The sequence below is a fragment of the Limanda limanda genome, chromosome 17, assembly GCF_963576545.1.
Source record: "Limanda limanda chromosome 17, fLimLim1.1, whole genome shotgun sequence".
Classification (NCBI taxonomy): domain Eukaryota; kingdom Metazoa; phylum Chordata; class Actinopteri; order Pleuronectiformes; family Pleuronectidae; genus Limanda; species Limanda limanda.
In genome coordinates this window covers 322,354-454,326 of record NC_083652.1, presented here as the reverse complement: position 1 = coordinate 454,326, position 131,973 = coordinate 322,354, and the positions used below count along the sequence as shown (strand labels likewise).

General features: G+C 40.5%; 5 protein-coding genes across 10 annotated transcripts; 4 read left to right on the top strand and 1 right to left on the bottom strand.

The window, feature by feature from the left end:
• Nucleotides 1-21,532: 21,532 nt before the first annotated feature.
• Nucleotides 21,533-27,474, top strand: hao1 (hydroxyacid oxidase (glycolate oxidase) 1). Of its 2 annotated transcripts, none has more exons than XM_061090891.1 (8): nucleotides 21,533-21,692; nucleotides 22,804-22,955; nucleotides 23,285-23,555; nucleotides 23,730-23,902; nucleotides 24,162-24,253; nucleotides 25,630-25,788; nucleotides 26,898-26,967; nucleotides 27,138-27,474. In XM_061090891.1, exons 1-8 carry the CDS (start codon nucleotides 21,556-21,558, stop codon nucleotides 27,203-27,205), a joined length of 1,122 nt encoding a protein of 373 aa, XP_060946874.1. In that variant the 5' UTR covers nucleotides 21,533-21,555; the 3' UTR covers nucleotides 27,206-27,474. The 2 variants fall into 2 exon arrangements, with proteins under 2 accessions (XP_060946874.1, XP_060946873.1); XM_061090890.1 differs by having other exon boundaries at nucleotides 24,144-24,253.
• Nucleotides 27,475-30,014: 2,540 nt separating this feature from the next.
• mettl22 (methyltransferase 22, Kin17 lysine) lies at nucleotides 30,015-61,819 on the top strand. Of its 3 annotated transcripts, none has more exons than XM_061090285.1 (12): nucleotides 30,015-30,057; nucleotides 33,067-33,223; nucleotides 33,442-33,652; nucleotides 35,900-36,042; nucleotides 38,845-38,885; nucleotides 39,089-39,233; nucleotides 44,427-44,498; nucleotides 44,943-44,996; nucleotides 45,501-45,581; nucleotides 48,794-48,896; nucleotides 56,259-56,427; nucleotides 61,456-61,819. In XM_061090285.1, exons 2-12 carry the CDS (start codon nucleotides 33,118-33,120, stop codon nucleotides 61,588-61,590), a joined length of 1,260 nt encoding a protein of 419 aa, XP_060946268.1. In that variant the 5' UTR covers nucleotides 30,015-30,057; nucleotides 33,067-33,117; the 3' UTR covers nucleotides 61,591-61,819. The 3 variants fall into 3 exon arrangements, with proteins under 3 accessions (XP_060946268.1, XP_060946269.1, XP_060946267.1); XM_061090286.1 differs by having other exon boundaries at nucleotides 30,015-30,178; nucleotides 44,427-44,453; XM_061090284.1 differs by having other exon boundaries at nucleotides 30,015-30,178.
• A 1,709-nt stretch (nucleotides 61,820-63,528) lies between these two features.
• abat (4-aminobutyrate aminotransferase) lies at nucleotides 63,529-95,083 on the top strand. 2 transcript variants are annotated; one of them, XM_061090241.1, is made up of 16 exons: nucleotides 63,529-63,641; nucleotides 70,659-70,778; nucleotides 72,806-72,903; nucleotides 72,980-73,009; nucleotides 75,284-75,401; nucleotides 82,384-82,433; nucleotides 82,879-82,959; nucleotides 83,136-83,228; nucleotides 85,160-85,222; nucleotides 85,338-85,401; nucleotides 85,721-85,869; nucleotides 86,576-86,713; nucleotides 88,259-88,426; nucleotides 88,985-89,131; nucleotides 90,588-90,699; nucleotides 92,646-95,083. In XM_061090241.1, exons 2-16 carry the CDS (start codon nucleotides 70,709-70,711, stop codon nucleotides 92,765-92,767), a joined length of 1,503 nt encoding a protein of 500 aa, XP_060946224.1. In that variant the 5' UTR covers nucleotides 63,529-63,641; nucleotides 70,659-70,708; the 3' UTR covers nucleotides 92,768-95,083. The 2 variants fall into 2 exon arrangements, with proteins under 2 accessions (XP_060946224.1, XP_060946223.1); XM_061090240.1 differs by having other exon boundaries at nucleotides 70,659-70,802.
• Nucleotides 95,084-95,496: 413 nt separating this feature from the next.
• On the top strand, nucleotides 95,497-107,065 carry rcn3 (reticulocalbin 3, EF-hand calcium binding domain). 2 transcript variants are annotated; one of them, XM_061089695.1, is made up of 9 exons: nucleotides 95,497-95,542; nucleotides 97,102-97,325; nucleotides 97,740-97,933; nucleotides 99,468-99,640; nucleotides 100,658-100,718; nucleotides 100,812-100,903; nucleotides 101,517-101,624; nucleotides 103,092-103,216; nucleotides 106,810-106,880. In XM_061089695.1, exons 1-8 carry the CDS (start codon nucleotides 95,540-95,542, stop codon nucleotides 103,197-103,199), a joined length of 963 nt encoding a protein of 320 aa, XP_060945678.1. In that variant the 5' UTR covers nucleotides 95,497-95,539; the 3' UTR covers nucleotides 103,200-103,216; nucleotides 106,810-106,880. The 2 variants fall into 2 exon arrangements, with proteins under 2 accessions (XP_060945678.1, XP_060945677.1); XM_061089694.1 differs by lacking the exon at nucleotides 103,092-103,216 and having other exon boundaries at nucleotides 106,810-107,065.
• A 2,013-nt stretch (nucleotides 107,066-109,078) lies between these two features.
• On the bottom strand, nucleotides 109,079-124,431 carry nosip (nitric oxide synthase interacting protein). The gene is made up of 10 exons (XM_061089696.1): nucleotides 124,358-124,431; nucleotides 124,095-124,189; nucleotides 119,097-119,202; nucleotides 118,917-118,998; nucleotides 117,979-118,114; nucleotides 113,837-113,988; nucleotides 113,232-113,348; nucleotides 111,285-111,355; nucleotides 111,093-111,201; nucleotides 109,079-109,293 (listed from the first exon to the last, which is right to left on the bottom strand). The coding sequence occupies exons 2-10, from the start codon at nucleotides 124,162-124,164 to the stop codon at nucleotides 109,222-109,224; spliced, it is 915 nt and encodes a 304-aa protein (XP_060945679.1). The 5' UTR covers nucleotides 124,165-124,189; nucleotides 124,358-124,431; the 3' UTR covers nucleotides 109,079-109,221.
• Between the last annotated feature and the right edge of the window lie 7,542 nt (nucleotides 124,432-131,973).

Sequence of the window (131,973 nt, the reverse complement as noted above, 5' to 3'; positions counted from 1 at the left end):
AAGACCGATGAAGTTGGTTATTAAATAATTTGGGTCTGCACTGCCCAGGCATTGTGTTTCAAACGACCACAGTCCACTGGTTGGGTATTGTCAAACTAATTATTATTTCCGATAATAAGAATCAATGTGTTTTTAAAAAAATGGTGACACCAGAGTGTGTCAGACAAACCAAACACCAGTCATAAAGGAATGCATGTAGACATTAAAAAAGTGTAACCAGTGAGGTTTCAAATGATACATTTCACATATTCTGGAACGCAGGAAGCAGCGACTGACGTACAAGGACAAATCATTTTTAGAAAGTGACAGAGGAATACAAGAAAACATGGGAACCACAAGATAAAAGGATGAGGAACTGTACTGAGTTTATTTCTTATTTAATTCCCAAATTGCACGGTCGGGTACATGAGGATGATACATGTTTTTGTCATTACTCTCCTAGATTTCTGTTTTTTCCACTGTTAAGGTTTTTTATGTAGTTTTTCCTTACTCTTGTTGAGGGTTAAGGACAGAGTTTGTTGCACCTTTTTAAGCCCTATGAAACAAATTGTGATTTGGGAATATGGCCTATACAAATAAAAATGATTGATTGCAGATCAATCTCAAAAGAAAGAACTCCCCTTGCATTTAAACTCATTTGTCAGAGCACAGAAATGGATGTAATTGTTTATCTGGATGGGCTCCATGAAGTACTGTTATTTAATGGCTCCATCCTCGGAGCATCTTTTTCACTGAAGCTGGAAATGAGAGAAATTCGCTTTCAGATCTATCATCATAGTCCAAAGGCATGTAGAAATTTGAAAGACCTTTGACCTCTCTTCTGAATCTGAAAGCAATGCACAGGTCACATCCGGTAAGCGTGCTGCGTCATTTCGTCACTTCCTGTTTACTAGCCGCAAGTTGTGGTCGCTCCATGAACTAGCTCCGCTGCTAACAACTGTATCTGTATTATTACGGCTAAAATCACCGGTCTATAGCTAAACACCCACACATACAAGCCCCTACTCTCTGGTGCTTAGTGATTCAGTGTTCTGTTTAAATCTCACCCTCGTAGCTGTATAGAGGCGATGTGTTCCCTCCTTCCGTCTTACTCCACGGCTCTCTCTTGCTCCGAGTGTCTCATGTTTACTTACTCCTCCGCCTCCATTAACAGTAGTGGTACATGTAATAAATGGAGTGTGTTGATAGCGATGGAAGCGAGGCTTAGCGACTTAGAAGCTCGTCTCCGAAGCTTAGAACCTCCGTTAGCCGTAGTTAGCCGGCGCGCTAGCCGCGGCGCCGCCACCTAGCTTAGCACGTAGCTTAGCCACAACTAGCAGTCCATCGACCTGCCCCGTGCAGCCGGGAGCCCAGGGCGGCTGGGTGACGGTCCAGAGGGGGCATAGTGCCACCCTTAAAAAGCCCATGATTAAAGACCCACCAGCTCCCGTTTCAAATAGATTTCTCCACTCAGCGACGCACCCGCTGAGAAACAAACTCTGGTTATTGGCGACTCGGTTCTGAGAAACGTGAGGTTAGCAACATCAGCGACCATAGTCAATTGCATCCCAGGGGCCAGAGCCGGCGACATTGAATCTAAACTGAAGCTGCTGGCTAAAACTAAACGTAAATACATTAAAATCATAATTCACGTCGGCAGCAACGACTCCCGGCTTCGTATGTCGGAGGTCACTAAAATTAATGTTGAGTCGGTGTGTGCTTTTGCTAAAACGATGTCGGACACAGTATTTTTCTCTGGCCCCCTCCCTAATACAACAGGTGATGACATGTTTAGCCGCATGTTGTCTTTTAACCGCTGGCTGTCGAGGTGGTGTCCTGTAAATGGTGTGGGCTTTCAATCAATCAATCAATCAAGTTTTATTTGTATAGCCCACATTCACAAATAACAATTCGTCTCATGGGGCTTTAACATTGTGTGACATCCTCTGTCCTTAACCCTCAACAAGAGTAAGGAAAAACTACTAAAAACCCTTTTCACAGGTAAAAATATGTAGAAACCTCAGAGAGAGCCACATGTGAGGGATCCCTCTCTCAGGACGGACAGAAGTACATTAGATGTCAGGTGTAAGAAAACATCATCAGGATTTTTAGCAGCATCCATGAGGCTAAACATTTTTCAATACTATGTGTCAGGCAGTCCCGCTGCAATCACAGTCTCTGGCCAGCAGCAAGACCACGATCCAGCATCAGGATGGGATCCACTATAATCCACAGTCATTGTCCACCGCCGCCAGTTAGAATCCATTATCAGCTGCCGCCTCGGTCGTGGTCCCTCATCATCCGATGCCAACGCGACAAAGGATCCTCCATTACAACGACGATCAGCTGGCACGATACAGAATCCACCGAACTGGATCCACCATTGCGACCTCCGACACGCGATCCACAATCATAATCCATGGTGCGGCCACAGCTGTGGCCCTGCATCCGCGGGCGCTAAGGCACAGAAACTCCGGGAAAAGGGGTCAAGTTAGGGCTTTGTAGATAATTGGCAAACTTTTTGAAGTAAACCTGGTCTTGTTGGGAGAGAAGCCGTTCATCCCACTTGGGATGGGGCAGCTCTCTTATCTAGGAATATTACTAAGTCTATTACATGACAACCCAGAGCTGGGACCAGGAAGCAGAGCTGCAGTAACACAGCAAGAAATCCACACAATAATCTAATACAAATTAACACAACCTCTGTAACAACTCAGGAAACTAAGACTTTTAAATGTGGTCTTTTAAACATTAGATCACTGTCATCAAAGGCTATTCTAGTTAATGAACTAGTCTCAGACTACAACATAGATTTATTGTCCCTTACTGAGACGTGGCTGCATCCTGATGAATATGTCAGTCTAAATGAATCAACTCCCCCCCAGTCATATACATTCACACGCTCCCAGAGAACTGGGACGAGGAGGTGGAGTTGCTGCTATTTTTAACTCCAGTCTATCAATTAATCCTAAACCTAAACTCAGCTACAACTCATTTGAATGTCTTGTTCTTAGTCTTCCACGCCAATCCAGGAAACACCAACAGCCAATCCTATTTGCTGTAGTTTATCGTGCTCCTGGGGCTTATAGCCTACTGAATTTTTAACGAAATTCCCTGAATTTTTATCATACCTAGTCCTAAAGACCGATAAATTTATTTCGATACTAGACTCAATTGGTTTCAGTCAGTGTGTACATCAACCTACTCATTGTTGTAACCACACACTTGACCTTGTATTATCATACGGTGTCGGAATGGAACATTTAACAGTACTTCAGGCCGGCGCATGCTTCTGCGTTTTCACGGGCCCGGAGACACAAGAGCCCTTCCGGGCCCCTCACAGCCCTTCGTACGTCCTTACGTGCGTCGGCCAATTTTTCTAACTAGACGGCAAAGCCCCGCAAGCGTCACCCGCCCGCAAGGGCTGTGATTGGTCTGCTAGCTACATAATTTCCGGAGTCGCATTTCCGGTTCATGCCCGGAAACCACGGAAGATTTAGAAGAACGAATATGGACCAAATAGAAGAGCACTTGGCAGAAGAGATCCGACACTATGTCCACTAGTATAACCCGTCACTAACCGGCGGATTTTTCCGCCAGAAAAAGGCTCCGAGGAGCCGCCGTGGCGATGTAAATAAATCGCTCTTCTTCGTGCAACACAGGAAGAAGAGCCGACTTCGACAAAAAACATTACTGCGCCTAGTGTTCTGGCGGGGAATTGCATGGCAACACACGCAACGTTTGGAAAACCATTAATGAAGGCCGATTTATACTCGGCTTATAACGCACGCACGCGAGCGACGCAACACGCCCCTCGCGTACTTGCGGGGGGCGTGTTGCGGCTTGCGTGCGTCAGCCAATTTTTCTAACTATAAGACAAAGCGACGCAAGCCTCACGCAGCCCGCAAGGCTTGTGATTGGTCTGCTTACTACATCCCGTCCGGAGTCGCATTTCTGGTTTCATGCCCGGAAACTGCGGAAACCACGGAAGATTTAGAAGAACGAATATGGAACAAATAGAAGAGCACTTGGCAGAAAAGATCCGAAACCATGTCCACTAGTATAACCCGTCACTAACCGGCGGATTTGTCCGCCAGAAAAAGGCTCTGAGGAGCCGCCGTGGCGATGCCAATAAACGTGTGCCACACACGAAGAAGAGCCGACTTCAACAAAAAACATTACTCCAGCTAGTGGTCTGGCGGTGAATTGCATTGCAACACGCGCAACTGTGGGGGAACTATAAACCAAAACGAGTCCGTAGAAGCTGCGTGCGTGCGTGCGTAAAAAACGACTATAATTCGGCCTTGAGAACGAGTCCTGCGTTACAGCTGCGTGCCTGCGGGCCCCTGACAACGCAGAAGCATGCTCCGGCCTTTCCGCGCAATCCAATATTGTCAGACCATAATTTAATAACCTTCGATATTTTATTATCTGAATACATGCCACTAATAAAAAACTAATTGTCTAGATGTCTACCTGATAGTGCTGTGGCTAAATTTAAGGAAATAATTCCGATTACATTCAAACCTGTATTATCCGTCGATATAAACAACAAATTCTTTAAAAACCCGAGCTCCATTGAGATTGACCACCTCGTCAATAGCTCTGCAGACTCATTACGGTTAACATTAGACTCAATAGTGCCTCTAAAAAAGAAAAGTGTCAAACATAGTAAATTAGCTCCGTGGTATAGCTCCAAGACACATGAGTTGAAACATATCAAGAAAACTAGAAAAGAAGTGGTGCTCCAGCAACAGTGTTGAAAATCTCCTAGACTGGAAGAGTAGTGTTAAAGAATATAAAAAGAGCTGCCTACTATTCCAAACTAATAGAAGAGAATAAAAACAACCCCAGGTTTCTCTTCAGCACTGTAGCCAGGCTGACAGTCACACCTCCACCGAACCCAGTATTCCTCGATCCCTAAATAGCAATATCTTTGACCTTTTTTAATGATAAAATTCTTACTATTAGAAATAAAGTCAGCCATCTCCTGCCCTCAATTGGCACTAATACCCTCCCAACAACAGAGATCTCAGAAACGGCTGAGAATCCTTCCCATTATTTAGACAGCTTCTCTCTGATCACCCGTGATCAGTTTACCAAAATAATCTCAGGTTCTAAACAAACAACCTGTATTTTAGATCCGATTCCAACTAAATTACTTAAAGAAATTCTGCCCCTAATAGATAGTTTGTTACTTAACACAATCAATCTGTCATTATCATCAGGTTATGTACCACAGTCTTTTAAAATAGCTGTAATCAAACCCCTACTCAAAAAACCCACCCTAGACCCAGAGGTTTTAGCTAATTACAGGCCAATATCTAATCTCCCCTTCTTGTCTAAAATCTTAGAAAAAGTTGTAGCCAATCAGCTGTGTGAGTTTCTCCAGGAAAATAATATATATGAAGACTTTTGGTCGGGGTTCAGAGCCAATCACAGTACAGAGACAGCCTTGGTTAAAGTCACTAATGACCTTCTAATAGCTTCAGATCAGGGACTTGTGTCTGTCCTCGTTCTGTTAGATCTCAGTGCAGCATTCGACACAATTGACCACAACATTTTATTACAGAGACTAGAACAGTTAATAAACATTAATGGAACCGACCTAAACTGGTTTAAATCTTATTTTTCTGATCGCTCCCAATTCATATAAATTAATGATGAGTCATCTGTGCGCACTAAAGTTAACCATGGTGTTCCACAGGGCTCTTTGCTCGGCCCAATTTTATTCTCATTATATATGCTTCCACTAGGAAACATTATCAGGACACACTCTGTCAATTTTCACTGTTATGCGGATGACACCCAGTTATATTTGTCAATAAAACCTGATCAAAGTAATCAATTAACTAAACTTCGAGCATGTCTCAAGGACATAAAAACCTGGATGACCCGCAATTTTCTCTTATTAAACTCAGATAAAACAGAGGTTATAATACTTGGTCCCAAACACCTTAGAGAAACATTATCTAATGATATAGCTGCGCTAGACAACATTGCCCTTGCTTCCAAAGACACAGTCAGTAACTTGGGAGTGATCTTCGATCCTGATTTATCCTTTAATAGTCACTTAAAACAAATTTCTAGGACCGCCTTTTTCCACTTGCGTAATATCTCAAAAATCAGACATGTCCTTTCGCAAAAAGATGCAGAAAAACTAGTCCTCGCCTTTTTTACATCAAGACTGGACTATTGTAATTCATTATTATCAGACTCCAGCAGTAAGTCGTTAAAGACTCTGCAGCTTGTCCAAAATGCCGCAGCACGTGTCCTGACGAGAACCAAGAAAAGAGAGCACATTTCTCCAGTATTAGCATCGCTACACTGGCTTCCAGTTAAATCTAGAATAGAATTCAAAATTCTCCTCCTCACCTTCAAGGCCCTTAATGATATTGCGCCATTTTTACCTTAAAGAGCTGTTAGTACCATATCAACCTACTAGAGCACTCCGATCCCAGAACTCAGGTTTACTTGTCGTCCCTAAAGTCTCTAAAAGTAGAGTAGGAGCCAGAGCGTTCAGCCATCAAGCACCACTCCTGTTCTTTCAATTCGGGAGTTGGACACCATCTTTTCGTTTAAGAGTAGACTGAAAACCTTTCTTTTTGATAAAGCCTATAGTAAGAGCTAAATAGTGTGGCAGAACGTAACTTGTTCTATGTTCTAAAATAGGAAGCGTTTTGTTAAAAAAAAAGGCAAAGCGGTATTGATGTCTGATCTACTGAGTGGGCCACATGGTTTTCATCGTACTACCATACAAACCTAGCCTGACGTTGTCATACTCATTATTCTAGTCAGAATATGAGTCTGAGACCGCTCCATTGGGCTGTGATTATGGGGCGTGTTTCAACGGAACCAGGAAACAAAATGCCTCTTCGCTCAATTGGATAGACCTACAACCAATCAGAGCAACGTAGTATGTGACGTATGTCAAGCGACGCATAGTTGTCAGTTGTCTGTTTCACGAGTTTGTTCACTCTATAAATAAATCAATGGAAATGCTGCAAATGCCGCTCGTATCTCCACCGGAGGCAAAGCCCCCAGGAAGCAGCTGGAGACCAGGGCTTCTTGTGAGAGCCCCGGCCGCCGGCGGCGTGAAGAAGCCCCACCGCTACCGGGACCCGGGACCTTCCCGGTCCCGGTCGCGAGGCTCTGAGAGAGATCCGTCGCTACCAGAACTCTACGGAGCTGCTGATCCGCAAGCTGCGCTGCAGAGCTCCGCTGTCATGGCTCTGCAGGAGATCAGCGAGGAGAAACGGCAGCTAATCGTTTTTTTCAAGCATTCACTTCCTTGTTGCTCCAACATTAACAGCGTCCCAACATGTGTGTTTTTTGTCTCATATGTGCTGAGGAGCGTAGCGCGCCCCCCTCCCCCCCCCCCCACTCTCTTTTTATTTATATGACTGCTTGTGTGGCTGCAGCATCGGGGCCAGCTGATAAATTAAACTTTTTATGAATCCCGTAGGAGGACGGCAAAAACATCTGTTCGATCTACATATGCCTTGATCGCGTTCCTCTGTTCCTCTTTCAAAATGAATGCGCTATCGATGTCTCTGAAACAGACTCGATGGAAGCATCGACACATCTCAGCTCATAGATATAAACACTATATATGTCTAAATATGTCTCAGCTCTCCAGCGGCAGGCAGCGCTCTTTGCTGACGTGGTTGACTACGTCACTGTAGATCATCTGTCAAACATCGTATAAAGCCCGCCCTGACGATTTGATTGGTCCGTACAGCTTCTGTACGAGCATAGTTTCTCCCCAACGGAGCGACTCCAGACCGAACTTCCCGAACAACAAATGTTGTGGGCGGGGCTAAGTTCGTCTGGCACCCAGGCTAATACAAACCAGTAGCCAGTCAGATTTACCTTGAGCTTCAGTGTACCCTCAAGTTCGGCCTGTATCATTGTGTGATTACAAGGCAAAAACCCCTAATTTATGACACACGGAGCTTCTTTCCAGCTTCTCCTTCCTCTTCTCCATCCCCCTTCCGCGGAATCCCTTTGCTTTATCTCCCGCAGATCCAGGGCCTCTGTGGCCGTACCATGGATTACGATTTGTGGATCGCGCATCAGAGGTCGCCATGCTGGATCCAGTATGGCGGATTCTATATCCTGCGGGCTGATCGTAGAGGGAATGGCGGATCCTTTGTCGCGTTGGCATCGGATGGCGGTGGACCAGGACCGAGGCGGCAGCCTATGATGGAACCTAATCAGCGGCATTGGACAATGACTGTGGACTAAAGTGGCCTCTGATCGGGATGGTGGATCATGATCCTGCTGGTTGCTGACCATGGACTATGATTGCAGCAGGACTGCTTGACATACCGTATTGAAGTGATCCTTCAAAATGTTTACCCTGTCAATGCTGCTAAAAAACTTTAATCTTGATGTTTTCCTACACTTGACATCTATTGCACTTCTGTCCGTCCTGGGAGAGGGAGCCCTCACATGTGTCTCTCTCTGAGGTTTCTACATATTTTTACCCTTTTAACAGGGTTTTTTTTGTAGTTTTTCCTTACTCTTGCTGAGGGTTTAGGACAGAGGATGTCACACCATGTTAAAGGCCTATGAGACGAATTGTGATTTGTGAATATGGGCTATATAAATAAAATTTGATTGATTGATTGACTGTTCTAATGGAAAGAGGGATCTATTCAAAATGAATAAAATCTGGATCTAGTGAATATCAATGTTTCATTCATGCTCTGCCATTGTAGTTACGTCACAAAAGGTTACTGCTCTGTGTAAGTGTGTCCACGTGAACTTTTTTAAGGTGCAGACTGTCAGGATAAACAGTGGACCTTCGTGGGGCAGAAGAGTCCCACTGTACTGATCGAAGGGTTCCAGTTGGTTGATCTGACTCACATCATCCAAGCTAAAAGGAACAATATTTCCATCCTTAAGGGTAAAACGGCCAATGCCTTTACAGCTATAATATGCCATGACTATTAAAGTATGAATTTACATTTGATCGATGTTGGTGTTTAATGACTAATGTGTATGAGGGCCTAATAGAATTGCAGCTATAATTAAAGTTAAAAACTTCACAAACCGAAGTGCAAAAACATTCTCTGGAGACATATTGTTGGCATCTGTAAGATGGACAGACTGCTCTAAGTGCAAATGCCTTAATTAGATTCTATTATACCCCTAATTGAATATTGTACCAATTGGTTTGCGCATGTAAAAACATGCAAACTTGATTTCACCCACAAAAATACATGCAAGCTGATCTAACGGTGCGCACTGAGGATTGTGATTCGTACGTTTTCCTTAATGAAGATGCAATATCGGGCGTTCTACCCGACTGCTCAAAATATTGGAAGGAGTAGATGCAAATATTTAATTCAGCACACGCAATGTGATTTACAAAACCTGAAAATAATTGTGATCGTGACCGTCCTTATATTTAATATGTTTGAGTGGTCGTACTTTCGTGTTTCCCCCGACATTCTAGACCTAAAGCAGCATAACTAAGTGCAGGTGTAAGAGGAGCCTGGACCGGCTCTAACTATAAGCTTTATCGCAAAGGAAGGTTTAAAGCCTACTCTTAAACGTACAGATGGTGTTTGACTCCCGAGCTGAAAGTGTGAGATGATTCCACAGGAGAGGAGCTTGATAGCTTAAAGCTCTGGCTCCTCCTCTACCTTTAGAGACTTAAGGGACGACAAGTAAGCCTGAATTCTGGCAGCTCAGTGCTCTAGTGGGTTGATATGGTACTATCAGCACTTTGCGCTATAATGGTGCCATATTATTAAGGGCCTCGAAGGTGAGGAGGATAATTTAAAATTTTATTCTAGATTTAACGAGAAGCCAGTGTAGCAAAGCTTATACTGGAGAAATGTGGTCTCTTTTCTTGGTTCTTGTCAGACACGCGCTGCAGCATTTTGGACAAGCTTTTTTTTTTATCTCACATAACGCCAAGTTTACACCGGACGCTGAAGCGTCGTGTAAGCGCAGCGCCAAGCCTTAAATAGCAACTGGCTCCCATCCACTCCCATGTTAATCCTTTGTGCCGGCCCCACCGGACGCTGAAGTACAGCGCTGCGCCAAGGCTGCCGAGCGCAGTGCAGCGATCGTTTCGGCGTTGAGTCTATTTTTTGCGCTTGGTGCGATTGTATCGCTCCGGGAAACACAGTGAAAAATGATTTTAAACGATATTGGTGACATATTTTATATGATATAAATGATCAAATATGCATCCCATAGTTTGTATTCCCCTTCTGTTGTCCTGGAGTTTTAATTTGACCAATTTTATCAATCACATTATTTAATGTCCCCCTCTGCCCCCACTACAGCCACACAAGCGCAGTCATCAAGATAAAAAGAGGGGGGGGGGGTGGCTAGTCTACGTACTCTCCACATAGGCTTGAGTGGAGAATACGTAATTTACCCTCGACACCTGTCATTGAACGGAGCAAACAGCGGAGAAGTTCTTGAAGATGGATGACATTAAATTAATAATTGAAGTGGAAAAGTACTGTGAGCAGTATGATCCTCGGCACATGTTGTATAAAGACAACATTAAAAAGGACAAATGCTGGGACGCTGTTGCAGTTAATGACAAATATCAGCTGTATGTGTGATTACGGAGAGGAATTGCAGGATGACCGCCGCAGAGTTAAGGGTGTCCGGTGTGACCAGCCAAGCGCCGGCGCGCTAGGGATTAGCGCTTACGCGTCGCTTCAGCGTCTGGTGTAAACCCGGCGTGAGAGATCTCTAACTTTGTTTTCCTCTGCTGCTGCACGGTATAGCTGTGTGAGCACTATTTCCCACATGCTTGCTCGTGCTATTGTCCATAAAGTTTTTATCATCCAAGTAGACAGTCAGACCTCATCGTTTCAGCTGCCGTTGTGCGAATACAGTGGGGCAAAAAAGTATTTAGTCAGCCACCAATTGTGCAAGTTCTCCCACTTAAAAAGATGAGAGAGGCCTGTAATTTTCATCATAGGTAAACCTCAACTATGAGAGACAAAATGAGAAAAATAAATCCAGAAAATCACATTGTCTGATTTTTAAAGAATTTATTTGCAATTATGGTGGAAAATAAGTATTTGGTCAATAACAAAAGTTCATCTCAATACTTTGTTATATACCCTTTGTTGGCAGTGACAGAGGTCAAACGTTTTCTGTAAGTCTTCACAACCTTACACACACTGTTGCTGGTATTTTGGCCCATTCCTCCATGCAGGTCTCCTCTAGAGCAGTGATGTTTTGGGGCTGTCGCTGGGCAACACTGACTTTCAACTCCCTCCACAGATTTTCTATGGGGTTGAGACCTGGAGACTGGCTAGGCCACTCCAGGACCTTGAAATGCTTCTTACGAAGTGTTAAGGCGTGTTTTTTTATCCTATATAATGAGAGAAGCCGATCCAAGATTTTGGTTCAATCAAATGTTTTATTTAAAGATACAATGAAAAGTTATTCATAGCTATGGACAATTATCACAGCCTATGCTAATTAAGTTAGCAGTAGGAAGATGAAAATGGCCCCGAACAGAAGGGGTTTGGTATAGTTATAACAGTAGATTTGATGTGATTGGTTATGAATATTTGGAGGGGAGTCACCGCAAATCACTTTGGATCTCCCTTATTGGTCCAGCCGCAGTCCCACGCCTCTTGTTACCGAATCCAGGAAGTGACAGCGAGCAGCTCTCCGTCATGCACCTACGCTACTCTACCGGTTGCTAGGGCAACTCTATCTACCCTGACAGTCTGATGTTGTCTCGTAATTCAGCCTTGAGTAGAAAGTGTCTTGCTCTAGCCATCTTGGCTGCACCAACTTAACCATAACAAACTCTCTTCGACTCTCCTATCAGGACAGCTGTTAGACTGGCCATCCTTGTGACGTACAAACATTATTAGCAAATTCCAAATATTAAATATGATAAGCGAAAGGTTGAAAATAATGATTTGTATAAGGTAATGTTATTGACCCACTGCTCCTACCTCCCCTTCCGCCTTTATGAAAAGAGTCTGTGCCATTATGGTTTGAGAACCTATTATTGTGTGTCTGCTCCATCAAAACAATCTTGACTGTGAATGTGTAAACATTCGCATCCTCGAAACTAAACAATGTCATACTGACTTTGCCCCAGAAAGGACAGCTCCTTGAATTCTGTCTGATGTTGAATACAGCTAATGAAAATATGCTTTAATATCCAAGAAGTTAATTATGAGGACAACTAAAAGATACATTATTGGCACTAAACAGCAACGGTTATTAAATTAATTTGTATGTGCATTATATCTAGCTAAAACTACCTCTAGCTTTATTATTAAGAGTTCTTTCAGACACAACCTATAGTTAAAAGTTTGAAATTCCTAACAGACCCTCTTTTCACACCGTTCAAATCGGTGTGACCACCTACTGGGAATTTCATACACTCCGCAAACCCTTCATCCCATCCAGTGCAAACCCGTTCTCATCCTCATCATCATCATCAGCATCTCCTTCGTCTTCAGCATCCTCAGCTGGGGGCATGAGGCATGTTTTCCTCCCTCCGAGCCTTGGTGATCTATTCAGTAATTTTCAGAGTCTACAGCCATGTCATGTCATGGTACGTAGAGGTGGAGAGGGCACTGGTCACCCAGCCACCAGGGGCAGTTTGGAAAAAATGTCTTTCAATCACTTCCTATCAGTACACACACATAACCCTTTTCTGCAAGCAGCAGGTCCAGGGCCATTCGTTTCTGTGTGACCAAACAGGGTACAGGAGCAAGCTGTTCAGATATCAGCTTTTTTCAGATCTGCTCCAAGAACAAAATTATCAAGAATTGTCAGTGAGGCTTTTTCCAATTTTAAGAGTCAATGATCTGGATCTAAGCCTTGTAAAGATCCTTTCGTGGAATTGATACTTGCCAACAGGCCAGGTGTTTTAAGCTTGCACTGTACCAAGCCAGGCGCAGGGCGCAGTCGGTCGTGGTGGAGGAGGTGGAGTTCACACTGGATGAGAGTTGGTTTGTGAAGACATGAAGCCCAGATTCCAGAGTTTGAAAGGAAAACAAACAGAAAGATGATTAATTTACTGCGATGCGTAATTTGAGATTAAAGTAGATTATATAAGTTTATAATTAAAAACAAACTAAATATCGAATCAAAACATACATACCCTCTTTTGGTAGTCAACTATTTTACTAACCCTTTTGAGGTGTGGTCGGCCAAATCAGTGGACATTAAAAATAAAAAGGTTAAACAAGTTGAATTTCAATAATATGACAGCAGATATGACAGCGTTTGAGTATTTGAGTTCAAACCATTTTCCAAAATTAATTCGACTGCTCCATAACACGATAATTCAGAAGCTTTGATGTCAAACTGTCCTGTGATAAAACAGGAATCACATACAAAAGGACAAATATGTGAGACATGAGATTCAATTTAAACATTTCAGAGTTTACAGCTGAACAAAAACAATTTAAATAAAAGTTATTCTCACAATTTTCTTCATGATGAAATAAAAACCAAAAATAGAGCTTAACATCACCTTTCAAATTAAGAGCCTTAGATGTTAAGATATGTATAAAACAAAAACAACAAAAAATAAAAACCCTCTCGCCTGAATTTGAAAAGTTAAAGTGTCTTTAAATAAATTTAAATATAATTATAGATATGACATTCTATAAACTGTGTAAACAGAGGGGCTTGTATTATGGCTTCTGAATTTCATTTAAGATGAAACACGCTATGAGTTAAAGTGTATTTGACCTCTGACCTTTAACTGGATTTTAATTTATTCTTCTTTAAAATGGTGAAACATAATTATTTTGAGGACTCTCAAGAGTCTTGACAAGAGTTAAAACTCCTATCTTAAAATGCCCTGTACTCAGTGGTCAGGGCTTTGAATGGCCTATTTACATCTGTATGATCTTTTAGTGTTGTGAACTGCATGTATCTTACCCATGTCCTAAGTTCTCTACCAGTGCTGTCGTGTGTGGATGAGACCAGTATTTCTATGTTATTCTGAGTCTGTTTCCTACTGATGTGTGTTGGTCCATTGGCCGCTATATGAGAAATATTTGGGCTAGTTTGGATTGGAGATTTTCCTGAGTTTGATCTCTTCTTCGGAGAGGGCCTCACAGTTATGTGGGGCGTGTGTGTCCGCTGTCTTTTCATTGGCCATGTTGACAGGTTTAGATTCAAAGGTGATGTCAGGCTGTTTGAGCGCCTGAGAGATTTGGATTCGGGCTGGTGAAAAAGAAATTGCCTTAAAGTTCAGAAAATACAGTGATGCCGTGGTCCGAGTTGACTTTTAGGGGAAACATTCCAGGTTCCTTCTTTTTTCTGAACCAGGACTCTGGAGCCGCATTCACCATCGCTCCTGATACTGCTGCTCCTGTGTCGACCATGAGGGGGATGGGCTCTCCATTGATTTTACAGGTCACTATGGGGTCTAATTGGGGGGCATGACGTGACCTGCTGTGGACATTGGCAACTTCATTGGTCATAGCCGTTGCCTTGTTCCCAGGCGGAAAATGGCCTCTGGTGTGGCTGCGGAGGCATGCCTCTTCCTCTACCTCGACCTTGGGGGCCTCTGCTCTGGGGGCCCCATCCTTCGGAGGGGGCTGATGTTCCTCTTTGTCCCTCATGAGGGCAGTCTCGGGCCCAGTGGTCAAGCTGGCCGCATATGAAGCATCCAGTATTGGAGGTTCCTCTTGTTTGACCTTGATACTGACCAGGGCCGTACCCTCCTCTTGGTCTGAATGGAGGGGGTTGACCAAATGGAGGCATGGGTTGATTGTCTCTTTCGATCCTCATAGCCTGCGCTACTGCCTCAGCTATTTCTAAATTTAATCCTGACACAGCAGCCATCTGATTAAGGGGCTTGTCTTTCTTGTTGGGGTTCCTGTCGTGCGCCATTTCGTTCCGTTGGGCCTTCAGTAGCTTTCTCTCGCATGATCGCCAGCAAGACTCAGACTCCATCAGGCGCTTTTGAATCAGGGAAAGCTCTTTTTTCAGAGATTCTCGGTCTGCTTCAGCTTTCTTCAACTTCTGTTTGAGCATGAAAACCTCTTTCCCTCTCTTCTCCTCGGCTGCTGCAAAAGAAGCTTTGCACTGGTCCAAAAGTTCAAGCGTATTATCAGCACGGGACTGAAAGGCGATACTCATCTTTCGTAGACTCTGGACTTGACGTTCGTCATCACAGGCTGTGTCTTCCAGCTGAGAGAGAAGCTGCATCATGGTGGTGGGGGTCTGGACAGGGGCGGCGGCCATCTTTCGGGATAAAAAAAACTGTTTTCGAAAGGTTATTATTTATTTTTCTTTAGCCTGTTAATAATAATACCTCCAGACCAGCACACTTCAGTATTTCAAACAGAAGGTTCGGACTCAGAATATACCAGGTCATCCACCTATTATCCACTCACTGTTTTTCTAGCGCTGTGACTCGTTGATAAATGTGTGTGTATTTTGGTGGGTCTGTCGTATGGGTATGTCAGGGGTGTTTATCTCTAACTGTAAAATAAATAAATTTCTTAGTGGATGAGAGAGAGGAAAAATAAAATAAAATAATAATTCCAAATATAACAATAATAGTAATAATTCAAAATCAGAATCAAAATTTAAATTTAGAATAATAATAAAAAATTGAAAATTGAAAACAATAACAAAACAGATCAAAACAAAACAATACAATACAAAAATCAATACAATATTACAAAGATTAAAAAGATTGAAAAGATTAAAAATATTTACGAATATTTGTAAAATATAAACTAATTAATCAACCAATTTATCAATCAAATTCAATGATGTCTACACAGTTGTAACCCGAGTTTTAATGTTCTTAAAGTTTCCCCAGCTACCAGATGGCAGGCTGAAGCCTCTGGTTGTAATTACTTTTATCTAACCCCAGATGGTGTATTGAGTCAAATGGCAAACATAAATTCAAAAGATCTAAATTCTCATCCGTTCCTAGCAAGCAATTGGATGACTTCAGTTAGTAATAAAAATCAGCATTACAGCTTTTTATCAAAAAAACACATTCAATATTCAGTTGATATAATCAATAATTGTTTCAACATAAATTTTATTTTTAATTTATGGAAAATATACTCTAAGAAGAAAAAAGTTGGACCATAGATTGATATTCTAAAGGGGACAGAAATATTTCACCTTTACCTCCGTTCTGAGGAGAGCAAAACTGGCCTCCACTATTTAGTTTCACTGTGCCCACTTTATCAGAGCTTAGTTCTCCATAATATAAAACAAAGACACTGTGAACTTATTCATTATCAACAAAGCCAAGGTTGAGGATGAAGCTTTGTACGGGTCAAATGGCTTAGATATACTAAAAAATATTGACAGAAAATGCACTTAGTGTGAATAGTTTTAAAGAAAAAGAAATCAGGAAAAAAAAAAAAAATACTGCCAATTACTATCTTTTTTAATTACTATATTTTAAAAGGCACTTTAATGTGACGGGCCTGGACATGTACTGGCTTAAGCAGGGGGACACGTCTGGTCTGGCACTGCAGGATTTGAGTCCCTGGCGGCGTAGTGTGTTACTGATGGTAGCCTTTGTTACTTTGGTCCCAGCTCTCTGCAGTTCAATCACTAGGTCCCCCCGTGTGGTTCTGGGAATTTTGTTCACCGTTCCTGGATCATTTTGACCCCAAGGGGTGAGATCTTGCGTGGAGCCCCAGACTGAGGGAGATTATCAGTGGTCTCTTATGTCTTCCATTTTCTAATAATTGCTCCCACAGTTGATTTCTTCACACCAAGCTGCTTACCTATTGCAGATTCAGTCTTCCCAGCCTGGTGCAGGTCTACAATTTTCTTTCTGGTGTCCTTTGACAGCTCTTTGGTCTTGGCCATAGTGGAGTTGGGAGTGTGACGGTTTGAGGTTGTGGACAGGTGTCTTTTATACTGATAACGAGTTCAAACAGGTGCCATTAATACCAAGTGCCCCTGGCTGCAGCTCGCAGATCGAGGAGGACCTTAAATTTCCCTAAATGTGGGCTGGTCTAAACGTTTCGCTCGAGCTCGGGGGCGCCATCTTGTGGCGCAAATCCGGCAGCACATTCTCAAACGTCAATACAGCACAGCACAATGACTTAGAGACATACTTTTAACTTGTCAAATGTCTTTTTTTACTATGAAAAATGAATAAATAAATATATATAAAAACCAGACACATATTATTTTGAACACTCAATTATATTAGCTAAGTCAAATAAACCAGACAGAAGACTTTGCATCATTGATTTTTTTTATTTTCACCATCCTTCCAACCCTGTTCCCGGTTTGCAGTTTATCAATTTCCCAGCGTCTATATGGAAACAGATTGCAGTTCTTATAGGCACAATAACAATGCAAGATGTAAAACAGATAATTGAAATAAGTGGAGGGATTACGATTTGGTCTAGCAATAGTTGACTACAAGACTAATTAATCACATGACCTCTCACCTGTAGCCCTCCTTCCACTCGTCGCCGTTTCCTGTCCTGCAATCGGTCTTCTTCAGACCTTAGTGATTTAATGACAACATACATTCACTATGAAAACATTCATGTTGGTCTGTTGACAGTGAGTAAAACTGTTTTTTTTTGTGATTTGATTCAAAAGTGTGATATTCAGGGCACTTACGGCATGGGGAAGTTCTGCAGGAGAGTGAGACACCACCATCTCCTAATTTGCAGCATGTTTTCCTTTGAAGAAGGAAATGCAGGAAGATGTTAATATGTTGTAAAAAAAAAAATAACACCTTGTACACTAAGCATAATGTGTCACGATTTACACATACCTCGCTGAAATCGCACTTGGCCCCCATTACAATGTACAGAGTGTACTGTAAGTCAAGAGGTACTGGTTAATATAATGTCAGGCGTATTCCCAATGATACATTTTTTTCAATACAAATTAATGTGGTTTTAATGTAGCAAGCAAACATTTTTACAGCAATGCTATAACATGCTGATTAGGTCTTACCATCAAAACAAACACGCCGCAGTTGTTGGAGAACTCTTGCTTTGTTAGGCCCTGAGGTGTGAACAATGTATTTTAATAAAAGTATGGCAAGAAAATAGTAAAAAGTTAGCAAATGCTATTATGTAATGTCTCACCTGGACATCATCCACACCAAGCTCTCTCCAGGGGCCAGAAGAGAGGCTGTGAGCTACGTGTCTGTACAAATAATAAGCGAAGTAAATAAAAGTAACTCAACTTCAATCAACTTTTGATTGGAAAGCATGCATAAACGCTTGGAACAAAGCTTGAACTGAAGAAGGAAGAGGTTGGAACTTCAAATAAAAAAGTTTTCATAACGGGCTTAAACAGAACTGCCCAACTCAAAAAGATAAATAGTTCTGTTTCCATCTGTTTAAGGAATGAAAATTGTTGGAATATGGAATGGAATATTTTAGATCAAATAAAAACAGAACCATTGATTAAAACCAACAAAAGGACAAGTGGTTTAAAACAGAACTACCACTGTCCAGATGGGATTATGTGAGTTGCCCTAAAAACCTGAATAGACTGGTTCTACTCTCATCTCTCCAACCGCTGCCCCAGAGGGAATCTAGGAAGAAAATCTCCCTAGCCTGTGGCCTCAGTATCTGTTAAATATTTCAATTCAAATAAAACCAGTTGCAGTGAGTTGTGTAATGTTCCTTGAATCCCAGCAGAACTCACATGGATTTAATTATAGAAAAACATTCAAATCAGCAATGAGCAACTTGTTGTGTAAAGAAAAAAAAGGAAGAAAATATAAAAAGGTATTTACACATAGTATCCAATGTCCAGGTACGGACACTGGGAAAATGATCCACTGCAGACTGGCTGCATTATCCTGTAAAAAGAGAACGATAGCTGAATATTAAATGCTCAAACTTCACTCAATAAAGCAAAACTTTTAAACATATTCCCGGAAGGTGATCCATGGGGTTCCTCGATGATGGTGGGAACCAAGAGGAAATGACATAGCTGTCTGCAGCAAACAGGTTCTCTACTCTCTATAACAGAGAAAGTTTGCTAAATCTCTTACTCTCAAAATATATTGACTGTTGAACTAGACTATCCAATCATTTTGAATTAAATATTTCACAGGAGTTACACTACCTTCTCAATCATTTTGAGACAAGAGTTCAGGATCTAGTAGAACACATAAACACAAATTATTGAAAGATTTTGAAAAATATTACATAAACCATATCAGCACAGCACATTCTCTATGCCTACCGTTCCCTCCATGTCCTGCTGCAAACCCAGAGTCCAAAAGTCAAAGCAGGTCAGGATGATGTTATTATTAATAAAGGAATGTATTTCATTACATTTATTTTGACCATTGTCAATGCAGAATTCCAATTTCAAAATGTAATGCACTATGCAAAGAATAAGGCCATGCATTAGATGTTGATATTGGAATCCTGTTATTATGCCTTATCATACTCTAATTCCAGTGAATGATTTATTGATTACCTTCTTTATTTCTCTCAGACATACTATAGGGTAGAAACACACACAAATATAGCGCATTAGTTACTGTTTTTATAAACCTGGATATGAAATATGATTTTTTTTAAGCATTGCAGTGAACCTACCTGACCAGAGAAAATCAGGACACTGACAGTGACTGACAGACAGACAGTCAGACAGACACACAGGCAGACAGACAGACAGACAGACAGTAGTTCTTAAAAGAACTGTTGGTTTTGTAATGTGTGTGTTATGTGGTGCAATGTGGTGCAATGTGGTTGTGCAGTGTGCGTGTGCGAGCTGTGGTAGGATGGCGATACAATGTAGGCAAATCTGGAGGGGAAAAGCAAAATTTAAATCAGGTTTCAATGTTTCACGAAATATATTTCACCAATGTGGTTTTAGAGAATATTACCATGATAAGCCCAAAATATTGGAGTTTATTTAATTGTCGTCATATGTGGACGCCATGCACAAAAGGGTTAAAAAAGCTGGAAAAACACTGCCTAAATGCTATTATTCAAACGACCTCATGACATAAACATTAGGCCTATGCATGTTACTTGCATGAATATTTTAATTATCAACTTGTTGGTCTATCCATACATTAGTTTACAATGTACACTAACAGAGAGCGGCAACTTACCTCTAGGCAGAAAAGCGCGCAGTATTATGGACTCAGACGGAAATACGATCTCCCGCTGTTTTGCTTAAACGTTTAGACCAGCCCACATTTAGGGAAAATTAAGCTCCTCCTCGATCTGCGAGCTGCAGCCAGGGGTTCCTCATTAATACAGGTAACAAGTGGAGGACAGAGGAGCCTCTTAAAGAAGAAGTTACAGGTCTGTGAGAGCCAGAAATCTTGCTTGTTTGTAGGTGACCAAATACATATTTTACCGAGGAATTTACCAATTAATTCATTAAAAATCCTACAATGTGATTTCCTGGATTCTTTCCCCCCATTCTGTCTCTCATAGTTGAAGTGTACCTATGATGAAAATTAATTAATTATTTTTTTGCCCCACTGTATGTGCCAGTTGCATGCAGTGCAGTTCTCTATACTCTTTACTCCTTACTTGTTGGAGCTTGTGCTGGGAATTACAGTTAATTTCAATGAACTGAAACACAAGGATCAGTGCACACATTTTTTACAAAAACACAATCTCTGGTTTGTTTAGTCCCTGACTGCAGCTCAGAGTGCTGATTCCCTCTATGACCTGAAACACAGGTGAACTTTGGTTCAACTAGTTAGTTGAGAACAATCATTAATGGATAAGCCTGGTGAGTTCTGAGCAACCCCTATTGAATACAACACATATATTTTTGCAACACTTGACTATTAAATAAAACATTTAGTTCTACTGGCTAATGGAGACTTCATGATTGCCTTTCATTGTGCAAGATAGACTGCACCAGGCATTAAAAGTACTACTATATTCACCCCAGAGAGTGTATCGATACAGTTCTCTTCTTTTCAAGGAGTAATTTGTGTGGCTGACTGACTGATAGCTCAACTGAACTGACTGGATAATTTCAGGTAGTGATTCAGGTCAGTTTCTTCACCGAAATGATTAATTCTTTTGAACAAAATATCCGCTAACAACACAACACGAGTGAGAGTGATGTCTGTGTGCGTTCACAAACAAAACAAAAACATAACCTCGTTGTTTGTAACTTGCAGAGATTCAGCTAAAATCTGGAACTCTTAGATGTTAATAGAAAAGAAATGTGGAACTTTCAACATTTGGTGCTGAATCTTAGCTTTTACACAGACATGGCCCTCCTGGCCAAAAGTGGAACATTACCAAGCATTTAGACAGATGTCTTCTGTTACCTTGAATTACTATTTTGTGAACCGACATTTTAACAAGAGGATTCAAAGTTCATATGTAAGCAGCACAATACCACACTCACAAGATTTTGAAGGTCCAGGTGGCTCAGAGTGATAGCCACAAAGCCTCCAATCATCTGGATTTGTTCTAACCTTCATAACATGACTTGTGTAAACTGAATAGGGCAGCAACTCACATGAAAGGCACAACTGAAAAAGGAGCCATGGTGTCGATGGCCTCCAGCAGGTTAATGATTACACACCCTGCACTATAACAGAGAGACAGACAGTGAACCCCTCAGTGTTTTAGCTTTGGATGAACAGCAATGTCAGGACAGCGAGTATGTGTGTCTGACTTTGAGGAGGAAGCTAGAAAAGTTCTTCCCAAAGCTGTGTATGACTACTATCGCTCAGGAGCTGATGAACAAAACACATTGGCTGACAATGTTGCTGCCTTCAAGAGGTATGCATACACACACGCGCACACACATACACAGTTAGTTAACCACTTTGTTTTTAGTACGGCAGCAATCACACTTGTGCATACTTTTATTATTATTTATCTTATACTTTTTTACAGTACAGTATAACTACATGCCGTTTCCTATAATATATATATACACACACACACACATATAAACAAGTATTCATAATTTGAGAACGTATCTGCTACTAGGACGATCTAATACAGCTAGCTGTGGCAGGATAGCGCCTTTCACGGAACCCAAGGACGCTTTAAATATGTTTTGTGAGGACAAAACAGTATACAAAAGTAAAAAGTAGATCTACTGTGTATATAAATAGATGTATGTAGGGCATGACCACAATGCTCATTATTCTCTTTTCATTTTTTTGCAAGTCTGTAAAGTCTTCATATTGAGCTGTGTGTACATTAAACCCTTTGTATGTATGTGTGAGCTCTGTTTTCTTTTCTTTTCTTATGCAAATATCCAAAATCATACCAGTTCTATCTCTCTCCGACTTTTCTCCCTGAAAAGCTTATACATATGTTCTTTTCCCGTCTGGACTATTGCAACGTCCCTTTATACATGCCTTAGTCAAACCTTAGTAACTTGTTTGCTGCATGTTGCTGCTCGTATCTTGTCTTTGTTGGCTGTCTCTATGTCAAGGCTGGCTACTCAGGGTGATCAGATATTGTATTTCGGACATTTTTTGCCATGGATTTTATGAAGCACTTTGTAACATTGTTTAGATAAGTGCTATACAAATAAAGTGATTATATTTATATTTTTAAAGGTATTAATGGCAATTGATCATATGACAGGTTTAAAGCCTAACAATTGACAAACTCTGTCATGATCAACTCATTGTTAATTCAGGGGTAATCAGTTGAATCCAAGGAACTTATCTTCATACGTAAAAAAAAAAAAATGGCAAATTTGAGCTCATATGCAGTTCGGCATCTCTGAGAATGCTCTTATAATTTGTGGGTTAGGGACTAAATGAAAGAACAATAAACCAGAGAACCATACCAACTGTGCCTTGGTATCAGTAGTACGAAATTGCACTTTGCATTTACACTGTGTGTGTGCGTGCGCATGTGTTGTGTGTAGGTGGTATCTTGTCCCTCGGGTGTTGAGGGATGTTTCTGTAGTGGATCTGTCTGTCTCCATGCTGGGCCAGAGGCTCAGCATGCCTCTCTGTGTGGCAGCCACGGCAATGCAGAGGATGGCTCATCCTGAAGGAGAAACAGCTACAGCAAGAGGTACACAAAACTGTAGAATGTTGAATAATAGAGATTCGAAGTGTAGAACTAATCTAGTTGGGTACACATAGAATTTAATTTTTAAAGGTCTTCACAAAGTCAGCAGTTACAGCATGCTTAACAGTGTTTTTTGCTATCACCAGATCATTTTTTTTCTAATTTAAACTCCACCACCAAACAAAAAATGTACACTTCATTTTACATGTTTCCATGCAACTGTATAAACCTTTATTTGCATTCATTTTCAGAACCAAAAACATAATACAAAATTAATGTAAATGAAAATGTCTGTCAGGAGATTCTCAGTAGATTATAATCCATCTACCCAGCATGCCGAACTGTGGGAGCAGGGATGATGCTGAGCTCCTGGGCCACCTCTACTATAGAGGAAGTGATGTCAGCAATGACAACCTCATTGAGTGCTGGGGGTGTCCTGTGGCTGCAACTTTATATATATAAAGACAGAGAGCTCACACTGTCATTGGTTCGCCGTGCAGAGGAGGTAGGCTACAAGGCTATCTTTGTTACCGTGGATACGCCATACCTAGGAAGAAGATGGGACGACATGCGCAACAGCTTTCAGCTGCCCCCACACCTTAGGTAGGGGTCGCACCATAGCAATTACATTTTCTTAAATTACCAACATGGAGACTACAGTGTGTGTGTGTGTGTGTGTGTGTGTGTGTGTGTGTGTGTGTGTGTGTGTGTGTGTGTGTGTGTGTGTGTGTGTGTGTGTGTGTGTGTGTGTGTGTGTGTGTGTGTGTGTGTGTCTAGTATGTCTAACTTTTCAACAGCCTCCCTGGCATTCTCTGAGGGAAACTATGGCAGTGACAGTGGTTTGGCTGTTTATGTTGCAAAAGCAATCGACCCCACCCTCTGTTGGGACGACATTACCTGGCTGAAGAAACATACAATTCTACCTGTGATAGTGAAAGGAATATTGAATGGTACGCCCCACAAACACGCACGCATGCACAAACACTGCAAAAACACACACAGTTACTCCATTGTGCCATGAAAGTAAGACTATTGGTATTCATTTTCATTTAAAAAGTTGAATTTTCATTTATTTTTTTTACAGCTGAAACAAATGCTGTTATATGAAGTAAAATAATTCTTTTATTTTTGTCAACACATCCTTATAGTTTGTTCCTGACACATCATGATCAAAATGACCTTGTTCAGCAGTTTCTGTGTGTATGATAGGTGAGGATGCTGTCAAGGCTGTCAACTATGGTGTCAGTGGCATCCTAGTGTCCAATCATGGAGCTCGACAACTGGATGGGGTTCCTGCCACGGTCTGTGTGTTGCTTATTCTTTGAGAAATGGTCAGAAATCAAATAGTCTTAACCAATATAACATCTAAATTAGACCTATTTAGATTTTTCATGGCTGCACTGTGGTCTCTTAAAAAAAGTACATGATGTTATTCACTATATTTCTTATTGTCAACAAAACCAGTGAAAACAGCAGCTTCAAAAATGTTAGAACATCTCTCATTGTGTCATCCTCCTGTTACATTGGAGAATATCCTTGAATAACTTGAAAGGTGCCACCTTGTAGTTGGGTTGGAAGTTGAACCAGGTTTTAGCTTAAACTTGAAACTGTACTGTTGGGGTTGTAAGTCTGGATAATATTTCTAATTCAAATAAATTCAATTACACTGAATTGATAAAAATAAATTAAATTAAGTTTCCCTTTGTCTAACAGTTTCAAACTGTTTTTTAACAATTTCAACATGTCAAAACAACTGCAGCTTCAACACCTGAGAAGTTAGCTATAGCTTGTCATGTCAGGACTTTAATTCTGGGCTGTAATGGTCTTGTGTTGTTTCACATCGCTTTTAATGAGATTACTGATTTTGAACTGCCCATCCAAAAAATAAAAGATGTAAGTCTGACAGCGGAGTCTAGTCATGCAACCTTGTTTTTCGATTTCTACTTATTGATTTCTACATGTTATTAGCGTCACATGAGATGATTTTCAATGAAAGCAATTGATTTATCGATTTTCCTGGACCTCTAAAACAATTGCTCTAATGGCTGAATAAGCTGTTCTGGATAAAATAGAAAGTCTATCAAAATTTGAAAACACTAAATTATTTATCAGTCGTAGGTCCACGTCCAGATAGGACGGCATCTGGGTCTCGAATCATACAGCGACCCCCCTATTTGTGACCTCTGATTTAGAGGGGCCCAGCTAAATTTGAGGACCCTTTAACACAACAAAAAAAACAAAATGTCAGTTCTACTTAACTGGTGTCCATATCCAGATCAGGGGATATCCCCCACTGCTGTTGATGGTCAATCTGACAGTGACAGATGGTCAGTGTGTTTGTGTGGGAGAGGGAGGCAAAGAGTACGGTCCTGTTCTTTTCACTGCCATTCAGTTTCAACTCGTAAAAATAAACTGTGAATTCCTTGATTTAGCTGACAGCAGTAACTGTTGAATGCTCATATGCACACACAGCTCTCTCTCTCTCTCTCTCTCTCTCTCTCTCTCTCTCTCTCTCACATTGGGGTTGAGGGATGACTGAGAGGGGATGGCAGACTTTGAAGGTTATTAATGGGGATGTTTTTTTGGTAATTTAAAGGGGATGGCTTCCCCTTTCCTCCAATCTGTAAATCACCTACTGAATAACAAGTAAACAAAGTGTATGTTTTTGTGTGCGTAGCTTGATGTGTTAGATGAGGTGGTAAAGGCAGTGCAGGGTCGCTGCGATGTCTACATGGATGGAGGAGTGAGGCGCGGGACTGACATCCTTAAGGCCTTAGCACTGGGAGCAAAGGCCGTCTTCATTGGCCGACCAGTGCTCTGGGGCCTTGCTTGTCAGGTGAAGCACAACACTTATCTACGGCCCTGTTCAGACCTGGTATTAACATCTGTCCTGAGAGAGTTTTTCATTTCAGACCTGGTTTGATGTCTCCAAATGTATCTTCAGTTACCACTTGCGATCAGATCTCTCTGCAATATTCTTTAAACATCTATGTCATTGCTTTTCACATAAACTAAAAGGTGACGGATTTTAGCCAGTTTGATTATACAGACATGGGTCTTTTGTCAAAGGTCTGTGTATGTATGCATTTGTTGGTGAGAGTGAGGAGCAAGGAGGGACACAATGCACTCAGTAGTGTTACAGCTCAAGGGTAAATACTGTGCCTTGAGGAGAGGAGAGGTGAGGCTGTGTAACCAGCAGTATGTGGCTTTTATTTGAGTTTAATTGTCTTATCTTTGTAAATAAGTAAATAATTATTTTCACTTCAGAAAAACCAAGAAGTCTGCTGAGTCTTTCTGCCTACCATCCTTTTTTGACTATCGAGCTAGACTATCTCACATTTATTAATTAATCTCTCTGAATTGAACCTCTTAGAAAGTGCTGCCCATAGGTGCACTGTATGAATGTGTGTGTGAATGGGTGAATGGGTAAAAACTGTAATGTAAAGTGCTTTGAGTGGTCATCAAGAATAGACAAAAGAGATATATAAATACAGACCATTTCACATTTAATTAGGCAGTTGCCAAAGATCAATCAAGTCATAGGAAAAACTATGGGGACTGTAAACATACTTTGGTCAGGGTCAGAGGATGTCAGCTGAATGGGTGGTCCTTCACTGGCGTCCAGGGGACATTTGAGTTTTGACTGCTAAAAGAATATACGTAGCCACATTTGTCCCAATTTGTCCCTTAAATGTGTCAATGCATTTACACCTGCACTTAGAGCTGACCACTTGAACTTGGATCTCTCCGAATGGATGTTATTACCTGGTCTGAACAGGGCCTTACTAGCACAAATTATTTGAATTGCTTCTTGTATCTGAGTTTCTAAACTGAACAATTACATTAGCTTTTCTTGAAATTCACTATCAATGGATTTGAAACCTTATTATTTGGACTTGGATACGGACTTGGATATGTTAATTGAGCATGTGAATTTGTGCCCAGGGGGAAAAGGGAGTGACTGAGGTCCTTGAACTTCTAAAGGAGGAGCTGCGACTTGCTATGGCACTGTCAGGTAACACGCACGCACGCACGCACGCACGCACGCACGCACGCCAAGTCTGTCCTCAAATTGAACTGTGACAAAGTGTGTGTGTGTGCTCGCGTGTGCATACATACCTGCGCATGTCTGTGTGTGCACGCCTGTGCATGCATACTAGTGTGTGTCTGTGTCTCTGTGTGTAGGTTGCCGCTCCATATCTGAGGTGAGCCGGTCCCTGGTCAGGAAACTGGATTTTACCTCCAGGATGTGAAAGAAGAATCTGTGGTTGGACTCACGGGACAATGCAATCTTGATGGATCCCTGAACTAATTCATTTGTTACTCATTTGTGCCATAAATAGTATTATATCATATGTACAGGTTTTTACTTTGACTTGTTACTATGATATTATCCTAAAGCTGTGTCATGTTATATAAAATTGTAGAAGTTGTTTACTTCATGATAACCTTAGCTACTTCATCTGTCCCTTTAGAAAGACAGGAGGTCATTATTAAAAATCATGTTTGATGTGACTAACAAGCTTTGCAGTGTATTTAATGATATCATTCTCATTCTCTGTCATCTTATAGCACCAATACTACTACTACTTCCACTACTTCTACTATTACTACTACTCCCCAAAAATATGTAGCAACAACTTCACATGGGCTACACTGTACCCGCCAAATGCCCATGTGGTGATGGAAGAAATTGCACAATATGACATGAAATGGCTACACCCTAATTACTATAAAATCCTGATGCACTGGAGAGGCTAAATATAAATTTGAGTTGCAAGATATTGTGATGACAGGATTTATGTTCCAACATAAATAATAACAATGAATTTTATTTTATTGTGCACACAGGAATAACTAGAGTAAGACCAAAGGTTAAAATCACAGTAGAGAGGGTTAAGATGATATTAAGTTGGGAAAATGATTCAAACAAATGTTTTGATATGAGATTTGAACAGGACAAAACAATATGTTTGTGTGGTATTTTAATAATTCGCTAATTTACCAAACCATCCAACAACTGATGACTATTTACTAACTAATACATACAATACGGTTTATAGAAAAAGGGAGTCAAACTGGGCCATAGGACAACTACTGCCCCATTGAGGGCTTCTCTGCTCTTGGGGTCTGTACAATTAAGCAAAGTAACTGGCTTATTAGGGTAATTTTGTCGAGAGTAACATTATGTATTTTTGTACTTTTTAATTCTACTCATATGACCATATGACCTCTTTGATACATTTTTGCAAACGACTATCACAGGTGTCATCAGTCAGTAATAGATGGATAAAGACTGCTTACCAAAAAGGGAGCTTAACAAAGGTGCATTAGAAATATTGTCAGCCAATATTAATTAAGCCAGTTTCTAAATTAATAAGTTTCAGTGTAGATTATTTGATCAAATACTTGAATTTGTACTCTAATTGTAACATGGGGTTAATGCAAGGTTAACAACATATACACCATACAGTCCCTGAACCAGAAAGTCTGGTCTTGTTCGTGTGTGTCTGTAGTTTGTGATAATATGTATATGTATGTCAGCTTATTTTTGTATTGAGTTTGGCCTATTTTTTTCTGTTGATGGAAATACTTGAATATGTTGAAAAAGCTAAGTACAAATATTTCGAAATACAAAAAACTATACAAATGCTGAATTATTCTTAGACACTTAGCCACTATCAACGTCAACACTGGGCAAAGACACTCCAGCCTCCCCCTGTCCAGAGCCAACCTTTAAAATCCCTACTCATGTTTAACACAGAAAGAAACTTCCAAACTTGTTGTAGAGTTCAAAACAATGAAAGACACAACGATCTGGGTCAAAGGCATCACCAGCGGTGGAAAGATAAATCAAGTCATCATTGAGGGACAGACCTCTCTATGAGCTGAGTGAGAAACCCCTCTTCCTTCAGATATACAACCACAGCTTTATACATGCATGAGGCATATGAAATGTGACCGTGTCCACCTGTTCTCCAACTGCCAACAGCACCCTCTCCATTGATTGGCTTCGGTGCCCCAGCTTCACTCCATGTCTCAGAGGATGCGATCCCACCTGAGAAACACAGCTCCAAAGTTGGAATTGCTAAATAGAGTTTAGTTTTAAGATCGAACTGAAAATCAGTCCAAAACCCTGTCACATGTTTACACTGAAAGGTATGACTAAATGTTCTAGTGTTCCCACTATATAATTACAAAAAGCATATGATTTCCATATTAGGAATACATTTTAAAATACAGTTTGTAAATTTTTATCATAGAATGTGTACAGAACTTTACAGAACACAAGTATAATTTATTACATTTTTATGAGTAGCACATTTGCAGGATAAAGGAAAAGTAAGTGGAAGTTCGAGATCTGGCAGCAGGCGGTGGGTCAAGGAACGAGGAGATTGAGGGAAATAAAATCGCACTAAAAAAGGTCATAAAAATCATTAAAGGACAAGAAAACTTGTCAAAAGGATGGAGAAGGCAAACAAAAGGATTTGTCTCAGAAAAATCGAAATACCGAGAGTAGTAAGAATACATTTCTCCCTTGCACCGCTGAGTCACTATTATGTTAACAGTTGAATAGACTAAAGTAGTATTCTTCACTGGGAAAGGATTAGAGGAAATGCTTTCAAGTTGTATGGAAATTCTCGATAGGTGGTTGAATCATTTCGATTCTTAGGGGTATCTCTCTCATCTCAATGAAACTTTCAAAATCAAAGGGAAGGCCCATTGCATTGGAAGGAAATTAATACTTAAATAATTGATAAATAATAATTAATAATTAAGAGTGGCAGCGGCACTGGGGTCAGAAGATATGAGGCAGACATATCAATTCAATGCAAAATCTGGGGCAACTTTCTTTAGAGAACAGGACTGATGACAAAAATCTGACAAGACTAATCAGACAGTGTAGGAGTTAACTGACTCCAGAAGATGGCAGTGATGCAGCGCTGAGGATGCAAGTTGCCGTTAAACCCCAAAGGAGAAGATCTGGTTGCAGGGTGGAACAGAAGTTACATCTTAACTGTTGCAGCCCGGATGTCTTTGGGAGTGCACTATTGTGCGTGACCAGTGACAGCAATAGATGCATGGAGACAGCTGGCGGCAGGAGGTGAGCTTCGTGCACATATCACTGTCACGTAGGATATTTATAAAAAGGCTGCCGATGAGTTGAGTGGGTCTAAGCTGGTCTGAAACGAGGTCGGAGGGTGAACTCTCTCGTAGCTTTCCAGGTAACGTCGCATCTTTTTACTATCAACCTACAACCATAACATTTTAGGTCCAGTGTTGAAGCGCGTTATGAATGCCGTTGTATCGTTATTGTCCAGCGATGCACTATTCGGGTTTGATTGTGTTCCACACTAATTTCTTTTTAAACAGAAGATATATTGTCCGATCAAATTGTTGCCAAAATAATATCAAATTGGCAACTAAATACAAATCACAGATCAGTAAAGATAAGGAAATAACAAAGACACTAAAAGACAAATAATTAAGTTCAGGTGCCCGGGGACCTGTTTCAGAAGAAAGGTTGAGAGAAAACTCAGAGTTAGTTGGCTCAGACTGAGTCGGTTACTATGGAAACATTATCCATGAATCTAACTTGCTCATTGGCAGGTTCTCTTTATCTAAGGCCCTCTGACTAAAGGAGGTTTCAGATATGGCATGATCATTTCACACGGAGACGCATTATTCTACAAATATTTCTGATTTACCCACCATGTCACATAAACACAATCAAGAAGTTTGATCCCCAGTCTTCCCATCTGCATACTGAAGTGTCCTTGGGCAAGATACTGAACCCCAAATTGCCCCTTAAAGAACAAAAAAGTGCTGCTTATAGATGCACTGTGTGAATGGGGGAATGGCAAAGTATACTATAAAGTAGTGGTCATCAAGACTAGAAAAGCACTGTATAAATACAAACCCTTCAACATTTACTTAGCTTGATTGTTACTTACTCTTATCTCTTATCTTACAGAGGAAAGTCTTGCTGTGGACATTGATGAACTCTCTTCTTGATTGTAATTTCCAGTATTTTAGTAGAGAATTAACAACTGCATGGGGTCTGTTAAGGCAGAATGCTCCACCAGACAGATTACACCACCAGTAACTAGAAGTTATAGCTTTATCAAGAAAAGTGTCATAAATTGAATAGTGCTTTAACAATAATGTGCAGGCTAAATCATCATCTTTCAAACATATACATCAAATACAATTTCGGAGGCATTTTGATGTTTTGAAATACAAAATATCAAATACTGGCAGTGTTGTAAAGGCAGAAATCTTTGCTCTTTTTTGGCTAAAATCATTTTGGTCACAATGTAGCCACTGAATGGTTTCATTGAATGGCATGTCCATCGCAACTAACATGTAATTACATTCAATACATGGAAACCAATCATCGAGCAGATTGTTTTTGCAGTCACTCATCCTTTCATTCTTGCCCCACATAATATCCATTGCAATAATAGAAAGAGTCTTCTCATTACAACCAACCCAAGGCTGGAGAACAAGAAAACTAACAACACAGTGAATTTGAATATATACCATATGCACTATGTTGCTTTGATTACACATTTTTTTAAGAATTAGTGACAGCCCTACACTACACATAACCTATCTCTTCCGCTTCTTACTCTAGAGCAGACCATTTTCCATGGGTTGGGTATTATTACTGCACATGTGTAAAAAAGGTATTTTAGGCCTTTAGTGGCTTCATAGGGAGAAGTGCAACATTTGATTAACTGCCTCAAGTGGTGTTATTTAAGACAATGTTAGTGGGGTCACAGTATCTTGGTGTGTGGAATTAAAATAAGTGATTGTACAGACGTCTGTAGCCCCCTCCTAATCTCTATTGTAGGTTATAGGGTCCAGTATATAATGTCAAGTATACACTAGGGGCAATTAGCATAACAAACTCCAAACAAACTGTTTGTTAGTTGCAATAGGGGTAATATAGTTATCAGGCCTTGACAAGGAAGAAGCAAGCATAAAGATAAAATTGTTGGTGGTATTATTTATGAAATTTGTTATAAATGAGGCTGCTATGACTCTTGAGACAAAACACGTCCAGCAGTTGAAACTGTAAGTTTAAAAATTAGAATATTTTCAATTGTAGTTATGAGGAATTGATAATATGTCTTATATTATCCCCTTCAATTAAGTTAAATCATTATTCCCACTACATCTAAAACAGCATGTCCACAGAGAAGGGTTCAATCTATAATGTGCAATAAATTTAAGAATATTGTTCAATAATTCTTTCCTAAATATAATGAATGAACTCCATTTGTTTTGTGAACAAATTACCTGTCTATGCCATCTGTCACTGAAGGAACGTAGAGAGAGGAACAGAGTGTATCAACAAAGCAAGACAGGCGAGACAGAGATGGAGACAAAGAGTTGTAGAAGGAAAAATAAAGCAAATAAAGTATTGGACCTAAAGAGAACAGAGGTAAAGGAAAAATACTTGAGGCAATTTGGTTTGACATTTAAAACGCTGAGGCAAAAAGAAGTAAAAATTAAATGTTTATCAACAACCTATTCATTGGTCGGCCTGTTTGTTTTAAAGCTGTAATCAATGTATTCAAAGTATTTGAGAGGGTCATCTCCGTCAGGTCTATGTCACCTCCGTCAGATTAATATTTTGATAATATATCAGTGTAATATTTAATAAAGAAAAATTATTAATTTTTCGTCGTATATTAAAATATAATCTGTCTTAACATCTTAACAATCTTATCATATTTTGATAGCTGTTAAAAATATAGTTAAAATTATATTATACGTCCAAAAAGAAAAATGTTATGCTATAAAAATGTATACTTAATGAAAGTAATTTTCCCGAGGGCTCTGTCAGCCTTTGTGATAATTTATTTTTGTTATACTAGGATAATGTGAGTGAAAATTAATTTGTGTTTTTGGTAAGAGAGGGCAAGGCCAAAAGCACATTTTGGAAGGTTGTATCAAAGCATAGCTCAGTTACTTGGATGGTGGATACATCCATATAGTTTAATTTGTCTGAGTTTAAGGTTTTATTTTTTCAATATTGGATCCTCTTTTATCAGATTTCTCAAAAATCAGTGAACTTTAACCTTTGCTTGCCCTGTCTTCCTAGGTACCAGGAAGCAGATAAATGCTCTTCTATTGTGTCCACGAATGATCAGCTATGGACCAGATCACTTTTCATCATGATACTGTGCTGTCAGATGTTCACATGCTCCTGCCTAATGCAAGCCACCTTATGACACGCCTCAACCATGTTGGCCAACCTGGTTTGTATAACATATTCAGGTTTCGAACTTGTGCTACGTTGTATTATGCATTTGTGATATATAAGTAATACATTTGATTCTAACCATATGTCCAGGATGTTGTTAAGATTAAACAATTAATTAGTTAGGGAAATAACCTATAGATTGAGCACTAAAAATGTCAGCATCATCCTAGTGCTTAGCTGAACTTTCTAACTGTATTGTATTCATCTACCCAGTCTTCATCTCCAACTTCAAGATCTTGTTGAATGATGAGGGGCTTGACAACAATGACCCAGGTAAAAGTTTAGAGCAGGAAAAATGTGATGACCCAAGGGAAGACTTGGAAAAAGACACAAATGCCACCCAAGAAAAGGTTGGAGAGGAAGGTGGGGAAGGAAATGTGGAACTGTGCTTAGATGAGGATGGAGACCTTCACATTACACATAGGTATGGAAAAAATGTTTGCTCTTAATGCAATTAGCTTAAAATCATCCTGGCATCATCACAAATACATGCCAGGAGCTTTAGTTAAGGTTCAAATCAAATTAGTTTTCTGTGAAAATGGCAGTCTCTACGTATAACAGGATCCAGTTAGCAGCAGTTCTGTGGACAGGAACACCTTGTTCATGAGTCAGAGGAGAGTGGTCAGTCTGGTTTGAGCTGACAGAAAGGCTACGGTAATTCTGATGACCGATATCTCAGAATGCACAACACATCCAACCTTGAGGTGGATGGTTTACATTAGTCAGGGACCATGTCAGTTTCCACTCCTGTCAGCCAATCCAGAAGAACCATTGGGATGTGGTTGAATGAATGTGCATCTGATAAATCTGCAGAAATTATGTGATGCAGTTACGTCAACAAAAGCAGAGTCTAAGAGAAAAGTTAGTAGTATACGGAACCAATGAGATGAAGATCTGAGGTTGTTTCAGAGTAAATGGAGGATTTACCCAGTATGAATGGGGTATTTCTAATAAAGTTCATGCTGAGCGTATTTATGCAAATTACAACATCGAGAAGTACAAATGTAACTATAACTCTTTTTCAGATGTTTGTTTTTGTGTTGTCTGAGATTATATGAGGATAGTCAGTATTTTAGTTAGTTAATCCAGTGCAGAATCCTGACTATACATTTGATGAGGAATAACAGGTTTGACTTATAAGCTTATATAGAACCCATACCACTGCCTTACGTGGTATCATTGTGATTGATTATATTGGTAGAGTGGGTGGAAACAGTCGTGGGCATATAGAAAGGGGGCACAGTCCTGTGGGGCTCTCGTGCTAAGTGTAAGGGTAGAAGAGATGTGTGGGCATAACTTAACCATCTGGGGACAGTTGAATGAATCACCCTTTCAATTATTTGCAAATATCACAAAATTACATGTATAGGTTGCTATGAACAGCCATAACAGCCTAAAAACAACTCCAATAGCAACATTCAGACACTGACACTGAGAGGATGGGAGCAAGATTTGGGTATCTCACTTACCCCACTTGAGTGGGACAGAATCTGGAGGAGTTGGTATCATGTCCAGATTTAGAGTAACATAACTGAAATATTGCATAGCACACAAACACTTTAAACTCTAGACACCTTCTAGATCCAACCCTATCAGGCCTATGCTGGACTGGCTGTGGTGAGCTGGGCACCCGCATGCACTCTTTATGAAACTGTCGATGCGTTACGGCCCTGTGGGATAAAGTCAGAGATAAACTTAGAAATTTAGAACATCAATGTAGTTTCATGTCCAGCTACATACTTGTGGGGTATATTGCACAGTGACCCATCACTTGTTAGTCTGCACAAAACATTGCTACTGGCCTTGCAACAAAATATTTAAGCTGTTGGAACTAGAAAGTCAGAAGGCTTGTTGTTTTAGCTTAAGTAATAGGCTGGAGGATTTTCTGTAACTTTTCATTTTGGGTGTGGCTGGACTGCCCTGGTATATTCACATAGAGTCGGTGATGGCATATGGGTCACAACAAGGTCATTCTTGGACTTACAACATGGTCTCCTTTCTTTGTAATGAAATTCTTTCTTTGTTGGATTCAGTATGCCAGTCTGTGTCCCATCTTAGCAGTGCATATTTAAGAATGAATATAACTTTGAAAAAAAGTCTTTTCATGTATTGGAGCAAAGTATGTGTTGAGGTAACATCATTTGCATCGATGTGGTAACATTATGTGTGAAAGAGAAATACAGGCATAAAAGTATTTAACACTTACTTGTTCTATATGTAAAAGCTCTGCCTTTTACTAAATGTCTCTGACAATCGCAGCCCAATTCATACTCTATGTATTCATAAAACCATAATTAATTATACATTCTGCATTTGCAGTTATTGTAAATAAAATACTTTTGTTTCTTCAAGATCAGATTGAATATTTATCTTGAATACATCTCTTTCATCATCTTTAAAAAATCTGAATAACATTTTTCAGATTATTGCTACAACAACATCTTTACATTAGATGCACCAAAATGGCTGTTATACAGGTTACAATGAGAGGTTACCTAAGATAAAAGAATGGTGGTGTCCCTTTAAGCAATCACAGACCTGTGAAGGTGTTATATGTTGTTAAAGAATGATGTGTTGTATGGGATAGTGGTTAGGTCTATAGAAATGTCAAGTATAATTTTGGTTGATGGTGTTGCTGCTTCCATTTCATATTATTCCTATCATTCCCCAGACCGAGGAAATACCCTGTAGAGGGTACAGCCCGAGACTTGGTCTGCCCCATCATTCTCCAACAATCTAACCCTCTACTCGAACAAGAAGAGGAAAATACTGATGATAAAGCTGATAAGTACTTCAAAGACATCATAAGGATTGGTGAGAACCTAGATTTCATTCTGTTTTTCTAATTTTATCAGTCACCTGTGTGACTGTTACACAGGAATTCACTATGATTACAGAAAAGGTTCTGTTGTGTTAGGAAGGTAACAGCGTGGTGGATTTAATGGACCCTAAAGACCCAGTTTTTTTTTCAGTGGATGAGAGAATAAGGTGTGTTGATCGTGTCAAAGGCAGCGCTCAAATGTAAAACCACTAGGATCCTTTAAAACTTGAATGTGTGCTATGTCTGGTAAGTTCTAAAGCCCATCTAAAAACTATTAAAGACATCATTATGATTCATTATTTTAGTTTAAATAACCCTCTTTATTCTCTTAAATATAAAAAAAGTAATTTACAACAAGTTCTGTAAACGTGAAAAATTTGCCAGAAATTGTGAACTGTTATTGATTCAAAGAATAAAATAGATAAAATCTCTGTTAGGAAATGTTTTATCTAGTGCTGAGATGTCAATGATTGGAAACTGGGAAAGTGAAGCATGATTATTGTTAGAAGTGAGAAGATTTCGGCAGTCAGATGAGACTGCCGTTCGAATGCTCTATATTTTCTTAATGAAAAGAACAGTAAATCTCTTTATCAGTCAATTTTGGATGTGAGAACAGATTGTTGAGAAAATAATAGTAAGTAAATCAAAAATTAATAGAAAGAAAATGTCTTTCTGTTGGAGCTGAAGACACAGTTGACTTGTGGTTGTATGATGGACCTACAGAGTGGTGGTTCCTCTTAGTTCCAAATGCGAATAAAATGCTCACAATATAGAGTCCTGATTACAGTTTGCACACACTTCTGCACAGTTATACAATAACTTGTGCAATATCATAATTGATCTCAGAAGGGTGAAAGCTGATTCAAGGGCAGCCTGCCAAGCACACTTGACTGCAGCTCTGTTAATCAGTCACCTGTCTGATTCCTGGTTTTTCCCTCGCTACACGTTTACAAAAGTCCAAAACATGCTGCTCTCCCCTCTGCCCGACCCACCCTCGATTTTATTAGTGAGATATTTTGGTAACGCCCACGAAAATGCTACAAAGGGTGAGTAGCTTCAGCTTGAAAGTCAAACTAGCTTCCTTAGACAATAACCTGCTGTGCCCACTCCTGAGTTATTATTAGATGAATGCAAACAGGCAACATCTGATTCTTTACTGGACAGAATGCTGTTCTGAGATCAGATGTATCTAGAGCCTCCACCTCTGTGTTGTTAGATTCTACACACCGATTCTAGAGTGGCTCGAAAACGTTTGACAGCCCTTACAAATTACCTGGTTTCAATAAAATGTTGGAATTAATTTTCCCCTTGCTGATGCAAACCTGTCCATGCCCAGAGGCAGAAATCTCCCAATAAGGATGTTGCCTCTGCTGCGCTTTACCTTTAGGAGTTTATAATATTTATATAAAGTGCACTTCTTGAGGCCATATATAGTGCTGCATTTTCCTCTAAAACTTCAATAAAACGATCAAATTTTATTTGTATAGCCCATATTCACAAATCACAATTCGTCTCAAAGGGAATCAGTAGGTGGCACTATGACACTGAGGAAATATTGAGAAAGAGCTGTTCAGGCTTGGTCTCTGATCATGAGACAGAAGTTTGGCGGGGATAGGACAATGCACAGTGGAGTTATGACAACATCGTCTCCGTTGGCGAAGGATGAATGTTCGCCGCACCTCAATGTTTACACGGTTTGAGGAAATGTCACAATTCTGACAATCTAATGACTTGACTGAGCTCGTTTGAGCTGTATATTGTAAAGCAGCCAGGAGCAGTTCATCAAAGTATAAAACATGTCACTTCCTGTAGCCAGCAGTTGGCGCTGTGATTTTAAGTCATGATTTCTGAGTAGATGTCATCAGGCCGGGACTTATGTCTTACATGTCTAGTTTGGACTTGTTTGGACCAAAAATTTCCGAGATACTGAACCTCATGTTTTGATTGCTTGTAATAAAAAGTCTATGCCACACCACAGTCACACCTTGTGATGAAATAAAATATACGAAGGTAGTTTATATCTCCATCTTGTTGAGATGACATTCACAGAAGTTGAAGTTGATCTGATTAAAGCCCTGGGACAAGTACGTCAAAGTAAAAATGTAGAAAAAGGCCAAAATGGCCACTTAATCCAAAATGGCGGGCTTCCTGTTGCGCTTTTCCATTTGCACCACCTTTTTTTGCTGTCTGGTCATTATACACCTGGGCTACGATTTTTGTGAAGATTGATATAAGCTAACAGAGGGGCTTTTCCTAATATGGCGCTGTTGAGCCATTTTGCCACGCCCATTTCACATTACTCCAGAATGCAATTACTTTTTGGGGTTTGAATATCCTGCAAACTTTGGTATGAATTTGAGCATGTTTGACCAAAGTCCAAAAGGGAAATACAAATCCTTCAAAATACAACAGGGCCTCCCACTGTAGGTGCTCGGGCCCTAATAATAATAACAATAACAAACTAAAATTCAGTGAAACTACAGAAGTACTCTGTAAAATAGCACAGCAACGTCTTCTCTTCATCCGGAAGCTCAATTGGTTTGCTGTGTGCAGTAAATTGATGACAGTTTTTTACAACTCAGTCTGTCCCCACCTTTGGCTTTATCACCTGGTTTGGATATCCCACCATGATCTTAAAGTAGATGGGGGGGGGTGTCATTTTGCTGTTTTAATATTGGCCATTTGATATCCAGTCCATATAAAATGCCTTGAATCGGATATCGTGCACTATGTAGTAAATAATCAGTGATTCGGTAACCCAAACCATCCAATGTATGAATCCAACCTTTTCACAGAGCACACTATGGCAACACCCCTGGAAGATGTTGGCAAGCAGGTCAGTACAAATTACTCCACTCTTCCTGTTTTTTGTCTGTTGCTCCTAACAGTTTTAAATATTTGACCACATAACATCCATATGCCCCTATGCCAGTAAATGATAGAACAATACTTTTGGTGGTGTCATTAATTAAGTAGTAGCGTAAGTAGTCAATGATGATAAGGAGAGAGTACCTGATGATATAATGTTTATCTCATCAGGTTTGGCGAGGGGCATTCCTTTTCGCTGACTTCATCCTGTCTAAGCCGGTCATGTTTAGAGGAGCCACAGTCCTAGAGCTTGGAGCGGGAACAGGGTTAACCAGTGTTGTCATGGCAACCACAGCTAAAACAGTGTACTGCACAGGTATGATGCCGTCAAACAGAAATTCAGATTCAAATTCTCGCTCATCAACTATTGAATATCTTAGTGTTTGAATATCTTAAACTTAAATTAAACAACTGATAATTCTGTGAACAGAACTGAATTGCATGGAAATATCATAAGGTCAGGTCAACTTATAGCTTTGCCTAGTTTCAATTCAGCTTCAACAGCATTTAATAAAAGATTATTTTATCACATATCATACTGATCCCAAGATCAATATTGTCATCATGTTCATTCACAGAAATCTGCTTTTAAATTTCAGCTGTTCAGAGCTTCACAAGGGTAGTCAGTGGTGGATTATAGCATCTGCCTTCATGATTAGCTCCGGTTGTACTTCAACATTTTTATTTTTCTACATAATCGGTGATGCCAAGGTGAAGCAGTGTATGGCTATTCACTCAAGAACATTTTTTGTTGATTTATTTAGTCTTCAATTCTCTATTTTAAGGTGCGCTCACCAAGTAGGAAGTGCTAACTATTAGAAACCAAGAGGTCACTGGGCCAGTAGAAACCAAGAGGTCACTGTGATAGGCAGTTTTTTGTAAAAAAAAATCAAAATTGATTGATTCACTAGGACAGAGGTCTTCAACAGGGGGTCCGCGAAATCTTTGGTTGATTAGACAATTTTTTAAATTTTTTTTCACAAATTTAAATGTCTTTCAATACACATTAACATGCATCCAACATATTGTGAGGCTGATTTGACCCTCTGCCTGACAACCTCAATCCATCCAAGATTAGATAAGTTGTGTGCTACCCATCATGGTCCGACATGTCACTAATGTGGGAGTATGTGTGCCATCCACAGATAGCTTGAGGATTCAATGTGTCTTCTATATGTTTGTTTATAATAAAAACATGAATCTGTGAATTACTTTAATAGCTCAGTGTTGTATGCAAGATGTACAGTGGGTACTGAAAGTATTCAGACCCCTTTAAATATTTCACTCTTTGTTTCATTGCAGCAATTTGCAAATATCAAAAAAGTTCATTTTATTTCCCATTAATGTTTACTCAGCACCCCATCTTGACAGAAAAAAACTGAAATTTAGAAATGTTTGCAAATTTATTAAAAAAGAAAAACTGAAATATCACATGGTCATAAGTATTCAGACCTTTTGCTGCGACACTCATATTTAACTCACATGCTGTCCATTTCTTCTGATCCTCCTTGAGATGGTTCTACTCCTTCATTGGAGTCCAGCTGTGTTTAATTAAACTGATTGGACTTGATTAGGAAAGGCACACACCTGTCCATATAAGACCTTACAGCTCACAGTGCATGTCAGAGCAAATGAGAATCATGAGGTCGAACAGTGGCGATTTTAGCCTGAAATTTCTTGTGGGGCAATTTTGTATGACGTCATGTCACCGTCACAAAAATAGAGGTAGCTGATTATTATAAGCAGTAGGCCTATATAGACCAGTAAGATATACTATGGGCTGCATTTGAGTGCCAGCAGGGAGCAACATTTCACATGCTTTAGCGCTCAGCCCGACACAAAGATGTTGCCTATAATACAGCATTAAAGTAAAATGATTGCAACAAAGTAAAAAGATTAGACAGACACATAGCTCAAATAACTTGCATAATTTATTAAATTATTATTATCAACATGAGGACGACATGCACCAGCTTCGTCTGCACAACACTTTGTGTTTTCCTCCCTAAATAAAGACGGCCTGCAACTGTTTAGAGTCATTGCTAAGTGTTGTGGATAATAGAGTTAATTTCTATATTCATTATAAATTATATATTCAAATGATAACTTATTAGAACAATGTTTATCTTGTGCTTTCTGATTTGATACACTTTAGAAAAGAACCCAGTGTTTTATTTTTCTTCTTTGCCATAAGAGACAGAACACGGTCAGCACAGCTGTGTCCTTCAGGCTCGTCCGTACCTAATAAAATGATAGGAAACATAAAAGTATGGCATTATTGTAGAGGAAGTGTTACTTATGAACAAAGTTTGTATCTTTATTTTCTGTGGATATTCAACTACTGATTTTGAATATGGTTTTGGATTAAACTGTGCACTACCAAGACAATGCATGTACTGTATGGAGTTCTTCCACATTATTAGTATTGCATAGCTTTTTCTCCAAACACACTCATCCTCATAAACTAACGCTTCTCCCTGCTTGGTGGACCGGATCATGTAGCGTGCCTGCGGGCTAGCCGCCGAGCTAAGCTAACCACCAGGTAAACGTCCCTTTGAATCACTACTTACAGATAAATACAATACTAAACTTGACAAACCTCAGAAACGGGAGCTCACATGTCTTTAGCCTCTCTACCAGGAGAACAAGCAGAACTTCAAAACGTACTCATCCGATGTGAGTGAACCTCTCCACAAACTCGGGTGGTGTCCTCTGACGAGGTAGCCTGTTAGCTCAGGTGATGCCGAACCAGAGCCTCAGCCTGTTTCCGGCTGATGCTGACGCTGGAGTCGAGTAGCTTGCTGGGAGACATCGTACGCCCATCTGAATAATCACCACTTTCCAATGTAAAGTGTGGCCTGTGTGGTTCACGCTGATTGGTACTTCCATGGCACAGGTCTGATACTTGCCCTGTTGTGCCCACAGCAGAGAAGTACGGCAAGAGGGAAGCGTTTCACAAAGCCCAGAGCAGACACGGACGGTGAGAGAAAAGCGTTTGACATAGCGAGCACACAGACAGAAACACATACGAATCAAATTACTTCAAAACAAGACTATAATGCTTGTGAGTCAAGTCTATTCACACACACATTCACGCTACTTTGCATATAAAATAAAATAAAATATATTTTTGCTACAAAGTTCAGATATGCAGTATTTAGCTTTCTGCACAACAGCGGCATCTGTTGGGGCAGTGCCCCACCTGCCCCTAGTGTAGAAACGCCACTGAGGTCGAAGGAACTGCCCAAGGAGCTCAGAGACAGAATTGTGGCAAGGCACAGATCTAGCCAAGGTTACAAAAGAATTTCTGCAGCACTCAAGGTTCCTAACGCCGGGTTTACACCGGGCGCTTACGCGAATCCCTAGCGCGCCGGCGCTTGGCTGATCACACCGGACACCTCCCTTAACTCCGCGGCGGTCATCCTGCGATTCCTCTCCGTGATCACACATACAGCTGATATTTGTCATTAACTGCAACGGCGTCCCAGCATTTTGTCTTTATACAACATGTGCCGAGGATCATACAGCTCACTGTACTTTTCCACTTCAATTATTAATTTAATGTCATCCATCTTCAAGAACTTCTCCACTGTTTGCTCCGTTCAATGTCGGGTGTCGAGGGTAAATTACGTATTCTCCACTCAAGCCTATGGGGAGAGTACGTAGACACACACCCCCCCTCTCTCTTTTTATCTTTATGACTGCTTGTGTGGCTGTAGTGGGGGCAGAGGGGGACATTTAATAATGTGATCGGTAAAATTGGTAAAATTGAAAACTCCAGGACAACAGAAGGGGAGTACAAACTATGGGATGCATATTTGATCATTTATATCATATAAAATATGTCATCAATATCGTTTAAAATCATTTTTCAGTGAGTTTCCTGCAGCGATACGCTCGCGTCAAGCGCAAAAAATAGACTCGACGCCGAAACGATCGCTGCACTGCGCTCGGCAGCCTTGGCGCAGCGCTGCACTTCAGCCTCTGGTGGGACCGGCACAAAGGATTAACATGGGAGTGGATGGGAGTCAGCTGTTATTTAAGGCATGGCGCTGCGCTTACGCGACGCTTAAGCGCCCGGTGTAAACCCGGCGTAAGAGCACAGTGGCCTCCATAATCCTTAAATGGAAGAAGTTTGGGACCACCAGAAGTCTTCCTAGACCTGGCCGTCCAGCCAAATTGAGCAATCGTGGGAGAAGAGCCTTGGTGAGAGAGGTAAAGAAGAACCCAAAGATCACTGTGGCTGAGCTCCAGAGATGCAGTACGGAGATGGGAGAAAGTTCCACAAGTCAAATGTCACTGCAGCCCTCCACCAGTCGGGGCTTTATGGCAGAGCGGCCCGACGGAAGCCTCTCCTCAGTGCAAGACATATGAACGCCCGCACAGAGTTTGCCAAAAAACACATGAAGGACTCCCAGACTATGAGAAATAAGATTCTCTGGTCTGATGAGACCAAGATTGAACTTGTTGGTGTTAATTCTCAGCGGTATGTGTGGAGAAAACCAGGCACTGCTCATCACCTTCCCAATACAATCCCAACAGTGAAACATGGTGGTGGCAGCATCATGCTATGGGGGTGTTTTTCAGCTGCAGGGACAGGACGACTGGTTGTAATTGAAGGAAAGATGAATGCGGCCAAGTACAGAGATATCCTGGAAGAAAACCTCTTCCAGACTGCTCTGGACCTCAGACTGGGCCGAAGGTTCACCTTCCAACCAGAGCCCTGACCTAAACCCAATTGAGCATCTCTGGAGAGGCCTGAAAATGGTCGTGAAGAATGGCAGAGGATCCCCAAATCCGGGTGTGAAAAACTTGTTGCATCATTCCCAAGAAGACTCATGGCTGTACAAGCTCAAAAGGGTGCTTCTACTCAATACTGAGCAAAGGGTCTGAATACTTATGACCATGTGATATTCAGTTTTTCTTTTTTAATAAATTTGCAAAAATTTCTACATTTCAGTTTTTTTCTGTAAAGATGGGGTGCTGAGTGTACATTGATGAGAAATAAAATGAACTTTTTTGATTTTAGCAAATGGCTGCAATGAAACAGAGTGAAACAATTAAAGGGGTCTGAATACTTTCCGTACCCACTGTATGTTTATAAATGGCAGTGGCATGGCCACCCTGTACCTTGCACATTTTTAAATTAAAAACATGAATATATGAACCTGTGTAATATTTGAATAGCTTAGTATTGAATGCACAATATCAGGGTAGTTATGTTTATACATGGCACTATGCCCAGTTTAATATAAAACACAATTTTATACATTATATATAGTAGGGGATCCCTGCTCCATCTCTCCTACTGTTTGGGGGTCCTTGGCCTGAAAAACGTTGAAGACCCCTGCACTAGGAGCTAAATTGCAGCTTGTGTGACTTCGGTGCACCCACCAGTCAAGTGTGCATCTATGCCCTTTCAGCACATTTCAGTATAATGTATATGATAAAACAAAGACACAGATGTCAATGTATTTTTTTTGTTGAAAGAGCTTTATTTGTTTTACAGATGTGGGAGAAGACCTTCTAAGCATGTGTAAGAGAAATGTGACATTAAATAGACACATGACTGAGCCTGCAGGTGAGAGAATGTTGTCAGATTACGTTCACCTTTTCCCTCATTTCCTTCTCAGTTACTTCCTGTACCGACTGATACCAAAGGCACTGTACACATATTAATTTGGCCTGTTGTGTGTAAGCAGTACTTCAGTATTATCTTAAAGCTCATCCTTTTCGTTTTACTTAATGTTAATGTGTGGGGAAGTTAACATTGCTCCCTCAAGTGACAAAATGTATTCCTATTTATTTAGGAAATAGAAATGAACAAAAATCTTAATAATTTAGGTCATATGTCTGTGTACTTGAAATAAAGAAATATGAATACGTTAACAATCAGGTTTGATTGAACTGCGAGACAAATAAAATAAAATGTTATTATATATCGCCAAATCACAATACGATTCACCATACAATATTACTGAGAAAAACACAACAAGCAAGCTTAATAAAGATTTTTTATCATTAGGTGGGGAAGTGAGAGTGAGGCAGTTGGATTGGCTCCAGCATTCCCTTTGTACAGGTAACACACCAACATGTCCAAGACCTGCTATGGCATAAAACCAAGAATTACATTTTAGATTTTACATTAATCTAAAATGTAGTTTTGAATTGCAAACCCCTTATGCAAACTGTCAAATGTCAAAGTACATCAGCTAGGTCGGCATACCTTTGAATGTGGCCCAGGAGGAATTTGCGTTTTCCCACCACATGCTGTATGTAAGCATGGATGATATGACTGCTCACCAAAAAGCCAAAGCATTTCAGTAGCCCCCCGGTGGCTGGGTGGTTTTAATGAGTTATTTAATAGTTTAAATGAGGTGAAATATCATGATTGACAGTTGAGGCTCATTTGTGATTGACCACTCTGTGTCCTTGGGGTTTAGATTTCAAGATGCATTGAGTACACATTGGGGTGTGTTCACAGCTGTACTTAGTGCTGTCCACATTTGATTGGATCACTAAGGATGGATGTTAATATCAGGTCTGACAGGGATATTTGTTTCCATTTGTTTAATTTTTCTAGATGCTGATGAGGAATTTAACTGGACAGAAGAGGAAGTTGCCGATTTGTACGACAACACTAGCTTCATTGTTGCTGCTGATGGTAGGTTATTGAGATGAATTACAAATGTATCAAAGAACACTCCTCTAGGTATACAGCACCATGCTTTATTGAAATAAAAAATAACCATGGCAACTGTACAATGGCACTTTGATTAATTGAGGCCTGAGGTGGTCCTTCTTTCTTTCTATACAACAGACTGGCAGGATGTGCCTTTGAAAGTCTGTTAACTTGGAATGTGTTGGGGGGGGGGGGGGGGTGCATCTGAAACTTTGTATTCTACTCATACACAGTGAGGAAACCCTTCTTGTGCATTAGAAATGTATTCCTACAGTCTTATCTTTCTGATGCGTTCGCGCATAGATCACAGCAAACATTTAGGCTAAAACCACTGTATACTGCATATCGGCATACTGATGAGTAGATAATGAGTGAATTTATTTTTTTGGTCAACTATGCCTTTAAGAGGCAGCATAGCAGGTGAACAGTCAAATTACACAGATTCATCATATCTGTGTTAGATTTGCATTGAATTTGAGGCATAATATTGTTACTTAAGTTGTGTAGATAGTTCAGTGAGTATGTCGTGTGCATAGTAGGCGGGTGAAAGGGAGAGAGTGGATGTGTGACGGTGACTGGAGCAGAGAGTTAGAAGTTAACAGTATAACAGCTTAAAACTAGCAATGAAATGCATTGGCAGTTTAGACATTTCATCGTAAATAAATGCCACAACTCTTTGGTTCCCTACTGTCACTGCTGCCCTGGGGCCTCATTTATATACCAGTGTGTAGGATTCATACTAAAAATTTACATTTGACAAAAGCCGAAAATGGTGTATGCAAAATAAGATTCAGGTTTATAAAACCGTGTGCACACACACCTGCAATTTTCCCTCTGTAAATCACAGCCCACTTGGAAACGTGCGTACATGAATCTGCCTCAACATTAGCCCTCTACACGCCCACATTCAACCATAAATGGTCAATGCAAAGCACCTTATGAATATTTAATTATCCTGCTTACCAATTGTACCACAAACAAACTTGTGGGCTAATAAACCAGAGTGGTGAGAACCTATGTTTGTACTGGGACTAGAGACATTAGGGTGGGGGACATCCTTGCTCCGTTTACAAAACAAAGACCCCTGCAATGCACCATATGCTCAGAGGCATCATTAAGTTTCAGGCTTCAAGTGGCCATAAATTTAAAGTCCCTGAGCATAATCGTAAACGCTAAGTCAACCCACAGTTGCCCTTTTAGAAACAAAAGTCTGTTCATACATCATCACATACAAAAAAAAATGATCGGTCCCCTAGGATGAAAAGACTCTAATTTTGCTCTAGTGTCACACATTGGTCTGCCTCAATTCTGTGATAACCCCCTAACAGTAATACTGCTCTCATAACCTGACCTTCTCTTTCAACTGCCCTAGTCCACCTCACACCATGTTGGCATTTCATCTACATCAGGGATGCCAGGGTGAAATTGGACAGGGGGCCAGATTTTTTTCAAGCAAGACCTCAGGGGGCACTTTCAGACTGAAAAGGCCAAACACTGACTCAACACATGGATAGGTAGGCTATTTGAAATTATTCGTGAAGGCCTACAGATCAATAAGAAATTGCATTGGCACCAAAATAGCCTCACAATGAGGCCTACAATTACATAGCCTAAAGCAGGAGACAGTTACCCTCTAAAAACTTAACATTTTTCCTATCCATGCAAGTAGACTACATATCTAAATTAAAAATGCAACAAAATAGACTAGGTGCCAACAAAACACATTTCCTATAAATAACACAAGTGTTAACTGTCAATTATTCTTATTACATTTATTGAAGGCTTGCACATGAAAACATGCCAATTAAAAGTAGGCCTAAACGAGTCACAGAAAGTAAGCGCCAGAATAAAGTAGTCCAACAATAGGCCATGTGATTGAATATCCAGTAGGAATTAGTAAAACCAGAAGGTTTTCGAAAAAATAGCCAAATATGAGCTTTCTAAAAACATTAAATTGGCTCAACAACAGATGAGGCACATTAACTTTGCCAGTCATCACCAGTCAACCCAAACCCATATTTCCACACACCCATATGCCTATATGGCACTAGCCTTGCTATCAGTCAACCCCAACCCCTTTTATTCCCTCCCAACCATATCACACTGGATTACGATAAATTAATTAAATAAACAGTCTACTTCAGCTACTTGTCAAAGCCAGACACCTTTTAACTTTCACCAGCTTGTCCATTTCGGGGGACAGTTTCTGGGCAGTGGCTATTTTCATAAAATCATTCAGATGTCCGTGCGTAGTCTCTTCACTCCTCACATCAACACTTGTCTTCTCCCTCTACTTCCTCATTCACCCCAGGGAAGCTCTGGCTGAGGGGTAAAGTGGTCGTCCTCCAACCTGAAGGTCGGCAGTTCGATCCCCAGTCTGACCCATCTGCATGCTGAAGATGCTGAACCCTGTATGGCCCCCCATAGAATAACAAAGTGCTGCGAATAGATGCACTGTATGAATGTGTGTGTGTGAATGGGTGAAAGTAAAACTGTACTGTAAAGCACTTTGAGTTGTCATAAAAGACTAGAAAAGTGCTATATAAATACAAAAAAAACAATTTACCATTTACCCCTGACCTTCCAACAAACCAGCCACCCACACAACCCCACAGCCATTGGTCAAGAACTGTCACATGTCCCACCCCGACCTGTTCACTGACCCTCAGGACATCTCACTACTTATTCAACACAGTGTACTTAGCTAGTAACGACATCTCGATCAGCACTACCGGCGCTGCTGCAGCTGAGGCGGGCAGCAGCAACAGACCAACTGACGGATTCAACCTAAAATTTAAAAAAAATTAAATTAAAAAAATAAAATTGAAATAAAGTAAAAAAATATATTCTCCCCTTATCACCCGTGGGCCAGATGTGACGTACAGTCGGGCCGGGACCCTGGCATCCCTGATCTACATTATAGAGAAGATTCGTCAGCTGGAAAAATTATTTTTAAATCTGAAGGCACTTTACGAATGTATGCCTCCTTACAAATGTTTCAAAACACTTCATGAGGATTGTCGCACTATCTACAAAAAAAGATTAGTGCATTGCTAAAAGACATTTCTCTACATGGATAGTGGCATGATGAAAGTATCAAATTTGCTTTGTGATGAATTTTTGTTATGTCATGAATTTGTGTTGCCTTTAGAGCTGCAATATTAAAGACATTCAGATTTTATTTATTTCGACAGTTTGCTATGATGATGACCTGACAGATGGCTTTTTTCGAACACTGTATCGACTCTGCAGCAACTTTACTCACGCCTGCACAATCTTCATCTCCATAGAGAAGAGGTACGGACAAAATGTTTACAGTTCATACTATGTTAAAACAAGTATCACTTAACTGTTATTGTGACAGTGTGAATTTTACCATAGGAAGCACTTTTTTGTGTCGCATGCTGTTACGGACCTATAAGAAATGGCTCGTGAGGCCCGGAACACATCAAATAAACGAATCAGAAACAACTGTTGCCACTAAATAATAACAAATGTTTATTGGTTGAAACAAACAAATATTTAGAAAGGCAACAAACCAAAAGGGTTGGAGGTTCTCGGCCAAAACAAACAAAAGAGAGGGGAACACTGAGCCAGCCATCGGCCGTCGAAGTCAGTGTTCACCCCCGAACTAAGTCTGCCTAAATAACCCACTACCTAAATGAAAGAAAAAGGTTATCCGAAAACAGGACTACCGGGAACCCCCGAACCAACTACCAACATAACAAAAGCTCAAAAGGACTTCTGGCATGGGGGAAACCGGAGCCTCGGTCTCCTCACCCGTTCACCTGCATGGAAGAATAGAGAGCGAGAAAGAAATTCACAGCCTCCTTAAGTCAGCTCCAGCTGACGAGGTGATGAGTCTCACCTGAGGACTGGCTGCGTGGAGAGAGAGAGAAAGGTGGAGAGAGGCACAAACACACACACACATTCTCACACAGAGCCCCACCTCCTGGCCACACGTATCACATGCTGCAATGGTGTTGTTTAATTTTCAGTTGTCACCATACATCAGTAAGAACCAAAATGATATTTCATCCATGATCAGAGATATATTTTTTTAACAAATGGCTGCCAAATAAGTTGTAACTGTTATGGTTAACACAAAGGGCTGGAGTCAATGTGCAGAAAACAGAAACGGAAACCAACTCTGATGATAAAATAGGTGAGCTGAGGAAGACAGATTTTAGTCTCCAGGAAAAGCTTATCAGAGTTCCAGTCTAAATCTGAAATCCTTCTTGTTACAGCCTTGTAACTGAGCAGGCGGGGCTCTCACACAGAGCCCCACCTCCTGGCCACACGTAACACCCCCACCCAGAGCTTGTGAATAGCCGGGGGCAAACGTGAAGACCAGGGAGGAAGGAAAAAAAAAACAACACATTCACAAGACCTAACACCGTGACAACGTGTCGGCCAGGACGTTGTCCCGCCCCTTCACATGCCGAATGACCACGTTAAAGGACTGCAGGAAGAGCGCCCAGCGCATTAACCTCTGGTTAGTGTTCCGCATCTGATTCACAAAAACTAAAGGATTGTGGTCCGTATACACAACAGTTGGCGAACTCGCGGAACCCACATAAACTTCAAAGTGGCTCAGCGCCAGGACCAAGGCCAACGCCTCCTTCTCAATAGTAGAGTACACGCGCTGGTGTTTGTTGAACTTCTTGGAGAAGTAAGAGACGGGATGTTCAACCCCGTCCCCCCCCTCCTGAAGCAGAACAGCACCCGCACCCGCATCACTGGCATCAACAGACAGTTTAAATGGACGATCAAACACAGGGGCAGACAGGACTGGGGCCGTAGTCAACAAAGCCTTAATACAGTCAAAAGCACGCTGACAGCCCTCAGTCCAGCGAAAACACACCTTCGGGCTCAACAAGTCAGTGAGGGAAGCAGCTACCGCAGAAAAGTTCTTACAAAAACTACGGTAGTAGCCCGCCATCCCCAGAAACCGGCGCAATTCCCGCCGTGAACGAGGGACAGGGAAAGAAAGAATAGCCTCCACCTTGGAGTGCACCGGCCTGACTTGGCCCCGACCAACCATTTTGCCCAAATAGGTCACTGTCGCCTGGCCAAACTCGCACTTAACAAGGTTTAAAGTAAGATTGGCGTCACGCAAACGCCCAAACACAGAATACAGCTGCTGAATGTGCTCGTCCCAGGACCCAGAATACACAACAATGTCGTCCAAATATGCCTCACAACCAGAAAGACCAGACAACACAAAATTCACCAGCCGCTGAAAAGTTGCTGGCGCATTACGCATGCCAAACGGCATCACAGTGTACTGAAGGAAAGCGTCTGGAGTCACAAAAGCAGAAATTTCTTTCGCCCGAGGAGTCAGTGGCACCTGCCAATATCCCTTTAACAGGTCAAGTTTGGTTACATACTTGGCACCGCCAACATTATCCACACAATCCTCAACTCGGGGAAGAGGATAACAATCAGGCCTAGTGACTCCATTCACTTTCCTAAAGTCTGTACAGAACCGGTCTGAACCATCAGATTTCATAGCCAGCAGACAGGGAGAACTCCAGGGACTACAGCTGGGTTCAGCAATACCGTGGCCCAACATGTAGTCCACCTGCTTCTGCAAGCGTGCACGTTTTTCTGGATTAACTCTGTAGGCATGTTGTTTAATCGGAAACGAATCTCCTACTTCAACATCATGTTGCAGCACCTGGGTCTGAGAGGGCACATCAGAGAACAGTGACATATGTGAACCAATCAAACGGACCACATCCTCACCCTGAGACGGAGGCAGATGCGAAACACAACCATCAAGATTAACCAGCAGTTCAGAGTTCTTCAAACGCCCATGAACAACAGCACTGGACAAGGCAACGACATCACCATCAAAATCCAACTCCTCAGACTCCGGCAAATCGGCACCGGACAGCGCCACAGCCGCCTCACCCTGATCAATCACTTCAGCACCGGACAGCGCCACAGCCGCCTCACCCTGATCAATCACTTCAGCACCAACACTTTGTCCCCTGGGCTGAAGCTACGGCTCTGCGCATCTTTGTCGAACCAACGCTTCATCTTGCCCTGGGCAACAACCATGCTCTGTTTAGCCAGCTCACAAGCACGATGAAGTTTTGAACGAAAATCACACACATAGTCCAGCAGATTCTGTGGTTCTGCACTACCAACCCATTTTTCATGTAGCAATTTAAGCGGACCGCGCACCGTATGGGCAAACACAAGCTCAGCAGGACTGAAACCCAGCGACTCCTGTACCACCTCACGCACAGCAAAGAGAAGCAGGTGGACACCCTCATCCCAATCCTTACCATACTCGAGGCAGTAAGTGCGCAGCATAGATTTTAGGGTCTGGTGAAACCGCTCAAGCGCACCCTGACTCTGGATGGTACGCGCTGGAATGACAATGAGAAATGTCAAGCTGCTTCACCACCTGTGCAAAAACCTTAGACATAAAATTCGACCCCTGGTCCGTCTGCACCACCCGTGGCAAACCAAACAAGGAAAAAAACTTAGTCAACGCTTTAATGACTGCAGGGGCGGTGATCCTCCGCAGAGGAATAGCCTCAGGAAAACGAGTGTTAACGCACATAATGGTCAGGAGAAACTGATGACCCGCCTTTGTACGGGGAAGAGGCCCTACACAGTCTACGATAACACGTTCGAAAGGCTCCCCTACAACAGGAATCGGATAGAGTGGAAACGGGGGAATGGTTTGATTGGGCTTACCAGAGAGTTGACAGACATGGCAGGTCCTACAGTGCTGACGCACATCGGCTTTAAGACCCCGCCAAAAAAAACAACGCAACACTCTATCATATGTCTTATTTACCCCAAGATGGCCAGCCAGAGGATTATCATGGGCCAGCTTCAAAACTTCTGGTCGAAACAGCTGTGGAACTACAACTTGCTTCACAACCCCCCAATCCTCTTGAAAACCCAAACGTGGTGGCAGCCACGCACGCATCAGCACCCCGTCCTTCAAGAAATACCTGGGAGACCCACCCCCATCATCATCATTCAAACCCACAGCCGCAAAAAGAGAAACCAGCGTGGGATCACGATGCTGTTCGATAATAAGCTGTTCACGTGACATGGACAATTTAACATCTGAACTGTCCAATATAGAAAGGGGAGATGGCGGGGGAAAAGGAACCGGGCCTGGGGAGGGAAGAGAAACCGGGTCTGGGGAAGGAAGAGAAACCGGGTCTGGGGAGGGAAGGGCTGGTAACACTGACGAACCGTCCCCAGCCATAAAACTGTCACTCAATTCTACTTCCTCATCACCGGACTCAGGCTGCAGCTGACGTTGCTTTGCTGCCATGGCACGGGTAATGGCGCAGACAGAAAACACCCCTGGGAACTTTCTCACCAACTCATCTGAACACCCAGACCGGGGAACAGCTGTTACTTCAGGATTAAGCAGGACCTTCCCCCCCGCTAAATCGTTCCCCAGGATGAAAGACACCCCCCCGACAGGAAACTCATCACTGACACCGACAATAACAGGCCCTGTAACGTGCTAGAAATTTCTAGGGCTGCGGTACTTGCTGATGAATACGTTTTGACTCATAGGGACAGTTATGATAAGCCCCATCCCGGACGAGCCCCCAAATATGTTACGGTCATTAATGTGTGTCACAATTCGTTCAGGCAAACAATTCTTAAAGTCTTCCAGCAACATCAACTCACGCAAGCCAGCGAAATCAGAAACCTTCATAGAGCGACACCAACGATCAAATAACACTCCCTTCTCATGACCAAACTCCACGTATGTCTTCTCATACGACTTCTTGAGACGACGGTACCTCTGGCGATATGCCTTGGGCACTAACTCGTAGGCCCTCAGCACCGCCCCTTTGACATGATCATAATTCAGGCTCATACCAGACTCCAAAGACGCGTAGGCATCCTGGGCCTTTCCCGTGAACACACATTGTAAAAGCAACGGCCAAAACTGCCTAGGCCACTCCAGGGTCTCAGCTACACGTTCAAACAGGGTGAAATATTTGTCAACATCTTTATCATTAAAAGACGGAACGAAACGAATGCATCTACCTATATCAAAACCACTGGCGGCAGGAGGGGGAGGAGAAGGAGGTGCATGCTGTAACTCCAGCTCCTTCAGATGCACCTGCCTCTTTGTCTCTTCCTCCAGCTTCCGCACCTCCAGGTCACCCAACAGCTCCTTCTCCCTCAGATCCAGACGGCGCAACTCAATCTGCAGCTCCAATCCCCTGAGACGAGCCGCTTCATCCACATCTGACCGTGACTCCACCCCCTTCATGACCGCTTCACTCAAAAGACCCTCTTTATACAACACAGACAGCAGCTCAGTTTTTATAGCCTGCTTCTTCATCTGCTTAGTCACCGTAACTTTAAGAAAACTGGCCAGAGAAATTAACTGCTCTTTAGTGCAAGAACAGAACTGCTCCATCGTCGGATGAGCAACAAACTCCTCAGCACTAAACGCCATGACGAGACTGGCCACACTGATCAGACCAGGGCGAGAGGAAAAAAAACAAAAAAAACAGACCGCTCACCAACCTACTCCCTCAAAAATACCACCCAAGAGGGCAAAACACAGCAGCACCAAAAGAAAACCATGGTGCACAAACGTGCCGGCCGAAAAAACACTGGCAACCACACTAGGAAGTCCAAGCCAACAAACTCTGTCAGTGACGACCAAGTCACACCACAAAATCAACTAGACACGGCACTCACAGTTGGAATCAACAGAAACACTGAAGACCCAACATGTGATCCCGGACGAGCCCCCAAATATGTTACGGACCTATAAGAAATGGCTCGTGAGGCCCGGAACACATCAAATAAACGAATCAGAAACAACTGTTGCCACTAAATAATAACAAATGTTTATTGGTTGAAACAAACAAATATTTAGAAAGGCAACAAACCAAAAGGGTTGGAGGTTCCCGGCCAAAACAAACAAAAGAGAGGGGAACACTGAGCCAGCCATCGGCCGTCGAAGTCAGTGTTCACCCCCGAACTAAGTCTGCCTAAATAACCCACTACCTAAATGAAAGAAAAAGGTTATCCGAAAACAGGACTACCGGGAACCCCCGAACCAACTACCAACATAACAAAAGCTCAAAAGGACTTCTGGCATGGGGGAAACCGGAGCCTCGGTCTCCTCACCCGTTCACCTGCATGGAAGAATAGAGAGCGAGAAAGAAATTCACAGCCTCCTTAAGTCAGCTCCAGCTGACGAGGTGATGAGTCTCACCTGAGGACTGGCTGCGTGGAGAGAGAGAGAAAGGTGGAGAGAGGCACAAACACACACACACATTCTCACACAGAGCCCCACCTCCTGGCCACACGTAACACATGCTGCAATGGTGTTGTTTAATTTTCAGTTGTCACCATACATCAGTAAGAACCAAAATGATATTTCATCCATGATCAGAGATATATTTTTTTAACAAATGGCTGCCAAATAAGTTGTAACTGTTATGGTTAACACAAAGGGCTGGAGTCAATGTGCAGAAAACAGAAACGGAAACCAACTCTGATGATAAAATAGGTGAGCTGAGGAAGACAGATTTTAGTCTCCAGGAAAAGCTTATCAGAGTTACAGTCTAAATCTGAAATCCTTCTTGTTACAGCCTTGTAACTGAGCAGGCAGGTATCCAATCAAGAGTCAACATCATAATGACATATACAGTATGTATGGATAGTCAGAAAAGCCCAGGAAAAAAACGTTGAACGGGGTAAAAAGAATTTAGAAACCTCATTCACAATCATAATCCACGATGTGGCCGCAGCCGCGGCCCTGGATCTGCGGACAATAAGGCAAAAGGACTCTGGGGAAGAACTCAAGTCAGTTTCTGGTATTGATGAGATATTCATTTCTTTGATGAGATAAGAATGGATAAGAGGAAGGAGAAGTTCAGTGTGTCATGTGTCGACATTCTAGACCTAGAGCAGCATAACTAAGAGCAGGTCTAAGACAAGCCTGAGCCAGCTCTTACAATAACCTTCATTGTGAATGAAGGTTTTAAGCCTACTCTTAAACATACAGATGGTGTCTGCCTCCCGAACTGAAAGTGGGAAATGATTCAACAGAAGCGGAGCTTGATAGCTGAAAGCTCTGGCTCCTACTCTACCTTTAGAAACTTTAGGGACAACAAGTAAGCCTCAATTCTGGGAGCGCAATGCCCTAGTTGGGTTATATGGCCTTATATGGCCAATGTGGTTACATCCACCTCCAGCTTTAACTTGGTTTATGCTTTGTTTTTCTTTTCCTCTCATATGGTAAATGTTCTGTATTTATGGAGCACTTGTTTAGTCTTGATGACCACTCAAAGCTTTACAGTACAGTTTATTGCCATCCACTCATTTATACAGTCCAACTATGTGAAGCACTCTCTCTATATGAAGAGGTTCACTATCTTGCCAAAGGACACTTCAACATGTGGAATGGGGAAGACTGGGATCAAACTGCCGACTGTCTGGTTAGAGGACGACCTCTCCTCCCCTAGGCAAAGTTCTGCCCATATGTTCACATTCTGTACCTGACCAAAAAATCAAGAGTGAAATGCAGCAAGAATAAACGTTTCTATTATGTCTACTTTTAGGTCCAACTTCAGTGATGTATTTCTAGTTACAAGCTCTGGTACTAATCAGGTTTCCTTGTGTGCCTTGATTTACAAGGATGAACTTCACTCTGCGCGACATGGATGTTTCCTGCGAAGCTTACAATTATTTCAGCCACTGTTTGTCCCAACTCCACGACCTGATGGATGGAAGATGTTGCTTCAGAGTGGAACAACTACCTTCTAACTTTGCACAGTTTTTCCTGTACGAACGCATAGAGCAACTGGTAAGAGAAACACTAACAAACATCCTAACCTTATTTTAATCTACAACTTGAATACAGATTAGCAGAGGTGTCAAAAGTATTCGCCAGAGGTGTCAAAAGTATTCACATTCATTACTTAAGTAGAAGTATAGATACTAGGGTTTAAAAATAATTCTGTAGAAGTTGAAGTATCAACTCAAGCTTTTTACTTACGTAAAAGTGTAAAAGTACTGGTTCAAAACTACTTAAAGTATAAAAGTAAAAGTAATGTAAGGGGAATTTTTTCCCCATTAAGGACAAACTCTTAAGCCGCGTCTCAGGGTCCTATAGTGCATTACCCCACCTCCTCCAAAAAAAACATTTTTCTAAAGGCCATAATGACTATAATGATGTATTATGGAGCAGAAGACATGATAACTAGTTGCCATTAAGTATTGTAATAGTGCAAAAAGTCAAACTTCAGCGGAATTTGCCGTATTAAACTTAAGTGATAGCTGGCACACAGCTGGGAAGGACTTCAGTATATCTACTGTGTCTCCTGGGAACCCCAGGTACGCATCCAACTGCTGGGTCGTTTCAAGAGGGCCGGTCTTCTTCAAGGAGGACAGAAGTCCTCTTCCTTAGATGATTGGGAGCCCTTTCATTTAACTGCTACTAAATTTTTTTAATGGACCCTAAGCACCCCCACAGGTGCTTAGGGTCTCGCACTGCGCCCCAGGGCCAGCGTGTTTCCCGAGGCCGGGGGTTGTGTGGGTTGGCACGCGAGTGCTCTCCCCCCCCTCTGTTTTTCTGTGTCCTCCACTTTGTCTGAGCCCTGTCCACGACCGTGCGGTGCCTACTTCTCCTTCTCTGCGTTTCCGACCCACCCTCCGTGTGCTGCGAGAACAGCTCTAGCTTTGCTCTCCTCCTTTTCGGAACCCTCCGGTGCGGTTGTGTGGCGGCCTCGGCCTGGCCGTCATCCCGCGTGTGCAGCGGGCACCCAACTCAAACTCTCCTCTCTCCTCCGGAATGAAAACAAGCCAAAATGAAATAGGAGTAACGAGGCTATTTTTAAAATGTAAGGAGGAGAAAGTACAGATATTTGCGGGAAAATGTAAAGAGTAGAAGTAAAAAGTCGTCTGAAAAATAAATACTCCAGTAAAGTATAAATACCCAAAATTTCTACTTAAGTAAGGTAACAAAGTATTTGTACTTCGTTACTTGACACCTCTGGTATTCGCATTCATTACTCAAGTAGAAGTATAGATACTAGGGTTTAAAATGACTTCTGTAGAAGTTGAAGTATCAATTCAAGCTTTTTACTTAAGTAAAAGTGTAAAACTACTGGTTTCAAAAAAGTAATGTAAGGGGAATTTTTTTTCCATTAAGGACAAACTCTTAAAGCCAAGTCTCAGGGGCCTTTAGTGCACTACTAGCCTGACGTTGTCATACTCATTATTCTAGTCAGAATATGAGTCTGAGACCGCTCCATTGGGCTGTGATTATGGGGCGTGTTTCAACAGAACCAGGAAACAAAATGCCTCTTCGCTCAATTGGATAGACCTACAACCAATCAGAGCAACGTAGTATGTGACGTATGTCAAGCGACGCATAGTTGTTGTCAGTTGTCTGTTTCACAAGTTTATTCACTCTCTAAATAAATCAATGGAAATGCTGCTAATGCCGCTCGTATATCCACCGGAGGCAAAGCCCCCAGGAAGCAGCTGGAGGCCAGGGCTGCTCGTGAGAGCCCCGGCCACCGGCGGCGTGAAGAAGCCCGCCAGGATCTCTCTCAGAGCCTCGCTGCCGGCCCGGGACCGGCCCGGGACCGGGACCGCGACCGGCCCGGGACCGGCCCGGGACCGAGGCTCTGAGAGAGATCCGTCCCTACCAGAAATCCACGGAGCTGCTGATCCCTACGCTGCGCTGCAGAGCCCCGCTGTCATGGCTCTGCAGGAGCCAGCGAGGAGGAGAAACGGCAGCTAATCGTTTTACACTTCCTTGTTGCTCCAACATTAACAGCGTCCCAACTTGTGTCTTTTTTGTCTCATATGTGCTGAGGAGCGTAGCGCCCCCCCCCCCCACCACCACTCTCTTTTTATTTATATGACTGCTTGTGTGGCTGCAGCATCGGGGCCAGCTTATAAATTAAACTTTTTATGAATCCCGTAGGAGGACGGCAAAAACATCTGTTCGATCTACAAATGCCTTGATCACGTTCCTCTGTTCCTCTTTCAAAATGAATGCGCTGTCGATGTCTCTGAAACAGACTTGATGGCAGCGACACATCTCAGCTCATAGATATAAACACTATATATGTTTATGTCTCAGCTCTGCAGGCAGCGCTCTCTGGTGACGTGGTTGATTACGTCACTGTAGATCATCTGTCAATCATCGTATAAAGCCCGCCCTGACGATTTGATTGGTCCGATCAGCTCCTGATCGGCCATAGTTTCTCCCCAACGGAGCGACTCCAGACCGAACTTCCCGAACAACAAATGTTGTGGGCGGGGCTAAGTTCGTCTGGCACCCAGGCTAGTGCAAAACATTTTCCTAAAGGCCATAATGTTATATTAAAATGTTATGTTGAAAATTGTGGGATGCACTAGGCTACCCGTTTCAGCTGCATATATGCCCATTGAAAATGATCACATTTTATTACAATGCAAATACATTAAAGTACCATATGTGTACTACTGAGCATTATCATGCGTTTCATGGGGCGGAAGACATGATAAGTAGTTGCCAATAAGTATTGTAATAGGGCAAAAAGTCAAACTTCAGTGGAATGTTATCAATAACCTTTATTGGAAGACACATTGAGACCTTTGGACTCAATCCTGTATGTACAACCACACTACCAGTAGGCTTTGTTCAGCCGCAAAAGCAGCAGGTTCTCAAAGTTTTTTGAGCCTATGCCTGCGGAAGGATCATAACCGGTACAGCCTGATTCGACTCTGCTCGAGCATGGCTACCAACCCCCCCCCGCATACTCTGTAGACCCAGAGGGAGGGCTGATGCTGCTGCTCTGGTAATGTGCTACTTACAATGTAGATTGTATTAAATTGGGCTTTGTATTGAAGATAGATGTGTAAACTGTAAAGTAAAATGGCAGTTGTTATACATGGTCCATGTAAAAGCTGTATTGATAATAAAATCAATTGTTGTGTAAAATGGATGGAAGTTGTGAGGCATAAACTCAAAAACACAGAACTTATTATGTTATTATGCATGAAAAAGCCGTGCTGGAAAATCATGGAAACAGACTCTTCAAAAAGAAACTTCCTGACCTTGCACTTTAAGCTGCAAGATTATTCACTGAGAAAATCTCAGTAACCAAACATAAAAAACAAGTTACATTCTCTTCTCCACTTTTAAGTGTAAAATATTTAATTTGCTAATTAATATTAATTATGTAAAGCTGCACATTCATTCTAATGATGAATCTCTGTACACATTATCTGGCGCAGCTCTGTACTTGAATGCAACCGTCCATATAAGTTGAATAAGGCCATAAATGGGCTATATCCTTGCAGCCCACTAGTACATAGTTGTGAATTGTCCAGAGAATTCACAGTGATCGGACATGTTGAAATTTCTTTCCTGCTCTACTCTGGTGTCACCCTTGGCCTAAACGTAGCAGAATCTTTCCAGTAGGAGTAAGTGCATCTCAAACAGACAATCCTGTTGTGTACTACTTTTATGATAGAGCACCTTTATCTGTTCACTTGATATATTGTTTAATTAAAATGTATGTATCAATCCTGAAATCACAAGACTACAAGTAATTCCAATTGAATATTCTGGATTTTACTCTATGCTGAGTTGCTCTATGATATGATTGTTGATCAATATAATCCCCGCTTCCCCATAAGATTGGAGGAGGGGAGCCTAAAAGAAGAACCACCTCTGATACTCGAAGAGAAAACTCTTAAGTGTGATACATTTAGAGGACCCAACTTCTAGGCACTTCGTGAAATGCTGTATTGTACTCCCACAGTACATTCCCCTTTTGCTGATTAAAGGGAAGTTCACAGAAAAATGAAAATTCAGTCATTATCTACTCACCAATAGGGATGTCGGGATTAACCGATTTTATGATAACCACAGTGTCATAACCGTAACAATTGTAAAAACTACGTAGCTAACTATAGTGTCCTGTCTCTCGCGACTCATAAAATGTCCGTGTGCGCAGTGCGGTGAAATCTTCTCCTGTGAGTCGCATGTTCTGTGTGTGTCCAGTGCGCTTGTTTGTGTGTTCCCAAGAGGGAATTGAAGTTAAAGCCTTATTTCCTCCAACGCTGGTCGAAAAACTCCATTGGAGGAGTTCACAGCAGGAGAAATACTGGTTTACTGTCGTTTTCTGACCATCTCCGGGAGGAGCGGCTGACACACACACAAACACACACACACTAAAACAAACAAACACGACCTCTCTCTCTATCTCTTCCTATTAACAATTTTAATGTAGCCGAGAGTTTAATTCATCTATTACAAGAGGTAATATTATAATAAGGACACGAAGAATGTGAACTGTCCACAAAATAAGAGTTTCAGGGGTAAACAGCATTGCAGCCAAATCCAATACGATTGAAGAAACTGGGAACTCCTTCAAACGTTAAAAAAACATAAAAATGCTAAGTGTCTGTAAGCCCCGACATTCAAATTCAAATCGAAATGGCTTCTTTTACACCATGTTTTTAGCCTAAATATCCTCTGGTAAAAACGTTCAACATTTATGTTTGCACAAAGCTATTTACCCCTGAAACTCCTAAAGTGTTTTGTGGACTCAAACACTTCACCCACCCCTCCATCGGTATATTGGTGAGTATAGTGAGTGAATTTTCAGTTTTCAGTGAACTCTCCCTTTATGATCTTTCTCAGTTGTATGGCTCCAACACTAGTTTGACTGTACTTACTTATGTTAGCTATTGTGCTATTGTAAGTACTGGCCTGTCAACTCATCCTGCAGCTCACAGATCATACACAGTCTGGATGGATCAGATTTAGATAATGAATGAAAGTTAGTGTAAGGTTTTTATTAATACACATTGTTTCATTTTCTCGCAGGAGCTGTGGAAGGTGTCTACGACTCCACTTCCATTTGATCAAGCCCAGCCTGATTGTGAGCCGTTTTTAGCTTACCCTGGGTTCACATGGGAGCAACGAAACAGTACTGAGCATACTGATCCAGCTCACGGTTGAAGTTTTAGTATGTTCAAGATAGAACCAGTAATTTTTACAAAATCAGTTTCTTATTTATTTTTCAACTTGTTCCATGTATTCATACATGATCATAATGGAAGTAATTAAACGTTGGTGATCAAATGTAATCTTGAGTTGTAGGTCTGTACACTGCCAAATATGAATTACATAAATAAATGAAATAAAAACTAAATACAAATTTACCACTCACTCAGTACATCAAAATGCATATATATTTGTCATTGTGGCTCTTTTCAGCAAACTATTGATCTTTATTATTATGATTTATTTTTGTTTGTCGCACCACGCCGGATCTAGCTAGACCGGAAGCAAACTATTGATCTTTATTATTATGATTTATTTTTGTTTGTCGCACCACGCCGGATCTAGCTAGACCGGAAGCAAACTATTGATCTTTATTATTATGATTTATTTTTGTTTGTCGCACCACGCCGGATCTAGCTAGACCGGAAGCAAACTATTGATCTTTATTATTATGATTTATTTTTGTTTGTCGCACCACGCCGGATCTAGCTAGACCGGAAGCAAAACAATAGGCAGGCCGTTTGGGCTTGGAAGCCGGCCAATAGTAGTAGGCTAACGTTACGGTTTGAGTGAATGGTGAGTGCGATACGGCGAAATGGATGATAAAAAGCTTCTGAATGGAAAGTTTACTTACTACAGCTCTGATTCTGCGGCTCCACTCCTGGCGCTTACCGATGGTAGAAAATGATCGGCTGCCACCACGATCGTCACTCCTCCCTCACAAACCACCACCATGATCAGGATCCACCATCATGATCCACACTCTACCATCATCTGATCCACAATCACCATGATCACGATCGACCACGACAGTCCACAATCACGATATCTGATTCGGTATCCACTGTCATGGTTTATGGTAAATGGTAAATGGATTTGTATTTATATAGCGCTTTTCTAGTCTGATGAAGACCACTCAAAGCGCTTTACAGTACAGTTTCACATTCACCCATTCACACACACATTCATACAGTGCATCTACTTGCAGCACTTTGTTATTCTATGGGGGGCTATTGAGGGTTCAGCATCTTGCCCAAGGACACTTCGGCATGCAGATGGTTCAGACTGGGGATCGAACCGCCGACCTTCAGGTTGGAGGACGACCACTCTACCCCTCAGCCACAGCCGCCCATGATCCATGGTCCATGATCACAATTTACTACCCACATTCACAATCTGCAAGTACAGACAAGTAAGGCAGTATATTAAATAAGAATCTTCTTCTCAACAGACATTCTAACATTCATCGCCACCACATGACTTAAGTTGACAGTTTTAGGGCCTGGTCACACATTCGCAAATGCAAATTCTGTGGGTTCACCCAAATTTAACTCAATGTTAAGCGATGCTGCAGATTTGCTCTGCCACACGAAGCTAATGTTTTATTCACTTCCTTGCTGGCACAGATTGGAAGTGAACAGGAGGTGAACATTTTTGTGTATGTGTGACCGGGCTCTTGTGTGGAGCCAGGGGCAAGCCGGAGCTGAATTCTGATTTGCCACTGAAGGGGAAATGAATAAATATTACCTTTTTATGTCCTACGCTCTTCTGAAGTACACATTGTCAGTACAAAAGGACTGTCTTGAATTTGAACCATACTGAATATGGAATTATCCACGGATATTGAACATATAGTTTAGCTCTCCTACATGGCCCCTGATTTTAAAATATCCTTGATCCGCCACTGGGGGGAGCAGTGTGATGAGTTGTGATCTATAGAGTCTATGGTTGTGATTGACTCATGGTCCCTCTGTCTCTCAGCAGTCTCTTAAAAACACATCTGCCGTGGTTTTTTGGTGTTTAAAACGGACTGAAACGGTGTCCTCGATAACGTGTTCAACATTAAAATACAACTAAAGATTTGTTTCAAAAAAGAGAGGGAGACGAGGAGAGGGACCAAGCCCCTCCCCCGTAGAGATCAGGCCTAGCTGCCTTAGACCGGACACATCCTGTTACCCTGTGAGACGGGGACCTTCTCAGACCCTGCAGCCGTCTCTGGATCGTCGGTAAGTCCTTAAAGCCTTCATTACTGACACACGGCTCATGGTCGACATTTCACACCGCTGTCATGGCGCAAACACACTACGTCGCTGAGCTTTCTCCTAAACCGTCCGGATCGGGATTCGCTTCAGTCTGCAACGGCCATGTCAAAACAGCAGCTGACAAATCATCGGTCTCTGCAGCCGTTAACTGCAGCCAACTAACTCGTTAGTGAATGTTATTCTGTTTTCCGTATTTACTGTATCGATCCAGATCATGCAGGGTTATGGTCCGACCAGCCGGATCCAGAGGGAACCAGATTTTTCAGCAGAAGCGTAGACACACGTTATATACTTGAAGGAACAACATCTATTTAATCAAGTTTGAAAAGCCTCGGTGATTTGGAGTCATCAGCTCTGACATGTTTGCTCTGACATGTAGAAGAAAGGGATGGGTGCTGCTGCTCCTTTAGTGGACATGGATCCAGAGCAACTGCTCCATGTAGCTTAACCTCGCTCAGAGCAATTCAATGTGTTTTAAAAAGTCAGTCCAGCTGCATAGCAACAATCAGAAGTTGATTTAAAAGCACAGTGAAATTGAAACATTGTGAAATTGATGTCTATCATTAGATGTCAAAGATCTTTGTTTAAACTAGTTGTTGAAGGGCCCCCTTCAGCTCAACACACAGACTGTTTTGGCACACAGGGGCACCTGACGTGATTTGCAACAGAATTGGACTTTTTGTTCTAATTGAAATTACTAAAATGTAATTTGGTTTATTTCACATACTGTAAGTTCTATACACTATTCTTCAATAATTCAGTTTAGATAGTATACAACTACTTTACCATTCTAGAATGTATTGGCATTGTAGATGTTGTGCTTGTGAAGTTATTTAACACCTTATTGATCACACGGCTCAAAAGCTTAAGCTGCACTTAATATCTTGCTTACAATCTCACAACATTAAAACTAAAGCTTTGAACCCGGAACAATCCGGAATTTACTCCATCTGCATGAACAAACAAATGAGACTGTTCGTATCTTGTCCAGTTTTATGTATCAATTTATCGATAGAAGGAAATGGCTCACAAGGACAACATCACAGTTACTGGTGTGTTGATTTGTGTTTATTCGGTCAAGATGTGTCACCTGAATTTTTGTTTCCTGTTGCAAGCCTCTCAGTTGTTAGGGCCTAGGACAGGGGTATTCAATTACATTTATTATTATTCATTATCTATCGGAAATCGGAAATTAAAGCCGATAAACTGTCTGATAAACAAAGCGAGCCTGGTTGCGCTCATGACATCATACATCCGTGCCTGTCCATACCAGCGTGATGTGTTTAGGTCGGAACTGAAAACTGCGTCGCAGGTTTGTAATTTTTTCACACTTTCTGAGAGCGACTGTAGAATTGCAATTTTAAACAAATGTGCAAAGGTTCCGAGAGGGGGAAAAACATTTGCAAATTAAACAATTCCAAACTCATAAGTCACGTTAGTATGGGAAAAAAGGGAAAAGTGAGTGTCAGTCCAGCAGTGCCTATCCAGCAGGCATTTGATAACTGCAGGAAGTTTGCTAGATACAGTCCACAGGCTAAAGCAAATGACAGAATCAAGAAATGTATCACTCTTGATGACCAGCCGTTTTCCTTCGTAGAAGACAAGGATATCCTCCTGACAGGAAACACAAACCAACCTTCCACAATAAAGCAACTAAACAAAATATCTTACAATTTCAATATGAAACGGACATCGCTGCATGCACTCGCATACAGCAGCCTGTCAGTTCTAAAAGAGCCCTAATTTTTTTTATTTATATCAACACAACACTGGATTACTCAGATTTTCTGTCTCACTCCGTTGAGAATATGTCTGTTTGCATATTTCATAATTTAAGGCCCAGTTTAAACTGTTAATCTGAGTTTTAATAATAGCACACAGGTTAGCCGAAATGCAAAGAATGCTGAATGGGTAATATAATAAGTCACTTGACATTTTCAACCTGGGCAAATCTCAGACATAGCTGCACTTAATGCAGGCATTTGCATGATCATTTTTGTCATGCACCCTGAAGAAATGCTGACTTGGGAGTGTGAAAACATCCTGTTAGCCTGGATTAGCCTCTTTGTTACATTGCATATTTGTATCAGTTTGTTACCAAGTGAATGCAGATTCTAAGAAACCATTTTAAAATGGAGCTAAAACGATTCTATTATTGTGAAAAAATATTTTTCAAGCACTGGTGCAGTTGCTATTCTGTTACTATTTCTTCACAAAATAGGAGATGTTGACATTGATATATGTTAGAATATCTAAGCTTCAGAATCAAATGTTGGGATACAGTATGGATGGGCTGAATCAGCTACCATTTAAGATAAATGCTTTTTTCATTCATTTGGAGATTCTCTGCTCACACGTGTTCACATTTCGTTTCCTTTTTATCAATTGTAGGGTGTGTTGCATTTTAGAAGAGTCATCAACCCCTCCACTCGCAGTGAATCTTAGTGTAAGTCTGTGTGCAATATCATTCCAGTGATCATTATTGTGCTGTCAGGTGCACAGAATGCAGAGTGCGCACTGAATACCACTTAAAAATAAATAAACTGTGTTCACCTTGCAACCTTTAATTTTATGTCCCAAGGTGGAGGTAAGGATACCACTGCTTGTTGTGATCTAGGGCTGCACCTATCGATTATTTTTTCGATTAATCCAACAATAAATACAAATATAAAAATCTTGATTAATATAATAATGAATTTATCAAAACTAAAATTTTAAAAACTTCTCTCATTTATATTTATTTAATCATCTTCTCTCAAACAAAGCCGACAAAAAACGAAATATATACTGCAAGGCATTATTCCACATCAAAAAATAGCCAAGTGTGAACTGCTAATCAGCCTTTTACAGTCTCATATAAAATCTCTTATCCCTCCATCTGCATAGTGGTGAGTAGTTAGTGATTAAGTGAATATTTTAAACTCTCTAACCATTACAACAATGACAGAAATACCGGATCCACAGAGACCTCCTGTAATGCAGCCACAGACCTCTTCAAATGTGGCCAAGGAGGAAAAGCAGTGGTTATTGGTTACTGGTTCATCAGGCCTGAGATTATCAGGGATGACCAGGGTCACTTCCTCTGGAGCTAGCCTGATGCCCAGGCCACACTGGCTGCGGTTGCATCGTGGAATGGCTTGCTTTTCATTCCCGCATCTATGTTAACAGATTAAAGCTGTTGTTCAGCTACCGTTCACTCACTCACTCACTCACTCACTCACTCACTCTCACAGACTCAACCATGTAACTGATGCGCAACAGGTGAAAAAAAAACCTTCCCATTTCGGACCACTTGTCAAAGAATAAAACATAATATTGATGTATATGACATTGTCGTAAAATTTGTATTAATTATGGCCACTTTCAAGGCAAACCTTATATAAAAAATAAAGCACTGACAGGGTGTTATGCCCGGGGACACATTGGTGGGTCCTGAAGCAGACAACACAGACAATAACAAAAAACGACCTTGAAAATGAAGGTAAATAAGTATTGTATTTATTTGTATGCACAAGTCTGTGTGCCAATCAGGGAATGACAATTTAAGCTGTCTTCCTGTTTTGTCAAAAAACTTTCTTTTTAATCATATTCTCTCACACAAAGGTTATGGTAGTGAATGTAGGACTATAGTTGGGTGTGTGAGAGTATAATTGTGCGTCTATGAGAGTATAGTACTGTGTGTGAGAGCGTATGATGGTGCAAAATGTACAGTTATTGTAATGTGTCAAAGTTGCAGGTAGGGACATCAGTGCAGTTCGGTTAAAGGGTCTTATAGGGCAGATTGCAGCCGATCACCGTCTCGGCGGAGCGAGTGATGCGTTGCAGTCTGGCCCGGTCCTTTACTGTGGCAGCAGCGTGCAATACAGTGATGGATGAGGTTAGGATGGACTCAATGATGGCAGTGCAGATGGAAGTTAACCATCATCGGTTTTGGCAGGTTGAACTTCCTCAGCTGCCGCAGGAAGTACATTCTCTGGTGGGCCTTTTTGATGAGGGAGCCGATGTTCAGCTCCCACTTGAGGTCTTAGGTGATAAAGGTGCCCAGGAAGCGGAATGACTCCACAGTGTCTCCTGGAGAGTCACACAGGATGATGGGGTGGGGCGGGACTAGTTGGGACAGAGTCTAATAGACAAATTGATGGTTGAAAGGAAGAAACTAGTGAAATCAGCTCAGAAAGATCTATTAAAGAAAAGGGTTCCAAATATACATTTGTATCTGTTCTATTCATGGGGAGGAGGTGGAAAATTATTTCCTTGATGGTAATAATTTTATTTGTAAAGGGGCTCATGAAATCATTGCTCCTCAGACTTAAAGGAATAGATGGATCAGTCGAGCTGTGACTCTCCGTCAGCCTGGTTAAAGTGCTGAACTGCTGTCTTAAAGCTGAGAATGTCGAATTTTAAATTAGTCAAAGCCCTTTTACGTTTTGGTTTTAATCAAATCAATCATTGATAATTAAGATGTCACCAAAGTGTCCTGTTTGATTTATTATTAGGGGTAATTGTGCAAAAAAACAAGCAAGTCATCTGTAGTCAATGGGAAATGTACTCAGTACAGTTTAATCATAAATATCAGAGGTTAAGTAAACACTTTAGAGTTTGTATATATTATACATAATTTGTAAGTATTAACAGCAATAAACATCTGTTTTAGAAGTCACAATTAATCCGAGAGAACATCAGGTTGTGAAGTTCTGGCTGTGTACGATTGAGGACTCTTCATCTCACATTGGTAAACCCTTACCTGTGAAGGTTGTGACTGCTGAAGATGATCCATTTACTTATTCTAGGTAAATAATTTGCAAGTTATGTTTTAAAAATGTTACTACCACCTCTAAAAGCAGCAGAAATTAAGTAAAGAAACTGAATCGGAGAATATAGAGAAACACACTGTGTATGTGCGTGTGTCTTGGCTGTTTGCAGTAAAAATAACTGCTTGTCGAATGGTTGGTTGAAAACTACATTCGTAACTTCTCAACTGACAAATGATCAAGTTTCTTTTGATTTGAAATAGTACAGAGGGGTTGAACTACCATCTCTTTATTTAACTGTTTCTGTAAATAACGGGCTCAAGTGAGTGCAGCACTATATAAGCGTTGCAAAGGGGGGGTTTGTGTGATAACTGTTCTGTAGTCTCTGCACAATTGTGGCGTCTTCCGCTCATTGATGGCTGACTTTTCACCCTACCTTAGACTGTAGCTGTTCAGAATGACTCTAAACGTTATTTTCAAGCATAACGCAGACAAGCCAGAACAGGTGTACGATGACCTTTGTTCATCGTACATCAGAACTTGGATATAGAATGTAATTAAATGAATGCACACAGCAGGACAATAGAAATATGGTTGGATTATCAGTAAGTCAAATTTTTTAATACTTTATTAAAGTGTTAACTGGCATTTGTGGTCGTGACTGACACCTCCAACACAACATCAGGAATCAAAGTCCGTTCGCAGGTCAATTATAATGAAGTGAGCAATATTGCTGTTACACCTCCTTTGTGTTCAGTTTCCAGTTTATCCCAGTTCAGACTTGAATGTGTCCCTTCAACTGTCAACTCACATAACCCACCCCATCCCTCCCGGGCATACTAGTGTTCCCATACTCTAAACCAGTTTAATCCAGTTCACATGTTGTTGCCAAGAAACTGTGTTTGTGTGTGTGTATGTGCGCGTGTGTGTGCCTGCGTGTAAAGGACCAAGGTTTCCTTTGCTGTGGGAAAGCCGGAATTTTCTGGTTCTTGCTGCCAGTATTGCATAATGGCTTAGAAGATGATAGAGGAGAGAACGAACAGCCATGCATTTCATTGCCTTACTCTTCCCAGTTTTTTCACAATTCTTCTTTTGTCATGGAATAATAGTACTATAGCTGTGTACAAGAATGTACAAATTGTTAAGACCCACAACCAGTTGTTACATTTCAATCAATTCAACATAGTCACAGTCATATTCCTTAATCTGTCTGTCCAGGGTCTATTCCTAGATGAAGGCAGAGCACAGTTGTAAAGGTAAATGAGCTTGGTTCTTGGTGGTCAGCAGACATTTTGCAGATAGACTTCTGTTGATCCGTGCAGAGGTACATGATACGAGAAGTTCCTAAACCTCAACCACTGTCTCTCTCTAGCTTGAAAGAAACATTTGTCAAAGTGTAGTGACCTGATAATTACAAACTGCTAACATCTTTTGAAATGGTATCATGGGCTGCCTATAAAAGTATTACAGAGATGTTAACACCTTCTCTGCATTACAAAAAAGGCAATGCACCAGTATCTGACATCAGTAAGTAACTGTTTATCGAATGATCACAAATGATCAGCCACCACCAGCTGTTGCAGGCTGTGATACCAACGGCAGGATTGATAGATCCTGAGATGGAACATATACGATTTGTCTCAAGAAAACATTAATCTAACAGAAAGTTGTGTTTGTATGAGAAAGTGACCAGTATGTGTATATATATATATATGTATATCAAGGGTGTATGAAGTCCTGGAGGTGTATGTGTGTGTGCATATAGGATTTGGAGTTGTTTAAAGCTCGTCTGAGTTCACTTCTGAGTCAAGAAAGCAAAGTTGCAAGTAATGTGTGCATAACTTTTGTTTCGGATGAATCAGTAAATTTAATTTTGTAAATTGCCAAATCATAATATGCATTATCTCAAAGCACTTAACACATATGGTCAAGACCTTAACAATTATAGAGAAACACAACAGTTTCCACAATGAGCAAGCACTTTGGGGACTGTAGAGAGAAAAAACTCCCTCATTAACTGGAAGAAACCAGTTAGCAGAACCAGATCAAAAGTGGGCGGCCATCTGCCTCAACTGGATATGTGATGGATAACTTGTACTTACCCAACCCTGCTTGTGAATAAGTGGAGCTGGTTCAGTATAAAGCTCGGAAAGATCAAGATAAATAAGTGGATTTAACAGCAGCTCACTGGTTCTCTCTGCTCCACTCTGCTCTCTCTCTCTTCCTATAGGTGACTTGGTGAAGTAAGATCCTGATAGCACTTGCTGCCTCTGTCCTGCCATGGCGTCCTCCTTGATCAGCCGTCAGCTTTCTCTCTCCCTGCAGAAAAACCTATGGCTCGGTGCTGCAGGTAAATCAAGCTCTTCAAATACAGGTCAGCCTGCATGTGTTTTAATGACCACTCACTTTTATACTTTTTTAAACGAGGTGTATCTTAATCATTAATTGAATGTCTGGTTAACAATTGCAATGAACTGATGACTTAGAAACGGCTGTTAACGACATTTTTTTTACGTTGAATTGGTCTTAAATTCTGGTTTGTTACATTGAAGCAAGTCTTAGAGAGCTGATTATCATTGAATTCTACAAATCAAATTTGAGAAAAAAATCTAAACATTGTGTCCTACTTTATTCTCACTTAAATATCCTCAGTAAATATGAAGTTTTGCTCATTCTGATGTAACCATGTGTTTGTGAAAAAAGGAACATGACTGAATAATCAGTGTAAATGTGTAACTGGCTTCACAGAGACTGCTCACAGTGATGTGACAAAGGTCCTTTCTCCTGTCAATTATCAGTAGGCCAATCTATTTCATTTAGATTTACTGCTTCACTTTAACCATTTAGCAGATGCTGTTAACCACCACCATGGTTATAATGACACTGGATATTTCTCTGAAAAGCATGACCTCGCAATGGAATACTTAAGCAATTTAACCCTAGGTTTTAATGGCCCCATATTGTGTAAAACACATTTTGTGGGCTTCTACTATCTGTAAATACTTGAAAGGGGTCATTAGGTACCCTCAAAGTATGAAGTCAGCTTTTTATCTCAGTCCATTCAAAGAAGTATGTCCTTGAAAAAGCTTGTTTGAAACTTCCTGAAATAGATGACATATTTTAAGGCCCCTCCTGTTCTCTTTTATCTATGGGTAATATGGAATATATTATAATTATTTTACCAATTTTACCAAATGTACGAGCATAAATATACACAAAGAAAGGCATTTGTGCAACTTTATCTGTTCATTGCACAATATTCTAGTTAATATCAATTTATATTTACAGCATCTGTTCAATGCACAATATTTAGCTTCAGTTCAACAATATGTTCTGCAGAGGAGCTGCTACTGCAGCACAATATTTTTACATATAGGCTTTGACTTTGAATGTGGCAATAAATATGCCTATTTCCTTGTATAAAAGTAGTCTTGTGTACTCAAATAAATACCAGTAGTATACAGTATAAAGCCCTGCATCTTCTGCTACTGCAAATATTTCACAATAAAAAAGCCTTTTTAAACAAAAGAATGGATTCGGTCAACAGAAACTCTGGACAGCTTTTTTTCGAAGCGCATACAGAATATGTTGCAACCATTTATGTTTGTGACATAAAGACAGATACACATTAAAACTCGGGTTAAAGAAAACATTTTCTCTGTTAATTCTGCTGTCAACCACAATGTTCTGTCTATGTCACAAAGGTATTTTTGACAGTTCCCGAACCCGTATTAAAGTTAAAGCACTCCAACGTTTCACTTTCTGAATCCATTCATATGTTCTAGGTTCTAACAGACCGTTTTTTATCAATAGACCTGAAGGTGCAGGTCTTTATACCGTAGTGTCCTGGTGTCTCTGTGAAAGTGACGCACATTTCCAGGGTTCATAATCTGGGTGTGGACCTTTTGTTCACGGGAAATCATTTATATGCGAAGCGGACTCTGCATCCATCTGTAGTGGAACAGATATAGGGCTGGGTATTGCCTAAATACGCACATTTTCCCCGTAAAGTTTGTTTTTATAAATCCCAACGTTTGCGTGAGAAGTGGTGTACGTACCTTTCAGGCCCTGTTTTTTGCGTACCTAACGGTTATAAATGAAACTCCTGGATTTCTCCTGATCACACATCCTTTCTTCACATCTGATGAAGGGGAAAGAAATGATAGAGCTTTACCCTCAAAATATATGTAATATGCACATTGGTTTTATTAATTTTGCAGTAGCAGTATTAATGTGTTCTTATTTTGCTGTTTAACTATGTAGCATATATTGAATAATTTAGACTGCTAGCAGTGCTTGTGTAGCATCTCTTTGAATGCATTTCTAGTTTCTTATTTCTTATTTTCTCATCTTCTTATCTTATCTTTTCTAAATTAGGGTGCAGATATGTCAGCAAAGCAGCTCCGAAGACCCAGGTGGAGTATGACTACGATGGACCTTCTATGAAAACTTCAGTTCCTGGGCCACGATCAAAAGTAACAAACATTAACACAAACAAAGTGATTTAAAACCACAAAAAAGATATTACTAACAATGTTTTTTAATCTGTAGGAGCTGACAAAACAACTCGGGGAAATCCAGGTGAGCTGAGTTTCAGGTTTTTAATTGTGTCTGGGACTTTTCTTGTTGCCTATTGATTAAATGAATCAATCATAAATAGCAATAGCCATATGAAAATATTAAATTCTAATCGTACCCCCCTTTGAGCATTTTATGTGCAAACTGCTCAACCTCTCAACCATTAATACATTTTATAGTTCATATCTATACAACTGTATATGTACAACTGTAGGATTTTTTACGGCTACTAAACATTTATGCCACTGTACAATTGAACATTGTGCAAGCTGCAAGCTCATCTTCAAAGTAGCCCTGCATGGATCACAAATTGATGTTTTATAAGACCAGGATACCAAACCAGAAATGGTGCCTATTTCTTCCTGTGATCATTTTTAGTGTGGTTCATAAGCTGAAAAACTTGAAGCTTCTAAGTTACTGCCTGCCGCATGGGTCTCTTATGAACATATAGTGTTAGTGCCATCATATCTCTGAACGGGGCGAACAGTAGGTGTAACGGCCCCCCCGCTTCTCCATACAAACTTCTGAGTCTCTTGACTGATGTACACGGCTCTTTATTTTTGTATCTGGCCTGCCGTAGTAGCACCGTAAAACTGTAATGACAGTTTACAAGTAACAAAGATTTTAATCATTAAAACCAAACACTAAAGTTTAAAATACAACGAACAAACAAATCGCCACGTGAGACACATCCGACTCGTTAACGTGACATAGTGACTCCCTTCCGCACCACCCGCAGCAAAGTAAATTGGACCAGCTTCCTTACCTCGTTCCGCTTGGCGAGGGGTGTTAAGCTATTGTAGTTTGGATGGTTCGGAGGTCCGAGAAGTGCCGCAAGGCTGGCGTCCGGTTTGGTTTCCGCTCCTGATCTGCGCCGGGCTGTACGGCCGGTATTTTATTGCACTGGGGCGGAACGGAACGAGGGATCTGGTGTGTCGATTAAAACCGTCCGCTCCTTTGCTGCAGGTATTAATGCGAGGGGAGTCGCTACGTGTAAAAGACAATAAAATAAAACTGAAAATACCCCAAGGCCTAGCTGCACATAACGACAAAATAAACCGAACCCAAAATAGCAGAATAAACAGTATGCATAAACTGGCTGGTTGTGCTGACAGTTACAGTAGGGCTGTCTGAAAATATGCCATATGCGATAACCCTGTCTAATATTGTTATGGCGACTTGCGATTGAATTCTCCCCAATGAACTAATACTAAAACTAATGTTTCAAATTATATAGCTTGATGGATTGCTATTATAAGGCTGTAATTTCCAGATCATAAAAAAAAGAGAAAACACATGGAACTGCACAAGCAGACCACCTGTGCCTTTGACGAGCAGAATGTTTGGACCTTGTGAGCCTACATAGGACAGATATTGCTATTTTAAGAATGCACCCTTAATATTACTACCAATAACCCAGCACTGACTTCAGACGCGGTTTATGTTGGTCAGTGTGCCAACTATTCACTTGACCATACCTCATTTTAAGACCAAGATTCCCATTGACACAAACTATCGTGCTATCATTAATAATATTTTTACATCTGTAATTATCACTCTTTATTATTTAATTATTCTCATAACAACCGGTCTGACAGAGCTGAAACATGATGGTTACACAGCTGCTCCTGGTGTGTCTCTTCTCTCCCTTCTCTCCACCCCCCTCCCCTCTCTTCCCCATTTCTCCACTCACCCCAACCGGTCAAGGCAGATGGTCGCCCACATTGAGTTTGGTTCTGCTAGAGGTTTCTTCCAGTTAATCGGGGAGTTTTTTCTCTCCACAGTCACCACAGTATTTGCTCATTGTTGGAGCTGTGGGGTTTCTCTACAATTTTGGAGCTCTCAAACTTACAATAAAAGGTGACAAGAGATAATGTATATTAGGATTTTGCATGATACAAATAAAAGTGAATAGAATTGAAAAGTGGATTTGCAGTTGAAAATTGGGTATATTATCGGGCTCAGTAGCCTTATTACACATGTATTATTCTACATGTGTTGACTGATCAAGATGCCAGCCATCTCTGGAGTTGTTTTGAAAGATTACTTCAGTTTGACTGAAATAAATTAGAAGTTCCACTCTGCGAGTAAAGCTAAACCAGTATACATTGTATAAATACATATTTTAAAAATGCCTTCATCTCTCTCCATTCACCAAAATACTAGGCATTTTATACTGTCATGAGGCAGATGCATTTGTTGTTTGTGTGCGTCTTCTGTCGAGTTCACACAGGAGGATTGAACTCTACTCTAAGCTGTTTACCGTTCTCTTCCCAGAATGTTGCTGCAGTCAACTTCTTCTGTAACTATGAGGAGAGCAGGGGAAACTACCTGGTGGATGTGGATGGCAACCGCATGCTGGATATCTACTCTCAGATCTCTTCCATTCCAATTGGTTAGTAGTGAAACATCCAAACATCCACAGCTACATGGATTCTATTAGTGGGCAGTATGAATAAACTCCTCAATCCGCTAATGTTTTCAATAAATTTGAAAAGTGTTTTTTATATAAATTAATTATTCAGTAATGTAATGGAGGGAATGAATAACAACCTTAATATTTAAGTAAATGTATCAAATCAATTTAAAAATTGTAAAAGTCCGAAACCTCCATAAAACAGTCCTGCTAACTTATTTGTAAGTTTGCCTATAATGGTTTAAATTCAAAGATATTAAAGGCCCCATATTGTGTAACATACATTTTCTGGGCTTTTACTATTTGTAATTACTTGAAGGGGGTCAGTAGGGACCCTCAAACTATGGAAACAGTCACTAAGCATACTTTTTCACTCGGTCCATTCTAAGAAATATCTTATCCAAATGTCTCATTTCGTATATCCTCCCCCGTATGAGTCACATAGGTTCGAACTCGTCTCTCAGACCCACCCAGCCATTACCAGCCCCCGAACCGACCACCCATCCACACCGGAACGCAGCACCAAGCAGACTTGTCGCTGAGCTACCACAGGCTAACCAGATCAAACAACACCTAACGCCGGGTTTACACCGGGCGCTGAAGCGTCGCTGAAGCGTCGCGTAAGCGCAGCGCCATGCCTTAAATAACAGCTGACTCCCATCCACTCCCATGTTAATCCTTTGTGTCGGTCCCACCAGAGGCTGAAGTGCAGCCCTGCGCCAAGGCTGCCTCGCGCAGTGCAGCGATCGTTTCGGCGTCGAGTCTATTTTTTGCGCTTGACGCGAGCGTATCGCTGCAGGAAACACACTGAAAAATGATTTTAAACGATATTGATGACATATTTTATATGATATAAATGATCAAATATGCATCCCATAGTTTGTATTCCCCTTCTGTTGTCCTGGAGTTTTCAATTTTACCAATTTTACCCGTTCACATTATTAAATGTCCCCCTCTGCCCCCACTACAGCCACACAAGCAGTCTTGAAGATAAAAAGAGAGAGGGGGGGGGGGGGTGTCTACGTACTCTCCCCATAGGCTTGAGTGGAGAATACGTAATTTACCCTCGACACCCGACATTGAACGGAGCAAACAGCGGAGAAGTTGAAGATGGATGACATTAAATTAATAATTGAAGTGGAAAAGTACAGTGAGCTGTATGATCCTCCGCACATGTTGTATAAAGACAACATTAAAAAGGACAAATGCTGGGACGCTGTTGCAGTTAATGACAAATATCAGCTGTATGTGTGATTACGGAGAGGAATCGCAGGATGACCGCCGCGGAAGTTAAGGGTGTCCGGTGTGACCAGCCAAGCGCCGGCGCGCTAGGGATTAGTGCTTAAGGCCGAATTATAGTCGTTTTTTACGCACGCACGCACGCAGCTTCTACGGACTCGTTTTGGTTTATAGTTCCCCCAGAGTTGCGCGTGTTGCAACGCAATTCCCCGCCAGACCACTAGGCTGAGTAATGTTTGTTGTTGAAGTCGGCTCTTCTTCGTGTGTGGCACACGTTTATTGACATCGCCACGGCGGCTCCTCAGAGCCTTTTTCTGGCGGACAAATCCGCCGGTTAGTGACGGGTTATACTAGTGGACATGGTTTCGGATCTTTTCTGCCAAGAGCTCTTCTATTTGGTTCATATTCGTTCTACTAAATCTTCCGTGGTTTCCGCAGTTTCCGGGATTGAAACCGGAAATGCGACTCCGGACGGGATGTAGTAAGCAGACCAATCACAAGCCTTGCGGGCTGCATGAGGCTCGCGTCGCTTTGTCGTATAGTCAGAAAAATTGGCTGACGCACGCAAGCCGCAACACGCCCCCCGCAAGTACGCGAGGGGCGTGTTGCGTCGCTCGCGTGCGTCCGTAAAAAGCGGAGTATAAATCGGCCTTTACGCAACGCTTCAGCGCCCGGTGTAAACCCGGCGTAAGAATCACTAAAGTGTGGAGGGATGCAAGGAAGAGAACGTGTCTGTGCACACTCCTCCTAAGAACTTTACTGTTCGAGACCAGCGATTACACTTTATCATATCTGACGTGCCATAGCATTTCTGGAAGAGTGTGTGCTTGGCTAATTTAACCACCGATTCTGAACAACTCCTCAAGGATACAGATTTCCCCACACTGCGGATCATGATCCTTAACCGGTAAGTAAACAAATAATTGATGTATCGTTTTTCACAAGAAGGAAGCAATGGACAATACACTCTTGTTGTGCATTTTTAATACTAATGCAAATGCTAGCGCTAACTTTTGGCAAAGTTGTCACACAGAGCAGCTTCACTCTGAATGAACCCAGAACTTTAGAAACAACACAATAACGTCCTGGACCATAATGTTGTTGTTCCTCACTGTGGTTCTTTCATAACGTTCTACTTTACTGCTGTTTGTACGACTCCTGTCCATAATGTCAAGCAGAAACAGCTGGCCCTCAGCATAACCAACCGAGAGATGACAGTGTAACACAGTTCATGAGGCTAACATTTGTGTTGTGGCTAAACAGCGCTCACATTTATTCTGACTTGAATCACAGCCAGTAACACTCTGAGAATGTGCATGTTTAGTGTGTGTGTTGTAGTTAAAAATTGTATGTAGGTAGCATAATAAAGGAAACAGGAACTGTGGCTCTAATTTATCTTATAGGATATAAATGTATCAAGTCGTTCAATGTGGTTGTTAGATTAACAATAATCCCCTCCGACAATAATAATAAGTTAAGGCTGCTGCGTCCTCACCTGGTCCCTCACAATTCTTTTTATCTGCAGGGGACATCACATCTGATCTCTTGTTAACCACTTCCAAGATGTCCACACGCATGAAAAACATCCACTGAAACCAACAGTGGTTGTAGCCAGGTGTGTACTGAAAATATTTCACAGTGCTCCAACTATATTTCTATCAGTATGTTTTCAGGGATCGCAACTGTGACTCATACAATAACACATAATGTGCGCCATTGGTTCTCTGTAACAGGCTAATTATACATATTAAAGAAATAATGCTCTGTTCTTTTTTTGTCTGAAAAATCTGGTTAAACATCACTTCAAAGTAGATGGTCCTGAAGGATGTGGAGAAATCCCAGCATTCCACATTGTTGCTCAAAGAATGTCATCTACCCTTTCTTTCACTAGGTGCAAGATCCTTTTTTGTTTGTTATGAGTTGATTTGCTCTGCATGGGCCATATGTTTGGTTGAACTGGTGTTCAAAGTCTCAATTCTGTAAATTACACAGATCTCGAGCTACTGTCCACTCAGTATGAGAAACTACCAAAAGAAGAGGTCATCGCTTGCTGTGTCAGTCGAGAGGCCAACAAAACTGCTGCTATTATCAGGGAATTCCTCACGTATGGGAAGAACTTCACATGGGGGAATTACAAACCTCTCATTTCTCCCAAGCTGGCCCCAGCAGCAGTTGAAGAAGCTCCTGTACGCCTGACAAACCTGGTAGGGGGATTATTACACTTAACCAAATGGAAATCAGGACCACACAAACATGTCACTTTATTTATTTTTTCAGTGCAATACTTTTTGCAATACTTTTTTTATTATTATTACATTTTCTACATTTAGATCAAAGTCTTTTCTACACACCACAATGTGTGATTGCTCTGTTACCGTTTATTTTCTGTAATAAATTAATTTTCTACTGAACAAAGGTGCCTCAAATGTTTCATTTCATAAAGTGAATTTAACATATCTAGTAACAAATTTAGATAGTTATGGTAAATATGCATTTCAATTTACATCATTTTGGTTATACACTAGCCATAATTTCACACATTATTTCTTATCAGAGAAGCCAGTTCAGTGAATGTCTTTTACAGAAAGTTTAAAACATCTCTTTGCTTCAGCCCTTAACTAGTTCTTGCACTCCTTTTTTTTATCTATTATGTTTGTAAAGCACTTTATACAAAACAATTATTATTAGCTATGTAATCATTACGAATTTACCAGTATAGTCTGAGCCTCAAAGGCCATAGTCGGCCCCATAAATGTCTGCAATTTGCAGAGAGCAGACATTCAATCACACAGGCCAGGATGCTCTGTCATGCAGTTTGTGGGGGGACTGAAGTTGCTTCATTTTCCTAAGAACCGGATGAGCAGAACAAATAAGAAACTGGAACCACAACGTAAAGACTTTGAATGCAGTGAAGATTATTTAATAATCCATAGTCAAGGATTATAATCTACCTTGTGTATCTCCCTGCAGCCCATTCTCTGTTGTCATCATGCCACCATTACCACAGCTCCACCTGTAGAGGAAAAGGTGCCATTACTAGTGAAATAATAGTATGAAAACTTACTGTCATGTGTCTGTGACGACAACATTAGGAATAAGCTAATAACGCAACCACACGATTATACACATAATTAAATCAGCGTTATGTTTTCAACCTTTTAGGCAACTGACGTCATATCAAATACAGTTTTTTGTAACGTTTTCTGACATGAACGGAGCTTTTAAACCCAACATTAGAAACTGAGTAAACTATATTTATATGCAGCAGTACTGTAATGTAGATGTTACTCCGTAGTGTAACAGAGTGGTCATTTGAGTGAAAAGAAATTTACTTTACACGCAGGCTGCTCATTGAGTGGCGCAGGAAAATAGTGATTTTAAAATTTTGGAACTCTAACCGTTAACCCACTATCGGCATAGTGGTGAGTAGATAACAATAGAATTTTCATTTTAGGCTGAGTTATCGTTTTAAGGCCTTGATTATGGGTTGTGCAAAGGTATGCTTAAAATATCCTGTGCCTTCACCATTAAAAATAAGATCTTTCATAATAAGAGTTAAAAAACAAAACAAAAAAATGCTCTAATGATCTTTTTAAAACAGATTTTCAGACACCACTAATTAATATTGTTTTATAAGTCAGTGCTTTCAGATCCAGGCCTCTGGGCCTCCTTGACAGAAGGGCTTTTGTTGTTGCCAGGAACTCAATCATTTAATTAATTCAGTAGTTAGAAGGGCATGACAACTGGTATTTGTTACAATTGTGTACTTCTCAGAAAGCATAGACCTAAGTCGATATATGAAAGACAATACTATGCCTAGTATTTCATTAAATATACAACTATTCAGTACCACTTTTTGTTAATCTTCTCACTATTTTAGTTTATTCTGACCCAAATTTACAAAACAAACACATGATAAAATATCCTTTGACATGCATGTACTAATATCCATGTTTAGTGTTTTCTGCGCAAAATTGACATTGATCAGTACATTTTCAAGTATTTGTGTGTGCTGGTTTGAAAGATTTAGGAATTAAACAAAAGATTTTGGGAATATATTGTTTCCTCAATTTGTATATCCGCACCTGATATGTAGTGGCAGACATTATCATTTCATGTGTTGGGTTATTTACCTGATCATCACCCTTCAATCATCAAGAACACTTACGAAACCAGCATGTGTCAGGACCTCAGAGGAGGTGAAGACTTCATTGTTATCACTGCACTCTGTTGGTGGTAAGTGGAACTGCACTACAATTTATGTAAGGTAGCCGCATTAATTTAGATAAGATTCAAGATGCAATGCTTTGATGTCATGTGCATAAAAAACAAGTCTGATCATAATATAATCTAGATTGAGACAATGTCAGCTGAATGACATTTCTTTAACACAGCTGACAGGAATTACTAAACCTTATTAAGAAGTTTCACAGAAGGTAATGGGTGTCAACTGAGAAACATGGAAAGGTGGGGTGAATTCTCAGGCAACCAGGCGACTTGAGCTTGACAGTACTAAAGTTAATGTTTGTCTAAATAGTTAAGGGTCCAATCTTTATCTTTGCAAGAAAGACAAACTCACTGGATGGTTCATAGCTGGGTGTGAGAACATGATGCAGACCAGTGATGCATTTACTGTTTGCCATAGTATGTTGGAGGGCTATTCAGGCTTTTCTTCTTTCTGTCACTGCAGCAGGCAGGTAATTTACAACCGACAACTCACAGTTGAACAGATCAAGAATACTGTGTGCACATTACACACAGCACAACTCTTCATCTAGTTCAAATTGATTTGCAGTGCAGTCATTGGCTTGTAGTGTTCATTGGTGATCAACTGGTATTAAATGAGGTTTACCATGAGGTCTGCCTATGGTTTTGTTGAGATGTTAAACTCTTGAGAGAACTGTAGGCATATTCCAAGTAGGATTTGGCTGTGCAGGCTGACCCATCTTTCACTGTCACCACTCCCAAATGTAGTTACAGAACCTGCTTTATCGAACAATACATTTTAATCAGAGGAATTGTCAAGAGTAGCTGATTCATCATTTTTGTTACTTTTTAAACCTATTTTAAAAGAATACTATTCCAAAACAGAAGTAGAGAAAAAAATACTGAGCTTCAACACCAAGCCACACAGCTTTCCCTACAGACATCAACACACATGTGCACACCCATGCTGTCCAATCCACCCAAAATAAGGGAAAAGAAAGAGAGAAGAGGAAGAACATAAGTGCAAATGGTCAGTAGCCAGACGTCTTTCCCAGATAAAACAAAAACAGTACAGGTCTTACAGGTCTCTTACTTGTTTTTAACTTGTTTTTAATGATGACATATAAAACAGGCAGGTATAGCAGTTAATGTACTTTTTAAAGACTTGGCTGTGTCCTGGGGATTAAAATCTTTTAGCTGATAGTTGTTGTGGACATGGAGCTTAGCTGGAAATTGCAAGTTGTGTTTCACTTCTGTTTCCTTGAATACTTAGTTTACCTCACAGAATACTCTTGTCTGCCAGCATTCAATTGTAGAATCAGGATAAATGTAGTCTCAGTGGCCATTGTAAATTATCAGTTGTATATGGCAAAGATGTAGGATCAATTCTTTCTCCTGTAGAGAAAATAATTTTAAACCCAGAACCTATTGACTACTACAGACAATCCAAAAATAAAGATGTTCAGTTAATATTTTTCTCTTCCATCTTTATCACTCCCATTCCTTCTTCCATTAGGTTACAACCACCCTGCTCTTCTCAAATTGATGGCCAATCCCAACAATCTGGTATGTTCTCACCACATAAAAGATAATTTATGTAATTAGCTTCATTAAAGGGTTCCCCCAATATACTGCACTTCCTTGGGTTCTCAGAATTACCCCCATCGTGTTTGAAATTGACCAATAACTTAAAACAAAATTGAAGGGCAGACAGACAAACATTTCTTGATATGTTTGTATTTACTAAAGGGTTAGTAAGACCTGGTAAGAAGTAATCAGATAGTAAATATGTTTTATGGGAGGTCTCAAACATGGTAACCATAAGCAACCAACAAAAGCACATGCATTTAACTTAACATTTGTGTGGTTGTCAGTAAGGAGCTATTTATCTTTTGTCCTGGTTATTGGTGGTGGTTACACAGATAATTTTAGTTGCTTTAACAGGTGAAGGTGCTACTGGCTTTATCTACAGTTTAATGCAGACTCATTCATTTATCTATCTCTTTTTTAGAGTGCATTTGTGAACCGACCTGCCCTTGGGATCTTGCCACCTGAGAACTTTCCAGACAAACTGACTGAAAGTCTTCTCTCAGTAAGTCTCCCTCACCCACACACACAAGCACACACTAACTTGTTTTTACTCAGAAATGTTTCCACAACCGTAGCCTATGACAGACACAGATACACAATTTCAAATCAAAAAGAAAATCCTGAACATTTAAGACAATGGTTAGTTAGTGTTCCCTCTTTTGTCTTCCCTCCTCTAAGGTTGCTCCCAGTGGAATGACTCGTGTTCAGACCATGGCCTGTGGCTCTTGCTCAAATGAGAATGCCTACAAAGCAATGTTTATCTGGTACAGGGTAAGTGAGTGAACATACAGACGGTGTCATTTAGGCCAGTGGTCGGCAAAAGGTGGCCCTTGGGCCAAAAGTGGCCTGTCAGATATCTGGCCTTTTTTTTTAATTTATTTAACTATCCGACTGATCGAAACGTTCATTGTTGCCATGGGTGCTGATCTCTGTCATGGCAGCAACATTCATATAATCACTTCCTCTTTTTCTAGAACTCATTTCTAAGACAAAGTAAAACCATGCAAATGTATGTTTTTTTATTGCATTTTGATCTTTAATTTTAAGATGAATTACAGAGTTTTCAATTTGAAAGGTTGTGAGCTTGGGTCTGAAGACTATGTTGATTGCATTATTTAACTCTGAAATAATGGCAGACGTGTTATGTATGAAAAAGTAATAGCAGTTAAGTAAATCGAGGAATATCAAGTGTACATTGGGTGTTCCTGAAGGCTCTGTGCTGCAGCAAAGACGGAATCAACTGACATGGAAAAGATCATGTCTCAGTCTCAACATAAGAAAAACAAAAGGCCTGATGTTATTCTAAATCCAATAAATAGCCCATCAATACTGATATTTTCATTAAGGCTGAAAAGATTGAAATAGTACAAGAGTTTAACTGTCTTTGCGTGATTCAAAATTTAAATCAGAATTTAAGAAACTCGTTAAAAAACTAAAATACCATCAAATACAACCTTTAACAAAATCAGAGACAGTCTGTCAGAGGAGTCCATAATATCTACAAGAATATCTGCAAGAGATTGCTTTTTACCCATTTGAAAAAGCTGTCTGCCCAAAGGTAGTCCGTCAGGTTTTTGTGTGAAAGCCACAACTCAGTGGAATGTCCTTCTGAATGACATTAAGAAATGTAGCTCAATCTGCAACTTTAAAATTAAACTGATGACTGTACTAAAATATTCTCAACTCTTTCACCATGGATTTCATAACACTGCTTTTAATTTTTTTAATATATTCTTGTTGTGCCTGTGCGTGTGTGCATGCTCTTGTACAGCTCTCTTTGTGAGTACCAGTTTGAGTATACAACCTACAGAGTGAGGACATTTTAGGGAAAAGTGGACTGTGTGGGGGTTAATACTTGGTTTTAGGGTAAGGGTTAGAATTAGGTTTAGGTGAGGATAAGGGTGAGGGTTAGGCATTTAGTTTGGATGGTTAGGGTTAGCTGTGCACTTTCATTGAAATAAACAAGAAATGGTTCAATAGATTTTAATTTTACACAGCAAGTGGATCGATAACTGCAACAGGAGAGGGTCAAGGAGAAGTCTCCATCAGTGAGGTGGATGAAAAAAGATACAGTATACAATAAAATTACCCTATCTAAGCATTAGTGGAGTGCTGAACCTCATTAGAGTATGTACCCTGATCATTCCAAAATAACCTCTGATGTGCTGTTACACCTATGAGACCTGCATAAATCTGGGCGGCTGTGGCTGAGGGGTAGAGTGGTTGTCCTCTAACCTGAATGTCGGCAGTTCGATACCCAGTCTGACCTATCTGCATGCCGAAGTGTCCTTAGGCAAGATGCTGAACCTTGAATGGCCCCCCATAGAATAACAAAGTGCTGCGAATAGATGCACTGTATGAATGTGTGTGTGAATGGGTGAATGTAAAACTGTACTGTAAAGCGCTTTGAGTGGTCATAAATACAAAAACATTTACCATTTACCATAAATCTACATTGCCATCAACTGTGAAAACTTCCATGATTTTACACTGCAGAGCCCTCCATTAAAGTACTTTGTTTGTTTTTTTAAACGGAACATTATGAATAAAAGAATACCGGTACTCAACTCCTAACTCAGTTTCTTCTTTCCAGACAAAAATATCTGATTTAATTAGAACTTCAATATTATCTCAATAACCAAATGTGCACTAATCTTCAGAATCAATGTTTGAGGTTCTGACTGTGTTGGCTTTTGCTGTAGAACAAGGAACGAGGTCACAACACACCATCTGATGAAGACCTCAGCACCTGTATGATTAACCAGGTGGGTGAAAGAAATCTCAATACTTGTTCTTATATTTTGGCCTTTCTGCATACTTTGTGTGCTTCTTTGTTAATGGGTTTTTCTCTCTCTTCATCTGTGTGTCCTTCTTTCTCAGTCCCCAGGTTGTCCAGACCTCAGTATTTTATCATTCATGGGAGGTTTCCATGGAAGAACCATTGGTTTGTTAATTGCTCTCATATTCACAAATCAACCAGACAGCCATGTCATATTCAGTGCTCTGCAGCTTTGAAATTAATTAATTCATTAAAGTCACCTTTCAAGAAAGGAAATTATTTTCTCATTTAAGCTTGACACAGAGCAGGGACCTATAGAAGATTACACATAGATGTACTATTGAGAGATTTATTAATAGATATAGATGGATACCTGAAGTACTCCTGAAATTCTGCGTGATGAATAAGTATTGAAATTGTGAGGCTGAGGGATTGTTATGACATTATTGATTTGTTGCTAACTAAATATTTGCATCTTATTCAGGTGCTTTGGCAACAACACACTCAAAAGCAATCCATAAGCTGGATGTGCCATCATTTGATTGGCCCATCGCACCGTTCCCCAGACTGCAGTACCCACTGGAGGAGTTTGCCAAAGAGAATGCACAGGAGGAGGCTCGTTGTCTGGAGGAGGTAAGCTGTCTCTGTGTAAAAGGGGGGATGCAGAGTCGGAGCCAGGAGTGGTGGGATCGTGACGTGACTGGCTTCAATTAAATAGATTTGATTCAAAATTTCAGGATGTTGAGGGCTACTTTCAACTACATGTGTCAGCACCTCTCCACAAGATTTGCCCGCACCTTCGCCTGCCCATAGCTATGAGGAATGACGAACTAAAGTGACATAATTTGAAGTGCGACCTCAGTCTGAACCATGTGACCCATATCGAAATTCAATGCAACTTCAGCGTCACTCTAGATCGACATTCTTCATAATTTTGCGTAGGAAAAGGGTCGGGCGGGAGTCACCCGTTGAAAACAAATTTGTATCGTAACCGGTATATGCTTGAAAACATATCAAAAGAAAAATTAAACCGTAAATGCTCACATCTGTGTCTTCTATGTTAATAACCGACTTCTCCTCTCCTTGTTTCCATACTGTGTGTGTGTGTGTGTGTGTTTGTGTGTGTGTGTGTGTGTGTGTGTGTGTGTGTGTGTGTGTGTGTGTGTGTGTGTGTGTGTGTGTGTGTGTGTGTGTGTGTGTGTGTGTGTGTGTGTGTGTGTGTGTGTGTGTGTGTGTGTGTGTGTGTGTGTGTGTGTGTGTGTGTGTGTGTGTGTGTGTGTCTGTCTCTCTGTCTCTCTGTGTCTCTGTCTGTGTGTGTTCCCGCGTCACACATAACCAGGTGGAGGACCTGATCATAAAGTGGAGACAGAAGGGGAAACCAGTGGCAGGGATTGTAATTGAACCGATCCAGGCTGAAGGTGGCGATAACCACGCCACCCCCAACTTCTTCAAAAGCCTCCGCAACATTGCAAGCAAGGTACCAGTTATCATTGATCAATGATTGCAAATATCCCTAAGTGAAAATTCACTTTTATATGGTTTATCTATAATAGTTATGTTTGAGCTTTTTGCGACATTGATGCCGGGTGTTCTCTTTTCTGACTGTTTTTCTCCTTACTGTTTTGATAGTACTATATTTCTAATTAGAACTATGTGATACATATATGAGCTGTAATTTCCGATATATTTTTTTTTACTCAGATGATCACGAAATACCCTAATTATGGAAGGTGATCTATTAAGAGTGGCCATGTCCAAAATATACAGTACATTACAATTTGAATTACAATGGTACGAACTGAAAGCCCATTTCTATTGTCATTTTTTACATCTTTGTCCACTTAGTAACAGGGATGACAGGAAACACTTTGCACATATTTGTGTAAGTTTTACCTTTGAAGTCACATTGTTGTTTTCCACTTAAATATACATTTTTTGGTTCTAAGAGGTCTAATGTTTTATGGGTGTTATATCAGGTTTGTGGGGGGGGCGTGTGCATGCTGAAGTAAGACAAGCATGCAAACTGCTTGTGGCACATGTCAATGCCACCGGGGTCTCCCAAACACAGCCAGAAAGGAACTAGTTGCTTTACAGCATCGTGTAATGTGTCATGTATAGCCCATATTCACAAATCACAGTTTGTCTCATAGGGATTAACAAGCTGCTACATCCTCTGCCCTTAACCCTCACCAAGAGTAAGGAAAAACTACCAAAAAAAAACTTATTAACAGGGGGAACAAACACGTATAAACCTCAGAGAGCCACATGTGAGGGATCACTCTCCCAGGAAGGACTGAAGTGCAATAGATGCCACGTGTAATAGAGCACATCAATACATTAACAATATTTACACCATTGCTGAGAATAAACAGCATCTAACATCATAGTAACAATAGTAGCGGTATTGTCAGCAGAATAAATGGTATAGACTCTTATTTACAATAGAGAATGGTCTTATGATTCTGTACAGCTTTTATACCGCTTTGGTAACAGGTTTGCTGCTATAAATCAAGCGACCTAGTGATGTTCTTCCGCCAGATTTTTTACATTTAATGCACACCTTTAGATTTCAAATAGAACAAAGGCCATGGGCATTAATAGGGGCATTCTTAAACCCTCTTAGTTCTTCTAAAATCACTGTAAACTACCCTCTCTCCAGGTGGATTGCTATTTTGACAGTCCTATTTCTTTTGAAATAGATGGTAGTATCCATTTAAGCCAAATATAATTCAGCAAAATCATGAAAACAAGTTGGAATGTACTTAATATTTGGGTTGTGCAAACCGTATATGATATGTTAACAGTCCAGGTGCTACATGACCTAAGAGTTTTCGTGCTCAGGATCCAGATCTACGGTACATCGTTGTAGACCTGATAATTAAAACTCAAAGTTAGTTAAATCCTCCTTCTCAAGATCTGCCTGTAGGGTCAATGACAGAGACACACATCCCCCAAATTGCATTCATGATCTGTCCTTCTGGGTCACTTCCATGTCTCAGTCTGCAACCTTTTTTCTCTATAGCATGGCTGTGCTTTCCACGTGGATGAAGTCCAGACTGGTGGGGGGAGCACAGGAAAGTTTTGGGCCCATGAGCATTGGGGCATGGAAGATCCAGCTGACATTGTCTCCTTTAGCAAGAAACTCCTGACTGGTGGCTTCTACTACAAGGCTGAATTACAGGCTGAAAAGGTTTGACCATTTTAAATGTTATTTGCAAAAAGAGCTTTGACCACACGCTGGCAATTTTGGTAGCCCATACAAGCGGCAATGTCTACTCTACCTCACAGTACTAATATTATTAATAATAACTATTGTATAGCACTTTTTCTAAACCAGGTTATAAAGTGCTCACACAAAAAAATGCATGGCAAAATGAGGAATGAATTATAATATAAGGTATTCAGTTCAGCCAGATCATAACATTATAAGGTAAAGATCATACATTTATAGAGAAACCCAACAGTTCCCACAATGAGCAAGCACTCTAACAACAATCCTAATCAATCAAAAAAAAACTGATTGGTTTGAAAATTACACTTACACATTGTAATTATTGATGTACTCAGAACAGTTGATGGAGAAAATGCCATGAATCATAAATGCTTGGTCAACTTTAGGTTCCTGTAGTGCCATGCCACTATCACTAAACTGTTACTTGTAAACGTTTTTTATACGGGCTGATAGTCATATTTTATTAATATGGGTTTGTTTAACATGTTTGTTTTTGTATCTGCTATCATTTTTCAGGCATACCGCATCTTTAACACATGGATGGGTGATCCATCAAAGAACTTGTTCCTGGTTGAGGTACTCAATGTCATTCGCAGAGAAAGACTTCTGGAGGAGGTTACCCGATCTGGAAAAACTCTGCTAAATGGTCTTTATGAGCTACAGGTACTTAATTGTGTGTGTAGGTAGGCATATGTTTATTTGTTCATCTGTTCAGGTTGCCCAAATTCTACCAAAAAGTGACCCATTTCAAATAAGCATTGATAACATCATGGAATGAGTAATAAAATATGAACCAAATACAGACCACTAGCTGTGTTTATCACATATTTTGGAAAATTATAATATGTTCATATTAAATATGCAGTCCTTCGCCTAATTTTCCTTCAGTGTTGGATTTAGGCTGATTGTACTATGAAAAGATTTTAGTTAATCAGAGTATATCCAATATTATGGTCTAAATTTACGATCACAAGTTTAGGTTTGTGTATCTTTCTCCTCTTTGCTCAACAGCAGGGCTGTGCTCCACTTAACACCCACACATACGCCAGCAGCAAAGCAGCGTGTAACCCTAGGCAATTTTATTAAAGAAATAGAAACAGATACACATTTACATATTAATATATACAACTACTAAAAAAATCCACATACACAGATACACCCCATCCCCCACATCCAGGCCTCTTGATTAGAGGGTCAAGTACCAAACCTCTATAGTTGATTCTTCACTGCATGGACTTAGACAATTTCCAGTTAGGTCAGAAACCAAGCACAAAAAGAGAGGACTTGTAGCTACCATTTTTTACACTGCGGCAGGCCCAGCAGTTAGTTTGAATAATTCTTTTAGCTACAACAAGGCCTAACTTTCACGGCATTAAGAATGAGGACAAGCGAGCAAGGAAGCCTGATTTCAAACACTTTCATGTCTTCCAGAATAGCAACACAAGGGAACATATCAAATAAAAAACTACCAATTGCTTTTAAAGACAAACAGTACAGGTCAGCAATCATTTTCACTTAGTAAAGCCTGGACTCTGAGCATATGTTCACCCAACATGACCACCGATCAATTTTCTCTGCCTTTACCTACACTGAAAGCAAGTGCGAGACAATAGAGCCACATTGCGGGCTAGGGAAGAGCGGGTTGTCCTCTCACCGGAAGGTTGGTGGTTCAATCCCAGTCCCCAATCTGCATGCTGAGGTGGCCAGGACACTGAACCCCTAATTGCCCCTGACGGCTGTGCTTTTCTCTTAGAAAACATGCCGCCCATAGATGCACTGTATGAATATGTGTGAATGGCGAAAAAAACAAAAACATATACAGGGGTGGGAGGGCCTGTTCAACACTATAGCGTTAAAGTTCAGAGCATAATTTTCAATAAAGAGAATATCAATAAGATACTAGCTATAGTAGCCGTATTAAGAAAATCTGTCCTCATCCCTAACCTCTAAAATATCAGAATTTGTATGTTTATATTTGTATTATACCATTGTGACTTTGTTATCAGTGTTAATTTGTGTATCCATCATAGAAGGGCCTACTGTAGTTTCCTTTGATCATGCTTTGTGTGAATATGACCTTAATGTATGTGATCATGGCCTTAATGCATCTCACTCCCAGGCTCAATACCCTGGCATACTGAGCCGCGCTCGAGGGCAGGGGACCTTCTGTGCCATTGATGTCTGTGATGATGAAACGCGCGACAAAATCTTGCTCAAGACAAGAGACAAAGGTATGAGGCACATTACCATTCAATCTTTACTTATTCTTGTGATTTTGAGGTATGCATTAATTGTGGCACCCGCTCATGTTCAGTTTGTACTGTGGTTCAAGTCGCAGTGTGGCTCCTAATGGTTAAACCCTGCAGGTTAGCTCCTGCTTTTGGGAATTCCCTGGCAATACAATGAGCATGACATGAGCAAGGTATTTTAATACAGCTGGAATAGAAGTAATAGAAGGCTCATCATCTATACCCCTGGACACATGCCAAAAACTCATGACTGCAAAATATACATCAATACTTTTATCCAGTAAAATTTACAGTAAAATAAGTTTCATTTAGATCTCATCTCAGCACACTTGATTGTTTATGACGATTAAACATGTCTGTTATGGGCGGTTGTGACTGACAGTCAAGAAAGCTTGTCGCCAAACTTTCTTCTTAGGGAGACAAATTTGACGTGAACGCCAGCGTCCTCACAAACTATCAGCGCACCAGCGAGAGCTTGCTGACCGGTGTTAATTTCGTTGACGAAAACTATGACGAAAAATATTCGTTAACAACCTTTTTGACTAAGACGTAACGAAAACGGATCTTTGAAAAATAAACTATGACTAAATCTATATTAACTTTCGTTGACGAGACGAAACGTTGGTGGTTCACTAAGTCACAAGAATTTTTAAAACATCATCGTATCAGGCCGTCATGAAGTACCAGGAGTGTGTGTGCGTGTGCTTGCTCCCAGATAGCACACACACACCGGGGCTCTGCCCCACGCCTTGCTCACTCGCTCAGAGACACAGTGAGATCAGAGCTCGTTCACGTGAAGCAGCCGCTCACTGACTCACCTGCTGCGTCTTAACAATTGAAACAGTGAAACACAGAGTTTCTCTGGTCTCAGCTGCTCAGAGATCAGCGCCGCAGCTTCTTGATCAGAGCAGAAGCTGCAGTTGGTTTATACATATAGCTTCAGTTTCTGTGTCCACCTCCAGTCTGACCTGCTCTCACTTTTTGTTTTCACATTTTGCCAACTAAAATATATATTTTTAAGCTATTAGGCTGCAGCCAAATGTTTTTATTTATTTCAAAATAGGGTACGTATTATTTAATACATTTCCCACAAATATGGGGAGGATTCAAATAGTCCTACATAGTTCTGTGTTTAATTATTTCAAAGTAGGCCTACACTTGCCTGTGTATTTTCCTCACCTCTTCATTAGCGTTTGGTGTTTTCCTTTGTGACAGGTAAAAATAGCAATTAAATGTAACAGTTTCCTTTATTGTCGTTCTATTATTTCACAAATGCAACAAACTATAGTTAAGTATAGTATAACTTTGTATAAAACTTTATTAGCTTTGTTATCAAATTTGTTTTGCAGCTCCAGACAATTTTTTTGGGGGGGAAGAGGGTGCAAAATGGCTCTTTTGATAGTAAAGGTTGCCGACCCCTGCTATAGACCTTTGCTTGGAGGGATATCTAATGGACGACCTAAGTACTGAAGGCTAGAATATTATGCAGTTGTAGACACAACACAGGGGGTCCCTGGACCTGAGAAGGGAAGATAAGGAGATAAGGAGATCTTCTTAGTTTTGTATTGTATTGCATTTAACTTTTTATAACAAATTCTTTTTACCTTGCTTGTATTTAACTATTGCAATGCTGAGCTGACCTGTTTCTTCTTGTTCAACATTGTAACTTTCATTGTAATATTGATCCTGTGTTAAATGCATATGACAAATACAATTTGGAACTAATCAGGTGGAGTGGCACTAACCAGAAGGTTGGCAGTTTGATCCCAGTTTGCCCCGATCAACGTCACAAAGTGTCCTGGTCTGAAAATGTGTGATTGGTCCTGTGTAAAATAAATCACCACAAACATTCATGTGAAGTTGGGTGACAGACAGAAGACTGTCATTGAACTGTATGGCAATATAGTAATAGCGTATTTCATTGACAGGTGTCCTCCTTGGAGGGTGTGGGGATCGATCGATCCGTTTCCGTCCAACACTGGTTTTTAAGGAGTACCATGCTCACATCTTCCTGAACATCTTCAATGACGTCTTGGCCCAGTACAAATAAATGTTGACCCTGAAGGAACCTGACATTAGAGCCTAAAATAATCGAGAGGGAAGGCAGGGAAACTCCTGACAGTCCATGTAATGATAAGCACAATCCACATGATCACGTATGCAGATATCCCACATAACCTCTGATTAAGTTAGGTGTAGAGCGGACTGGGTTAGTCATCTTTTTGGCCAGAAATTATTATAGTGATGTCTTTTTACATGTGCTGCCATACAAATTTATCCTGAAAACCACGTGGAACAGATACCAGTAGGTACAATTGCAGTTAAACACAATGATCATGTTTCTGTAAATCTATTGAAGTGACTCGAACATTTGAACCTTTCTCATCTGGATTTGTGTTCTTGTATAAAGGATAACTTGTCTAGCAGTTCTTCTGCAGATTTTCCATAACAAGTAGCAGTTCAATATGCAGACCAATTTGTCATTTCATTTATGGATGTATCTGGTTGGTCCAGCCCTAACAGCATTATTTTCAATTGAAACAGAAGCAAGGAGCAGCTGATGTCTTTCATGTAATTGGAAGAAACAATTTTCTGTAAGGTACTTAAAGTACCTGTAAACCTCTGCTCATTTCATCTCATTCTTGGTTCAATTGGCGTGATGGCTTTTAAAGTTCTGGCACAGAAAGATGACATCGCCTTTGTCAATCTGGCCAATAATATAATTGCTTGATATCATTCATGTGTACAACAATAAACTTGATATGTCTGAGGTTTGAAGGTCAGGCACCACATTTAACATGTGGGTTCTTTCCTTTAGAAGGTTGCACAGCAGGAGACAGATAGATAAATAGGAGGACAAAGATGCCCTCACTTTATGACACAGAACAAAGTCTGGCATTAAGTGCTCATATGCCACTTACATCCCACTGCCTGTAACACAGCTAGACAGTAAAGAAGGCAAACAATTATCTTGGAGACACAACTCAGTGTCAGAGACAAATCTGTGTAGGAATGCACAATATAGTTAAGATGCCAGCCTGCATGTCATTTGATGTTGCCCATTAGAAATGCCCTTGTTATGATTCTGACTGTTGTGTTGCTCTTAACGAGAATGACTTTTCAGCCTGAAATGTTGTAGCCCAGCAAATGTGAATCTTAAATTGACCATGAAAATGTTATAGATTATTTAGTGCCTGCATGTTACTTAAATCTGCCTTTTTTTCTTTGCCACTGGATCAGATACCAGTATCCATTGGTCACCTTAATAGAATTAAACTTTTGAACACATTGATTTTACTCTTGAACAAGAGCATCATATCAGTTGCCTTTTTTTCAGTAAATAATATTACTCCTGAAGTCCAACTCTCACTTTAATAAGATTTCAAATTCACCACTTCATATTTCTGATAGATAATTGGAATAATGTCAGTCAGCAGTCGTTAGTAACTAAGCCAATGAGGCTTGTTGCTAGCCTTTTTTGGGACAGTCTCACTTAGAATAAGCTTGTGCCACTTGTCAAGGTGGTTTCTATACTGGATCTTTAATGCCCTCTGACATCTTTAATGCCCTCTGACACCAGAGAGAGAAACATTCACAGGTCGGTGAGAACTATGGCTGTTTAAGCTTTTCCCCTTCAAACCACAAAGAGGCACAGTGAGCCCATTCCACACTTAAAAACAAATGTTAGAAGTAACTTAGTTTGATTTTTCACCTCATCTCAAGAGATGAGTGCAAAGATTCAGTCTCAAAGTCTCCACTATATTTTAACTAGAGCAGCACAAAGCTGCTTTCCTGTGCTGTTGTTGAGACAGATCCAGACTTATCCAAATGTGGTGAAGTTGCTTAACTTGAAGCACAGGTTCATTATGTAGGGCTGTCTTGAGACACATTAGATCTTACATAATACAAACATGTAATAGATAAATTCTTAATGATTTTATTAACACAAAATGCGTCATTATTTACCATTTTTTATTTTATAAATCTGTTCAGGCTGATGTTCTGATTTTGTAGAACCTTCATCAGTGTCTAGGAATGTTCTATGGAGCTTCTAGGCAAGTCTAAGGAATATGTAAAGTGTTACCAAAATAATTTCCCTGTCATTATTAATTTCCTGAGATTCAATACAGTATATATAAATATATTTACATCCATGATGCAAAATTGATATCCCATAGATGTAATGTAAATATTTGTTAAACATAGTAAACTGGGTCAGTTTTTCTTGTATGGAATTGTTCTTATGACATGACTACTTGCCCTGGTGATCTGAGACAGATGATTATTGATGTAATTATTTTAGATTGCTCTGTTGTCTATAAAACATTGTGCATGTAATGTGATAAATAAATGAAGTTTTAACTTACAGGAGTTTTATTTCTTAACTGCAAATGCTCTTTTCTTTTTTACAAAAATAAATGTCTGTTTTAGCTGCAAGTAACATCCCGCACATTTATCTTTCAGTATTTCTGTGTCCATATGTAAATGAGGTAGGAGGTCCCAACCGACAGATTCTCCATCATATATTTCTTTGAACGCAACGACATTTTATATCGTAAGGACCTTTGTTTGGAAACTTTTTTTTACTCTCATGCCGCAGCTATAGGCTTAAACAGATCTTTGGTGCCTCTGCGTGTCAACGTGGCGGTTGACAGCCAATGAGAGTACTTTACCACTAGGTCCCGCTTTTTTATTGGTTGGAATCCACGTTAGGCCACTGTTAATTGGGTATCTGAGAAAGCAAGCCCGCCTCCCCGGCTATGCTATTTATACATTTCCCTGCCAACGGCCCAGAAACTCTGAAGGGAGGTTTCGTGGGAATATGGTGAGTTGGTGTAATCTTGTCTATTAAAGAGTGTTGGAGGAAAAGGGACTTCTAATATGTGTTGCTTATCTTAAACACTGCCAGTAACATGAGGGGAGACGAAATGTGTAGACTAGGGATGGGGCTGGGGGTGTAGTCATTTTGTAATTGAATGGAATTGAGAGAAACGATGGATGGTGGTGGATCCTGATCGTGTGATGGTAGTTGATCATGGATTATGATTACAACAAGACTGCTTGATATACAATATGAATAATCATATTACATATTCTACCATTACTGACAATAACCTCCTCTATTTAATTGTCATTGCTGCTCCCTTCATTCATATCATACATTTTCTTTTGTATGAATACTTTTAACATTGACACATCTTTCCATTATGTTAAAAACTGTTTTTTTCTAGTCAGTGTTGTAAATACAGTTGTTTTGTTGATGCGTTCAGTTACACGTGGCATCACCTCTGTCTGTCCTGGGAGAGGGATCCCTCACATGTGTCTCTCTCTGAGGTTTCTTATTTTTTAGGGGGAAAATGAGAAACTATCCCTCAGCAAGTGTTTCCTTACTCTTGTTGAGGGTTAAGAGCAGAGGAGGTCAGTTGTCAATTTGTGAAAATGGTATTTACAAATAAAAATTGATTGATTTGATAATAGTGTTTTTCTGGTAGTTTTTCCTTACACGTATTGAGGGTTATGGAAAGAAGATGTCATACTCTGTTTAGCCCCAGGAGACAAATTGTAATTTGTGAATATGGACTATCGAATCAAATTTGATCGATTTAGCTCCGCTCTTAGCAGTGACAGGGTTAATGGTGACTAGGTGGATGGAACAACTGTCTGATGCCTGACTTGCCTTGCTACTGTGCTTTTCTGTCTTATGTACATTCATAGTTAAAGAGCAGAAATTTGTCGGTGTGTGTCAAGTGAGTCTGTCGATGAGGTGGTCATAGAGTACAGTACTAGTACTGTAAAAGAATATAGAGACTGGGGCAAAAATGTTCCTTGGGGATTCACGTGGTTAAGACCAAAAAATAATGAATGTGTCAAGCAGCATTTTATAACGGGCCTCCTGAACATGATGTGACTGTAGAACGTACCAAATGTCTTGCTGCATTAATGATAGCTGATAATACTTGACTTATTTAAACTCATGTAATGAGAACATTTCATCTCCTCAGTAGTTTCAACAGTTTGATGCTAACATTTACCCACCATCCCGCTTTGACCACCTGAACTCCAGGGTCAAAGAATCTGGTCTGAACAGACGAAGCTGTAAACGGCCGGCTGAACCTGAGTAACCCACCTGTGCATTGTTGGGTGGAGAGATTCCAGGAGGTTCTTCTGGGCCTTTATTTCCTCAGTTTGACACTTTGACCTTTTGGCGGTGCTGTTGTTCAGTTGGCTTTTTAAATGAAAAACTTAAGTGCAGACCCTGCTCTACGTTATTTCATTACATGTCTTCTTGTTTTATGTTTTAGGTATTTAAAAGTTCTACTCTGTTCTGTTTACATTTTCTATCTCTGTGCCACTCCACTATGTGTCTCCATCACACTTCTCCAGTTGATCATGATGCTGCTCAAGTCACTTGTGACCCTCTGCATCCTGGCTGCTGTTGCCTTTGCTGTCCCCGCTCAGGAGAAACGCATCCATCACCATGCTGATTTGAGTGACCATGTCCACACGGATGATCACGGCTTCCAGTATGACCATGAGGCCTTTCTGGGCAAGGAAGAGGCCAAGACCTTTGACCAACTGACACCTGATGAGAGCAAAGACAGATTAGCGTAGGTTAAGCTGACCTTCAGCGCACTCTTTCTAAACTATAAAGGGCTGCTACCAATCAGCAACAGCCATGGCTACTTCAAAGTTGTTCTGGTGTCTTATTATTTACTCATGGAGTTTTTTACTAAAGACATTAGTGTTATTTAGGGCAATTTTGTGTTATACTTGCAAAAGAATAGAGGGAGCCGATTGTTTCACTTTTATGTATCAAAGTTTTAAGATACAAGACACAAGATAGAAATGTGTGGATAAAACTACCTCTAAAGCTGCCTTCTCCAGCTAACACTGTTGCAGAATCGTAAAGGCTGCACAGTCAAAAACATTTTGGTATTGATTGAAACATTAAAAAACATTTACAAGAGCAAATCCTTACATTTTTATCTTATTCATAATTCTGACCAAATCACTCTCCACAGAAAGATTGTGGATCGCATTGACATTGACAAGAATGGCTATGTCAACCACGCAGAGCTGCACTACTGGATCAAACACCGGCAGAGGCGGTACATTGAGGAAAATGTGAACAAAAACTGGAACGACTACGACCAGAATCAGGATGGGAAGATTGCTTGGGAGGAGTACAAAAATACTACCTATGGATACTATCTGGGTAATTATTTGTGTGTGAAAGATATTCCTCATTTCTAAATTGTATAATTCTTCCCCCTTCATGTAATTTTCGTCTTCTCAATGTCTTATTTCTTCCACCTTCTTGTCTTTTCTACCCTCTGCTTTGTAACCTAGAAACAGATTTTTAGTGCTGCCATCATGTCAGCTACCATGACAGGTGTGACAGAGAAGATGTGTACATTTAGGGACTGCATAAGTAAACACAAGCATCTTCTGTCAGGCTACTTTTACGGTGATCCTGAGAGCTCAACAAACAGCAACTCAAGAAAACACATGCAAGTTGTCAAAACACAAGCAAAGTAAGAAGGGCCGGTGCGCTCGCTACACACACACTGGCCCGCTCCTGGTATTTGATGATGGCCTGATACGATGATGATTTAAAAAATGAACGTGACGTTCACTCACGTTCATCGCTACGTTCACCTTTATAACATGAAAACTGATCAGTTAAGTTCAGTGTTCCCGAAACATATGCACAACACTGTACTGTGCAGCCACTGCAGAGGGGCTGAAGAGCCGCATTCGGCTCCAGAGCTGCGGGTTGCCGACCCCTGTGTAGAACCGAATTTGTATGGTGTATTGGCAGTTTTTGTGTCTCCTGTGGCAGCAGTATCCATCCCTTTTAGCTGTCTTCTGGAAACACTTCGTTGTCCTTTGTCCTCCATTTGCAGCGCGTTTCTCTATTTGCAGCCCGTTTCTCTATTTGCAGCGCGTTTCTGTAATGTGTTGTGTTGTGAAATTGATGAAGATGTTTTCTTACTTTGCTTGTGTTTTGTCAACATGTGTTTGTTTTCTTAAGTTGCTGTTCGTTGAGCTCTCAGGGCCACTGTACACTTTTCTCAAGCTACTATCAAATCACAGAACATACCACATGAACCTAACTCCATTCAGCGAGGGTTCCATCTTGGATTTAGAATGTCTAGAATAATTGGTAACATCAGCCATAGCTGAAAAATAACAAAAAAGCTATTTTTACTCCTGTTATTCATGTTTACAGTCCATCCATCTGTCCCTTATGTGATTGACTTATCCATGCATGAGTGAATGGAGCCTGTCCCAGCACATACTTTCCTGAATCTTCTTTAAGAAAACCACACAGTATGTTGCAAAATAATTTCAACTCAAAGTTCCACTTACCTGGTGTCTACGGCTTTCAGCCACACCTTATGGCCTTCATTAGCAAATGGAACTGAGATATTTGCCTTTATAGATGATTAATATAAACTTTCAGGCTCAGCTGATAGCAAAAAATACTAGACCAAAGCTTTATTAAATGTGACATTGTTAAAAATGTCACTTCAAATTCCAAGTCTTTTCTCTAGCTTTCAATAATATTGCAACAGTTTTCATGGATTTTAGTGGATGTTAACATTTTCATTTTTCAGAGCATCTTGATGACTTAGGACTAGAATTGTCTGGACGGATTTATAATCCAACCAAAATGTATGAGTTCAACCTGAAATGGAACAGTAGAACACCTGTTTAACCCAAAAATGTAACTTTTGTGATTTCAGATGAGGAGTTTGATGATGTTGAAGACAAGGCCACCTATAAGTCCATGCTCCGCCGCGACGAAAGACGCTTCAAGACAGCCGACCGAGACAGTGATGGTATTGCTACACGGGAGGAGTTTACTGCCTTCCTGCACCCTGAGGAGTTTGATTACATGAAGGAATTGGTAGTGCAGGTAGAGTCTACTCTCTAAACATTGATAACTTAGATTAGAATAATTTTTAGTCATGTGTCAGTGATTTTGTTTTATAAAAGTCAGTCCCCGTCGTTTGTTAACCACCCAATTTATATTTGAATAATGGGCATCAGAATTTGTATGCACATTCATGGTCCCCATAGGAGGAAACTTAGTCACTTGGTGAACCTAGCTTTATGTTGTTTAAATTTCACATATTAATTAAATTTCACATAACAAAAAATGTCTGTAGTTCGAGTTAAAATCGACTAATTATGTGCTGTGCAGTCTGTTAGGATCAAAGGAGTGTTGCAGTACCTATGTTGCATTATGTTGCTATTGATTTATAATACAGAACTTTTCTGCAGCTGTGGTGCCAGTGCATGCTGTCTGAAAGCGGCTTTAATGGTAAATGGTAAATGCTCTGTATTTATATAGCGCTTTTCCAGTCTTGATGACACTCAAAGCTCTTTACAGTTAAGTTTTGCCATTCAACTATTCACACACATATGCTTATTATTTTCTGTGTCACTTATCACTCATACACTGCCGGCTTAGTCGTCAGAGGTAATTTGGGGTTCAGGGTCTTGCCCATGGACAATTTGGTATGCAGAATGGGGGAGACTGCGATCGAACCAACAAACTTCTGGTTAGTGCAATCTGGTTTACTGTACATCTTTGTATGGAGCCTAAAAGGCATGTTTTCCCTCTGCATGTGTAACATGGAGGTTAGGTCAATTGGTGATTCTAACATGCTCATAGTTGTGAATGGGGCATTAAGGTGACAGGTGACCCATCGAGGTGTACCCTGCCTCTTGCCCAATCGATAATTATGGATGTTGTACTTTTAAAGAATTAACATAGTAAAATAGCTGTCAAGCAGGACAGCTAATACTATTCATACAAACAGCTTACATCCTGACACATCCAAACAGCTAATTTCCTCAGAGAGCTTTTATTATTAAGAAATCTTTACAGAAAATTACTGAAAATAATTATACTATTTTCTTTTCATAGGAGACGGTGGAAGACATTGATAAAAATGGGGATGGCAAGATCAACTTAAATGAATACATTGGTGGGTGACTGAGTTATGTTTTAAACCAGCTTTTAAACCAGCATTTGTCACCTGGACGCAATCTGCCCTAAATATGTGCCTTCTGCTCCATAGGCGACATGTACACACCAGAGAATGGGGAGAGTGAGCCCGAGTGGATCCAGACAGAGCGGAAACATTTCGCAGAGTTCAGAGATGCCAACAAGGTAAATGCTGCTCAGCTATTCACTAATCTTTTCTCAACACAGCAATATTTGAGTTTGCACATGCAGATATGTTTTTCACTGGCCCCATCTGCCTTTTTCCTTCAATATCAACTGGTGCAAACATTAAGTTGAGATGATGTTAAAAGTTAATAATTGTCCTTCATCTATCGCTCCATTATCCCTGAAGAGTTGGGGGGGGATGTCAATCCATTGTTTGAGTTCATCATAATGTATGCAGTCAATTGCCTTTTGGGGAATTTAGTTTATGTGTACATGTTTTTACATGTGTACACTGTTGTGAAACTACTGGAAAATCCCATTGCTGCCAGGTGAGAAGAAGGGTCTGTTGCGCATCATTCCCCACCACTCACACGCTGTGAATCCAGCGCGAGTTCATCCAGTGTGGGTTCACACATCGAATTCTCCTGAATTTCAACTGACTTATACTAGTATGATACTATATACTAGGAGTTCAGGAGGAGAAATTCCACAGAGACTGCTGAATGTCTCATACGGACATTTGTGTTTAACACATGCACCTCCTCCAGAGAAAATATGGAGAAACTGCATGTCTGAAAGCACCTCCTCAGTAATACCCTTGTGTTTTGTCCAGGATGGCTACCTGAATGGTGATGAAGTGGCTGAGTGGATTTTGCCACGAGAGGTTGACCATGCTGACAATGAAGCCAAACACTTGATCCATGATACAGACACGGACAAGGTAGACCTCCCAGTTCTCAGACCTTTGCCACAGATAGACTGCTCACACACATAGAAACTAAACAAACAGATCTCATATTTACCATTTATTAATACCAGATACCAGAGTTGTTTTGGGGTTTACTTTCATATAAATACCATCGCAGAGGATTAACACCTGGAGCTGGTGGTGATGCAGTTGTAAACAGGGAGCAGAAAGAGGGTGAAAACTGACCTGTGGGGTGTTGAAAGTTGCTTCAACGTGGAAAACGGCTAGCAACTGAAAATGATATTTAATTCATGCAATACCATGCCCTGATATTTTATAATATGGTTAGAGTTTGTGTTTATAACCTTGATTTGCTAATGTCAACAAACCCCATGAGTAGAATTGATCCAAAAGTGAATGTATGCAAAGACTGATATATTCTATTCCACTGAGCTATAGAGCTCCCTCTGATTAAACATGTTGCACTTGGTGGCCCCATATTTGGATTAATCCGCTGCTGAAAATAGGCCTTAACAAATAGTGTAGGGTATTCCCTTGTTTTTGTTTGAAATCCCAATAATGGCATGTTTAATGTTTAAGGAAATTACTGAGGTAAAAAAAAGTACCTTGAGATATGTTGTCCTTTAAGTAATTTCAGTGTGCAGCGAGTTGGCAGTTTATTAGATACACCTAGCTAAATGTCATACAGTGCCAGCAAATAGCCGTGCAATATTTCATAAAGCCTGTAATAAGGTTGTTTTGAAAATGTATCAGACCTATTTTTTACACATTATTAAATTTGATCTCATGTAGTTTGTAATGGCTACTCTGGGATGCTGAATACTATTGAAATACAGACAAATTAAACCAAGTCAATTAAAGAAAACAAGTCACCATCAGCACAATGATGTAAAAATACAAAATGCTTTAAAAATCCACAATAACACAAATGAAGATGAGAGGGACCATGCACAAACAGAATACTTCATTACCACCTAACTGTAGAAGGACAGCGTGCTTCATGTCACCAAGAACAACTGTGAGGACAGGTACCGGTAGGTATAGGGCGGCTGTGGCTGAGGGGTAGAGTGGTCGTCCTCCAACCTGAAGGTCGGCGGTTCGATCCCCAGTCTGAACCATCTGCATGCCGAAGTGTCCTTGGGCAAGATGCTGAACCCTGAATGGCCCCCCATAGAATAACTAAGTGCTGCAAATAGATGCACTGTATGAATGTGTATATGAATGGGTGAATGTGAAACTGTGAGTGGTCTTCATCAGACTAGAAAAGCGCTATACAAATCCATTTACCATTTTGCGTTATTTCATAATTTTAATGACCAGCAGACTGACTGTCATGTGTAAGTGTATTGGTAATAATTGTGGATATAATTGGGGTAATTGTGGTTTAATTATTAACAAGCTTCTCTTTCTGCCCCTGTTTTTCATCACCTCTTGCCCCCCCCCCCTTTCTCAATCACAAACCAATAAACCAAATAACAGGATGAGAAAATAACCAAGAAGGAGATTCTGGCCAACTGGAACATGTTTGTGGGCAGCCAGGCAACCAATTATGGGGAAGATTTAACAAAGAGACATGATGAACTTTGATGAGCCTTCACGCCTCAGTAGGTTGGGTTTATTAACTACTATAGAGAATTTTGTTATAGGGGTAATTAGGCTCTTTGTGGGGGGGTAATTTCTGACTTTAAGTTAGGCTATAATCAAGGGTATAATCATGCACCCTTGAACCCTAATATACAATTTCACATCCACAGTAAGGAGACAGAGTTCAGCATGCAATCACATACCATGTATGTGAGTACAGAAAATACTGATGGTCCTGAATATACTTTTCCTTGTTTTATTGGCATATCCATTAGATCAGTGGTCACCAACCTTTTCGAGTCCAAGATCACTTTTTATTTCCAAGCCAAGACTGAGATATACCACCCTGATATCTTCCAAAACACCCACTTAGGAGGGTCATATTTAAAAATAAAAATGAAATTTCTGTTAAAGGCTGGATGTAAGAGCATAAATATATTCACAAAGAAAGGCAGTTGTGCAACTTCATCTATTCAATGCACAATATTCACATTAATATCTTTCATATTGACAGCATCTGTTAAAGGCACAATATTTAGGTTCAGCTCGACAATATATTCTGCAGAGGAGCTGCTACTGCAGCACAATATTTTTATTTTTTACCTTGAATATGGCCATACATTCCTCGTATAAAAGTATTCCTGAGTACCTTTATAAATACCAGTACTATACAGTATGAAGCCCTGCATCTTCTGCTCCTGCAAATATTTCACAATGAAAAAAACTTTTTAAACAAAAGAATGGATGCCGTCAACAGAAAGCTGGAGTGCTTTTATTTTGAAACGCATACAGAAAGTGTTGCCACCATTTATGTTTGCGACATAAATTCATCAGACAAACATCTCTGTTTATTCTGCAATGAACCACGATGTTTATCTGTCTATGACAAACGGATTTACAACACTTCCAGAATCCATTTTAAAGTAAAAGCACTCCAGCATTTCACTTTCTGAACCCCTTAATTTCTGCTTGGTCTTTGATTGTTATTGACAGATGCACGTCTTCATACCTTGGGGTCCTGACATTTAATTTAGAACATAATCCAACTTGTATTCAACGATATACAAGATAAACCTGCAGACCCCTGGTCAGTTGCGGACACACTGCGAATGTGAACAACAGACAACCGACACACAGCTGATCTGCAGCCAGAGCCCAGAGAGTTTTAGAGATCGACCAGTAAATAGCGATCGACAGGTTGGCGGCCACTGAATTAGATTGTTTGACTGAGATGTCTATCCTCATAAGTATCATATTGTCGAACGGAAAAAAACATTCTGTGGATCATGTCAAAATGTGGGTTTATCTGAGACACTTGTGTTTACATAACCCCAAATTCATGTGACCATTTGTTGTTAAAGTGCATGAAACAGACAATGGAAACAAACAAAAAGAGGGGATTTGAAGATCAATGGTTTTAATTGACATTTTGGGGCTTCTGTCTATTAAATAAAAAATTCAAACAAATGTAGTTCTTATTTTGCACTTAATATTCTTGAGGCATTACTGTACAATGTAGTATGAGTATTGTTTTTCTGCATTTCGACAGAGTCCTGGCTGTTCTGTTGTGGCTTTTCTAATTGCTGTAGTGATGCTTGGTGGTAAATTCAGTACTAACACCTATCAATCTTTAGCCGAATGTATAGCCATGAAATTATGCTATCACGAATGAAATTTCCTTATTTTTCAGTATATATATATACAATATATAATATTGTTTATATAATGAATGAAATAAATGAGTTTATTTCATAAAATATATATATATATTGTATATATTTATGTATATATTGTATATATAAATAAAAGTTTATTTCATTCAACGACCAAACAAAACAATTAAATTGCAAACACAAAATCTCAAATGAAAAGGAGCAGAACAAATGATGTCATATAATTTTCCCCTCTTTCACAAGACATAAATCAACAAAGTAAATTATTAATTAAAAATTTCACTAGTGCTTGAAAAGTATTTGTTAGTTTAACGGCAAATCATTTGATTCTGAACCAAAACTGCGATTAGTGAAAGTAAAACTGAGATAGTTTTGTTTAGATCTTTACTATATGTTCACGTGGTTACGTAAACATGACTTCATAAATCCCAGGATGAATGTGCAGCTGACAAATCTGCAGAAATTATGGGATGTAGTCATGTAAATATGAAGCAGAATCTCAAAGAACTGTTTCCAACATCTTGTGTTTGAGACCGAAGGCAGCAACTACTCAATATTAGTGGGGTGTCCAACATTAAGTGTGCATTGAATGTGACTCAACAACATTTTTTACATTTGTTAATTATTAATGTTTGTTGTAGTGAATAAGCTGGACGATTGAACAAATCAAAATGCAATTTAATGTTGAATTATTCACTCATCAGAGTCTGGCAGCTGCATCACATGGTGTTAATTCATTTGCAAAGTTGTGGAACTCAGAAGCTTTCCAAAACAAGCAAGGGACTTGACAGAAGACTATGTCAACTGTTAATGGTACCACTTTAAAATCAACATGGTTTCAAGGTCCATCAAAGTTTTTTAGGTAGGGCTGAACCTCTGCCAAGTTCTATTTACTGACCCAAACTGCCAATACACCAACTTAGATTGTCTACAAGCCGTCGTTAAGCTAGTAAAATGCATGTAGTATAGTATAGCACCTTTCACAGAGCAAAGTGACAAGGTGGGTCAAAAAAATATATTTAAATAAAAATAGTAGATACAAAGCAATAATTTAATTCATTAATACTAATGAATTGACCAAATGTATAAAAAAAACTATGATATTGACGTCCTTTCATCCTCATCATCTCAACAAAACCTGCTTAATTCAAATTTATGTATAAACGGGGCTCTGCTTCTTCCGCAACAAAGAAGTTAAAACACTGCGTCAAGTCATAATTCTGTCCGCATGTGCATGTGCATGTGCATGTGTTCGTTCGTCTGTGTCCCTATTTAGTTTTTAATCGATGATGTCGGATCGTTCCGGTCACTCTAACCCTGATGTTTTAACTGTGCACGTCCATCTCGTGTTGTGTAGAAGGTTTAAACGTGTGTCTCATAAACTCTAGAGTGAATCAAACAAACACAAAGTAAACATCATTCCTGTACGTGTCCTAATAACTGCTGTGCTGACACACAAAAATTGCTCAATGTACAATCAATAACTGGAAGACATCAGAGTATTGTGCAGTATCGCCATTATTTAAATATAACAGACTATTATGTTACTGATTTAGTGTTCCATTGAGGTATAGGACATAACTGATACATAGGAGGAAAATATATGAGACTGTGCAATTGTTAGGAGTAATAAACCCAATCAGTGAAATGACTGTCATTGCTACAAGCATCTAGGTATTGTAACTTTGTCAGACTATTGAATTTAAGGATGTAGTTTTATTAGCTAAATTTAATGGTGAGAACAAATGTGCGTTTGTCAATAAAATACCAAACACCCATCAACAATGGCTCTCTGAAACTGAACTTGGTACTGGAGTGCTGAATGGTCCTCAGGTTCACAGGATTTTCAGGGCTATTTAGATGCATGAACATAAGCAGAATGGTGTTCCTCTCTTGCCAGTCAAGGCTTTTGTGTCCTGATGATGTGTTCTGCTCGTCAGGATGGCCATCTGTCTCTTTCTGAGCTACTGGACAAGATTGACTATATCAAGACTAGCACCATCACTGACTATGGAGGCATGAGGCTGGATGACCACGATGAACTGTGAATAATCGATATTGTAGATTAGTCTCTTTAGGATTTCAAGCTGCTCTTTTTTCAGAGACAAGGCAACCCTGCTGAGGACTGTGGTTAATGTTCAGAAACTGTTCAAAACAACACATGGATATTAAATTAAATCTCTACCAAACAATAAACACGGCCAGTCATGAGTTTCTGTATGTTTAATGTAAATCACTTGAAATTAGAGTGATTCATATTAATAGTCTCATAAAGTGTACCTCTATCTGCTTTAAAATCAGCTATGGAATGACATCTTACACAGACACATTTGTATTTCTAAAGTAGTAAGGACACTCATTTATAAAATGCATTTCCTTACCCCTTTCATCCTTAACCTTCACAACTTATTACCTAACCTAAACCTTGCATAAGTTAAACTTAAACCTGAACATTAAAAATGAGCAGCCCTTTGACAAATTTTGGTACAAAAACATCGTTGTGAGGACATTTTGGCCAGTACTCACGAAAGTGGTTTTGAACCAAAATTTTCCCTCACAACGAAAAAAAACACACTCTCTTTCACACACAAACACTGACTATGCAGTAGTTTAAACCAGAGCCTGTCTGAAAGGGTAAGTAATTACTAGTGTAATCCTTCCAAGTTTGGACCCTTATCATAATATAGGACAGCTAAACTGAGTCAACTCAGATGGTTAGATTCAACTTGTCATCAGGATCTTATATTTGGCCAGGCTTTAGAATAATGTGGTCCAGAAATTTTAATTTTAATGTAACTTTTTATTAATTTCCTAGTGCTTGCTACTGAATCAAAAGCTGCTTTCAGACATGCTCTGAACTCTCTAGATCCTCTAGACATTCTCCAGAGGGGCTGTATATATATGAATGCAAATATCAGAGAGCGCCTATGGACTTTCTTCAGTACGGATGCGACAGACATAAAAAAAGAAAACAATAAAGAAAACAATTAGAACCAATATATCTGGGTGAAAAACCTATGCAATACATGTAGACAAAAATGTGATCTCCGCAGCAGGATTAATATGTTACATCCTGCCTCTAAATGCTGCACTACGCCTCGCCTTAACACTCGGGTGATTTCTGTGTTGTGTTCGACCTTATTTTATACTCATTATATATGCTTCCACTAGGCTACATTATCAGGATACACTCTGTAAATGTTTGCTGCTATACAGATGGCAGATGACAGATGACAACCAGTTGTACCTAATAATAAAACTAGAACGTCTTCACTAAACTTCAAGCATGTTCGAAGGACATAAAAAACCTGATGAACAGCAATTTTCTCTTATTAAACTCATATAAAACCGAGGCTCTAATACTTGGCCCTAAACACCTTTTAAATGCATTATCTGATGATATAGCTGCGCTAGATGACATTGCCCTTGCTTCCAATGAAACAGTCAGGAACTTGGGAGTGATCTTCGATACCGATTTGTCCTTTGATTCTCACACAACAAATTTCTAGGACCGCCTTCATTCAATTTGCGGAACATCTCAAAAAGATGCAGAAACATTAGTCCATGCCTTTGTTACATCCAGACTTGATATTGTAATTCCTTATTATCAGGCTCCAGCAGTAAGTCGTTAGACTCTGCAGCTTGTCCAAAATGCTTTAGCACGTGTCCTGAGAAGAACCAGGAAAAGAGATCCTATCCTGTATTAGTTTTGCTAAACTGGCTCCCGGTTAACACTATAATATAATTTAAAATTCTTCTCCTCACCAAGCTTCTTTCTTCTTCTCCCTCTTTATCACATTAATGTCTCATCAATACGTTACTGACTTGACTTCTTCCCCGAGTCCTTGTGCTTTATCGTTTGCAGATCCAGGATCGCTGCTGCAAATAAATCGTGGATTATGATTGGTATATCATGAATCAGATGGAAGATCAGGATCATATTGGCAGATAATGGATCTTGTTGCCCGTTGATTGTGGATAGTGGAGGTGTATCATTATAGTGTAGGCAGTTGATGGACTATTATTTACAAGACTGCTTGATATACAATATGCCTACATACATACTCTACCATCACTGACAACTACAAATACTTTAAACGTAGACACAAAGAAGGAAGAGAATTTTCTGCATTGTTTATGTGTGTGGCAAACTTCAGATCGAGAGTTTTGTCTTGTATGTACACAGTCACAGAAGGCACAATCAAAATGTGAAAGTTATTCAACCATTTATTTAACTTTTATATTAAGTGGGGAAAAAAATGCTTCAGAGTAAAAACATGCCAGCAAATGACAGGCCAACGGAGTGTGTGTCTTGGACACATGTTCATGCGTTCCTCAGATCCTCCATTGTCTCACACTTGCATCACTGGACGAGCCTCTTTGGCACTGAGGTCAACACCTGAGGCAGCAAAGCCAGTTCCACCCTGTTAGAACACATGACAGGCCGTCAGCACTAAATTCACATCATAGTACAGTAATACTGTTTGAGAAATGTGGAAAACTAAAAACACTAGGATTGGAGCCTTAATATTTTACGGTCATGACCCATGTAAACTTGACCCATAGTCACGATAATTACAATACTGACTTAACGTACTCTATATAAACATGAATACAATAATTTAGCAGACATCAATAAATTGCCCTATGTGTCTCCATGTGTGTTTGTTTACATAAGAGTTGCTAGTTATGCCGCTTCTCTCCTTTAAGTCTGGGATCGAGGCGGAGTTTACACTCACACACATGCCAGTGGCCAGCCACACTCACAGAGAAAAACAGAAAGTGAACCAGAGATGAGATGAAGTGATATTCAAAAGCACACAGGCTGCTAGCATTGGTCTGTATGCAACACTGCAAGGATCGTTGGTTGCCGGAGGAGGAGCTAAGTTCAGTAACCTCGCTGCTCTACGCTGGTTAAATCAAGTGCATCATTATCGTCAAAGAGGGGGGAGGGTGCAACATGAAATTATGTCAGAAAAAGATAGTTTTCTTTAAAGGTTGTCATGAAAAATGACCATAATACATTGAAATGATATTGAACTAAGATATTACAATCATTATCGTTATTTTAAAATCCTTACACTTGTCCCTACCCCTTCATCCCAACAAGAATCGTGACAGCCTACCCCTCTAAGTGAACGGGCAAAACAGAGAAGAAGGGCTAAGGGATATAGAGAAGGGGTGAAATGGGATTGGGTCTTACTCACAGTAAACACCAACACTAATCAAAAGTTATTAGTGAACTGAGTACCCACAAAATGACTTTTTTCAATGTGTTTAAATGCATGCCCGATAAAGAATGAATCAAACAAACACAAAGTAAACTTCAGAAGTGTTCAGGTCCTAATTACTTGTGATTAGTGTTGGTGTTTATTGTGTAAATAGTGTAAAGTGTAAAGTGAGTGCAGGTCAGCAGGAGTGTGGAGGGAGCACACCCAGACAGGAGACTCATTGCAGCGTTTATCTGAGCTAGGCCCTCTTTGGAATGACAACACACCCGAATACCCAAGAGTTTGTTTACGTTAGCCAGCAAGCCATTGTTGGCAAAACAAGTTCATAATAACACATCAGGCGGCATATCATATATACTAACACCATAGTAACACATCCTCAGACAGTAATTGGACAGCTGGGGCTGTCCGGGGGCCTGTGTGTTTGAGTGTAAACCCTGCCTTGCTCCCAGGTTCAAAGGAGATGAGCGAGGCCACAATCAACCCGATCAAATACACATAGACATACCAGCTATATTTTAGGTGTACCAGTGCAACAAAGGAACATTTTTAGTCAAAATTCACAGATTTGCCGTGGCGAGCCGCCACGCACAAATGTTGCCTACGAAAACACTTTTTTTTCATCAAGTTCTGTGGGCGCCCCCTGGGGTTTACCACAATAAAAAGTTGGGAAAATGTTCACTTGCTTGTTAAGTAGACTTATGTACACATGCAAGACTGAAGTTACAAATGGGTGGTTCTTATGCGTACTATGTAATAAAATACTGGTGGCTTCATTTGGTGTAACTCCCCTGCAACTGAAGTCAGCAGCATGGCTGCCAACATGATGAGGCAGCAGTGACAACCACTCACTGTCTGAAATCATAGAGTTGTCATGTCAATCTTATTAACTAGGAAACTACAGTAAAATCTTTTGTAGACTAGATCAGGAGCTTGATTATAGCGGGAGCTGACATCCCTTGAGTGTCAGCTCAATAGAAGTACAAGCATACCCTCTGCAGTGGTATGATGTCTCTGTCAGACAGTTTGTCTCCCGTCATAGGATCAATCATGTCCTTCTTGATCAACTTCTCCACACACTCCTGAGTCACCACTGCACCCCTGAAAAAAAGAGAGTGTCACATACTCTTGGGCGTACTAACAGAGAACACTTAGCATGCAAATGCAAGAGTTGGGCCACTCACGAGGGTCGCAGAACAGCGCAGGGAACACTGTTAGCGAGGACGTCTCTGGTTACTGCACATACATACCTGTCCTGAAGACACAAGAAAGGATTAGATCACATTAGCATTATGTCATTATATACACAGTTGAGAAGCTGATTTGCTGCTCTGTTTTATATCACCATATCCAGAATATATCAAATTCACTGGTCAAACAAAAGGGTCATCATATAACCATAACCAACAATATGTTGATCACACTAAGGCAGACATGAACTCGGCAAATGTCCACAATGGGGTCCGGAGTTTGTATTTAACACATGAAGAATGATGTAGGATGTTCTCTGCTAAGACGTGTTTACAACAACGCAAAGGGGTGGTGCAGCATTCAGGAGGCATTATGTAATGTATTAATTCCACTTCAGCAATGGCATGTTACATCAATACAGGAGCCAAATCTTTCCATGTTAATACATTTGTAGGCCCGTTGTATGTGTATAACACATATTTTTTTGTTTTGAGAGATTGCTATTCTTTTTTTCCATCCGTCGTGTGTTAGAAACGTCATCCAGACAGAGAAAAAAACACAGCAACTTTAGTTTGTAAATGCAGCCAATCTGGGAAATTTAGATTATCCAGAGTTCAGTACATGAATAAAAGCAACTTAACAGTGTGTGCCCCCCCAAAGCCTATGATGGTTCTTATTATGTGCTACTCTTTATGGTCATCTTGTCTTGAGTCTTTTTAGGACATTTTCTATTGACATTAAGAAAAACATCAAAATACACAATTGAAGGCCATATCCACATCTGAGCCGAACACATGGGAGTGGTATGAAGTGGCTGGCCTGGACCAATCATAATGTGTTGGCCATCGGACAATGCAACTGAAATGTTTTGTGCAAGAAAGAATTACAGTGATGTTTTCAGTGCAAGGCGCCTTCTCAGGTAACTGATAGATACAGATTCACCATCTTAAATGATCAAGGAAGATCACCCAATGACCTTTGGTTGGGGGATGAGCCGCAGCAATACCATATGTAAAAATGTTATCTTTAACTTGTTCATATCATATGGATAACACTCTGTGGCAGGCCTGTGTACTAGTTAAGGCCGGCGCATGCTTCTGCGTTTTCACGGGCCCGGAGACGCAGGAGCCCTTCCGGGCCCCTCACGGCCCTTCTTACGTCCTTACGTGCGTCGGCCAATTTTTCTAACTAGACGGCAAAGCCCCGCAAGCGTCACCCGGCCGCAAGGGCTGTGATTGGTCTGCTAACTACATCATTTCCGGAGTCGCATTTCCGGTTCATGCCCGGTAACCACGGAAGATTTAGAAGAACGAATATGGACCAAATAGAAGAGAACTTGGCAGAAGAGATCCGACACTATGTCCACTAGTATAACCCGTCACTAACCGGCGGATTTTTCCGCCAGAAAAAGGCTCTGAGGAGCCGCCGTGGCGATGTATATAAATCGCTCTTCTTCGTGCCACACACGAAGAAGAGCCGACTTCGACAAAAAACATTACTCCGCCTAGTGTTCTGGCGGGGAATTGCATGGCAACCCGCGCAACGGTTGGAAAATCATGAATGAGAACGAGTCCTGCGTTACAGCTGCGTGCTTGCGGGCCCCTGACAACGCAGAGGCATGCTCTGGCCTTTACTAGGCGGCTGTGGCTGAGGTCCTCCAGCCAAAGGGTCGGTGGTTTGATCCCAGTCTTCCATCATCTGCATGCCAGACTGTCCTTTGGCAAGATACTGAAACCCTGATGGCCCCTAATAGAAAAAAGTACTGCCCATAGATGCACTGTATGAATATGTGTGTGAATGGCAAACTGTACTGTAAAGAGCAAGACGAAAGAAGCACTATATAAATACAGACCATTTACATTTACCATTTCAGTAGTGAAAGCTGTTAACACTGAACGTATTGTATGATGAGGAAGAACAAGGTGTTGACATAAACTGACCTGTTGGGTGAGCAAGGCCACTCGGCCCAGGCTTGGGTCCACGGGAGTGAAGCGCACTGTGACAAGCTCATTCATCTTAATTGGTCGTCCTGACATGGGGCACAACACAGCCTTACTCTGATAGACATTAGGGACATTGAGTAAGGAGATAAGATAAATGAATGAATCACCGTCTCCACATAAAATTTCACACAACATTGCTTCAGTCAAACAGTATAGGGCTCTCTTTCAGGCAAAGGCAAGTTTCCATCTTTCGATCCAGAGCCAACCTGCCTTTAACCTTTAACACAGTTTCAACATTAATCACACAGATAAACCTCTGACCACACAGAGTATGAAACAAGTCTAAAAAGTCCCAATAGCGGCTGCAAGGTGTCACACCTGCAGGATAATTCTTTTTTCATATATGTAACATGATCCTAAGGTAATCCTAAATAAAATGTTTAATTGTCATGAGGTTACAGCAAAGGGGAGAATGTCTGAAAGCAGCTAAACTCTCTGACTGACATCACCAACCTGATACAAGCAAGACATAATGGCAGTACGGTACATGTTATCGGTACGGTTCCTGAAAGATGATCGACATGGAAGGAGAATCCACTCACTGGTTTCTTGAGCAGAGTGGGCTTGGCCTCTGGAGTCAGAGAGGGTATCCAGAAACTGGGAAGGCTCTGGCTTGAAGTTGAAGCTGAGGAGACAGTGGAGGATTCTACTGAACTGCCTTCTGTCCTGCCCTTTTCAATTCCGTTGTTCTGCCCTGGAGGAGAAAACAATTAGTTTCTATTGCCTTTGATGGCATACTTTGATTATATCTACCAGTCTGAAATTGCCTAAATGTAACAGTTACACAATTGTGAGTTGTATTACTGCTGTATGAATGGGGGAATGTGACTTGTTGGAACGTGCTTTGAGTCGTTTACAAGACAAAAAACCCCACTACATAAATGCAATCTATTTGCACAATTTGGAAGCTCTCTTTGTGAATGGCTCTTTACCGTCCTGTCAATCTCTCTCACTCACAAACACATGAATAGTCTGAGTTAAATAACAAGTATTTGCCCAACCTGCACCACAGCCCACTCCCCAAGGCTTATACAAGTCCACCTTTCAGAGATGTGCCTCTCCTTTTTCCCTCCACACCATTCCAGGAAGAACAAAGATATACAAATATACCATAAAGCACCTGCTTCAGTCTCTTAAATAAGATGTGGTCCTCAGCTTCAACCCCAGGAACCCTCAAGTCCTTTACTTTCAGCCTCATCCGCTCATCCCAACCAAATCCAGCATTTGCTTCCTATATGCCTCAATGTTCAGCCTTACCAATTTCAGGACCTGGCCCCTCACCTTTACGCCCAGCTATGTCACCTCATATCCTTTTTACTCATCTGCCTGCAATTCAGCCTCCTTTATCTTTATCTGTCTTTATGCACTTCTTTAACAATAATATTCTAACTATTAGAAATGCTAAATCGTCATCAAGCACAGAAATCTCAGGAGCAGCCGATAATGCTACCAATTATTTAGAGAGCTATTCTCTGATTACCCTTGATGAGCGGACATAAAAATTCCTTCTCAAAAAACCCACTCTGGAACCGGAGGTTTTAGCAAACTACAGACCAATATCGTGAATGAGTTGTTAAATGACAAAATAAAAACGAGTGTGACCTCCGCTATCAAAAAGTATCCCTGTGAGACACTTCAAACATTCCCAGGGTTGAAATTCTTGCTACAGATGTTAGAAATGCTGTTAGAAGACCTGTAGAAAGCTGATTTCATGTGTATGGCAGTTGATGAGTCCACAGAACAGACTGATACTGCACAATTGTGAATATATTTCAGTTTTTGTTTTTTTTACAGCAAATGCTTTGGAGAGGAACTGCTTTGCTCAGAGGAACACACAACTGGCAAGATAGTCTGGACAATTATCTGGATATCAAGCATGTGTTCATGCTTTTGATGGATGGGGCTCCATCCATGGCAGGAAAAGTGAGTGGTTTGGCAGCACGTTGGTCTGCTGATGCACCCCAGATGATATCCCTCCACTGCATTGGAGAGTTGAAAACGACAATGGAAAGCGTGATGGCTAAAATTATTTTTATTTGCTCCTCATCAAGCCTCCAACACAGCTAATTCCGCAGGCTGCTGTCGGAAGTGTCTGCTGAGCACTATGACTTGCTTTTACAAAATGACGTCAGGTGGATGTCTAAAGGGAGCGTTTCTGTGATCTCAGAGGAGATCACAACTTTCATCCGCAGCAGCAAGCATAAATAGGCAGAACCACACTTGAGTAGCATACTGGACGACCACTTCATGGTCGATGTCTCCTTTATGAGCGACATATTCAAACACCTGACTGACCTAAATGTGGGACTACAAGGCCGGGGCAAAACTGTAACTGAACTTGTGGAAACAATGCGCGCATTCCAAGTGAAACTGGAACTTTTCGCAAATGTCTTGAGCACAGGCCGAATGCTGCATTTCTCAAAGCTCCGCAAATGCATCTCATCCCGGCACAAATCACGGATGACTGATTTCATTAGGAGGTTGTAAGAGAACTTTGCTGGATGGTTGGAGGGACATACTCTACCCACAGAGGTGATGGGATTTGCCAGAGACCCGTTCAATGGTGCAACAAACGGGCACTTATCTGCCAGAGCAAAGTAAGGGCTCCCTTCCATCGACAAGGGGAAATTCATATTTGTCTGACCCATCTGCATGCTGAAGTGTCCCTGGGCAAGATGCTGAACCCTGAATGGCCCCCCATAAAATAACAAAGTGCTGCGATTAGATGTACTGTATGAATGTGTGTGAATGGGTGAATTTAAAACTGTACCGTACAGGGCTTTGAGTGGTCATCAAAAGTAGAAAAACGCTATATAAATACAAAACCATTTACCTGTTAACTGTAGACAAAATATCACCATAATGTGGGATGTGCCATGCCTAATCAGTAATACAATTGTATTCACATGTGTTAGTTACTGTTAACACTTGTTATGGGTTGTTGCACGGATAGCATTGATAGTTCTTTTGTATTCTGGTAAATGCATTTAGTGATGTGCCTGGGTGTATCACCCAAATATTTATTTTAATTCTAAACAGAAACAAGTTACTGCCAATACTGTGCACTTTAGGTTGTTTATGCTCATTGAGTTGTGCCTAGGTCAGATATGGACAAAATGTCAATTTTTTCATTTCAAAAGTGGAAATAAAGTATTGCTTCTACCTCAGATTCAGTTAAACTCAGCTTTATATAGTTGTTATTTTATTTCTGAACGCACTCTTTGATGTGCTGGTGTCAGATGTGACAAAAAGGGAAACAATGAATAAAAATTATTTTTTCAATATATTAATTTGTGATGGTTGAAATTTTGTCATCAAATGCTGCTTACCGGTCACTTAAAATGTCGGGCCCAGCGGGAAAAAAAAAATTCACTTAGTCGAGAACATTTGAACCAGGTTGTAAACAGGTTTAATTAAAAAAAAAAATGAAGCTGCGTACAGTGAGACCACAGACAGAGACACTAATAGAAGGAACAGTGAGCCTCAAACTGTCTGCTGACTCATTCCCTGACAGAAAATGTTCTATTGAAAGCGCTTTCCCTTCTGATACGATCGTGTTTGTGGAGCTCCTATCGATAAACTAATTTAAATGGTCTGCCACTGAGCTCCTTCTCGAAGGGTCAGCCACACATCTTCATTTGATAAGACAATCCATTCCTCTTCAACCCGATAGAGAGTCCAATACGGTCTAAAAGGGGCAGCAGCTGCAGTGAAGACAAGACATAGATGGGCTCTACAAGGTCCTACTTCTCTTGGTGAGTCATCTGATTCCATCCAATGCCTATTCACATCACAAACCAACCCCTATAGTGAACTGAGAAACAGTGTAGAAAAGTTGGTGCAAGCAGATATCCTTCCCCAGAGATAAAAAGTTGATTAGTAGATCAAAACAAGACAAGGAGGCCACAGACCTTTTGAACGCAAAGACTATTCTTTGTATATACAGATGGAACTCAACATTATGCCACCCCTTTGTTAAGAAGGAAAGTTGCACCTAAACGGTATGCTCCAGTTGAAACAGTAATGCCCCTTCTTCGAGGATGCGAGTGTAAACTTGAGAAAAACCTTGAATTGGCTGACATCTAGAATAATGGAATCAACAAACTAAAACAGACTTCCTTGCCCCAATGAAGCAAAATAACCACTCCTTAAGATAAGAGGCTTAGGGTTAGTTGGATTTGGCTGAATTAAAATCAGATGGACCCTGTTGGGGTTGCACTAGGTGTTAATTAGCCTAGTTGACTATATATCCTATATATAATAGTGCTTGACCCTAAACACCTTTAACACAGCTCCTGATTAAAAATTATGATAAGCGATTCCAGCTACTAAGAGGGTATTTGCTGAAATATGTCATGCCTGCTGGATCCTCTGAGTCAGGCAAGCCATTTGAAAAGTTAATAAGGAGCTCCAAAGTGCCCATTCGCCCAGGCCATAAGTGGAAGGCTCAAGCTGAGGTAAACCATGGTATCAGCAATCTTGTCAACCAAAAAACTGTGTCACTGTTCAAATACTTACAGACCCGATTGTATATGGTGACACACTGAAGTGGCTATAGCCCATGGAAAAGCAAACTGGATCTTAAAAGGTTCCAGCTGTGAACCAGCACTAGTACCAGCCCAGTGAAAAGGGGTATCTGAGGTTTACAACAAAAAAAAAATGTGGAAACACTTTAGACTTGTACCAGATATAAATGGGTTGATGGGTTTGGAAACGATGCTGTTCTCCCTGGTTTTAAACTTCTCCACTCTCTCCCTTTCCTCAGACTTGGACTCAAGCTGGCTGCTGCTCTTCTGTGCCTTTTTCTGCTTGTCATACAGCTACAGAGGGGAGAAAAACAAAACTGAGTGGACAAAGAATATGCTTCATCTTTTTAATGTAAAAAAAGCAAAACTGAGAGAAAGAATATAAACTATATATTGTTAATAAACACACATATGTATATGTATGTATGAATAAATATATGTATTTGATGTGTAGATAACATTTCACTCAAACGTTGACATGTTTGAGGAAAAGTAACAACATAAGTTTCAACACCCACATGAATCCATTTATGATTTGAGGAGGCATCTTCTTTGCAGTTTCAGCCATTTGTTGAGACCGAAATAACTTTTATAACCTATTGATTTTACATAAAAAATTTGCTTTTTCAATCAAGTGGGTCAATCAAACACAGCTTTTACAAAACCATGAAGTTGGTTGTGTTTAAGGGTTGTGTTGAAATTAAGGACAACTTTCTGTTGCATCAAACCTAGACCTGCTTTGGAATGACTGCTGGTCAATCATCTGGTAAATGACCAGACCAAAATCACCAAATGTGAGTAGGAGACTGAATGGGTTTGTAACAGGCTCAATGTTTGGTGTCCAGTCAGGCAGCTGTGATCACACAATTCAAACATAGATATAGCCAATGACACAGGAACATTTTTTTTATTAAGTTATATTGTGTGGATTTTAATCTAACAATGCTCTAAATATGAAACAAAATTTCATCTGACAGCTGTCTCTGTCTCCTCTCCAGGTCTCACTGTTGCAGTTAGTGGACAGACCTCTCTCTTACATCAAATTGGATACACCAGTGTGGTGTTGTGTATACATAGTCATAAGTTCTGGCTTTACCTTCATTTTTTTGGCAATATCCGTCTTCTGGTGTAGAATGTATTCAAGAATGGCCTGTTTGTCATACAAGAATCCATCTGGACTAGGAGAGCAAAAGAAAGATGACTGTTTATGTATGCCATCACACAATAAAGTTATACAATGTGTTTAAGACTGTGAGCGCTTGAGAGAGAAACATACGTCACCACAGGATCCTGACAGGTCTGAAGGGACAGGCAGCAGCAGTCAAAGTCTTTGATAGCATCTTTGCCTAATCGAATGCTCTGAGTGCCATAACCAGATGCAGCTGAACAAAAAGAAAGCAAACCACACACAACATGCTTAAATTGTGTACTAAAGGATTATGCAGGAAATGCTCCCGTGGGCGGCGGGGGAAGGGGGGCAATGGTTCTGCCTGCAATACAACTAAAGGACGGCTCATGGTTCTGCAACTGCGGCTGCGGCTTTTCACGCAGTTGTGTCGACGGACTCGTTTTAATTTATGGTTCTCCAAGGGTTGCGCGTGTTGCAAAGAAAGTCACTGCCAGAACACTAGGTGGAGTAGCGTTTTTTGTCGAAGACGACCTTAGAGACGCCTTCTTTGTGAGTGGCAATCATCAATGAGCAGCCACTGCTGCTCCTCATAGCCTGGCGGAAACATTTGTCCATGATCTTCCTCCCCAGCTTTGTACACTCGTTGACCTGCAAACCGACGTTAGCCGAGATCTCTTTCCAGGAATTGCAGGCCATCTGCGCGTCCTTGAATTCCATCAATGACGGGTTATACAAGTGGTCATACTTTTGGATTTCTTCTGCCAAACGATCTTCTGTTTGGTCCATATTCTTTCTTCTCAACCTTCCTTGGTTTCTGCCGGTATAATGGGGCATGTAACCGGAAATATGACTCCGGAAAGGATGTAGTCAGCAGACCAATCACAGCCTTGCGGGCTGCGTGAGGCTTGCGTAGCTTTGACGTCTAGTTAAAAAAATTGGGCGGCACACGCAAGGGGCTCTTGCGCTTGTGTGTCCTTGCGTGTCTCTGAAAACGCAGAAGCATGCGCCAGCCTTAAGAGGTCTATCAGTAATGAAACAGGTTAGTGGAATTGTTGATCTTAGTTTCTTATTATTATTTATCATCTCCTTGAATATGCCTTGTTCACATTTTTCTGACTTGTTAGAGCTGCAGACTAGGGCTGCCGCGATTCGTCGACGTCATCGATTACGTCAACACTGAAAATGCGTCGACGCATATTTTTTTTAAACCGCTGGGCACATGCAGCGGCTGGGGGAGCAGTCGCCCTCCCCTCCATGCAGCCGGAGGCTCGGTGTGCGGCCCGCCTCAAGTTGTTTTTTTTTTGGGGGGGGGGGGGGGGGTGTGTGTGTGTCCTCGTCCACGGCGTCGCTGGTGTGGGGGCTTCCTTTCTCTTGGACCGCGGGGCGGTGTCCGTCGCCGGGGCGGAAGGCGGCCCTGGACGCGTGTCGGGTCCTTCTCGCGTCACCTCAGCTACTGCGGGGGGGGGACATGTGGACATTCTGACATTCTTACATTACAACACACATGTCTAACTGACGTTTGAGTCGGATTTTGAGCTGGACACTAGGGATGACCGAGTACAGCATTATCTGTATCTGTTAACCATATGAATTATCCGTATCCGTACTCGGAGTGGGCGGGGCCTAACCCGGAAGTGGGTGTGATTTAACCCGGAAGTGGGCTGGTTCAACATAACTTTCTTTTTTAACTTTGAAATTTTTTTATGATTTTTTATTTTTATTTTTTTTTAATTTATTTCCACACCAGGTGTGTATGTGTATGTGTGTGTGTGTGTGTGTGTGTGTGCGTGTGTGTAAGTGTGTGTGTGAGTGAGTGAGATGGAAGGGACGTTCACTGTCTCCCGGAGAAATGAACACTCTGTGTTTTTAGTATAGAAAGACGTGAATTATATTCGTTCACAAGTCATACAGACTGGTTTTGTTATTTTCACTTTACATTAACACTTAAAGTTTAGTGCAGTGTAATTGTTTGCCGTGATAATTAAATGCCAGTGTGATAATAAATGACAATTTCAAACCATACAAACTGTCATGTTGTACTGTATTTAAATGGGGTTTACTTTACTGTAAAGTAAGTGTAAATGTAAAGTGAAAATAACAAAACCAGTCATTATGACTTGTGAACGAATATAATTCACGTCTTTCTATACTTAAAACACAGAGTGTTCATTTCTCCGGGAGACAGTGAACGCCCCTCGCATCTCCAGCGCTCCTCTACTGAGCCAATGCAGGTCTCGTGAAAAATGATCCAAAGACTCGTACCCGAAGACCCAGTCGGGAAATGAACGAATCATTTCTGCTTCCTTGACTGAGCCTATGGAACAGTCCCGATGCGCAGTGAACCTGAGTGACTGAGAGACAGAGAGCTGTTCTGTGAGTGAGTGAGCAGAGCCGTGTGTGACGGGAGGAGCGCTGTGACGCTGTGTGAGGATTTTCATTCAGTCCGAGCACAGATAATGACTCCGATTACTCGTATAATAATCGTACTCGGCAAAAGTGCTTTATCCGTACCGGATACTCGTTTCAGCCGAGTATCCGGCTCATCTCTACTGGACACCATTGTTTCTTATACTTTAAACATGTTGCACTTTGTTTAATATGCAGATCTAACTTTTTTATTTTGATAGGGGGTTAAATAGAAACTTTGATATATTTTTGAGTTGCACTGCTGACTTAACTTATAAGCCCTCTTTTATTTATTTTTATCACGTTGGAGTTGCTAGTTTAAACCTACAGTTTTGCACTTTAATATTTGAGCCTTTGTTTACATTTTGTTTTGTGCTGCATTATACGATGACATACAGTTTGTTGTTGTCAAAATAAAATTACCTGAAATGAATGGTCAATTTGATTTTTTTGGAGGAAAATTAGTCGTTTAGATTAATCGACTAATAGATAAAATAGTCGTCCGATTAATCGATAGAAAAATAGTCGTTAGTGGCAGCCCTACTCCAGACTAACTTTGTCATCTAGTAGCACTCGTGCTCCTTACTGAAAAAGTACCAGCACATAATTGAGGTGCACCACTTACAATGACATGCAACGCACATTCATATTTTCCCCATCTTCAGTGTTTCATGATGTTCTTCTTCTTCTTCATTGTTTTTTCAAGGCGGCTGACAAACAACTCTAGGTGCATTTCTGCCACTGTCTGAAATGGATTGTGGAACACTTCTGTGATTGAACGTGACTTCAGAAGAAAAATTGGGTCGACGTTGTGTGCTCCATTTTGTAGCCCAAAAAAAGGGTAGCAAAAACTAGAAATCATGGCTGATAAAAAAAATATCACCTGCAGCTTGTGTTGCAGAATGTATAAGCTTTTAAAAAACTTGTCAATTATATTTATTTAATCATCTTCTCTTAAATATAAACAAATAATGCCAATAAAAAAAGTGTGCACAACATTATTCTACAACAAAAAAATAGCACAGTCTGAACTGCTAATCAGACTTTTAGGGTCCCTTACAAAATCTCTCCAAAACAAAATTTGTGCAAGAGCTTGTTCCATTCGTGTATTATCGAGAATGATGATCCACGCGACACGCGCACACACATTTAAAAAACAGCGCAAGTGGAAAATGGCAGAGGGAGGCCAGCCCCGTTTGATCGACAAAAAGGGTAGAAAAAGTTATCTTGTACGGGAACTAGGGCTGAACGATTTGGGGAAATAATCTATTGCGATTTTTTTCCACCAATATTGCGATTGCGATTTAATATGCGATTTTGTTAATTTTATCCCCTTTTTTCCCCCAACAAAACGTAATGAATGATTAAAATATGACCAACACAATATTAGATACATTTAGTGTAAAATGTTCTTTAAAATTATAGGTGTCTTACTGCTTCCAAGTCAGTAACATTTCATACAACTGAAACATAGAATTTGCCTCTACTATACTTTGAAAATATTTTGTAAAATCAAAGACAATAAAGTTATAAATAAAAAACGGAGAAATTCACAGGCCACAGAGTCAAACAGTACAACTGCATGTATGAACAGTTTCCTGAAGCTAATGAAAGGGTCCCACTCCTCAGATGCGGCATTCTGGCTGCGGATGAGGACAGCAGCACGGTGCCCTACTCTCGTTCGCACGTTATAATCGTGCACGTTGAGATTAGGAAATCGCGTTTTATTATATCGTGATTTTATCGCAACTGCAATTAATCGTTCAGCCCTAATGGGAATACTTCGGATTTGAAGAATCCGATGAGGTGCACGACTCCCTGGCGTCTGACACGGACTTGGTGGCACTGTGACCAGGCTGTGCGCCTTCTCCCGGCTGTCTCCATAGCCAGGAACTGTTTGTTTATTTAACGCAAGACATATCGTCATCACAATATTAAACAACGTTATTTATTTTGCATGTTTTCCATATATCGCACACCCCTAGATGACACTAATGATGGTGATGAGGGAGTTATTGCATGATCTATATGCTGGTCCATATAAAACTCCAAGAACTTGTTTAAATGACCAATGAGGTTATCTTATCTCTAAACAAAGCCCACTCCATGCTCTACAGACAAACATATCCCTTTTGCTTCAATTTAACAGAGCTATTTGGTGCAAAAGTGAGAGTGCAGAAGTTGTTTCAGGAAAAACAGCCTTCTTGACTCATAGCATCAAATTCACTCTTAATTGATGACTTGTTTGTGCTGGAAGAATACCCAAAGGATTTCTGAGAAAATATTCCACACATGTGCAGCTCTCATTACAGCAGTAAATAAAACTGTGAAAGTAGCAGTTTCTTGATTTGTGATTAAAAACAATGGATTTGTGCACCTGTGATGAAGAAGTTTGCAATGCCTAAAGCATTTTTCTTTGTGACAACAAATAATGAAATACACATGTGTGACGTGTGATTCCATTGTTACTTGTGCTCAGTTGTTTTGCAATAAAGAAATATCTTCATATCTCCCACTAATATAGCTCAGACTTTAGATGTCTGCAGCATTACTGTTAAATGCTTTCAAAATTCACAATGCATTTCTTCAGGTTGACTGTACCTCTGGGATTATATTGCTGAAGCTGTGCACGCTTTTTGTATTCCTGTGTGTAAAGTTTGTCACTGCGTTTGAAAAAAGCCTAACCCAACACCATGGGACTAAATTGGGACAACTCATCTAGCTCCCTGTGGTACTCACCTGTGTCCTTCTTTTTCTCGTGGTACGTGTAAACAGCTCCTGCCGTGCAATTCTTTCCATGGCGGGTCATTGCACCTTCGATTTTTCTGGACGATCTGTGGAAAACATGGCAGCCTTTTAATGTTGCCTTGAGTAAATCATGCTAAGGAGCTAAATTTAGCTTCTAAACCAAGCATCCTGGTGAATTCAGCTAAGGAGAACACACAATGTCTAAAAAGAGCTAATGTACTATCTGCACTGCCAATTACACGGTTAAACGTTACCTGTAGTGAGGTATCCTTCCGTGTCGAAGCTTCGAAGTGTGTTTCGAGTTTTGTGACGCGCGTATCGAGGCTTGTGTTGATGACGTATGTGATGACGTTCAAAGTCATGGCCGTACCATGTGACTAAGTCAGGAAATGGTTCGCGGGTTTGGCCTGCGAATCGAAATATAAGGGGCAGCGAAACGCAATGGATGATTTATGTATTGGCATCACAAACATCATTCATTAATTTATTCAATTCAAAGCTTCACACACCATAGCCATGGTGTCATCATAATCACTCTGCCTGTTTTACATGTATTGTCCACTTGATGGCACAGTAGAGCAAATGAAGCACCATGAAGCTTCGGCCCATGAGTCAACCAATTGGATGGAAAGCTCCAATGCTTCATGAAGCGTCTTCTCGCCATCACTAGTTACCTGTGCAAAAAAATGATCTCAACCCACTATCGCGAGCGGTGTACGTGTGAGCCGAGCATGCGCGACAGTAAACACTTCACAGCACGTAAAATGCGCAGCCGCATACAGATGATCATAGATGTATCCATATATCTATGGATATATCTATGCAGATGATGATTCTTCTTCCTCTTCTTCTTCTTCTTCTTCTTCTTCAATGGCGGGTGGCACCTAACGTTAAAGGTGCATTACCGCCTACTACCACGCTGGAGCGAGGGTAAGAGTGTTTGGTCTGCGGAAATATATAATTAAATACAATTTAACAAACGAACAAATTAAACCAGTTTCTTTTAAAAACTCAAACTATACTTTATATTATCCTTTTCAATTATTTAACAGATTCTTCAGGTGTAATTCTTCTACCCCACATTTCCTTTGCTCCTTTTGTAGTTTTTCTCTTTGTGTTCTATATTTCTAGCAGTGACAGATGGCATTGTCCACAGTTTCTTCCTCTAGACCACATTCACATTGTCCTGATGGATGTTTCCCCATTAAGTGCATTTTTCAATTTATTCCTGTGTGTCCTATTCTTAGCCTTGATATTACTGTTGGCTTCGGCCTTACTGAATGTTGTTTCCATAATTACTTATTGTTTTAATGATTGTTTGGCGAGGCAGTCTTCCAAGTAATTTCCGTCAATGCCCCTGCGAGCAGGGATCCACATGAATCTGACTTTAGTTTATGAATGATATAGTGTTTTATATATTCACGATCAATGCTGATAGTGAATCTGAACATACTATAACCTTTTTTATTCTACATCATTCCTTTCTATGGCTCCTTTGACCTATCTGTGTATATTGGGACCAGAGTATTTATCCAGATAAAAGTTATTTTCACTAAAATGATTAATCACTAAACCCTCTTTCCATACCATTTTCACAACATCAAAGAACACTGCCATTATACATTCTTTATTAACCTGAGCTTTCCTAATTTCTGTTTCTAAACAGGTAAACAGATGATTGGATCCATTCTTCCCCTCTCGTTCCTAAAACCACTCTGATAAGGACATAACAAACCCTTTTACTCTCTATATGGAATGTCATTCTCTCAGTGATCATCCTTTCCATTATTTTTCCAATACGCCATGTAAGTGCAATTGGTCTGTAGCTTGTTGGTTTTGTCAGGACATTTCCTAGTGTTATTATTCGGAGGATGATTGCAGTCCAGTTAGTGGTTTATTTTCCTTCTTCGCATATTTTATAAGTTTGATTTCCTACTACTTTCCCAAGTCCATTATATATAACTATTTTATAACAGATTTGATCTTTCCCTGTAGATGTTAACCCAGTTTTTCCTATGGCTTTCCTCATCTCTTGTAAAGTAAAAGGTTCATTCATCACACCATTTGTACTTTCTCTTCTCTGTATAATCCCTGGGTTTGCTTGTTTAGCTTCCTTTCCTGTGTTAGATTGTCCGAACTGTGAATTTCTGCAAACGTCTTAACCATTATTTCTGCCTTATCTTCATTTTTATTGTGATTCCCTCTCCAACTTTTAATATTGGGTACTGCCACTCTCTTCGGAGTCCCCTCATCTTTTTGTATCATTCCCTATGCCTATACATTGTTTATATGGTAAATGGTTTTGTATTTACGCTTTTCTAGTCTTGATGACCACTCAAAGCTCTTTACAGTACAATTTTACATTCACCCATTCACACACACATTCATACAGTGCATCTATTCGCAGCACTTTGTTATTCTATGGGGGGCCATTCAGGGTTCAGCATCTTGCCCAAAGACACTTCGGCATGCAGATGGGTCAGACTGGGGATCGAACCGCCGACCTTCAGGTTGGACGATGGCCACCTTACCCCTCAGCCACTGCCGCCCAGAAGTTGATCTGCCTATTTTGCGTCTAAATTCTCTCCAACTTTCTCTCTTTGCTTTTTTCACAACTTTCCTTACTTGAGCCTGCATCTTTTTACATCTACTCAACTACTATGGAGCTAGAACAGTCTCATAAGTAATAAATGCACACAGAAATGAATACATGCGCAAAAAAGATCCACAAATGTATTTGGGGATTTATATATATATGTGACTCAAAACACAAATACATTTTCAATGCACACACAAATATCTTTCATTCCATATATACGTAAAAAAAATTCACATGTAAAACATAAGATTCATAAACATATTTCTGATGCACAAACAAATAGAAAAAAATTCACAAATATACGCATGTAAAAATATTTGCAATCTTCATCAAATACATGTTTGGAGCTTGTTACATTCATATATAAACTGTTGGACCTGCATTTACAAAGTGCTTTTAATTTGTAAACCTCGCTGCATTTGTGTGTGGACTTTTGAGACTCCCCTGACAGGAGCCTGATCCACAAATGCGCTTTTTCTAAGAGGGGATCGTCTGAAGCCAATCAGATGTCTCACTCCTTTACAGCCAATCACGTGAGAGTGCCTCCACACGACGTCATTAAAACGCGGGCCGGCAGCCTGGAGGTTTTTAGCCCGCCCGCCCTTAGATTTATATATATATATAAAGACTAGATGTCTTATAAGTTATGACACTAATAAGTTATTCAATCTTTTAGAAAATAACATAATTATTCATAAGTATGCAGTGTCATATCTACATCTCTGATGTTTATAACAAACCAAACCGTTTAAAAATCGGTTGAAAATTGAGCAAGTTATGGTTATTTACCACTACCAACACAATGTTATGGGTGAGCGAGCTGCCCCCTGGCAAGATGGCCGCCACGTGCGGACGTTCGTCTCCGTTGGCCGGCAACGCAGACGAGATATCTAGTCTTTATATATATATCTATGGGCGGGCGGGCTAAAAACCTCCAGAGACATCTGATTGGCTACAGACGATCCCCTCTTAGAAAAAACGCATTTGTGGATCAGGCTCCTGTCAGGGGAGTCTCAAAAGTCCACACACAAATGCAGCGAGGTTTACAAATTAAAAGCACTTTGTAAATGCAGGTCCAACAGTTTATATATGAATGTAACAAGCTCCAAACATGTATTTGATGAAGATTGCGAATACTTTTACATGCATATATTTGTGAATTTTTTTTCTATTTGTGTGTGCATCGGAAATATGTTTATGAATCCTATGTTTCACATGTGAATTTTTTTTACTTATATATGGAATGAAACATTTGTGTGTGCATTGAAAATGTATTTGTGGAATACAAAGATACATTTGTGGATCTTTTTTGCGCATGTATTCATTTCTGTGTGCATTTATTACTTATGAGACTGTTCTAGCTCCATAAACTTCTCTTTCCTCTACTTTTACTTCCAAGCCTATGTGTGTGTTACTAAATATTGGGTAGTGGTCACTCAGTCTACTTGATAAATGTATCCCCTCTACCCTATCAGACCTAGCCGCTGTCTAATTGAGGATTCTATAGTCAAGTTTTAGTTTCAACCATGTTTCCGGTACTAAAACAATGTCTGGGATACTGGATAACTGATTAATCAAGTTTTTAAGTTATTGTCCATTTGCCATCAAACTCCTTGCATTTCTTTTAAAATTAAAACCATGTTTTATCCAACCCATGCTGCCTTTTATTTTGCCTGTGCATTGAGATATTTTCTCACTTCCTCTCAAGTTGATTAATGTTCAGATGATTTGCAGATGCTCTACTATTACTTGTATTCTTTCCGTTTTTGATTTCGATTCCATTTTTGCCTTTGTGACTCCTTCTATATAAGTGATTAGTTTCTTTAAATCAATCTAACACTTTGCCCTCTTTTGGTTGTTCTTGCTGTTTAATATGTTGCTCTTCATTTGTGTGTCTTGTTTATCTACCTCTCCTCTGGTTCACCATCTTGACAGTATCTGCATTTGTGATTTTGTACCCTGACCTGTTCTATCTCTAACTCCCTCTTTATTACTTAACATTCTCCATATGCTACACCAGAGGTCTTCAACAGGGGGTCCGTGGTGGTATTGCAGGGGGGTCGCAAAATCTTTGGATGATTAGATAATTTTTTACATTTTTTATAATTTTTATTTATTTTCGAACCAATTTTTTTACCACAAATTTTGATGTCTTTAAATACACATGCGTCCAAGATTAGATAAGTTGTGTGCTTCCCATCAGGGTCCGACATCACGCTTATGTGGGAGTTTTTGTGCCATCCGCAGATGGCTTGAGGATTCACTGTCTCTTCTACATGCATGTTTAAAACAAAAACATGAATCTGTAAATTACTTTAATAGCTCAGTGTTGTATGCAAGATTTATGTTCATAAATGTCAGTGGCATGGCCACCCTGTTCCTTGCCCATGTTTAAATTAAAAACATGAATATATGAACCCATGTAATTTTTCAATAGCTTAGTATTGAATGCACAATAACAGGGTAGCTATGTTTATACATGACAGTAGGCCCAGTTTAATATAAAATACAATTTTATACAGTACAAGTACATCAAAATAAAAATGTGGAATATGGCAAAAATGGCCACTAAATGCAAAATAGAAGGCTTCCTGTGGCGTTTTCCAATTGCAACTGAAGACTTTTTTGTTTGTCTTGTCAAGATAAACCTGTGTATTGATTTTTGTGAAGATCGGTCAGTGTGAACACGTTCCGGGGGTCTCGGGGGGCACCGTTGAGCCATTTTGCGACACCCATTGAAAATTCCTCCAGAATACATACATTTTCACCACTTTCTAACTTTCTGCAAATTTAGCCAATTCATTTGCCTGAATAATAATAAAAATAACTACAGATATGATGTCGGAAATGGCAACAGGATTTTTAGTGCTGTTGTGGCGATCTCAGGGGATTCTGCCTTGACTTAAATTCACAACACCGACAGTTGTTTTCTCGAGGCCGCCATCATTTGCGATCTCCAGCAGCTGATCTTCTTCTTACACAGACATACTGGATCCACCTGGTTTATTGACAAATGGGTAAGACTAATACTGTGTTGGTCTGTGTTTAGTGAAAAAGTCACGTGACCGAGACAAGCGTCTTGACATGCGTAAAGCATGAGTCATAACGGAGAGGATCCAGTAATTTTTCAAAATAAAACGCCGTTCAGAATCAGATAATAAATAAAACGGAAATAATGTAAGTTGTTATTCTCTCTGTGCAGCCCGGTACCAAATGACCCACGGCCCGGGGTTGGGGACCACTGATATAAATGACACTTGAAATGAAAATTCCTTCAGAATACGTAAATTTTCACCACTTTCTAACTTTCTGCAAATTTTGGTAAGAATTTGAGCATGGTAAAGCCCTCAAAAAGCCAATTAATTTGCCTGAATAATAATAATAATAATAATCCTTACAATTTCAATAGGGCCTCACCTGACCTTTGATCAGTGCTTGGGCCCTAATGAGGGTTAAGGGATGTTGCACCTTAAGCCCTATGAGACAAATTGTAATTTGGGAAAATTTCTAGGGCTGCAAAGCAGCACTGGGCGGGCCCGAGCACATGCATTTTGAAGCGTTGCATGCTTTTTGCCTGAAAAAAATAAATAATGACTGAGGAAATATTGACACATAGAGCTGTTCAGGCTTGGACTCTGATCATGAGACAGAAGTTTGGTTGTGATAGGACAATGCAAAGTGGAGTTATGCTAACATCGTCTCCTTTGGCGAAGGATGAACCTTCGCCGCACCTCAATGTTTACACGGTTTGAGGAAATGTCCCAATTCTGAGAGAGAGAGAGAGAGAGACATCACCTTTGCAAGACATAAAGATTCCTTTGAATTATGACCACTGTCACTGCAGGAGTGGAGTTTGCTTGTTTACGGCTCAGCATCAAAGGATTCATGGTCTATGTATGTCCGCGTTACAGAACATCGTGTTTTAATGGCGTGTAATCAAACTTTGATGCCACGCCACGGTCACAACGTGTGACGAACAATCAATACCTCAGTCAGTTTTTATCTCGATCTTGTTGTGATGACACTCATCTCAATTTGAAGTTGATCCGATGAAAGCCCTGGTACAAGTACATCAAAGTAAAAATGTGGAATATGGCCAAAATGGCCACTAAATGCAAAATAGCAGGCTTCCTGTTGTGTTTTCCCAATTGCACCTAAGACTTTTTTGTTTGTCTGGTCATGATACACCTGTATATTGATTTTTGTGAAGACCGTTCAATGTGAACACGTTCCAGGGGTCTCGGGGGGCACCGTTGAGCCATTTTGCGACGCCCATTGAAAATTCCTTCAGAATATGTAAATTCTCACCACTTTCTAACTTTCTGCAAATTTTGGTAAGAATTTGAGCATGGTAAAGCCCTCAAAAAGCCAATTGATTTGCCTGAATAATAATAATAATCCTTACAATTTCAATAGGGCCTCACCTGACCTTTGATCAGTGCTTGGGCCCTAAATAGGGCCTCACCTGATCTTTGATCAGTGCTCAGGCCCTAATAATCCTTATAATTTCAATAGGGCCTCACCTGTCAGGTCAGTGCTCGGGCCCTAAATATATATAGTAGGGGGTCCCCGCTCCATCTCTCCACCAGTTTGGGGGTCCTTGGCCTGAAAAACGTTGAAGACCGCCTGCATCACTGCCTGGTATGGCAGCTGCACCGCCCTGAACCGTAAGGCTTTGGTGGTGAAGTATGCTCAGCACATCACCAGGACGAAGCTGCCATCCATGGAGGACCTCTACACCAAGCGGTCATTAAAGACCCCTATCAACCCAGCCATAAACTGTTCTGCCTGCTGCCTTCTGGCTGACAGTACCACAGCATCTAGGCTCATACAGCTTCACCCCCCAGGCCATAAGACTGTTTAACTCCTTCAATCTGCCATAAGACTGTCACTACTCTAAACTCTACACCATGCAATATTTGCACAACCCAATCAGTATTACTTATGTTCATTCATCCTACTCAGCAAGATACTTTTTTTTATAATTTATATCTTTGTTTTTATATTCTATTTTTTCTTTTTCTTTTTTGTGAAATATTTTTTTTAGCATGGCTAGAGGGAGCCTGTGACACAATAATTCCACGGGGTAACAATCTTATTGGGATTTTACTCTTCTCTTGTAATCTGCAATTGATACTACATTAGGAGCCTTCCTAACTTACTGGAATTATCTGGATGTATTTCAGCGGCCGCCATAATAAGAGCTGTTTGAAATCCCTTACTGATAACGAAAGGTGCTCCCATGTTCATAACTTATCTCCTTTAGCTTAA

Excerpts from the sequence above, each read along its gene's own strand:
- rcn3 (XM_061089694.1), top strand. Across the intron at positions 97,934-99,467 it reads TACCTATGGATACTATCTGG|ATGAGGAGTTTGATGATGTT; the intron begins GTAATTATTTGT and ends TTGTGATTTCAG. Across the intron at positions 101,625-106,809 it reads ATGATACAGACACGGACAAG|GATGGCCATCTGTCTCTTTC; the intron begins GTAGACCTCCCA and ends TCTGCTCGTCAG.
- nosip (XM_061089696.1), bottom strand. The coding sequence starts at position 124,164 with ATGACCCGCCATGGAAAGAATTGCACGGCAGGAGCTGTTTACACGTAC. Across the intron at positions 113,989-117,978 it reads CATCAACCCATTTATATCTG|GGCAGAACAACGGAATTGAA; the intron begins GTACAAGTCTAA and ends TTTCTCCTCCAG. Across the intron at positions 109,294-111,092 it reads ACATCATACCACTGCAGAGG|GGTGGAACTGGCTTTGCTGC; the intron begins GTATGCTTGTAC and ends GTGTTCTAACAG.
- mettl22 (XM_061090285.1), top strand. The coding sequence starts at position 33,118 with ATGGACCAGATCACTTTTCATCATGATACTGTGCTGTCAGATGTTCAC. Across the intron at positions 33,653-35,899 it reads GACCTTCACATTACACATAG|ACCGAGGAAATACCCTGTAG; the intron begins GTATGGAAAAAA and ends ATCATTCCCCAG. Across the intron at positions 39,234-44,426 it reads TAAAACAGTGTACTGCACAG|ATGTGGGAGAAGACCTTCTA; the intron begins GTATGATGCCGT and ends TTTGTTTTACAG.
- abat (XM_061090240.1), top strand. The coding sequence starts at position 70,709 with ATGGCGTCCTCCTTGATCAGCCGTCAGCTTTCTCTCTCCCTGCAGAAA. Across the intron at positions 70,803-72,805 it reads ATCAAGCTCTTCAAATACAG|GGTGCAGATATGTCAGCAAA; the intron begins GTCAGCCTGCAT and ends TTTCTAAATTAG. Across the intron at positions 83,229-85,159 it reads CAATGTTTATCTGGTACAGG|AACAAGGAACGAGGTCACAA; the intron begins GTAAGTGAGTGA and ends CTTTTGCTGTAG.
- hao1 (XM_061090890.1), top strand. The coding sequence starts at position 21,556 with ATGTCAGGACAGCGAGTATGTGTGTCTGACTTTGAGGAGGAAGCTAGA. Across the intron at positions 23,903-24,143 it reads AGTGAAAGGAATATTGAATG|TTTCTGTGTGTATGATAGGT; the intron begins GTACGCCCCACA and ends CTTGTTCAGCAG. Across the intron at positions 24,254-25,629 it reads TGGATGGGGTTCCTGCCACG|CTTGATGTGTTAGATGAGGT; the intron begins GTCTGTGTGTTG and ends TTGTGTGCGTAG.